The 144,179-nt window shown below is 40.0% G+C and overlaps 1 protein-coding gene and 1 pseudogene across 1 annotated transcript; one reads left to right on the top strand and one right to left on the bottom strand.

The window, feature by feature from the left end:
• Positions 1-33,093: 33,093 nt before the first annotated feature.
• On the top strand, positions 33,094-129,864 carry Epc2 (enhancer of polycomb homolog 2). Its single transcript, XM_051166861.1, has 14 exons — positions 33,094-33,312; positions 63,972-64,131; positions 88,716-88,861; positions 99,138-99,344; positions 105,257-105,405; positions 106,451-106,583; positions 108,555-108,746; positions 111,946-112,035; positions 113,149-113,294; positions 113,405-113,748; positions 123,798-123,934; positions 125,799-125,958; positions 126,544-126,877; positions 127,976-129,864. Exons 1-14 carry the CDS (start codon positions 33,160-33,162, stop codon positions 128,046-128,048), a joined length of 2,424 nt encoding a protein of 807 aa, XP_051022818.1. The 5' UTR covers positions 33,094-33,159; the 3' UTR covers positions 128,049-129,864.
• Positions 129,865-134,722: 4,858 nt separating this feature from the next.
• LOC127207401 (40S ribosomal protein S15a-like) lies at positions 134,723-135,092 on the bottom strand (annotated as a pseudogene).
• Positions 135,093-144,179: the final 9,087 nt, after the last annotated feature.

The following is a 144,179-nucleotide window of genomic DNA, read 5'->3' as shown; positions in this document are numbered from 1 at the left end:
TTGCCTTAAGTCAAAGGTCTCCCCTTTTTACTTAAAGAAAACTCCATAGCTTCTGTTGGACATACCTACATTGCTCCTGTCACAACACGTGTCCTCTAGCAACAATAATATTAAGGTCAAGGCCTACCTGGACACAAGCCCTGGCGTCTGCACCATCTTTCGACTAAGGAGACCAGTAAATGACAAGTAGTCTGGGACGCGATATACAGTGTGCACATGCTGAGGGGAAAGGATGATTCACGTCCTGGGTGAGAGGAACAGGATGACAAGAAGCCCATCACGCTGCTCAAAACAGCTGACAAGTCTTAAATCTAGAAATTATTTATTTATGGAAGTTCCCACCTAGTCACTTTCAGACTGACATTAGCCATGAGTGACTGACACCACAGAAAGTGAAACCACAGGATGCAGGGCTAGGGTACAGGAGAAGATGAACGGGGGCCATAAAAGTCTCCTCAGGAGACAGAATAAGGAAGCCATAAATGAGGCCAACAGAAGCCAACTCTGGAGCTGGGAGCAGACCGCTGGGAGGAACTATAAGGTGTCACTGGGTCCACGCATGTGCAGAAAGGCTAACGGGGACAGAAACTGTGAGACAAGGAAGCAAAAACTACAAGAAAGCAGAAACAATGAGACCAGGAAGAAGAGCTTAGCGTTGAAGGCGGCAGGAAGCGGGCAATTCCTCCTTTCTTCCTCTCTTTGTGGCTAAGATCTGTGCTTCTTTGTGGGCCCCTTGATTCTTTTTAAAATCACCCACAGAGGCAAAAAGAATCATTGCTTTCAACACTTGTTGCAGTAACTTGAATGTGTCTCTGGCCATAATATTACGCAGCCTTATGTTGAATGATGTTACTGCTTAGGAGTGGCCACTTCCCTCTTGGCGCCTGCTTCCTAGATGTGAAGGAAGTGGGGTGGGGTGGGGGTGGGGTGCACACATTCCTTCACATATTGCCTGTATGGCTTGTAGAACTCCACACCGCAAATAAGCTGTGGCCCTAGAGGGGCCTTGCCGTATTCTTTCTATTTTTTTCTCCCAGCAACTGAACTTGGAAATAGGCTGGGCCCGTAACATCTTAGAAATTCAGAATAATAAGAATACTAAGGAATACTATGCAGGAACACCCTTCCTTCTAAAGTTGACTCATTCTAAAGAACATTTATTAGTGAGCAATTTGCCCCTTAAAAGTTGTTTCTGAACATGCTTATATCTTTCCAGGAGAGAGAGAGAGAGAAAGAGAGAGAGAGAGAGAGAGAGAGAGAGAGAGAGAGAGAGAGAGAGAGAGAGAGAGAGAGAGAGAGAGGAGGGAGGGGAGGAGGGAGAGAGGGAGAATATGTATAAAAGAAAATATATCTGATGTCAAGCCCCATCTTCATTCCCTTTGAGTAATATAAAAAGAAATATTTTTGAGCAGTTAGATATTTTGCTCTGAAAATTAGCCAGTAAGGAGCTACTTGGATAATGTTCAACTTTTTTTTTTTTTTTTTTTTACAAACTCTCCTTTGAAATAAAGCAGACAGAGGTTCCTTTCAGTTGCATGGGAGTTTTCAGCAGAAGGAGAAAGGAAGATTTCATAGGCTGTGAGCGGCATCGGAAGTCACTCATAGGCTTCCTAGCCCTCTCGGCCATCGCCCAGTGCTGAGGCCTTGAATGTGCCTTCTTCACTGTCGCCATTGTCCGTTCCGCTGTGGGCATCAGCCTGGCAGCTGAGCCCTCTGAAGCTTAGAGCCTTTGGTGGATGGCAAGAAGTTAGCATCAGACAAGTTCAATGGCACCACAGGGAAGCAACGAGCCAGGAACTGTGGCCACGAGGAGACAGGGAAGCATAGAGCTGCCTGCACACACTTCTGGGTCCTATTTCCTGTGTCCCAGGCCCAGTCTTGAAAAACCTGTCCTGGGGGTAGACAGAGGACCAAGCTCCCCCCTCCCCCCGCCCCCCGCCCTGTGACAACGTAGTAGGCTCTCTTTCCACGCTCTTTTATGTCATCATCACTTTTTCAGGCATGAGTGAATTTCCCAAATACCATTTCTGATAAGATTTCAGAGTGGTCAGGGTGAAATAACCTCCTAAATAGCCCTAAAAGGGCCCCTTGGTGTTGTTCCTAGAGAATTCCCGAGTGAGGTCCACCCATGCTTGACTCTACTACAGTAGAAGAACAAATCCTCATCCCACAGCCTTCTTACCCCATAGTGTGGGCTTATTTTATGTTGAGCTTTGTGCTTTTGAGATTTTGGAAGCAGTATAGTCTCTCTACGCAGCTGATGATTACGAGATACAACCTGGGGAACTTTGGAAGGGCAGCCGTACTCGCAATACATTTCCTCTGGGTATTAAAAGGAAAGCTTTTTGGCTTCTAATGAAAGGAAGACATAACAGGTATAAACTGCTTTTACTGGGGAAAGGCACGTTCAGATTCAAGCAATGGCTCAATGACGTCACAGAAATATACGCTCTACTCCTCTGCTCACAGCAACCGTAGGAAGTTGGCTTCCCCCCCCCTCCCCTCCCCACCTGCCTGCCTGTTGCCTACGGGTCACACCCTCATACCACAATAGATGATGCAATCACTTTAATCGTCTATTTCTGTATCTGGAAATGGAAGCCCCGGCGTAGTCATATGTGCACCACTAGTCAACTCACTGTTGGAGAGAAATCATATCCACAACTCAAGGACCTACCAGCTTCTAGCTGTGCAGCTGCGCATTGGCATTGGTCCAGTCCTGGCTCAGAGCAAGACCTTTAGTGGCTCTTCAGTGTGGATGGAAAGAAGGACAAAGTGGGGCGGGGGGGGGGGGGGGGTGGAAGGAGGGATGCACTGTAGTCAGCCTAGAGCATCTTGCATAACTGCAAAGCTTGCTGATACCTGGAATCCAGGCGCTCAATGTTTTTTTCCACTGATATTTTTAGTTATAAGAGATTTTGTCCCACTGGAAAAAGTTACACTTTCAAGACATCTGTGCCCAGACTATTCAGTTCACCATATTTTTTTAGGACATCAAGCAAGGAATTGAGCAGGGCATGACACACACCTGAAATCCCAGCATGGGGAGGCTGAGGAAGAAAAGGTCTGAGCTCAAGGCCAACCTGCACTACAGAGCAAAACCCTTTCTCAACTCAGATACAGAAGGGTGAGGAGGAAAGAAAATTGAGCTCAAAAAGGAAAAAAAGAAAAAACCTTTATTCTGAGCATTAGTGGAATGATTACAAATCTTTGGCTTCCACATGGGAGGAACCTGCTTGTCATTGCTGACTTTTATGGCATGAGTACTCCTACCATTGTGCTCCTACCCTACCAATAGTTTGGTAACTGTCTAACAGAATTCATGAAAGGGAGCCATCCGCTTTCACAAGCATATGCTACTCGGTTCCAGCCGGATACTGACACTCTGTTTCCAGGTAACTGCATCATACCCGTTCCTCTGTGTGACCTCGCATTTTATCTAGCACTCACACCTTATAATCTAGGCATTATCAGTGCATACTGCAGATAGGAAGTCCAGGCTCCACAAAGGACAGCTACAGTTTACATCCACTGCCCCTGCACCTATAGGTTACAACCTAGTTCATTTGTTTGTTTTTATATTTATTTTATTTTTCTGGGCACAAATAGTAAGCTGATGGCTCCCCCAATATTTGAAAAAGCCACAAATACTGGGAATTTTACCCAGATAGCAAATACTAACAGTGTGCGCTGACAACTCTTAACGCATTTGGAGTAAAAAAGACTACAACAAACAGGAACTACCAGAAGACTTTATTCTTGTTTCGAAGAAAAGAAAAAGGAAGAATGTAAAAAGCCCCATCAGAAACATCCAAGACACAATATCTCCTGCTCGCATTGTGAATGCACTGCATTTGAAAGAAATATTAGGTTCTTCTCTCTCTTTCTTTCTTTCTTTCTTTTTTTTTTTTTTGGTAACATCAAAAGAATATTCTGAAAGACTGAGATTGGTCCCCCAGCTCTGCCTCTTCTGTACCCAGGAACAGCCTGTGATACAAACATGTAGACAGATTTTACAGCTTGTGTATTTCCGAAGCATTTCTACAAGCGGAGGGGCTCACTTGTCCCTTGGCCTGCTCCAGTTGCTTGTAGAGAAGTACCAATGTCGTAAATGTGGATGTTGCAAATGTATAAACAGTCCAAAAGGGCAAATACTTCTGAAAGTGTAAAGTGCACTGCTCCTCTGAAATAAGCACCCTTGGTTGGAGTTGAGATTTCCTCAGCAATGAGCCTTTTTTTGTGAAAAGAAAAACATGCCAGTCCCCTCTCCTTTTCCTCACATTTGGTTTGTATTCACAAATGGGATCTTGTTCAGCCCGCTGGCACATCAGGTTGGGAATAGTGTCTTGGTTCTGACTCATCTATGATTTATGATAAGAATCTATGTCCCTGACAAGGCAGGAAACTAAGGCAACTGTCGACCCATTCTGAGATTTCGCAACCATGTCTCCCCCGGAGGCCAACCACTAAGGTCCTAAGCTGCTTTTCTGCTATTTCATGACCACTGATCTGGAGACAGGGTGAGGTCTTGGTGCAAGCCTAGCTCTCAGAGTGGACTGAGTCCTGCCCAGAGGTCCACCTCCATGGCTCAGAGCCAGACATGATGACAAAGGCAGTTGAGCTGCCCTGACACAACAGATGTGGCTGTTCTCTTCCACTTCCAAATTCTACCTTGTCAGTCCTTCTCCAAGGTCCTCTCCTGTATGGCCACTTGGGCAAGGAAAGAGCCCTGTGACTCTCCTAGTCACTGCAGCTTGACTGTGAATATCTCCTGTGCTCCACTCCAAGAAGGACTCTGTAGCTCCAACAATCTTTAAAGGAATGAATGTGCTCTTCATTTTAAAGATAAAGCCCTGTCTGCCAAATATAAACTTGACCATTTCACAACATTGTCCTCTCCCAGATGTCACCGCACACTTGCCATCAGCTGTAAAACACACCGTAAGCATCATGGAAAGAGAAGATTCAACAACACTGGCCAGAAGAGAGAGCTCTCAACTCAGGTTTTGGGGAGCAACTCAATTTGTACCAGCAAGCAAATTCTGATTACATAGCCAGGCATATCCTCCCTGAATTCCTGTGTTGTCTCTCCTCAAAAACAAACTCGTAGCTAGCCTTTAATCCCAGTACTTGGGAAGAAGAGGCCTATGGATCTCCATGAGTTCTAGGCCAGCCTGGTCTACATAGTGAGTTCCAGGCCAGCCAAGTTACATAGTGAAACCCTGTCTTGACCACACCAGCTCTCAAATAATGGCACAGAGACTTTAGTTATTTATTATACCTTAGGCCTTATAGCTTAGGCTTTTCCCCAACCAGCTTGTATAACCTAATTAACCCTGTCTATACTAGTCCATGTTTGCCACGTGGCCTAATGCCTCTTTTAAATCCAGTACATCCGACCTCCTCTGTTTCTGGCTGGTGAATCCCCCCCACCCCTCAGTTCTCTCTGCTGGGGTCCAGCCTTTCCTCACCTGCCCTGCTACAGGCCATTCAGCTCCTTATTAAACCAATCAGAAGGTAATGGACAAGAGACAAGTGATGCTTCATAAAAATAATACCAAGATTCAGCCTGTATTCAGCTCTCTGCATTCAAATAATGCAAAGACAACCTCTACACAGGGCACAATAAGATTGGTACCCAAGACCCATCAGGTGGCTCACAATAACAACCAGAGACAATCTGATGCCTCTGACCTCCAGAGGCACCTGCACTCATGTGCACACACGCACCCCACATAATTAAATATCTTTAACAAACTAAATAAAAAGGAAGAAAAGAATCCAGCATATGAGTTATTTCTCATAGTTTGGACACAGTTTATAGGTAGGTCTCCTGCTATCAGGCACCCATTTGGATCCTTGCAGCTTCTGTGCACCATGTATGCATGTGTACACACTGACAGACTCACACAGAGGAAGAGAGACATGCATATACACATAGACAGATCTCCCTCCCCCCCCCCCCCCCCCTGACACACACACACACACACACACACACACACACACACACACACACACACACACCTTGTAATCAGAACACATTTGAATTAGAGTTATTATCTAATCATGGCAAACCTGCTTATTATAAATTTGACCTAAACAGATGCTTATCTCTCTCTGAAAAGAAAATCTACCCTCAAAGGAGGAAGGTTCATTTTCTCAGCAGCAAGCAAACACTAAAGAACGCTGGCCACAATTTAGATAGTGTACAGAAACTTGGAAGGTTCTTGGATGAGAAGGATGCCACACCAAAGGAGACCATTTGTTACTTCATTCATTCGAAACATATTGACTGAGACCTGCGATGGGTCAGTTGCCAAGCTAAGTGTCGGGAATGTAACGCTGAATAAAACAAACCCAGTCCCAATCTTAGAGAGCAGGATAAAACCTAAGACAAGCAAATACATAAAGGAAGTTTCACAGGGATTTGTTGGCTCTGCTTTCTAACAATTAAACAATTATTATACAATAGGCAGTAAACTTCGAACCCCTACCAAGACCTAGCCGATGAACATGATATTCTCCACCGTTGAGTGCAGAGTGAGATCTGATTCTCACATGAACTCTGGTGCCCCTCTTCTGACTATGTCCCCTGGATGGGGAGGCCTGGTGGCACTCAGAGGAAGGATAGCAAGTTACCAAGAAGAGACTCGATATTCTAAGAGCATATATAGGGGGAGGAGGTCTCCCTCAATCACAGACATAGGGGAGGGGAGAAGTGGGAGGGAGGGAAGAATGGGAGGAAACAGGGGAAGGGCTAACAATCAAGATGGAATATGAATAAATTAATAAAAAATGTAAAAAAAAAACTTCATTATACAAACCAACTAGTTTACACAAGAGGGAAAAAAGGTTAAAGGGAAAAAAGAGTGAACCTTTCAGTATCTGTTCCACAGGATGGGTCCTTTGGTGTCTCTGGCCTGTGTGCCCATCCAGCCTGTTCACTGATCCTCTTCCCGATCCACGTGCACTTAAGCCCCTTCTGAACCTGCTGCTCCTCTCTGTCCTCTCCGCCTGCCTGTCTCTCATGTGCAAGGGGTGGTCTCCACTTCCCCTTGAGGGTCGATTAGAAACACAATAGTCCAGGTGGAGTTCCTCAGTCCCCTTCCTGAATTCCAGGCCCAGGATGGCTCCACCCAGTCTATCTCAAGGTTAATCTCTGGGAGTATCAGTGGTGTGTCCAAGGGCAAAGGCCACCAAAACTGTTTTCACCAGTGACAAAGCTTACAATCCTTCCCACAGGGATTAGTATAGCAAAGAAGAAAGGATTCAGAGAGGATACAAATGAGAGAGCATCCTTACACCAAGGAACAGGAAGGCCTTTCTGAGGAGGAAATCCAAAGGATGTGCAGTAATATACCTTGTACAGAATGTTCCAGCCCAAAGGCACAGCTGTCCTGAAGGTCATAGGGTATGGCCTTTCTGGAACATTCTGGTACCTGGCACCACGGTCTCATCACCTAGGCTTTGGTCCAGCTCCACTAATAGCAGGCTGCACAGACTTACTACCTCATATAAGACAGAAATATTCTGTTGGGCTTCAGTACAGAGGAACACTGATAGTGCTTTCAGCTGAATTATCCTTTAGTGACACCAACCACTGCTAACCAGTTAAGCTGGCCTAGGAGATCGAACACTCCCAGATAAAGGTGATTCCTTACTTTTATAGACTTTAAAGGAAGGGTGTCCCTGACTAGAAATAAGGTCAGTTGACTTGGAGCTGCCATGTGCCAGGAGCTCAGTACTTAGTGGAGGTATTAGATAGGATATAAAGGCATGGCTTGGGTTACCTTGAGCCTAGGTTGGGAGACATACAGAAGCATCTGTGACCTAGCACAGACTCACTGCACCTTTATCACTCACAAATAGGCACCTCCTGTGAATCTTAGCAGATAATCTATGCCAAGTTTTGAGATCAACAGAGGAAAAAAAATAAAACAATAAATGTCAATGATATGATAGTGGTTTCAGGGACTCGAGACAGTTGGGTTTGACAAGGCTGAAGCGCCCTAATGACAGTGTCCTGAACTTGGTTTAGCATCAAGCCCTGCCATGTTCTGGTTACCATACAAGAATCATACATCTAGAGTCAGGACAGTGTCATGAACCCCACACAATCCAATCATGGTTGTACACACTTGTCGTCCCAGCATCTAGGAGGCTGAGGCACGAGGATTACAAGTCTTGAGGCAAGCCTGGGCTACGTAGGGAGTGCAAGGCTAATGGACAGACCCTGCAAAAGAGAGGAGGTGGCAGAGGAAAAGGAGGAGGAGGAAGTAGAACAAGTAACCGCTCAAACATTAGACAGAATCCTTGTTGGCTTTTGTTTTTTGTTTGTTTCCATTTTGTGTTTTGTGTTTTGTGTTTTTTTGTTTGTTTGTTTGTTTTTTCAAGGCAGAGTTTCTCTTTGTAGTCCTGGCTTTTCTGGAAGTTAGACCAGGCTAACTTCAAACTCAGAGGTCTTCCTGCCTCTGCCACCCGAGTGTTTGGATTAAAGGTATGTGCCACCACCTCCAGGCTGGACAAAATCTTTTTTTTTTTTAATATATTTTATTAATTTATTCATATTACATCTTAATTGTAATCACATTCCTTGTATCCTCCCATTCCTCCTTCCCTCCCATTTTCCCCTTACTCCCCTCCCCTATGACTGTGACTGAGGGGGACCTCCTCTCCTTCTATATGCTCATAGTGTATCAAGTCTCTTCTTGGTAGCCTGCTATCCTTCCTCTGAGTGCCACCAGGCCTCCCCATCCAGGGGACGTGCAGTAAACTTCGAACCTTTACACAGATCTAGCCAATGGACAGGACATTCTCCACAATTGAGTGGAAAGTGGGGTCTGACTTTCACATGGACAAAATCTTTTAAGAAAAGCAGTTTTCACCAGGCGTGGTGACGAATGCCTTTAATCACAACACCCAGGAGGCAGAGGCAGGCAGATCTCTGAGTTTGAAGTCAGCCTGATCTACAGAGCCAGTTTCAGGCAGCCAGGGTGACCCAGAGAAACCTTGTGTTGAAAAACCAAAAAGGAAAAAAAAAGTTTCACTGGGTGGCAGCGGCACATACCTTTAATGTCAGCACTTGCCAGAGGCAGACATATCTCTGAGTTTGAAGCAGTTTTCAAAGTTTCTGGGCACAGACATGCTAGGGCTAGAGTTTGCAGAGGGAACTCATGAAAGGCACAGACAGACAGAGGCTGGGGTCATTAATCAGTGAGGTAGGCTGATAGGAGAATAGGTGACAAGCTTACATCAGGACTTGTGAGCTGGGACAGGCAGAAGAGCAACTAGCCTCATCCCCAGTGGAATTCAGGCTTTGTTATTGTAAGGAGGCTTTGTTTCTAAGAGTGGGCCCCAACCCTCTGCTCAGTGTTTTCATGTACGGCTATGCCGAGATGGACTTCTCACCTCTGAATCTTCCATGATGCCCTAATGAAAATGCTTTCAAGAGTCTCCTGGGAACAAGAGTGAGAGTGGAGGAGATACCCAGGGCATGACATCAAGCTGGCACCTTCTCTGCACTTTCCTCCTGAAAAACAATCGCTAGTCTAAAACTATCTTTTATTTGCCAGATGTAATAGTCTCAGAGGCTTACTGCCTCTGTCTGCTGACCTAGGCCTAGTTCTGGAAGCTTCTAGCCTTTGTGCAATCTTATAGGTCTAAAATGTTTACAGCTTCTGAGACTTACCGTTGAATTACTTCACCCTTTCTAGTTCTTTCTGAACTCTGACTGGTTGTTTCAACTCAGCTATTCTGGCTCAAACTCCTCTTCAAGCTGACTGATTCAAACTGGCTTCTCTCTGCTTCTAAGTGAATTGCTCTGCCTGACCTCAAACTAACTCTAGCAGTCTGTTCTAATGTTCTGGCCCCTTCTCACTCTCTGGCTTGTTCTGTCTTCAACTGTGTCTAGCTTGTTCTCTCTTCCAGCCTGCCTCAGTAAGTCTGTCTCCTCTCTCTCCGTCTGCGCTGCTCTCTTAGGTAACTTCTCTCTGTTCTCTGCTCTCGTGAGAGCTGAGCATGTCCTATTCTGTCGAATCTTTCTCTGATTTGTCACTTTATCTGTCTCTCAATTAGACATCACTGTCAAACACTGGTGTTTCCTTCTATAAACTAACTTTACCTTGATTGTTTGGGGTTAAAGGTGTGTCTGCATTCCAGCTGGATCACACAGACCTAGAAGGTCTTTGAATGTGCTCAGAGCTGCCATGTTGCTGGATTAAAATTCCTCTACACCCTGGCCAGATGGTCATCTGTTCTTTGCTTTCTTCTGCAACCCACATGAAGGCTGGGATAATTTATCTGAGTATCTTCATATTTAGAAACAAAACTGGGAAGAAATTTAATTTATCTCTTAAGTGTTTTAGGAAATTCCAAAGGGGAAAGGCATAGTATTACCCCACACACAGACAAACATCGCATCCTTTTTGCCCATTTAGCATCCAATGGTCCTTCTTGTCCTCCAATCAGCTACAGTTTCCTTTCTGTTTCTCCCCAAATTTTATCAAACCCTTGCCCATACCATAAGCCATGATGGCCCTTCTCACTTCTCCCTTTTCATCACAGAAAAAGTAAAAGGGAAAGCTGTGGTATTGTGAGACTTACATCACCCCTGCCTGAGGAGTAATATGGAGTTTAGCTTAATTCATTGTATTCTCTGACACATAGCACGCAACTACAATAAATGTGACTAAGTCTCTGAAATAGCCATGCACAATTTGTTTATGATGTATCCATGTTCAAATCTCCTAATAAAAGCTTTCTGGAAAATCAGTGTTCTTTTACAAATTGTTTGGTTTCTCTGACATTGGGTATTTTTGTTTTATTTTTGCTGGCCCTTCCCATGCTGTTTGGGCCCCTGGGAGCTCCAGTAGACCACCTTGCTGTTTCAGGACTCGATTGCTGTCAGTAAAAGGCATCGATATGAGGCAACGGAGAATGGAGAAGTTGACTAATGATGTATTTCTGTGTTTCCTCACCTCCTGCCCACCTCATCCCTGTTCTGAAGGCCAGAGATCACTGCACACAACCTCTGTCTCTTTGCCTCTCTGTCACTCTGTCTCTGTCTCTCTGTCATTCTGTCTCTCTGTGTGTGTCTCTCTCTCTCCATCTTTTTTTTTTTTTTTTTTTTTTCGAGACAGGGTTTCTCTGTGTAGCCTTGGCTATCCTGGACTCCCTCTGTAGACCAGGCTGGCCTCGAACTCACAGCAATCCGCCTGCCTCTGCCTCCCGAGTGCTGGGATTAAAGGCGTGCACCACCATGCCCGGCTTCTCTCTCCATCTTTTATTACTCCCCTTGGGCCTAAAGATGAATGCCACCCCTTTCACTGGACCTCATCTATAGCACTAGCCTGTGGTTTCCCAACACACTTTGTAAACAATCTCTTATCAACTTTTTTCTTTTTCCGGCCCAGACCTTGACAAGACACCCTTCAGATAAACAACAAACGAGACAAAGCATAAACAGTTTACAACAAGAAAAGCACAAACAAGCTTAAAATCCTTTATTTGGGAAGGTGTTGTTGATAGCAGGGAGATAAGAAGAAGTGGCTTTGTTTCTGTTTACATCTCCATAAAGGAGAATAATCCTTTATCCATTTACCAAAGGAAAGGAAAACAGCATTTGTTTTTAATTTGGCCACATACAGTAGGTTTGAGAGGCTGGAAGCAAATTCCTTACTAGTTCTGCAAGGCTGTTCTTTGCTGCTGCTGCTGGGGCATGCCATGGTCCATATCAGGTCCTTTCTGTGGACTAGGGCCTTATGGGAAGTGTGGGTCCTGCTGAGCGCCAACCTCCACCAAGCGCTTCTTGCAAATACAAACATCTATATGTCTGTCCTGTCCTGTCCCCAGGGCTTATCAGACACTTTTATGATGTTCTTCCCTGTTTCTCGGGTATTCAGAAAGAATATTAAAAGCCCCCGACCTTTGTAAACTACACTGCTTTGTAAAGGCCTCAGCTTTGGGGCAAGGCAGAGATTACACAGTTCTTTTATGGAGCCTCGTATATGAGCCAGGTCTTGTGCTAAGGGTAAGGCACAGAGCAGCAAGTTTGTGCTCTGCTGGCCTGGAAACGTGCTGTGATGGTTGATTTTAGACATAAGCCTGACTGAATTAGGGAATGCTGAGCAAACTAGAAGGGATAAATTACTGCTGGGTGTTCCTGAGGTGTGGCTGGAAGAGAGTGGCTTGTGACTCAGTGGGATGAATGGGAGATTTGCCCTAGGTATCGTCTGGAGCCATCACATTAGCTGGAGGCTAAGAAAGACTTCCTTCCTCCTGGATCAGAACATTACTGCTTCTCCTGCCGCTGGACTTCAGAACTATAGCTTGCCTGGTCCTGAGATTCATGGTTGGGATCGGTAGCCCCAGGATTCTCCTGCCTTTGGTGGGGACCGAGAAAAAAACCCTTAGCTGCCCTGGCCCTAGCCTTGCAGCCCTTCACCTGAGAGTACCCGCTACCCACCTTTTAGCAGCTTGGTCAGGGGCTTCTCAGCCTCCACGATCATATCCTCCAACTGCTCTAATAAAATAAATCCTCTCCGACTATCCTATTGGTTCTGTTTGCACGGAACTCTATTCCACATGCTGGTAGCTGGATAACTGCAAACCTTAGTGTGCGCAATGAAGGAATTGTGTACAACATCAAAAGAACCGAGAACACGGGCCTGCGGAGGTATCTCAGTGGTTAAGAACACTGGTTGCTCTTGCAGAGGACCAAGATCACCTCCTAGCGCTCACGTGGCACACCGTACAACTATCTGTAACTCCATTCCAGGGGTTCTGATAGTATAGCTCCAAGGGCACCAGACGTTCACACGGTGCACGGAACTGCATGCAGGAAAAACACCACCCGTACTCATTATACAAGATGAAATAAAACAATGAAAACAACCGAGAACAGGGCATTTGATTCACTTTAAGGAGCTAAGGGAGGTTTCAAAGAGGTGGGTGACATAATAGCTAAAACCTAAATGATAACCATGATTAATTAAGTCAGTCGTTTCTCAACGAAGAGTGATTTTTGCCCCGGAAATACTTGTCACTTGTTTTGATCCATTTTTCATTGTTACAATGTGTGGACACTGCTGGCATCTAGTGGGTAGAAGCAAAGGATGCTGTGGAATATTCTGATGTCATGAAACGCCCCCTCCCTCCCAACAGATCATTGCAAACCTCATTGGTACCCAAGTTGAAATCTCTCAGCTAAATAAGTGACTACGGCTGGAGAGGAGCATTGTGTGGAGATGCACTCCCACGCGTAGCCTGGCACTGAGACAGTATCCAAAGCTGAGCTGGGTTTGAGTTTGAATTGGTTGGGATAGTAGCTCCATTTGCCTTTTCTGCTCTGACTTCTACTGGGTAAAATTCTGTTCACAAGTCAGAGTTCTTCTTCAGAATGTATGTGTAACTGAAATAGTGATGCCAGCAAGAGAGTGAAGCGTGGCTGACGGAATGTGAACGCTTGTATTTGACTCCAAACTAGCGTTGCTTAAAAACTGGCCTTTGACTCCTGATGGAAGACACCAGTGGTCAGGTTGAACTGAAGTGGAAATTGCGGTTCTAAGAACTAAATAGAATAGGCGATCAGAGAGAGGATGAGAAAGAACCAAGATTTGTAGAGTATTTTACAAGTCCAAGTCCATGGATACATTGTTCATCCACTTAGCAAGTATTTGTTAGGTTCAACTAAGTTGAAAAAAAAAATTAGCTTGGAGAAAAACAGAGGGCTCTGGATCTGATGTGGAGACCAATGAACAAGGGCACCGTGTGTGGAAAATTCTCCAATAGCATATGTATGGATGAAGTGTTGAGAGAGTCACTGAGGCTAAACGAGGATGAGCCTCAAATCAAGGTGTCTGTGAGAAAGGGGCCGGTGGTGCTATTTGATGGCGGACTGTAAGGGCGCCGAGCAGAAAACCCAGACAACAGCAACGCAGAGAAAGAATTTGCAAGAGTGTCATCTGCTGAAGGACAAGCCACACTGCGCATTAGGACACGGGATGTGGACTCTAGGACTTGGAGTAGGTGGGAAGGGGAGCAGTGACAGGGAAGGGAGTGACTATGGAGGAGTGTGTGGCCCAGAGGAAGCACAGGAAGCACAGCCAAGGCACGTGCAGATTCACACACAGCACAGCCACTCTGACACTGCTGTAGACACACGGGGCAAGGCTGGAGAGGGTTAGATCGGTAAAGTCCAAGGCTAGTGGAGTTAGATCATGAGAGTCCAGCCAGAGCGTCTGCTCAGGGAGAAGCGATGATGCCGCAAGACAAACGAGTTGCTGGGCAACAGGAAGGAGGCCAAGCTCCCAAGAAGTCTTGATGCCATTTCATTGGCAATTAAGTTTCAACGTAGGCATTTTGAGGGGTATTCAGACCATAGCAACTTGTAGAGTTGTTCAAATTCTTCACCCATAACCCTGTGGGCTTGGCAGATTTCTACCATCTGCAATAACAAAAGCTGAATGTGGAAAATATGCTGGTGAAATAGTTATTAATAGGCAGAACTTAGAGTGTAAATATCACTGGTTTATTCGTAGATACTTGCACTCACCCTGCTCAGATCCCTGGGTTCCTGGGTCTGGAATGCATTGCCATCCTTCCTTCCTGTGTGTGTTTGCTTACATACACTTTTTTTTCCCCTAGTCAACAAAAAAACTTGCTGCCATGTCTACCTGCTTACATCTTTTTTTCAAAGCCCTGGCCATATTTCTTCTCTGACAACCCCATAAGCAGGAGTAATCTCTTTACGGTTCCCTCTCTCCATGATTTTTTTTAGTGTTGCATTTCCCGTAATGGGGCTTATCGTTTTTGCTTTTGCAGTGTTAATTAACTACGTTTATTTACCGCTATGTCCTATAGTAGGTGAACCGACCAGGATCGGCACAAGGAACCCCACATTCGCAGCACAGAGGAGATTCATTTGCCCCAGCGGAACAAAGGGCAGGGAAGAAGAGACAAAACCAGGAGACAGACGATGAGGGAGAAAGGTAAAGGAGCAAGGGTGAAAGGGAAGGAGTAAAATTTGCCTCAGAGGGACAAAGGAATGCCTCTGGAGACAGAAGCAGCCCGTAGGCAAACGGCAGTTTATAAAGGTAAAATGGGAAAGCCTGTGTTAGGATGAGGTGTTTAACTTTGATTGGACAGGTTAATTAGGGCAGCCAAAGGGGGCTTTTGGTTGCTGGACTTCAGAACTTTGCCAGCAGGGATCTTGGTTAGTCAGCCCCACAGGGAGGAAGTGGCCAAATAAGGGGACAGACCTTGGTGGCTGGTTTTAGAAATGTGATCTAATGCTTTTTTAGCAAGGCAGAGGGGCTAGAGGAAAGCCAAGGCCTGCCGCAGCCATGTTTGTCATGCCGGGGCCTGTCAGAGCCTCTTCACTAAGCAACCGGCACCCAAGGCGAATATGTTTTCACCTGTGGATCCTCGGAGAACTTCATAGAAAACTTTATTTAGTAGAAAATAGGGGGGAGCCGAGGGTTACCGTGCAGACACGGCCAAGTCCAAGAACCACACCACACACAAATGACGCACAAAGTCCCGCAAATGGCGCACAGAAATAGTATCAAGAAACCACGGTCACAAAGATACCAATCTCCTAAGGGGTTGACCCGAAGTTCCTGAGGACCGTGCGCTTTGCCAAGAAGCACAAGAAAGGCCTGAAGAAGATGCAGGCAAACAACGCAAAGGCAATGAGTGCCGTGCAGAGGCCATTAAGGCCCTTGTGAAGCCTAAGGCCGTTAAGCCCAAGATGCCAAAGGGCCCCAGCCGCAAATCAGCCGGCTCGCTTTCATCGCTCATCCCAAGCTTGGGAAGAAGATTCGAAGCTACATGGCCAAGGTACGAACCACAGCCCAAGGTTCAGACCAAGGCAAAAGCCCCCAGGCCCAGCTAAGGCCCAAGCTGCAGCCCCAGCTCAGGCTCCCAAAGGTGCCCAGGCCCCTGTGAAGGCCCTATGTGAAGACAGATGGACTGGTGTGACAACATCCACCTACACACTATTTACAAATGAACAGTGTCCTATGCTGTGTTTAGAAATAAACCTGAGACAAGATCGGTTAAAAAAAAGAAAGAAAGAAAGAAAGAAAAGAAAAAGAAAAAGAAAATAGAAAGCATAGTAGGGATTAACAAAGCTGGAATGAAGGAATGAACAAAGAAAGGTCAAAGGAAAGGCAACACGTCTAAATATTTTTTTAACTAACTAACTAAATAAATAAATAATTTACTTATTTTATGTGCATTGGTATTTTCCTGCATGTTCGTCTGTGTGAGGATGTCGGATCCCTTGGAACAGGACTTATAGACAGTTGTGAGCTGCCATGCTGGTGCTGGGACTTGAACCCTGGTCCTCTGGAAGAGCAGCCAGTGCTCTTAAGCACTGAACTGTCTCTCTAGGCTGACACAGCTACTATTTTTTTATTCTCCCTGATAGCTCCTCTTTATTCCAAAATCGAGAGTAGAAATGTTCTCTTAGGGTAATATTCAACCAATTTGCCTTTTAATTGTCACCGAGGCTGTTATGTAGCAGTTTCCTCAGAGACTGAAACGTTCCGTCCTGCAGGGAAGCTAAGTTAGCAGGCAAACAACTCAAAATAGCTCCAGTGAGTCCCTGAAGCTGATCAGATTCACTAGGCCGCTTTCTGCCAGAGTAAGTGCTGGAACACAGCCCTAGAATGAAGTCAGGCAAGAATTCTGAGTGCGTGTGAGAAAAACCCAAGAGAACGCAAGACAAGAGTCTCCTGACCTCAGTTTCCTCAAAACACAGAATTGTCCTTCAAATGTGTTTTCAGGTCCCCCCCTGCCCCCCCCCCCCCCCCCCCCCCCCCCGGTGTAGCATATAGGAGTGAGTTTTCTTTAGGTTACTCATCATTGCTCGATGAGGTTATCCAGTTAGATGTTTATGCCTCTAGGGGGAAACATGGTTTGTTTGTTTGTTTTGCCACAGGTGGCTTGTTCTTGTGATTGTAAGCTTGAACTCATGAGAGCTTTTCGCATGTGAATTTTCCTAACCCTTAGAGTATAAATTATCTGATGCTCTGAATAAAATTGGCTACTGCATGAGACTTTAATCGGCCTCACTTATGGTCTCCGTTCTCCCAGGTCCTACTGCCTCAAGAGCGATAAAGACTGCCCAGGGTGACTCTCAGTCAAGCCAAGCCACGCTGCAATGAAGACTCTGAGACCAGCTGTCCCGAGGAAGTCCAAACCAGCCCTGCTCCCTGGAAGAGGTTTAGACCAACTGAGGCACTGAGCTGTCTGCAGGCTGGGCAGGGTGCACCAGGTTCCCAGATTTTGTGAGCTGTCACCCATGTCAGGGAGAGCTTGTGTCTTTGAGTCAGCTCCGCTCCTAGAAGTAACCCCTCATTCATATTCCTTTAAGTAACCCTAGTAAAGCTTCATTGGTTCATCAAATTGGACTTTGGTGGTATCCACATATGGTCTGTTGCGGGCTCCTTATCTGGGGTGAATAGGCGTGTGTTTTGCAACTCCCCAGGAGAAGATCTGTCACTCTATACAAGAAGCCACTCAATCTCATAATAAAGTCACCGGGCATAGGAGCCTTGAGTCTAGATACCCGGAAAGCCTCTATGATGCTTGGATCTCACATGCATATCATTTTTGCTTAAGAACAAGTATTCTAGAGCCTTTCCTATTACTTTCTGCTTTTACCCTCATCAGCTCACAGCTGGCTATAACTTAAGTTCCAGGAGACCAATACCTCTGGTTTCCAAGGTCATCTCACCAGGCATGGTGGCGCATGCCTTTAATGCCCGCACTCAGGAGGCAGAGGCAGGCAGATGGCTGTGAGTTCGAGGCCAGCCTGGCCTACAAAGCGAGTCCAGGACAGCCAAGGCTACACAGAGAGACCTTGTGTCGAAAAATCAATAAATATTAAAAAAAAACCTTAAAAACTAAAATATAATAAAAGCTCACATCTTATAATTATGCATGCCTGCTCTTGTTTATCTTAAAGTTTTACAAAAAATTAATATAATTTAGCATAACATTTTGCTAGCACCAAAATCTAGCATTGTAGATGACCCTCTAACTTTGATGGTAATGGGCAGTGAAAGCCAAAAGGTCGCATGATATGCCAAGGACTAAGGTTAACTGATGGGAGGGGATGATGTGGAGGTCGTTCCTCTGACTCCTCGGTTAGGGTTCTTCAAATAATACTAACTTACTATGCTAGAAGGGAAAATCTGAAGAAGTCTCCTTGTGGCCGAAATAAACAAAAGCCAGTGGTCATAGAGCAGATGGAGACCAGAAGATTGAATATTGGGGAGTGAAGACAATAGTTGCTCTAATCCTGGTTTTGCTCTGAGCATTTTAAACACAGTTTCTTTTAGTTGGCAGAACTGAATCTGGGCGTTTGAAGGCTTCTATCCAAGATCCATGCCCATTTTCCCTGCCTCTCGTGGCCTCCCTCTATTAACCATGACTCTAGACAATTAGGTAGCCTGATGTGCACACCAGCCACAATTACAGGGGCCGGGAGAACACAGCGAGGCCCTGTGCCATGTGAGAGCGCAGCGTGAGGCTGACAGAATTGGCAGTTTTCTTTCTCCTTTATTCCTCAAGTCTCTCCAACCAGTCTTGCCATGCCTGTTGCCACTTTCCTTCTATTCCCAGAGAATAAAGAGAAAAGAAGAAGGAAAAAGATGGAGTCAAAAAGAAAGAGCAAAGGACCATAAGAAAAACAAGAGGAAGATGAAAGTTAGAGAAAGGAAAAAAAATGGGCATAAAAGATGAACCAAAGAACGAGACAGTGTAAAATTGTCTGAGGCAGAATCACCTGTGTCCTGAAACGTACATTCTGGGCCACATCCCAGATTAGCCAAATTGGCATCCATGGAAACAGCATCATTTAAAAGTCTTTTTGATAAAATAATTATCCTTTTTTGTTAATTTGATTTCCAATTTTATTTTTATTTAAACTTTAAAATCCATTTGATTTTTAAACCTTTAAAAAAAAAAAAAAAAAAAACTCATCACCTCTCGCCTAAAAGGCTTTCTTTCTTTCTTCCTTTCTTTTTTTTCTTTTTCAAGACAGGGTTTCCTGTGTAGCCTTGACTCTCCTGGGCTCACTTTATAGACCAGGCTGGCCTCGAACTCACAGCGATCTGCCTGCCTCTGCTTCCCAAGGGCTGGAATTAAAGGCGTGCACCACCACACCCGACTTAAAAGGCTTTCCTTTTAATTCTATACAATACTTGATAACTGTTACCTTCACAAAGATGGTGTAATTCCTACACACAAAGCAGCCTTGAAACATAGCCGGTTCCATCCAAAGGGTCCTCTCCCTGCGGACAGAAGCATGACAATGCCAATCAAATGTGTCTTCTCCTCTGCCGCGGGCACCAGAGCTGGGCATGCAAGCAAACGCATGAACCATAGCAGTGTGCCTTGATCTTCCCCTCGGTCCATTTGCTAGGGTGTTTCCTAACTACGGATCGGTGTTCATCATTAGATGTTTTCTTATGGGCACTCGGCAAAAGTTAAATTGTTGGCAGCCATTCTTGCAGTCCCATTGGGAGACCCGTGACTTCTTGTCTCCTCTCCAGGGCCAAAATGAGGACGTTATCAATAATGCCGGGTTTTTTTCAGGTCGGAATTAAACACTACATAAAAAGAAGTGATACAAGGCTGGTGAGTTGGCTTGCCGTGTGAAGGCACACGCTACCAGCCTGAACTGGACCTCTGAGACCCACATGGTAGAAAAAGAGAGCTGACTCATGCCTGTTGTCATATAATCTCCACACGTCTGCCATCGCACACATGACCTTCTTTCAGAAAATAGACAAGTAAATGTAATTTAAAATGTTTTAAAGAAGCTCTGTAACTCTTACAGAAATACTTCCAAGATAAACAGAGGATGGTGTGTGTTATAACAATAATTTTTGCATCCAAGATAATTTGGTTTTGTTTTTTGTTTTTTTCAGGGTAATTTGTTAAAATGAGTTTTTTGTCCTCACTATGCCTGTTCCCAAGTTTTCCTATGATAGAAACTGCTATGCTGGCGAACCTCCTCCAGGATGTGGACAACTGAGTGTTCTAAGAAGTTAGGTATTTTGTGCTATGACCTCATCAAACTGTTCCTATAGAACAGTGTTGCATTTCTGATGCTCACAAGTCAGGGCTAGGTTAGAAAGGGCTTGGTGGCCAGTGGTCACATCGTCCTATCGTATTGGACAACGTCAGCTTGATAAGTGACCATGTTGAATGTGTACCTAGCTGGGCCTGCTATGATTGTGACTATGCTGTCCAAGGCCACCCAGGAATGTCTTGTTATAGATCGTCTGGTCGGGGAGAGGAGAAGCCAGTAATTATGCTGACTTTGGGTTATTGTTGTGTCATTGACAGCAAACGTCACCTCTGAGGGTATGAACCAAGTCTTTGGTTTGGGAAACAAAATGAAACTGACATTTTAAATTCTAAGTATTTGAATTATGCTTGTACTTCATGTAATGGCAAACTATTTGTAATTATCAAAGTGGCTCTAAAAGTGATGAAATCTGTACAAACTTAGCGGCTGTGTTATAATTAACAAAAGGCATCAAGCTTGACTCAAGCTTATTAAAGGAGAACATTGGAGGCATTCATAAATTCATAAAAATAATACTGAACAAACATGTTGGCAGAGAACATAGTGCCAAGCAGGATATTTACTGATTTTTGGTTTGGTTTTGGTTTTGGTTTGTTTGTTTAGTTTTCCCTAAACTCTCAATACAGGAATTTTCTTACCTCTTAGGTTTTCAGAAAGATTGGTAAAAAACCAAGTAAGTCTACCAGTCTAATACCCAACATTTCCTTTGAATTTTAGGTCAATGTAAAATAAAAAGGGACAAAGTGGGAGGGAGGATTAAGGCTGTGGCTCAGTGACAGAACACGTGCCTAGCACATGTGAAACACTTCTTCAATCTTCAGCACTAGAACAGTAAGAAACAAGGAAGCAAACAACATTAATTCTTTAAAAAAGAGGTCAAAAGGTCAGTAAGTAAGGTCCTGTTTGGTTTGGTTTGGTTTGGTTTGGTTTTGCTCTGTTTTTAGTTTGTTGTTGTGTTTTATGTTGTTTGTTTGTTTTGAAGTCTGGGTCTCATGTCCTAGGCCACCCTTGAATTCCTCATCCTCCTGCTTCTGCCTCTCAAGCGCTGGGGTCTTAGGCGTGTGCCACCATCATACATGCCACACTGTCTGAACAAGTACGCAGTATGTGTATCCAAAAGTAGACTCTGTCACAGGGTAGACTTGGGAAAGGTCACTGCACCCTCAGAACTCTGTTTTTCACAATCTTCGTAAGCAAACTAGTCTCTCTCATCCTTATAACAGGAAAATAAAAAACCAGAATCAAGGGCCCAGAGAAATGGCTCAGCGGTTAGCAGAGTCTGCTGCACATTTCCAGTGACTGGACCTTAGATTCCCCAAGCCTATGTAATAAGCCTGGGATCCCTCAAACTCCTGTAATTCCAGAGCCCATGAGCACACAGATGCACACACATTCAAAAACACACACACACACACACACACACACACACAAACACACACACACAAACACAGTTTGCCCTTTACTCTAGAAAGTCAGGAAGCAGGTGAATCTCTATGATTTGGAGGCCATCTTGGTCTACATAGCTGCATAGTGAGACCTTGTGGAAAAAACAAACAAAACAACCTTTTAAAATCAGAACATAAACAACAGCAGCAGCAGATAACCTAGCATCTACTGAGAAGGCTTGACTTCCAGAGATGTCTCTGTCCTCATTAGAGTAAAGGGGATGTGCAAGGGAACTCATCGAGAATTATATGAACAGACAGTCAGACAACTATTTCCAAAAGCCATTGGTAAATTCTTTCAGAAGTCCTTCCTCATATGTTGTAGATATGTCATTTGGAATTCTGCTAATGTCATTTTTTTAATGCCATTTGTCACCATGGTAGTCTGTTTCCTAGAAGAACAAAAAAGCCAGCCCCTGAGTCTTCTCATGGAAATCTCTTCTCTCTCTGATTTTGAGCAGAAGCTACCTATGTTGCAGCTTAGAAACTTATTAAAATTAGCTCTAGAAGTTCCTAGAGTAAGATATGGGAGAGTGAGATAGCAAAGCGGTGAAAGCACTTGCAGCCAAGCTTGGAGACCTGAGTTCAAGCTCCTGGCCCCACATAGTGGAAGGACAGAGCCAAGTCCTACCAGAGCTCTTCTGATTGTCACACATGTGCACATGCACACACACACTCAAAGGCATATTGATACACACAAGTACACACACACATAGGCATGCACACACATACACACATACACATAGGAATACACACAGGGACACACCCACACCCACAGGAACACACACAGGGATACACAAACTCAGATACACACAAATATACAAACACAGAGACATATACACCCAGGCATGGACACATACACATTCACAGGCATGCACACACACACACACACACACACACACACACACACACAAACACCCCTCCCCATAGGCATACACACACACACTCACATAAATAGGCATGTGTACACAGAGGCATATACACACACACCACACATACCCAACACACAGAGGCATACACATACATGCATAAACACACACACACACACATACACCACACACAGGCATACACACATACACTCACAGGCACATATATTCACACACATATAGGCATACACATACATACAGGTATACACACAAAGGCATATACAAACATATACAACACACGCAGGTACAAATGCATACACAGGCACACATACATATCACATACACACATCACACACACAGGCATATATATACACACAGGTGCACACACAGACACATACACAGAGACATGCACAAACATACACAGAGGCATTCACATACACATACACACAAAAGCATACACACACATCACACACACAAGCATATACAGGCACATACACAGTCAAACAAACAATCAAATACACACAGACATACACAGACACACACCTCATATACACAAGCATGTACATATAAACATACACACACCTACACAGTCATATACACATTTGCATACCTACATATACACACACCACACAGGCATACATGCACACACACACAGGACACACACACAGACACACATAGGTACAAACACACACTCATACACACACACTCAAACATACATAAGCATATACACACAGGCATGAACACACATACACACAGGTATATACATAGGCATACATACACAAACACACACACAAAGGCATGCACAAACAGGCATGCACACACACATACACACAGGTACACATACACATGCACACATACCACACACACAGGCATAAACACACACATTCACATGCACAGGCATAAGCACATTCACATACATAGGCATGTATACACACACAGGCATACACAAACACAGGCGCACATATAGGCATACACACACACAGGCATGTACATAAAACAGGTACACACACACAGACACACACACAGGCATGCACAAAGAGCATACTCAAAAACACAGGCATGAACATACACACACAGGCAAAAACACACAGTACACACACAGGCAAACATAAACACACACAAATAACATACACACATCACACACATGGGCATATACACATATCACACACACAGGCATATACATACACATAGACACACACAGAGGCATACATAAATATACACATATAAACACACAGGCACACTAGGGATACACACACATTCAAACACATATACAGACATACACATAAACACACAGGCATACATACACACTCAAACATACACAGATACACAAAGGCATATACAAACACACACACTTGCACACAGAGATGCACACACACACACACACAGTCACACACACCACACACAGAGGCCTACACACACATTCATATACATAGGAATGCACACACATATACACATACACAAGCATACATACACTCACATAACACATACACACACCCCACACACAGGCATACACCCACATACACACCACAGGCATATACACACATCACACAGATACAGGCAGGCATGTACATACACACATAGGCACACATACTAAGGCATACACAAACACACACAGGCATGTATATACACACACACACAGAGGCACAAACACACACATGCACACACAGGGATACCCACACACTCAAACATACATTCAGACACACATACACACATACAAACAAACACAGGCATACACGCACGTACACACATACAGAGGCACAGATGATAAATAAGGAAATGGGGGAGGGAAGAAAGGCAGGAAGGACAGGATTCCTTCCCTCAAAGCTGGTCTTCAGCTTTTGGAATTTTTAACTTTTATTTTGTTATTTTATGCGTATGAAGTGTCCTGCCTGCCTATCTGTATGCATACTACATGCATACCTGGTACCTTCAGACACCATCAAAGGGTGTCTGATGTCTTGAGACTAGAGTCACAGACAATCTGAGAACTGCCATGTCAGTGTTGGGATTAAAAACCAAATCCTCTGCAGAAACAAGTGCAACTCTCTAACCTGAAGTAAAACTTTCTGCAAATCAGAAGTTTTAAAGCAGTGGTTTCTCACACCTTCCTACTGCTGCGACCCTTTAATGCAGTTCCTCATGGTTTTTTATTTAAAATAATTTTTAATTAATTTGTTCAGATTACAACTCAATTGTTATCCCATCACTTGTATCCTCCTATTCCTCCCTCCTTCATGCTTTCACCCTATTCTCCTCCCTTATATCTGTGACCGAGGGGAACCTACTCCTCCACCATATGGTCACAGGCTATCAAGTCTCATCTTGGTAGCCTGCTTATTCTTTCTCTGAGTGCCAACAGGCCTCCCCACCAAGGGGAAGTGGTCAAATATGGGGCACCACAGTTCGTGTCAGAGTCAGTTCCCGCTCTCTGTATAACTGTGGAGAATGTCCCATCCATTGGGTAGATCAGAGTAGGGGTTCGATGTTTACTACTTGTATTGTCCTTGGTTAGTGCAATACTTTGAGCAGACACACCCTGGGCCCCGATCCACCCATCATGATGTTCTTCTTGTAGGTTTCTAAGATCCTCTGGATCCTTCTATTCCCCATCTCCTATATTTCTCTTACCTAGAGTCCCAGTGGGATGTCCTCACATCTATCCCAATCTCCTCCACCACACAACAAGGTCATATGCTCAACCATGTTCATAGCAGCCTTATTCATAATAGCCAGAACATGGAAACAGCCTAAGTGTCCCTCAGGTGAAGAATGGATAAAGAAACTGGTACATTTACACTATGGAATACTACTCAGCTATAAAAAAAAAAACAAGGAAATTCCAGAATTTGTGAACAAATGGATTGAACTAGAAACAATCATACTGAGTGAGTTCACCAAGAAGCAGAAAGACTCACATGGGATATACTCACTTTTAGCTGGACACTAGCCCAAGAGGCATGTGCCATGAAAGTCTTCACTTACCAGTTCCTCATGTTGTGCTGACCCCAGCCATAAAATTATTGTAGTTGCTACTGCATGCCTGTAATTTTGTACTGTTACGAACTGTAATGTAAATACCTGTGTTCTCCAATGGTTTTAGGAAACCCCTGTGGAAAGGTTGTTTGACCTCCAAAGGGGTTGTAACCCTTAGGTTGAGAACCAGGGTTTCAGAGCATCTGGTTCAGCATTTAGATACAAGTGGGTCCCTAATAAATATATGATTTTCTCTAACAAGGATATAACTTTCTTATTTGAAACATTTATGGTCATCTCTTTGGCTGGGCCATGAATTTTTGTGTCTTCCTATGTGCGCGTGTACTTGTATATATGTGTGAGGGATATATGCACACGCATGCTCGTGTGCACATGGAGGCCGGAGAGTGACATCAAAGTGTCTTCCTCTATTGTTTTCCAACTCATTTTTATATTTATTTATTTGTTTGCTTGTTTGTTAGGTTTTTTGAGACACAGAGTATCTCTGTGTAACAGTCCTTGGCTGTCCTAGACTTGCTTTTCAGGCTGGCCTCGAACTCACAGCAATCTACCTGCCTCTGCCTCCTGGGTGTTGGGATTAAAGGTGTGCACCACCACGCCTGGCCCTCTACCTCATTTTTAAAGAACACTTTTTATTGTTTTACGTGTATGGGTGTTTTATCTATGCACACTTGTATGCCTGGCGCCTGAGGAGGCCGTAGAGGGATTCCATCAGATCCTTTGGAACTAGAATTCCAGAGCTGTGGGTGTTGGGAATTGAACACTGCTCTTCAGGAAGAACAGCCTGTGCTCCTAGTCACTGAGCTATCGCTCTAGTTTCCTATACCCCACTTTTTTGAGACAAGGTCTCTCATTGAACCTGGCTATTCCAACTGGCTAACATGGCTGGCCTGCAGTAACCAGGGTTTCTGCCTCCTCAGGTCTGTAATTATAGACACGTACCACAGTGCCTGGCTTTTTACGTGGATGCTGGGTGCTCATGCTTGCATAGGAAACCCTCTTTTTGTCTGAGCCATTTCCATAGTCTCTCTGCCCTGCAGCGTGATATCTATCATTTATCATCTATCTATCATCTATCCATCTTTTATCTATCTATAAGCTATCTATCTATCATCTGTCTATCCATCTTTTATCTATCTATAAGCTATCTATCTATCTATCTATCATCTATCTATTTTCTGTCTATATCTATCCATTGAAACAGGTCTTACTGTGTACCCCAGGCTGGCCTCAAACTTGTACTCCTTTTGCTGCTTCCTCCTCACTAGAGCAAGGACCTCTACACAAGGCTTTGGCCATAACGGTGTGACTAGTTATCCCTGCACCTGCCTAGTTGAGAGGAACTAAAAAGGAACAGAGAGGAAAGTATTAAAGCAGGGTATGGAGGGATAGAATGTTACATTTTGCTCAGTTTTAAATGAAAACATTTAAAATTTAAGTGAACCTCGTGTCATTACTTTTCTCATTTTTGCAACAACATAGGTAAACACCTGCATGGTGGCTAACCATTATCTCCAACTCCAGTTCCAGGGAACCCAATGCCTTCTTCTAACCTCCAAGGACACCACGAATACATGTGGTACACACACATACATGCAGGCAAAACACCCATACATATAAAATAAAATATATCTTTAAAAAGTTTTGAATGTAGTTTTTCTGAGCTAGTGAGATGACTCAGTGGGTTAAAGCAATCACCACGTGTTGTGGTTGAATCTGAAACTATGAGTCTAACGATATGACCTTTATCCCCAGAATCCACTGTCTTTGCAGGTCCGCTTAAGTCATTTGAAGATGGCGGCTCTAGGTCAGATGCAGAAACAGGCCTGTGCACTTGTCTTAGAGGGAACGCCTACAGCTGCAAGGGCTGCCAGACTAGGCAAGTGTGGGAGAGGAGGACTTGGCCCATAAGCGAAAAGTGGGTGCTGTGGACTCAGTCTCTTCAACACTACCCTTTGCACAGTCTGATAGGCTACCATAAGTTTTCATGGCAAATCCATGGACACTTTCTCAGCACCCCCATCTCCCAATGCCATGCACCCTGAGATGGCAGTACCTACCCCACTTATTCAAGGTCAACTTGCCAGGGGCCACACCTATAGCTCATTGCAAGAGGTGCAACTGCTGCTAGTTAAGCTCTTTTCTTTTTGACAAAGAACGCACACTTTATCCTCTGCAGCGTGGTCACTTGAGGCACACGAGTGTAGAGCCTTCAGAAGAGCCATGCTCCAGGTGAAAAGAACAGAGCCCGATTGCAGCTCAATCCAGCTTATCAGGAGAAGGAAGAGAGAAAAAGCTATTCCTAAGGGGTAGCCTGGGGGCCATGGTGTCCATTCACCCTCAAACCTGTTTGGGCTGGTTCTCAGAGCCCCGGACACCCAGCCTTATTTTAATTTCATAGTTTCACTGTTTCACTGCAGGAAACAGCACTAAGGTGCCCTGTTGTGTCTACTGTAAAGATATTGTTGAGACTAATGTTACATCGTGTGTGTATGTGTGTGTGTGTGTGTGTGTGTGTGTGTGTGTTTGGCTGTCCTGGACTCACCTTGTAAACCAGGCTGGCCTCGAACTTACAGAGATCCGCCTGCCTCTGCTGCCTGGACTGCTGCTGGCATTAAAGACGTGGGCCGCACCCCTGACTATTGACAGTGGAATTCAGGGGGTTCTCAATATGCAAATATCCTAGGAAAAAGAGCTGTTTTGTTCCAGGAAAAAAACGAAGAGCTCAGTTAGGCACAGGTCTTAGTAAGTCAGTTCTCCACTTTCTTTAATTCAGGATTCCGGCTGTACACTTTATTCACAAATCTGTGCTTATATGTTAACCATCAGCTCTCTGTTAGTGGGGCAAGATGAAAACAACAACAACAACAACACACAGGTGAGAGGAGGGGAGCAGCCCTTAAAATAGCTGAGACCAAGGTTTCCTAGCAATGGAGTCCGGTCAGCTAGCACTTGTCGCTGCAGAGAACTGAGTGCTCCGAGCCTGTCTTATGGTCAGGAAGACCAGGAAGGGGCAGGAGAGGGAGAAGATACGTAAAGTGAATCCATCTTCCCAGCTACCTTCCTGGGGTACTTGAGAAAACGCTGAGCCACTAGAGAAGTCCTGGAAGGCAGCTGAGATGAGCCTGTTCCAGCAGAGCTAACCAACAGGAGTGCACTCTCGGGCCCCTGCGCAACCCCGGCTTCTTCATCCCAATGCTTTATTGGAAAATAACACAAAAGGGCCCGCTAGTTCCATGAGCCTTAGCGGCAAGGCAGCAGTACTGAAGGTGGAGATTTCTTTTTTCCCCTCGAGTGGCAGCACTGAAAAATATCCTATTTTACCATTCATGAGTTTGCTTCTGTTTCCTTGTTTCAAATTCATATTTTTCCCAAACATCGCTATCATGCTTTATTAAAGTAGGACCATAGTCATCAGGTGACTAGAACCTAAATGCCTCTAAGAAATTCAAAGTCCTGAAATGAGATCTAAGTAGCTCACTCGCTCACATGTTAGAACACCCATAATTGTCCAAGTCAGAAATATTAGCCCCATCACAAGAGCTTTAATTATTTCTACCCCCTCCCCCACTTAAAAGTCTGAGTCTACGGTGTCAATCTATTCCATATGTGGGACCGTTGGGTGTGTTTTCCGGTCATGGGTGGTGAGACAAATGAAACAGGCTGTCAGAGCTAAAACGCAAGTGTTTTAGATTCTCTGGAGTCCTGTGTTTTCAAATTTGTTTCCTTCAATTAATCTGTCTCATCTTTCCTTGGTTAATAAAATGCAGAGGTTTGGGGCAGACTATTTTTGATTTCTGTCTGGAGCCTCGGTGGAGCTGGGAAGTAAATTGTCAGCTTATACACAAGGTGGCACCCTGTGATTCCAACCAGGTCTAAGAGAAGAGAGACTGCTCGGGTGACTGAGCCACAGCTACAGACTTTTATTTACCGTCTCCTGTTTCCCGTGGCAAAGGCAAAGGTGAAAGCAGACATTTGTTATGTGTCTGCTCAGGACTGTCTCTATCCCAAGGTCTCAGAAGATGGAGAGCTGCCTTCATAAAGTGCTCTGGGGCCGCAGGACTGACTCTCACTGATGGTAATGAATGCAGACTCTCACATTCAGATTACATATGGGGAAACAAGGGCGCTTTATTAGTACTAGGTTCGTTCCTAGGAGCATGGCTGGGGGAGGGCGGAGATGCAGGTCACATACCAACCCAATTAACTTTCAATTGCGTTTGCCCAGACTGGGAGTCAATTAGAAAGAACGTGACATTTGCAAAACCCTGAAACCACTGAATAGTAACTGTGTTGACTAGTTTAAAGGTTGTTTTCAAAAAGTTACTTGTCTGTTATTTGGAAGCCCTGATTATTATACTAGGAAATGGAAACTGGAAATTTGTAACTCTGACTTTTTTGTTTGTTTGTTTGTTTACAGTTCCTTGTACATTTTATGTGGTTATAAAACTGGTTTTAGTTCTTGGTATTTATATATTATATTGGCTAGATTAGATGACTGTCACTGGATTGATCCAGAAAATATTTGAAGTGGACTCATTGACTGTTAGGACAGTTGTGCTTGTACATGTGCACTGCATGTGGACAGTAGAGTAGGTTAGGCTGCGTAGCCATTTGAAACAGGTTTTGATAAAGAAATTTCCTAAGAGGAATTATGTCAAAAGCTGGAGAGATTCCTGTGTCTTTAGCACCAATAAGTAAGGGCAATCGACAAATAGAAATAAACTTTATAACAAATAGTATTTGTATGTAAATAAAAATTACTTTCCAGATGTGAAATAGGCATTGGGTTTGGGCACTGAGAAAGAGTGTGTCTCAGGTGAAAGGCTACTGTGACATTAGCTTCAAACCCTTTTATTCTTAGTTTTGTATCATTGCGAACAAGGCAAGAAGACATGGAAATTTTGAAGAAGAAGAAGAAGAAAAAAATAGTTACACAGTCAAAGCCAAAGCACAACAACAAGCCAACTGTAATGCAAAAGCTGTTCCCATGGTTGAATTTTACATTAGGAAAAATAGTTTCTTTGAGATGCTCTTATTGGCTCTAACGTTCTGATTGGCAAAGGTAGAAAGCTGAAGAGCTGGGCAGGTCAAAGAAAAGAAAAATTAGCATCAGTGGCTAAGCCTGATGCCAGGCCAGGAAGGCACTCAAACGCCAAGCTGGGGCCTGATGGGGTCAGTAGCCACTGAAGTTCTTCATGAAGCTGATATGAGTTCATATCAACCAACAAACACACTAGATGCCTGTCTTATCTGTGGTATGGAGTTGGGGCGCGGTAATGAAAGAGCAGATGTTGTTCTCACCATTGGGCAGAAGTTCTCACTAACTAACTTTGAAGGCTTTCATTAATTGACTTTGGGTCAGAAACTTTTGAACGTCGGGTGATTAACAACACGAAGACCTTGGATACTAAAGTGTGCCACCATGAGAACAAAAGTTTTGGGGTCAGGATAAAACCCAGATTTGAATCCAGTGAGTCACTAGTATTGGAACTTGACAAATTACATTTCTGCATTTCAGTTTCCTTATTAGTAAAAAGTATATTATTTCTCCCTATTAAGTATGTAGCTATAAGAAGTAAGTGGGCTTCAACTGCTTGGGAACACACACACACACACACACACACACACACACACACACACACACAATTTTTCTGAGTGTGCCATTAGGCAGAGAGCGGGAGAAGAAAGCTATCGAGAAGGGCTGGGCATCTAGATAAAAGGCCTGGATGACTCATTTTTTTTTTCAACCACTGTTTCCCTGCCTTTCAGACCTGAACTCAGTAATGACCCTCCCTTCTGAGAACTTTTTGTTCTTACTTACAAAGGACTGGAACTACTCCAGAGGGGAGCACTCAGAGCAGGACACGCCCACAAGCACCAGAAAGGTGCAGTGAGGGGAAAACCCAAAGCCGCTGAACAAGGCTCCGAAGTGTCGTCGGTGGGGCAAGCTGGTTAGATTATTTAGATGTTACCAGGAAGTTCATATCCACCATTCTGCTTTCAAAGGAAAAGATGGAGACAAGGGGGAGAGGGAGGACGGTAGACACAACCAGGGAGAGAAGGAAATAGAGAAAAAGTGGGTGGCAATGACGAAAGAGGTTTTGCCATATTAAGACAGGACGGGAATTCAGTTTTTACTATTGGACTTGAGCAAATCAACTCCTCTTTTACGAGCTAGGTGGGGTATTTCCCAATGGTTAGGATGTGGCAAAATTGTTGCGCTTTGTGAGAATTTGCTGAGAAGCCTGTAATGGGTAAAGACGAAGAAACTGTGCAACAAAGCGGGTTGTGTCAACAGTAGACGGTATTTAATTGAGTCGGTCGATTTGATTGCTCCTTTCCCAGAGCCTTTTCTAACTACTTCAGGCAAAGATGTCTCATTTCTCGGACCTGTCACAGCAACTGTCTGTAGATGTCATTGGTTATTAACCTTGCATTACTCTCTTGTGTCGCCCGTATCGTTCTCTTCAAGCATTTACGTGGGGTGGGGGAGGCTTTAAAAATGGTTTGTTTTTTTTTGTTTTTGTTTTTTGTTTTTACTATCTTTGCTGCCCCTTTCTTCAAGTATTTACGACTCTTACCGCTAATTATTCAACAGTTCAGTTGTAGCACGGTAACACGCAAGGTAATTGGAGTCAGGGGCTTTATTAAACTCAAAATAACCAGTATTTTTACACGCACCTACTTTTGGTTAAAGATTTCATGTGGAACCTTTAAGAACTGTCAGTTTTTGAAATCAGAGAAATACCAGCCTCCATAATAACTAAGGAAGTTTGGATGACAGGTGCAAGTCCGCTTGTTGCGTGCAGTACTCTCAAAACTACGAACCCTCCTGTCTACCACAAGCATCCTCCTGCTGAAGGGGGGGGGGGGGTGAGCTAGGGTGTCTGACTTTGGAGAGCTCTTTTGGACCGGGACTGCCCAAGTTTTCCAGGCGCGAGACGCAGCAGGGCTGCGCCTCTCTCGGCGTGGGCAGACGCAACCGACTTCTCGTACCTCCCCGGGATGCGCAAACCCGAGGCGCGAAATCAGCCGGCCGGCGCCCTGGAGACCAGAGCCTCCTAAACGCAAGCTGGAAGCGGCGGCCAGTGGCCCCGGGGTGGACAGCCTCCTGCCCCCTGGGGCGGGCGGTCCTGCGCGCCGTGCCGCGCCTTCCCGAGGGAGCCCAGCGCGCAGAGCGAGCCACTCGGCGGCAGAGGCAGAGGCTCCAGGTTTGGCGCCGGGACCGAGCGCACCTGGCACCTGCCGTCCCGCCTGCGTGCCGGGCGGCCGGCTTTAGGAGCACACCGGGATTCGGCTAGCTCTCGCCCGCTGGCTGACCGCGCCGCGGAGAGAGTGGGTGGGCAGGCAGAGGGGAGGGAAAGGGAGAGGAAGGAGGGAGGGAGGGAGGGAAAGGAGGGAGGGAGAGGGCGACGCGCGTCCCCGCGGCGGGGGCGCGCTCTCGCGCGGGCTGCCGGGATCGCTCGCCGCCGCTGTGGTAATGTCCGCCATGTTGGCCATGGCGCAGGGAGCGGATCGGGCGGGCGAACGGCGGATCTAGAGTGCGGAAGCGGCCGCGGGCGGCGGGGGGCTCTTTTTGGGCGGGGTGGGCGCCCATGCTGGGGCCGGGGGCAGTGCGGAGGAGGAGGAGGAGCGGGCCGGCCGCGCTGCACTGAGGAAGGAGGTGGAGGAGGCGGCGGGAGTGCTCCCCCCCTCCCCGCCCGCCCCGCCGCCGCCGCCCGGGCTGTTCCTGTAAGGCGGGGAGACAATGAGTAAACTCTCCTTCCGAGCGCGGGCGCTGGACGCCGCCAAACCGCTGCCCATCTACCGCGGCAAGGACATGCCTGATCTCAACGACTGCGTCTCCATCAACCGGGCCGTGCCCCAGATGCCCACCGGGATGGAGAAGGAGGAGGAATCGGTAGGGACTAGAGTGTTTATTACCCCCCCTCTTCCCTCCTCCCCCCTCCCCTTTGTCAGCCGGGCCTCGCCATTCACAGAGCGTTCTACGCTCGCTGGAGGGCGCCGCTGCCGCTGCGCGCTCGGGACCCTACGCCGGCGGCGTAGCGTAAACCTGTCGGCCGGCGCAGCGCCCGCCCGCGGCCGCCATGTTGTTGCGTCCCAGTGTTGTGATTAGCTCTCGGCGCCGCTTACGCTGCCGTAAGGGGGCCCTGCCGTAAGCAGCGGCCGGGAATGGCGCAGGGATGCGCCGGCCGCACTTAGCGTACGGCCTCTGTTTACCTCGTAGACATTTCCCCCGGGGGCCGCAGGGTTTATTGATGGACAGGGCTGCTTTCGGCTAGATGATGATGATGATGATGATGATATCATTACATTTTAAAACTCGTGTGTGCGTGAGATCGCCTTTGACATGATTTCGGGAAAGTGAAGCTCTTTCGAATTGTGCATCTTCCTGCTAGCACGGTGATGATGGGTTGTGCTGCCGCCCGCCGGAGGAGGTTCCGCAGGGGCCGCGAAGCCCTGCAACCCTGCGGCGGGACAGCGACCCCGGAGCCGGACTCTGCGTTAGCGAGCCCCCTGAACCGCGCGCGGGCTTTGCCTGCCGGGCTGGCTGGGCTCGGTTGCGCGGCGTTAAGAAGGAGCCCGAGTGCTTGAAACAAGCCTCCGGGCCCGCGCTTCCCGGCGCTGCGTCCAGGGAGGTAGCGTGCGGGATGGCCATTTACAAATTGAGCACTCAGTGCGTCCACATTGACAGTTGGGTCTTTTGGCCAGATGGTAAAAATTTAGCAAAATGCCGTTTGCGTCTTCCCAGGGGTTAAATTTTACCCAAGACTGAATTTCCTCTGACTTGACAGTGTTTACGACTCTGGAGTGTTGTTACTTGTGTGCGAAGTTCGTAGTAACTGCACCCTGAAGAATTTCTTCAATGAACCTTCAGTCCCGCCTTATTGTCAACCTCGGGTGTGTGTGGATTGGTTCCCTTGCTTCTGTGACTGTCAAAAGGAAGCTGGAGGTTTCTGTGATTGGTTTTCTCTTTTGACTATTAATATTGCAGGAAATGCATTTGAGCCTTTGATTGGCCGCTCGAATTCTGACCTCATTGTGTTGCTGCTTTGACTTAATCACATTTCTCTTTGGTCTTTGGTTACCTGACTTAACATTTTCAGTAGAAGATAAAAATAGGGCCTCTTTTTAAACCTTCGGTTTTAAAAAAAATCAAAGCCCAGCTTTTATGCCTAAGATTTAGAACTGAGTCGTGTTTGAGAAGTTTGCGTGTGTAGTCATTGGCTCAGTTTTGAGGTACCTTCCAGTGTTAGAAGGTGAGCTGGACACTGCATATGGTAGCATCGTGCGGTCTTTGCCGGCCACGTGTTTTCTTTAGCCATTTCTTTTGCACATGTGTCTTTACATTGTTTTCTTCTTTGTCATCTTTTGCCTAAGGTCTGCCAGTTGTAAAATCAGGTGGTCAGTTATTCTGTCATTTCTTCATGAATGTATAGTGGCAGTTACTGCTTTTATTATCTACTCTTTGTCGAATATTTAAATCTAAGATACTGTGCTAAGAATTTTACGTAAATTTAATGTGAAAAATTTAACGTACATTTCTGAATTATAAATACAGGAAGATGTACTAGCTTACAAGTAAAGGTTTAATAAGGTTTGAAAATGTATATACCCAGAATAAGAGACATTCCCAGCTTTAGAAAGTGTTCTTGTCCTCTGTAGCTAATCACAGACCACTCCAATACCAGGAAACCACCAGCTTGCTTTCACTGTAGATTGGCATTGTGCTTTGCAGTTGTTTTGTAAGCGGAGGGTGTGTGGTTTCCTTCGCTCAGCACCATGCAGCATCTTGCATGCATACATCATGTGTTCCATTTTATTGCTGATTAATTTAATATATGATCCACATATACTTGTTAGTAGATATTTCAGTTTTTCCTGCCTTATGATTATCTTTTTTTCTTTCTTTTTTCTTTTTGGTTTTTTTGACACAGGGTCTCTCTGTGTAGCCTTGACTGTCCTGGACTCACTTTGTAGACCAGGTTGGCCTCAAACTTACAGTGACCCACCTGTCTCTGCCTCCCAGGTGCTGGGATTAAAAGCGTGCGCCACCACCGCCTGGCATGATTTTCTCTTAATCCTAGTAATGACAGCCTTGTGAGGTGCTGCAGTTTTGTTTTATAGATAAAAGAGCCTAAAAGGTCTTACTGAGAGTAATGGCCAGGAATTCAAACCTTTGCATTTGATGTCGCAAAATCCTATTGTCCTAATCCGCATTAGTTCATGTTTAGGATTCTTACAGAACCCAGGATTATAGATTATTATATTTATTAGAATTTTTGTACATACTGGTACTGATCCTGACTTGCTCAGACTAAATTATTAAGAAGTTGCCTCCCCCCCCCCCCTTCTTCCTCCTGTCACTTAACTCTGTCTGGCTTGGCTGTTTTTCTTTGTTTTCATTTATACTGCCTGGGGTAGAGCTATGGGCATTCACTCTACCACTGAGGTGTATCTTCTATTCTGCTTTACTCTTTGCTTTTCAGAATCTCTTTTTTTTTATTAGTAGTTACTTGATTTTGCTACCTCTTCCATTGGCACCATTATATTTGACTGCTTGTTACCTTAAGCATATAAGAAATTTGTGGGAAATGATTCTAGTTTTTTAGATTTCTATCTTCTTAGATTATAGTCTTAGTAATGACTTTTGCTTATTTTGTTCATTAATATGTCCCAAGTGCCTAGAACTGTGCTAGGCACATAATGTATATGTTTGGTAAATGTTTGTTGAATGTTCTTTTTCAATATTGAGTCAATCTTCAATATTTTCTTTATGCATGTTCACTCTTGTACTCACTCAAGTTCATTCTCTGTATGCAATATATATATATATTTCAACAAAACCTAGGAGATTGTAGAAGCTTCCTTTTGTTGCAGCACACAGCCAAATACAATAATTCTATTTTTCCTCTTAATTTTGAGGCCTTTTTTGATACTTTTTTTTTTTTAAACACATAGCTAAGGCTGAAATACTATTTTTTGTCCTGTATTAACTATCTCATGTGTGGGCAGGTTTCTGTGAGAGAGATCTTTGTACAAGCATGAGCCAGAGTCTACGTGAGTCATATGACTTAACATTCACACATACACATATACCTACACACATACATAAACCTACATGTATGCATGTACGGTGTTTTCATGACAAGAGTCCTGGTTTGTAGCCAGGCTGGCCTCAGATTCACTGTCCTCCTGCATCCCCTCCCCCACTATACCTTTTAACGAATTTTCAAAGAAAAAGGACAGGATTGATTTGAGTTTGTAATTTTACCCCATTACTATTTCTTGATTTTTGTCATTTGTCTTTTTATTTTCTTAAGATTTTTCTTTTTATTTATTATGTATACAAAGTTCTGCCTGCATGTCTGCCTGCTTACCAGAAGAGGGCACCAGATCTCATTACAGATGGTTGTGAGCCCCTGTGTAATTGCTGGGAATTGAACTCAGGACCTTTAGAAGAGCAGACAGTGCTCTTAACCTCTGAGCCATCTCGCTAGCTCTTGTCATTTGTCTTTTAAGTGATATTTCAGTGGGAAGAAATACATTGAGTTTTAGTATCTTTTCGGATTTAACTTACACACTGATGTTTTCCATGAGTTATGATAGACATAAAGTACAGTTTTGTAAATTGATATTGTAAAACATGACAAACGTGTTATGTGCCAAGTGTTACCTAAGTAAGAAAGTGGGATATTACTTATTGCAGTGCATAAGCCAGTGTGCTGAAGTGTTCTTAGTTCTTCAAGAAAATACATACCAACTGGACATGGTGACGCACACCTTTACTCTCAGCACTCAGGAGGCAGAGACAGGTGGATTGCTGTGAGTTCGAGGCCAGACTGGTCTACAAAGCAAGTCCAGGACAGCCAAGGCTACACAGAGAAACTCTGTCTTGAAAAAACAAAACAAAAATAAAATTTTAAAAAAAGGAGAGAGAATATACATATCATGATTTCATGGTACTTAAAATGAGTCATTTGAAGTAATGATTATGTACAGCATTGGTAAAGTTAACAAAAACTAGGGGTTAAGGTAGCATGGCAGATGTCACGGTATGTCAGAAAGAGTAAAATGCCAAATTAGTTGAGAGGTATAAGATAAAACTTCCTGATATATAGAGTAGGTTTCATGCAGAAAGAGAATTTTGAATTTTCTTTTTTAAATATATTTTATTAATTCCTTCATATTACATCTTAATTGTTATCCCATCCCTTGTATCCTCCCATTCCTCCCTCCCTCCCATTTTCCCCTTTCTCCTCTCCCCTATGACTGTGACTGAGGGGGACCTCTTCCCCCTGTATATGCTCATAGGGTATCAAGTCTCTTCTTGGTAGTGAATTTTCTTTTAAAAAATTAGTTTGTGTGAATCAATGCACACATGCCAGCATGCTTCTGGGATAGTAGGGGACAGAGACAGGCTTTTCTGTGCAACTAGGGCTGTCTTGGAACTCTGTAGACCAAGCTGCTCTCTAACTCACAGAGATCCACTTGCCTGTGCCTACTGAGTGCTGGGATTAAAGGTGTGCACCACCGCTACCTGCCTGCATTAGTTCTTTCTCCACCTTTATGTGGGATCTGGGGATCAAACTCAAGGTACTAGACATGTAACAAACATCTTCACCCAACTGCCATTTTGCTCATCCCCAAATTGAGCTTTCAAGATTGGTTGTACATTATAGGTTGATGCAAATATTTGAGTATAAGGTATTTAAAGCAAAGTCTGTGGCTATATAGACAACAGGAAGGTCCTTCTAGATTCTTTATTATTCATTCCTAACCTTCTTTCCCTTGACCCAAACTTTAAGAGATGGTAGTACTCTATCCTAATTTTATTATTGTTTCTTTTTTCTATTTAGACTTTATTAAAATTCCTTTTCTATCTTCCTATCTTAATGCTTCCTATCTTCAATGCTGTTTAAAACATAGAAATTCAGTAATATTTGGTCAGTGATTGAAGAAAAAGTAGGATGGAGGTTAAGTTGAGCAAAGATTAGAACTATGCTAGATTCTTGGTAGCTTTCAGTGGTAGGCCCAGGGGTTGATAGAGTAGCCTGGAAGAAAAATTTTTCTTATGTGGGTCTGGAGTCAACTTTTCTAGTTCTGATCATTATGTGGTCATTTATTGAGGGAAGTTGCCTACCTTCTCTGGTCTCAGATTGCTCTTCATGTGCACTGTCCAGAGTATGTTAACATACTGTATTGTTGAACGTGTGCCCAGTCTTTGTTATGTTCTGTAGAGGGGTTAGGGCTCACCAGAGGCAGAAATGGTACTTTAGAAATTATTTGTCCAACATACCCTGCCTAAAATAAAATACAGCGGAGTCAGAAATTGAACTGATGCCCTGTATCTGACTTCAGGACCCAGAGCCTCACCTTTTTATTGCTTTGTCTATTATGTTAGTGACTTGAGACAAATGGTATTATTGAAGAAACTGAATTCCTTTTGTAAACACATAGCCTGGTCTACAAAGTGAGTCTAGGACAGCCAAGGCTACACAGAGAAACCCTGTCTCAAAAAATCAAAACCAAAACTAAACCAAACCAACCAACCAAACAAACAAACAAACAAAAAAGGAAAGGAATGCTTGGTGTGTGGTATAAGTTTAAATATCATTTGTTTCAGTTCTCTGAAAATAGGGCTCTGTTGTACATTTAACAATTAAGATGATTTTGTTGGTTTCAAGCAGCAGAAAACAAATCTGGCTTCTTCAAGGAGCCCTGGGAACTGTGTCAGAGACTCCAAGGAATGGTTGAAAAGTCAAGGCCAGGACCCATGCCAGTGATAGACCCGTTAGCAGCAGGTGATATTGGCATCACTGATAACGAATTATCTTTGAAGAGCGCTGAACAGTGTTGGCTAAGTGAGCGTGTTCCTGGTTGAACTGCACCTTGCCCCCCTAATATATATGCAATACGTTTGCAATCTTGAACAATCCAATATTTGTAAGATCCCATCGCTTTGTTGGAGGATGAATTGTAGTATGTTTAGAAAAGTTAATATGGCATGAAGTAATCAGTAAGTAGCAGTCACTAAATATCAGCTTTTACTATCTTTTCATTAAAAAATTTAAATGCAATTATTTAATGTGCATGTGTGAGCGCACTCTATGAGCAAAATCAGGCACATGTGTGGAGGTCAGAGGACAACTTTGGAGACTGATTCTGGAAGTTGAGCTCATATTGTTAGGATGCAGCAAGCACCTTTAGCCCCTCATTTCACTAACCCTGCTTTTTTCATCATTGTTATGTCTCTCTCAGGTTGAAATTTCAGATTTTTGGGATATGGAATGTAATGTCTGTGTGACTTGCATGAGGCGGTCTACTCCTAGACAGGAAGTCGACCAGACAGCTACTACTGATAGGTGTGGAACAATTAGGGAGATTAATTTTTTAAAATCCATGGTTTGACCTATAGTGAACTCATGTACTTAGTTTTTGTAAGCCATAAACTTGAAATGAGTTTTAATGAGATAGAACAGTCTACAAAGTTCATCTAAAGAAAAAGCAAATACTTCATACTTTGCAGAGTTGTAAGGTATGAATTTCTGTGGCTCAAAGAAGTTGTTAGCCTTCTTGGCTCTTAATTTCCTTATTTCTGAAATAGAATTAGACTAACTTTTAGATGGCTTTTGGCTGTAAAAGTTAACTTGCATAGTGAGTTTCCATTCTGTCTAATAGAGCAGACATAACTAGATGACGAGAACAAATATGGAACTGGGCACTAGGGATAGTCGTTTGCAGATTGAAGCCTGCAGTTCTCAAGGCCGTTGTTTGAACCTGGAATACTTTGAAAATGAGAATCAATTATGTTTATTCGTTATCTGGTACTTCCCCCTTTATATAGTCTCCTCCATGTTTGGATATTTCTTTAGCCTTGGCTTTCTTGCGTTATCTTACTGCTATTACTCATCATCATTACCTGTTTTAGTCAGCTTTCTTTTGTCTCTTGGGTTTGTGTGTAAAATTCCATGAGTATGAATGTTGTATATGAGGGGAGAGAATAAGTATACATTTTCTGAACTAGACTGATTGGCATAAAAAAGGTATTATGCTTGTTTTATTTAATACCTAACACAAGCAGAATATCAAGCAGGAATTTCTGTCACTTTTTACTTTAAATGATAGAAAGTTTGTCATATAGGCATTGACAGGGCAGAGATACTTGGGTTAAGTTTGATCGTCTGACTGTGTCTTTCATTTCAAGTAGAGCCGAAGTGAAGAAACGGTGACAAGTGGTAGGGCCAGTAGAGGAGGAATGGCTGATAGAGTAGACCAGTACAGATGACAGGAGGTCTTTTGTAATTATTAGATTTTTGTGTTGAAGTTAGTTTTTAATTACTTGCCTTGAGTGTACTATATAAATGGAACACACCTTCAATTTTGCCTACCTCACCATTCAGGAATGGTCTTTGTGGAGTTAATATTATGAAAGTTAATGGTAGCAACATTTCCTTTAGCCATCCACTTTTTAGGCTTCCTTTTTCCATTAAACTAGTGTTGTGTTGAAGTCAGACGGCTGCAGAGTGAACATCAGCCTGTTGTTTTTACCTGCCAGTGCATCTCCTCACCACTGCCCTCCGTGGGCAAAGGGTGGAAAGTTTTTGGTTGAACAAGAGTCCTACAAGCAGTAGTAAGTAGTTAATAGTACTGTTAATTTCACAAAAATAACCGTGGCCTTTGCCTCTTCCCAAGGACAAAGTAAGTGGTAACTATCTCAAAGGCTCGTTTTTGTTAAGATCCATTTATTTTTATTAAATGTGTGTGAGTGCTTCACTTGCATGTATGTAAGTAAACAGGGTACGTGCTGGTGCCCCTGGCGATCAGAAGAGAGTGTCTGATCCTCTCTACCTGGAGTTACAGATGAGTTACCACATGGGTGTTAGAAACTGATCCACAGTCCTTTTTAACCACTGAGCCACCTCATCAGCCCCTCAAAGGGCAGTTTTAAAATTAAAGAGTTCATTTTTGGCAAGACTTAAATCTGCCTTACATGCCATTTGGTAACAGCTATTTATGAACAATTTTCAGCAATACAGAGTAAAGTACAAAGGAATGGGAAGAATAAAATACACAGCATCCCCCAAAAACATTCTTTCCTATAGTTTCTCACATTTTCTTTCTCCTGACAATTGAAAAATAGTTTTATTTTTAAAAGCTTTAGTTTCAGAGTGATAACAACTTAATATGTATATTTTTCTCTTCTCTGTTTTGTGCCAGAGTAATTAACAATCAAATTGGCCTATTTTAAAATTTGAAAGTTAAAGCCAGACATGCACATGCCTTTCATCCCAGTGGACCACTGTGAGTTCGAGGCCAGCCTGGTCTACAAAGTGAGTCCCGGACAGCCAGAGCTACACAGAGAAACCCTGTCTCTAAAAAACAAAACAAAACAAATTAAAAGTTAAAATTACTGGCTAAAAGAACTTAATTTTTAACTACTTTTAAAGCAGTACATGGGTTCTAAATTAATAGTTTAGTATTGTATTTGTTTTCTAGAGTTGATTTTTTAAATTTTACTTTAAAGATTGAATAAATACATAGTTATGAGAGAAAATAGTTGTGTGATGACAGCCTCTTTAGTGGTTTGTATACATGAGAAGAGTGGAGGAAAAAGACAGTCTGGTATACCAGTGAGCTTCAGGGTTAACACATTTAGAATACAAGGTTTGGTGAGGATAGCTATGCCACATATTTTAATCTTGTAATGTTTTTCAGCTGGAACATTATTGGCAACTCAGTCTGTAGTGAGTGATAACAGGACTGTTGCAGGCAAAATGAGAAGTGTTTACATCTGCCCCCTGCTCAGTAATTTCTGGTAGCATTCCAGTTTGGATAATTAGGAAGTGATTTCTCTCGCAGTTTCCAAATGGAGGCTGTTACACTCAAAGTAAGAACCTTTATCTGGGGAGTCTTAGCTTGTTTGTATTATAGATTCTTTTGGCAGTCTGATAAAACTTCTTAGAGTGATACTGTAAATATACAAAATCAGAGAAAGCTCATGGTGCTGACACACACTTTAATCCTAGAACTGGGAGGCAGAGGCAGGCAGATCTCTGAGTTCAAGGCCAGCCTGGTCTATGGATCGAGTTTCAGGATGGCCAGGGCTATACAATGAAACCATCTAAAAAAACAACCCCCCCCCCAAAAAAAATCAGAAAAAAGTTATATTGGAAAACAGTTTAAATGATATTAACGTTAAAACAGGATGCAGAGTAGGAGCTGGTTATGTTAAATTTGAGGTAGTGATGGGTATAAGCAATATTTTGACAAGTAACATTGTAACATGACGTGAAAAGATTTATGGTTTCTGTTAGTATTGCTAGTACTGCTTCTTACTGTTGACTGTGTTAATAAAACCAAAGGAAATATTACATTTGCTCGAGGTTAGGAAATTAAAAGATGATTATTTTCTCAGCCATTCTGTGAATCTTTCTGTTATTTTCTGTGACTATTTTAGGGATCTGTGTTTCCTGAGGTAGTGCATGGATTGTGAAAAGTGTCCTAAGAAAAATTGCTGCTTGTCTGTTACATAGGAGATGCACCATAAAGTACAGTGACTGACTTCCCTCAAAACTGAGAATAAGACTTAAGTTCTGTTCTTGGTAGGTAGGCCATGTGAGATAGCTTAGGCTTAGCAGGGCTTGTCAGGGCTTCCATCATACTCCTGGGGTAGTGTAAATGGTTTAGTGCAGTAGTTCTGAGATGTTACCCAGTGTCAGACTTTTTTCCCGAGACAAGGTTTCTCTGTTATCTTGGCCATCCTGGACTCACTTTGTAAACCAGGCTGGCCTCAAACTCACAGCGATCCACCTGCCTCTGCCTCCTGAATGCTGTGGTTAAAGGCATGTGCCACCATGCCCAGCTCCCCAGTGTCAGACTCTTTGGAAGGTTTATGAAAAGAGACTTTTGGATTCAAATTCCCAGTGTCTCAAGGTCTAGTATGGAGCTTAAGAACTTTCTTTTTAGTCGGGCGTGGTGGTGCACGCCTTTAATCCCAGTACTGGGAAGGCCGAGGCAGGCTCATCGCTGTAAGTTTGAGGCCAGCCTGGCCTACAAAGCGAGTTCAGGACAGCCAAGGCTACAGAGAGAAACTCTTTCTCGAAAAAAAAAAAAAAAAACAAACAAAAACAAAAAAGGAAAGAAAAGAACTTACTTTTTAAACACATTTCCAAGTGTATTAGTTTTTTTCTTTCTGCTGTGATAAAATCTACAAACACAACTTATGAAGGGAAGGGTTTATTTTTGATTCATGATTTAGGAGAGATGAAGTCCACCATGGTAGCCAAGACAGCAGGAGTATGAGGTGGCTAGTCCCACTGTGACCATAACCAGGAAGCACAGAGGAATGGTGGGATTCAAGAGCCGTTCTCTTTTTTCCAGGCCATGAGATAATGCAGCCCATGTTTCGGGGGAACCTTGCTGCTCAGTTAACCCTTTCTCACAACTTGTAAACAAACTCATAGGTGTATCTTCACGGGGATGCTAAATGTAGCCAAGATGATAATGAAGGTTGACCATCAGTGTAAGAAATCTTGGTGCCATTTGTCTAGGGACCCAACTTCGAGATCCAGGACAGTCTCCCTCTTTGTTTCTTCTCTTCTCTTGTTTTTTTTCTTTTTTCTTTTTATTCACATGTGTCCACATGTGGCACATGTGTAGGGGTGCTCAAAGAGTCTGAAAAATTTGTATCTCATGGAGCTGGAGTTAAAGGCAATTGTGAACTACCCATCATGGCTTCTGGGAACCAGACTTAGGTCTCTGCAGGCACAGTGTGTGCTAACAATGTACACACACACACACACACACGCACACACACACACACTTCTGCTTGCAGGATATTATTTTACTTTTTTTCCCCTGAAGTTTCTTCATCAGTGTTTTATGCTTCTTACTGGAGAGGTGTTTTTCTTTCATTAAATATATTCAGTCCTAGATATTTTGTTTTGTGGTTTCCTCCCCTTGGGAGCTGTTGTAAATGGTACTGATTTTGTCATTCTACTGCTTCAGGTATTTGTTTTGTTGATTTTGTATTGTGCAATTTTGATGCAATCGTGTTTTGTGGTGGAGTTGGGTCTTCTTGCGTATAAGGTCATGCCATCCGCAGAGTGACAGTTCAGATGCGCTTTACTTTTTTTCTCTTGGTTGATTACTCTGGGGAAGGCGTCTATTGTGTTGAGTACAAGCAACCAAAGTGGGCATTTTTGTCTTGTTCCTGATCTTGGAGTAAAACATTTCCTCATTCCTTACAGTGATAGGGATTAGCTTATTTTAGGTGACCATTATATATTGTTGTCTGTTCCTTTGAACCTAATTTGTTTATCAGTTTGTCTACGAAGGTTTTGGATTTTCTTAAATGTCTTTTCTTCATCTGTTGAGTTGATCATATGGTTTCATAACCTTCATTTTGTTTATGGCGACATGTCACTTTTATTAATGTGCACATTGTGAACTACAGGTGAGGAATTTTCCACTTGTATGATATCCCTTTGGGTTTCCAGTTTAAGTTCTTGTATCCTATACCCACTTTTCTATCATAACAACATTGAATATGTTAAAAAGATGTTCAGAATATGCCAGAAAAGCATGGAAAAGAAATATAGATCCTTGAATCTCAACCACCTTGAAAAGTTCATGGTTGACTTTTGAGGTGAATGTGGCGCTCTTTGCCTTTTTTTCTGTATAAGTACCTGTATATGAATAAGAGAGAGGGGGGAAAGACACTTATTTTGTATGGCTTTTTAAGCTGTCTCTGTTAGATTGAAATATTTGAGAAAAGAATCTCTAGAGTCTGTGTGGTTGTCATTCTGGGTTAGTCTAGTCAATGCAGCCCCTAGGATGGGTGGTATAGAAACAAGACAGTTTGTCCTTGGATCATTGGTCTAACTTGAGCTTGCCATGAATAGGGCTTTCAAAACGAAGGAACTAAAAGCAGAGATGTTTATTAAACCCTAGTGGGCTCTGTGGCACTGAAGTAGTTAGGTAGTGGTTCATAGATGACTTTACTGTCAGTCAGTTGTATTTTGACAAATATTGACATACAGTCAGTAAATTTAGTTCTTATATAATTAAAGTTAAAAGGTCTCTTCCTCTGGTTATTAGTTACTTTTATCTTTATTATAGAATTTCCATAGTTTCTTCTAATATATGCTATTGTGTGTGTGTTTGTACTGGGAGCAAATGCAAGGTTTCGTTTATGCTGGACCTTATTCTCTACCACTGAGTCTCATCTCAAGCCCCTGCCCTCCTCCAAATGGTTATCCAGTTGTTCAAAGACAAAAATACAGTCAGCTCTTTTCTCTGAAGTGGCTTAGGTATTGAGGCCTTTTGAGTGTCTTGAGCTAGGGTTCGTGTCTCAGCCTCCTGTAGAGGTTAGAGGTGTATGCCAGCGCATCTCTTTATGCCTGACTTCTAACTTTCTCTTTTGCTTCATTAAGCAGAATGTTTGCTGCCTTAGTTATAACTGTTTTATAATGTCATCATTACATTCCATCATTTACTTCACCTCTTATAGAGGGCTAGTCACTGTTGGCTCTGACTGCTTTGCTTTTCCAGAGATTCCCTTGGTACCATTGCATATTTTTTCAGTGTGAACTTTATAATTATTTTGCCAAAATTCAGAAAATAATTGTTGGTGTTTTTGTTGAGACTCACCATACATTGGTAAATCGACTCTCAGAGAGTAGATACATTTATGGAATCTCTCAGTTGCTGAAATCTGTTTATCTTTGAGGACTGTTTTTCTTATTGATCTTATGTTTTTGTTGAGCCAATTTGTAGATTTATGTGGTTTTTATTGTAAATGTCATTTCAATATTCCCTTCAATTGTCATTGTGTTTAAGAAAGCTGATTTCTTCCTAAAAAAACATTTATTTTTATTGTAGTTGTACATATGAGTGCCTGCATATATGTATGTGCACCGTGTGCTCACCTGGTGCCCTTGGAGGCCAGAAAAGAGCATTCCTTAGAATGACAGTTACAGACAATTTTAAGCCACTTGATGTAGGTACTTTGAACCATCCCCAGGCTCTCTGCAGGAGTAACAAGTGCTCTTAACCACGGATCCATCTCTTTAGCCCAAGCTATTGATTTCTATGCTAATTTCATATTCTACAACATTACTAAATTATGTAATTGTGCTAGGTGCATTGGTTTTTGTGGGTTGAGTTAGATATCTGCTAATAGAGATAGTTTGCCTGTGCTTCTGAAACACTAGGCCTCAAATTGTTTTTTTCCTTTTTCATTCTGTTGGTTAATACTTCTAATTACATGTTGAAAAATGATGGTGAATAACGAATACCTTTATTTATGACATTAATGTGAATTTCTGTCTCCAAGCAAGCATGTAAGACCCATGGCCTGGGCATGCAGCCAACGGTAGCTTTGACTATGTCCCCGAGTAAAAACCATAAATTTCCTTAAATTGAGATTTTTAATTTTTAATTTATTTTGTGTGGTTTTTATTTTTCTTTTAATTAACTGATTTATTTTGTCTATGTGTCTGAGTCTGTGTCACGTGTGTGTTGGCTGTGGAGGTCAGAAGAGGGTATTAGATTCCTTGGAGTTAGAGTTACAGGTGAGCACCTAAGGTGTGTGCTGGGAACTGAATTCCAGTCCTCTGGAAACACGGACGGAGTAGTAGTAGTAATAATAATAGTAATTATAATAATAACAACAACAACAACATCCCGATTGTTTTCCCCTCACTTGTATCTTCTTGTCCCCCTCTTCCCTCCCTGTTTTGTCCTATTCCCCCTCCTAGGCCGCTGACAGAAGGGGCCTCCTCCCTCACCATATGACCACAGCCTATCAGGTCTCATCAGGATAGCCTGCTTCCTCTTCTGTGTGCCGCAGGGCCTCCCCACCAAGGGGGAGTGATCAAATTGGGGGCACCAGAGTTCATGTCAAAGGGAGTCCCCACTCTCCCCACAGTTGTGGAGAATGAACTGTTCATTGGCTAGATCTGAACAGGGGGTCTAGGTTTCAGGTGTGAGTGGTATGGAAGAATGGAGAAATAGAAGGACCCAGAGGGTCCAGGAGCCGCACAAGAAGACCATCAAGGCTAGCGGAGCTCAACCCAGGGAAGCCTGCACAAACTGCTGTACCAACCAGGGAGTACTCTTAACAGCGGAGGCATCATCTCTCTAGCCACTGTTGTATAGTTCTTGAGTGTGAGCTTGGTAGATGACAATGTTGTGTTGTAATAACACGAGTTGTACATCACTGATAGTGTTTCTCCATTAAATAAGATGTAGGTTATTATGCATTGATTTATAGGTGTGGAAAAGAAATTGATTATATATTAATAGCAGGAATGACTGTAAGTTGTACATGTTATTCAGTGCATAAAATATATGCATGTGTATATAAAGTCTTTGATATGTCTATCATAATTGATTGCTGACTATTTTTAAATGCTTTTTGCTTCTGTATATTTGCCATGTAATTTTCCCACTTCAGTAATGATGAATATTGTGATATTGGACTATCCTAACTTTCTTGAATTGAACTCTACCTGGAAATGAAATATTTATTATTTTAAAAAATACTTGAGTTTTATGATTTGCTTCTTTACAAAGGGTCTTAACAGAGCTTTGCCATCTTCTTGACCAAATGTGGCCACCCCAAAGCTTCTGTAATTCATTCTTCTAAAGTACTGAGAGATGCAATATGATTGGCTAGTTCAGGTCATATTATCCAGTCTGGTTCAGTTAACTGTGATTTTGGGTAGGGTGAAGTGATTGATTAATCAGCTTGGTTGACAGACATAACAATCTATGCGAGAGAACAGGCATTTAAAGAATGGAACAGACACCTGCAAAGATATCCAGGTTGTGGTTTCTCTTCTAATAAGTGCCATCAGATACCTGATCTGTTGTGCTGCACAGTACATGTATTTAATGGTTATTTATGTAATTGGATAGTGTTGGTCTTTGTGTACACCTGTGAAACCACTGCCACCGTCAGAATAATGAACATTCTACTGCCTTGATATTTATTTATTTATTTATTTATTTGGCTTTTTGAGACAGGGTTTCTCTGTGTAGCTTTGGCTGTCCTGGACCCGCTTTGTAGACCAGGCTGGCTTGAACTTACAGAGATCTGCCTGCTCTGCCTCCCCCAGTGCTAAGATTACAGGTGTGTGCCACCTTACCCAGCTACTTTGAGTATTAAATAAGCAATAGTCTTCTTGTCATTGGATTCTAGAGTTTTATATAAATGGAACATAGTATACTTTTAATCTTTTTACTCAGCATTTTAAAAAAAGACTTATTTATGTATTTTATGTATATAGTGCTCTGTCTTCATGTACACCTGTATGCCAGAAGAGGGCATCAGATCCTGGTATGATGGTTGTGAGCCACCAGGTGGGTGCTGGAAATTAAACTCAGGAGCTTTGGAAGAGCAGACAGTGCTCTTAACCCGAGTCATCTCTCTTGCCTCCCATGTAATTATTTTTAAGCTCCATACATATTTTAACATTTGTCAGGAGTTCATCCTTTGCTGGGTATGGCCATACAAACCTGTAATACCAATACTCAGGAGACAGAGGCAGGAAGATCACTACTATAAATTTGAAGTTAGTTATAGCCCTGGGAGTGAAACATAGATACTGTTTTGAAAGAAATTTCTCACTTCTGAAAGGAAGCATTGTTCTTTTTTATTATTGAATAGAATTCCTTTTTATAACTGTTACACAGTAGCCATTTACCTGTTAGGTGACATTTGCCTGTTAACAAATAAGGTTGTTATGAGAATAATGACTTTTGGTAACTTAAGTGCCTGTAGTGAATGGTAGTTTTAGGTAAAAGTTTGAACTTTATAAGACACTCTGTCAAACTGGTTTCCACAGAGGTTCTACCATAATGATACCTTTTGAGATGTTTAAATAGTTGAAAACCTTGTTATGCAAAACTTTGGGATAGTAATTTGGTCTTACCTGGGAGAATGTTTAAAACATTAAACATCAGGTCTCATCTGAAGCGTAGAGAATCAAAATATGTACTTTTACATTATTATTATTATTATTATTATTATTATTATTATTATTATTGTTACAAATTACTATTAAAATATTCTCTAGGTTGTTTCAATGTTCTTTACGATTTGAGAGTCTTAGGGAAATAGAACTTCTCATGTTTGTTTCTGCTATAGAACATCTGAAGGCTTTGGCACATTATGGTTTGGGAAGTAGTTGTAAGATACTTTTTAGTTTAAAAACATGACATAATAATGATAACAAAGAATGTTATGATTAAGGTTAATTGTCAACTTGACAGGATCTTGAATCACCTGGGAGATTGGTTTCTGGGCTTGCCAGTGGGGTATGGTATGTCCAGAAACCAGTCTAATCCTTCCCAAACAGATCTACCAGCTGGGGAGGAAGTATTGAAACATATAAGTCTAAGGGGGCCAATTGCATTCAAAGCCGCCATACCTGGTAAGTCCTGCAGTCTGCTAGCCATGCCTTATGTTCTTCACCTTTTTACACAACCAGTGTGTCTTAGCTACTGTTCTAGTGCTGTGAAGAGACACCATGGGCAAAGCAAGTTATAATAGTTACAAGTTTATTTGGGGGCTTGTTTCCAGTTTCAGAGGATTATTCTATTTCCATCATGGTGGCAGGCAGGCAGGCAGGCATGGAAGCAGTAGCCGAGAGCTTACATCTCATCCACAAGTTGCAGGCACTGAAGTGGAGGGATGTGTTGTGGGCTTTTGAAACCTCAAAACCCACCTCCAGTGACACAACTCCAACAAGGCCGTACCTTTTCTGAACAGTTTACCAACTGAGAACTAAACATTCAAGTATTTGAGCCTATGGGGACCATTTTTATTCAAACCACCACACAGTAATACAATTCTTAGAGGGGTGTGTGTGTGTGTGTGTGTGTGTGTGTGTGTGTGTGTGTGTGTGTGTGTGTGTGTGTGTGTGTTAGGTATGTGTATTCTGCACCTGTGTGGAGGCCAGAGAAGGATGTCAGGCATCCTGTGCTCCCACCCTCCACCTTATCCCTTAAGATGTCTCACTGGACATGGAGCTCCCTATGTTTTCATTAGGTTGGCTTGGCCAGCTAGCTAGTAAAGATGATCCTTCTGTCTCCATCTTCCTCTACCCTCTCAAGCGCTGTGTTATAGGTATACATGACCACAACAGGTTTTTATGGATGCTTAGGGTCCAAATTCATGTCTTCATGCTTGTCAGCATTTGTCCACTGAGCCATCTCCCCAGACCATAATGCTTGGTTTTTTAAATGTAGGTCTTGAAATACTGCATGTGTTATCTATTCTTACTATTAAAGGAATGAACAGTAATTTCAGAAATAAGTCTAAATTTTTAAAAAAATCAGTAAACTTTTTTTTTTTAACAATTAAATGTCAGTAACTTGTTTGCATCTTTGAATCTTCTGCTCATTTCTCTTGAGTAAATGATTAAACTAAATGCCATGGATGTTGTGTCACCTTTCTAAAGTAAAGTTGGTGTTGAGGATTATGTTCTTAGCTAGCATAAGCAAATACATGATTCAAAACAAGGTTCTAGAAACCAGGCAGTTCGGTACAGGAACAAAGGACAGGTATTTATTACTCTATCAAGTGGAGCAAGTTAATGATAAAGTAACATGAAGGGTTTTCAAATGTTGATCTATAAGTCAGATAGTTCAGAATGATAAGGCTTGTGACATTCCCACACAGTTGATATTGCTTCCCGTTTTCCATCTGTGCTTATAATGTGCCGCATGGAACTAAAGTCCCTTACTCCCACTTTGCCTTCATATACCTCCCAGGTAATTACAATAAAAAGAGAAACTGTGGGTGAGTCAGCTCTGAGTCACTTAAAATCCATCTCAGCTGCTTTTCAGGACAGGAAAAAAAAATCTATCTTGATTTTTCAATCTAAAGGGAATTTATTGCAAATGGACATTTAATTTGGTTGGTAAACATTTTCAAATATATGTTAACAGAAAGAACAGGAAGCTTAAAAATGTAAGGTTATTTCAAGTTAAAACTTGTTTCTTTTTCCTTTTCTTTCTTTCTTTCCTTCCTTCCTTTCTTTTTCTCTTTCTTTTCTTTCTTTCTTTTTGATTTTTCGAGATAGGGTTTCTCTGTGTAGTCCTGGCTGCCCAGGAACTCACTTTGTAGACCAGACTGGCCTTGAACTCAGAGGTCCTCCTGCCACTGCCTCCTGAGTGCTGTGATTAAGGGAATGCACCACCACCAAGCACTTGTTTGTTCTTAAGGTGGCAAAATTAGTAAGTAAGATGTTAGCTTCAAAGGAGGTGTATGTTTAAAAATACCAGAGTGGCTATTCTTCAAATATGTCTCATTTTGAAGAACATGTTTGAGAGCTGTGTTTGGGAGCAAATGTTTGAGAGTTGTGATTGGATTTTCTTCATTTTAAACTGCTGACTATCTATGTAGGATTTGCTTAGTCAGAACTGGAAGTCACTCTTAGTCTGAATTCTTTGAATGCCACATGTAAATAGAAGACTTAAGTTTACATTTATGTGATGTAATGTAGTGGGTGGGTCATGACATTTTAATATGATATACACTCGCGCACACATGTGTACGTACACACACACACACACACACACACACACAGCACATGGAGATTAAACTATGCTAGGCTGATGCTTTACCACTGGGTTACAACCTTGTCATAGGGTCTTAGGAATTAATAGGTGTGATTAGAATTCAAGATTATACTGTTGAAATATGTGCTAGGTGAAAAGGAAGCTGGCTGTGGTGGGGCTTGTCCTCAGTCCCAGCACTTGGGAGGCAGAGGCAAGTAGATCTCTGTGACTTTGAGACCAGCCAGAGTTACATAGTGAGAACCTGTCTCCAAACAAATAAGCAGGCAAACAAACACAAAAATAAGAGAAGGAAAAGAAAGAAGGAAGGAAGGAAAGAAGGAAAAGAATCTGAGGTTTTAGATACTAGAATTAAAATTTCATTGACTACAGAGCTGAGAAGCCCACTCTCTGATCATGGTATTAGAATGAAGAAGACTTCGTAGGCCAGAACCTGATAGTCCTAGACCTCAGAGCTGCACAGCAAGTGCATCGGACGACTATTAAGTGTGTGGCAAGTGTTTGATGTGTCTCAAACCACTGCAGAGTAAATTGTTATCTTCTCAGAGATCAGATTAGTTCATTTTCCCCTGACCTCCCCAACCCCGCTTCTATCCCTCACCTCCCTCTGCTTGGTGATTACGTCATGAACCTCCAGTAGGTTTTAGGCAGGCAATGCTCCTCCTCATCTTAGGAGAAAACACTGAGTAGTTAAGTGTGATGTTAGGGATTTTGTAGATGCCTTTACTACATTGAAGAGCTTCTCTTGTATTTTTTTCAAACAGGCTTTTAAAAGGGTTTGTTTATTTTTATTTTATGTGTGTGGGTGTTTTGCCTGCACCCATGTTTGGGCACACCACATGTGTCCCTGGTGCCCACAGAAGCCAGAAGAAGGGGTTAGAAACAGTTGTGGGCTGCCTCATGGATGTGGGGGAACCAAACCTGGAACCTCTGGAAAAGCAGCCAGTGCTCTTAACCACTGAATAGTCTCTCTAACCACCGTTTTTGTATTTTTCTGAGTTGTGGAATAGATGTTTGGTTTTTTATTTGTCTATCGAAATTGTCTTTTTTTTTTTTTTTTTTTTTTTTTTTTTTAAACTAGCATGGTGGATAACAGTCTATTTGATTATATTCTTGTTTGCTTGTTTCGAGGCAAGGTCTTGTCAGCTCAAACTGGCCTTAAATTCAGTAGGTAACCTAAGCTGTTTTTCAAGTCCTGATTATTTTGCCCCTAGGATTATAGCCATGTGTACTACCATACCCAACTTAACTCTTCTTTTTTTTTTTATTTTTAAAAATAAATTCATTCATTCATTCATTGGTTGCTTCGTTCGTTCACTTTATATCCTGGTTGTATCCCCACCTCTCTTCACCTCGCAGTCCCACCTTTCCTCCCTCTCCCCCATCTCCCTCCCCTATTATTCAAAAAAGGGGAGCTTCCCTTCCCATCCATCCCAGCTCATCAAGTCATATCAGGCACAGCAGTCCTGCCAGAGAAAAGTAATCAAAAAGGTGGCAAGAGAGTCCATGTCAGAGACAGCCTCTGTCTCCTTACCAGAGGACTCACATGAAGCCTGAGCTGCTACAACTTTGTAGCGAGCCTAGGACCCACCACGCAAGATTCTTGGTTGGTGCTTCAGTCTCAGCAGGCCTCTCTGACACCTGGCTAGTTGGCTCTGTTGACCTTCTTGTGAGGCTCCTGTCACCTCCAGGTCCTTTTCTCCTTACCTGCACTATACCACAAGCCTCCCTGTGCATTGCCCAATATTTGGCTGTGAGTCTCAGCATCTGTTTCAAGGCACAGCTCTAGGCTCCTGTCTGCAAGCATAGTGGAGTATCATTAATAGTGTCAGGTGTTGGTTTTTTCCCATGGGTTGGCTCTCTCCCATGGGGTGGGTCTTGGGTTGGGCCAGGCATTGGTTGGATATTCCCTCTATCTCTCCTCTCTCTGCACTAGTTCTATTCCTACATGTCATGTAGGCAGGGTGAATTTTGAGTTGAAGTTTTTAATGGGTGGATTGGTTCCCCTCCATCTACTGGGAATCATGTCTAGTTAGAGGGCGCTTTTGTGTGCTGTTATTTTCTAGGAGCTGAAAACTCATAGACTTTTTCTTCTTACTAGCTGGAAGCTTAGCTGGGTGTGATCATGCCCTGAGGGCACTTTCCTTTGTTCCAGTGCAGAGCAGGCCTCCCCTTAAAAGCATCAATCTCCTTAATATTTCAGTCCCTTGCACCTGTCTTAAGGTTCCTAGTGTACTCTATTCATCTCCAAACTGTACAGTTTGTATTTTTTTCTGCCCAGAGTGTTTTATTTCATTGCAAATCTGCACAAGAGCTATGAATAATAACCATGCCACTTATTAAACATATGTTCTCTTGAAATTTCCTCTGCCAATGAAAAAAGTATTTTCTAATTTTGCATCAAAAACATTCTTAGGACAGGGGCAGAATGCTGTCAGATTCTTTGCCAGCATACCATATAAATTGCTTCTTCTCCAGTTATTAATGCTTTCCCCCTCTGAAAACTCTTCAGGAAGACCAGAATTTCTCTCAGCCTTGCTTTCGTCCAAATTCCTAAGCTTTACTTACACCATTTTTGTTGTTGTTGTTTTGTTTTTAGACAGGGTTTCTCTTTGTAGCCTTGGCTATCCTGGACTCACTGGCCTGGACCAGGCTGGCCTCTCAAGTGCTAGGATTAAAGGTGTGGGCCACCATGTCTGTCTTTTTAGTTTTTTGAGATAGGTTTTCTGTGTAACGTTGGCTCTGTAGACCAGACTGGCTGCAAACTCATAGATATCCACCTGCCTCTGCCTCCTGAGCCCTGGGATTAAAGGTATGCGCCACCACCAGTTTTGATTTGACACTTTCAAAATTACTCTATCTCTGTGGGTGTGGTAGTGCACCCTTTAATCCCAGCATTTAGGGAGGCAGAGGCAGGCAGGCCTCTGAGTGTTGGGGGCCAGCCTAGTCTACAAAGCAAGTTCAGGACAGCCAAGGATACAGAGAGAAATACCATCTTGATAAACAAAAACAAACAAAACCCTAAAATTATTCTATACCATTTAAGTTACTCTATCCTGTTGAAGTTTTTTGGTTGGGTGATAGATATTTTTGTATTCTCATGCGTGTTTGCGGGATGTGGTTAAATTACTTGTAAATAGTTCAGTACCTTCAGGTTTTCTCTATTAATTTGCCAAGATTCTGAATCTCATCTGTTTTCTATCTGCCTTGAGGTCTTTCTCCTCTTTCTTGGTTCCCTGTCTAGTTTTATGGTTTGCGAGCGCGTGCGCGCGCACTCACACACTCTTGAATGTAGTTTCGCTTATCTATGATATTTGTCTTTTTGAATATTCTTTTGTGTATCATTAATGAGTTCCAGTTGCATCTAGTTTTTCTCTGAAGGTGATTTTAATTCACTGCTGGGTGGAGAATCAGATTTAAAATTTCCTAGAACAGAAAGTTGAATTAGACTAGGAAAATGACTTCTGAAGCTTTTCTTCTTTTCTGTCTTCCTCTGTTCCTTCCTTTGGTTTTGAGAGGGACTGACAAATACATGTAAATTGTTTTAAACTTTGGTGCTGGCTGCTTTTTGCAATACTTGCCCTTTGAGACAATTGCAGAAAACATGGATAGACTTAGAGGAGGGCACTAGGAACCAATTACAGTGCCTGATAGTTGAATATATTTTTTTTAGGTCTTCTTTTTCTGCGTTTCTTTTTAATACTTTATCCATGAACATTATCATCTATCATTCTATTCACATTACTTCTTATTGAGATAATCTCAGGTATGTGACTTGGTTTCCTGCTCTTTCTGCTTAATCATTTTAAAACTCTTTAGTCCAGCCTAGTCTGTGTACTGTATTTTGTGGACCATAAGACACACTCCCCCACCCCTTTTGTTGATACCCGATGGATGGCAAAAGTAGGAGGGGAGGATTAGGGTGTGCCTTATGGTCCAATTGCTGTCCAAAAGTAGGGGGGAAAGTGCATCTTATGGTCTGAAAAAAAGTAGAAAGTTTTAGACCAGCTGTGGCTACATGGTGAGACCTTGTCTCAAAAAAGGAGTCCTTAAATATTTCAAAGTGTTAAATAGCAGTGTAACAGCTAATCATGTAGCTTGCTAAAAAAAAGAGTTGCTTTAGTATTACAGATAGGTCATTTCCAGGTATAATTACATAAATAAGTTAACTGTTAAAGTTTATTTAGGTGGTATCATGGTAAAAGAGTATCTTCCAGAACATACATATTTGCTTCCAGCTTTGTTTGTTCACTTCATAGATTTTTTTCCTAGATCTTGAAGTTTATAGAATATACTGAACACAATATAATTACCACACTAGTCAGGATTGTGTTATATGTAAAATGATTTTATTCCTATTTTTTAATCTGCATGCTGTTATTTACCCTAATTTAGAAATTCAAGTAAAGTGGTGTTTAGAATAGGGAGGGTAGAGGTATTTGACCTGTACTGTTGTTGGTCATGCAGTGTGATGTTAGAGGTGACTTTTCCATGGTTGCTTGTCTTCTGTCAAGTTGAGGAAGTTTTTTTTCTGGGATATTTAAAATATGAGTGAGTTATTGGGTGGTTTGTTTTTAATACTTCAACATTTTAATTTTTGTAATCTTTTTTGCTCTTATTCTTCAAATGCTTCATTTTGGCTATCATGTCTTTCTTACAGTCTTGCAACTTTTGCCAATCTCACAGTATGGTTATCTTTTGGATTCTCCTTGTCCTTTGAACTTTTCGTTCTTTCTTTCTTTCTTTCTTTCTTTCTTTCTTTCTTTCTTTTTTATGTTGTAGAGCAGTTTATTAAATGAGCATGGTGAGAGAAGGAAAAAGGGGGAGGGGTACCCCAAAGAGAGAGAGGAAGAGGGAGAGAGATGGGGGGGGGGGCGCCTGAACTTCTTGGTAGTTTTTCAGACATGGGAAGGTTTTTGGCCATTATTTCTTCAAGTGAGGTCCTTGTTGCTTTCTCTTTCCTGCTTCCTCCTAAATTCCTAATAAATGCATGGTTTCCCACTCAATTCTGTCCTATTACAATTAGATTTTTCTTTACTTTCATTCATTTTTATATTTTTCCTCTTAGTAGTTTCATGCGACTGTCACCTTAGTTCCTAGAGTGTGCTGGCTGCTTAAGTCTGTTATTGAGCTTCTTTAAGTTTTCAGTTCAGATTTTTGTTTTTGTTTTGTTTTTTTCTCCAAGGTTCTTTTTGGCATTTGTTCTAATTTACTTTTTCATTGCTGTGATGAAATACTCTGACGAAAAGCAACTTGTCGTGGAGAGTGTGTATTTCAGCTGAAGGGTTACATTCAGTCATTGAGGGAAGCCAAGGAAATAACTCAGCAGGGACTGTGGAGGAGCTGCTTATAGGCGTCTCTTGGCTTGCTCAGCTGTCTTCCTTAGGAAACACAGAACCAGCTTCCCGCGAGTGGTACCTCCCACAGTGGCCTGTGTCCTCCACCATCATTAGCACTCAAGAAAATGCTCCACAGACATGCCTAGGCCAATCTGATATTTGAATACATTTAGGCCTCTTTTTCTGTGTTTCTTTTTAATATTTTATTTATGCATATTATCATCTACCATTCTATTCACATTACAGATTCACCATCCCTGGGTAACTTTAGGTTTCTGTCAGTTCCCAACTAAAACTAACTATGATGGTGGTTTTTTAAATTTAACTTTTATATTTTGAGATAAGTCTTTGCTATGTAGTATAGGCTAGCCTTGAACCTCCCCTTGCCTTCATGTATTGGGATCATAAGTATATCACCATGCCTAATTTTCACTCTTTCTTAGTAAGCAGTAATTTTTACCACTTCCCTGATACTATTATTTTGTATATCCGTTTCCTTACTAATTTCTTTTTTTTTTTTTTCTTTTCTTTTTTACCTATGGATGCTTTAAAAATTGTTCATTAGATAGTTCACAAATTTCTGTTTCTTCAGTCCCCTTCTCCTCCTCCTTTCATTTTCTTTCTTTGTTGGGCCATACTTCCCCCTTTTTTATACCTCTTTTCTTTCTTCTGTAAGTTGAACATTTGAGAGATGTTCTTGGAGATTGGCTTTTTATGGAAGTCAGGGAAGACTTTAACTAATCAGTCCAGCTGGCCGTTCTGAGGGCCTCTTGGGACTTTGTAGAGGTGTATTATGATGTCTTTCCAGGTGCTTGAGCTTGTTTGCACTCTCTAATGTCTACCTTGTACTGATGTACTGATTGCTCAGTCTTGGAACAAGATACTGAACTGTTTTCTCATTGGTCCCCAGGTATATAAAGAGTGCTCTAAGATAGACATAGAAAAATTAAGCCCTTGGGGACTTTCACAGATTGAAAGAACGTAATTTAAATATTTTGCTTTTCCATCTCTATCTGGATGTGGTGTCACACACTTTTAGTCCCAGCACTCGGGAGACAGAGACTCTTTGATTTCCAGGACAGCCAGGGCTACATAATAGTGAGACCTTGTGTCAAAACAAAACAAAAACAAAATCAAGACAAGCCATAAGCTGAGCTCGTTGCTACAATTATAGCAAGGATATGATTATAGCGATGCTTCCTGGTGGTGTCTGTATCTAGTGATGCAGGTTCTGTGGTACTGCAGGAAGCTTCTAAGCTTTTTGTTCTCTGTGGATTCCAGCCACCACAGTGTGCCAGTCCCTCAGGCAGGTACCTGCATGGAAGAAGGCTAGGTTTGCATTGTTCCTCTTTCCTCTTAAGGACAGGTGTCTTGTTGGCTTTGCCTCCAGTGACACTCAGCTGTGCTGACTTGAAGGAATGCTTCAAGTGGCATTTCTTTCGTTTCAGCTTGCTTGGTGAGCTATAAGCTTTGAGCTGGTTTCTGAAGACCCTTTGGACCATAAAGTCACTCTTACGTGGAGGAGCACAGTTTGGGGCATACTGTCCCTCCATTTTGCTTCCTAGTAGCCTTATTTGATATGTAATTTTAAACTTTTTATTTTAACATTTCCTGGAATATGGTTTGTTGTTCACTTTTATTTTTATTATTCTTTAAAGACAGGATCTTGCTATATAGTCCAGGCTGACCTTGAACTTTACATCCTTCTGCTTCTGCCTCTTAAGTGTCAGGATTACTGTAGTCATGCGCCAGTATTCCCAGGTCTCTCTTGTTATTTTGAGACAGTTTTTGCTGTGTAGCCCAGACTGGCCTCAAACATCTGATCCTCCTGCCTCTACCTCCTGATTTCTGGGATTATTTATAGGTATAGACCATCACATCCAGCACTTGGGAATACAGTTTTGCATATTAGTTCTGAAGAATGTATTTATATAAACAAAGGTATCTAATGATGTTTTTGTTTTCCCCAGAGAATGATCTGGGGTCACTTATTTATGGATTCCATCTTGTCCCAAATGCCATCATCATATGGAGGATAGCTGCATTTAATTAAGTTTGGGACTTTTTGTTCCCCCCTTTTTACACTTTCATCCCAGGAATAATCAGAGTTCATCCGTATAGGTAGAGGTAAATAATATTTTCTTTAAGTTATTGAATAAATTTACTGTTTTCTTTCATTTTTATAGATTCAGCTTTTTCCATCTGTGTATAATGGTGCTACTATTTTAGTTACTTTGAATGGCCAAGTAACCTGTCAAAGTATAATACAAGATATAACAAGAGCCTGACATTACCCATGTTAACCCCTCTGTTTACAAAAGACAAAGCAAAACTTCAGTATCCACTTCCAGGAGTTTCCCTCTTATTTATTTAAAATCTGAGACTGGTTATGATCTGAAGCATAGGTCTGTAGAAACTCTAGTATTGCTGTTCTGATAACTTAAAAAGTTTAGCGATTTATTTTATTTTATTTCTATGAACAGGTGCTTAAAACCAAACTGTGGTCCTCTGTAAGAGCTCTAAAGCGCCTTAACCGCTGCGCCATCTCTCCTGATGCCTCACACCCTTTTTGAGAAACTGCCTCAAAATCTGATGAAGGAAATGATAGTTGAGCATTTATTTTTAGAAACAGTTTTGGTCTATTAAGTTAAAATAGGAGAGTGTCGGGTCTTGCTTTTTAATTTCTGGCTACAGCTTTGTCATCTCCCAACTAATAAAATAATTTCTGATCTACTTTAAAATTTTTCATTTAGAATTGGAGATAGATTAGTAAATGAGTGATTTCAGGCAGGAGGCCCTTAGTTCAAGTGAAATAAATTCCTTAATTTTTATTATGAATTAATGTGAAACCCTCATCTCCTACCAAAGTGTTTTGATAATTTTAAAACTTGGTGATATTAATATATAAGACATTTTGTACCTGGAGGAAAGTGGCATTTATATTAGAAAAATCGAGGTTTTAAAGTGTGCTGCCATTCAACCCAGATTCCTCTCATTACTCTTGGATGTGCAGACTGTTAGTATTCTGAGAGCATGGTTTCTCATCTCTAATTTAACAAGTGCCCTTGTCTTGTGAGGATAAAATTGTCAAACAACCCTGACATTTAGTTCTGTAATGCATGTAGTTTACCTAAGAACAAACCACTTGTTTCTTGACTCTCTATTATTGTGATTCTGGGTGGTCTCTAAGAACTAGAGAACACTATGTACCTGAAAGGGGGAGCATTGCCTGTTGTGTCTTACTTTCTGTGACCAGCAAGGTTATAGCAAAATACAGCCTTAGCTATGGAAATGAACTTATCCAAGGCTTTGCTTCTTAGTTCCTGAATGCTATTTGTGTTGTTTTTATGTCATCCTCACAATTGTTTGGTTGGCTCAGATTTCTACTACTATGTTGTAAATCTATAGCATAGTACTAGTTATTAATATGTGAGAAAATGTAGCTGGTGGTGAGCTTGAGATCATACCCTTATGAAGAGAAGTCTGTGGAAAGCGTGGAGACTCAACTAATCCTGTCCTCCACTGCCTTTCTTGTTGCCGGGTCTTCGTCCATTTTGTTCATGTTGGTTTTGCTGCTTGAATTATTTCTCGTTTTGCTTTGTCAAATCGTCAGTCTTCCTAAAAGTCTCAAATTAGATTTCATATTCTTTGGCCATCTTTTCTTGTTGTCCAGAAACAGTGATTTGACTAATTGAGAAGAGACATACTTGTCAAGCTCAGACATGAGTGTATACTTGAGTATTTCCCATCTACCAAATAAGCTTCTTAATAGCAGAAACTGTGCTCAGTCACTCCTACAATTTCGAGTGACAAGATAATACCAGTGTCTAAAAGGTACACTTAAACATGTTGAAAGGTTGATGGATAATAAATATTTAAAAATTTTAACCTATTGTAGCATTAGCTGATCTTTGTGTTAGTTTAGTGCACTTCTTGTATCTTGAAGACCGATTCTTTTGCTTGTGTGCACGCGTATGTATGTCTGTGCTTGCTGTGTGTATGAATGCTTGAATATATGTGAAAAGCTAAGTAGAATTTGAAGTCATACAATACTGAGTGATCGACCAGTGCTTTTCTATAGAATGGAACATCAGAAGAATGGAGGGCACTGGGGAGAAGATGAATAGTCTCAACTCTATATTCCTGACCTGGATAAAGAATGAGGGCAGTGGGTGAGTCTGATAGGAGAACAGACAGGTTGAGAGGCTGAATCTTTTCATAAAACCAAGGAACTAGCTGTAAATAACAGACTGGAGATATGTGTGTAATCAAGTGGAGAGTAGAAGTTGTCTTCGGGAGAGGGCCAGGATTTTCAGAGCCAAAGGTAGACAGGAGGATGCACAGGAAATGGTAGGCGTTGTGATTCTCAGGCAAGGATGCTTGAGGAGAGGCGTGGTGATGGAGAAGTTGGACTAGTTGAGAAGAGGTGTGTTTGTGAAGCCCAGAGAACGAGACAGTAGTAACTGCCTGCCTTTGTTCCAAAGCTCTGTGAGCATGGTAGCAGTAATAAACAAATCAACGCTGTGAGTCTGAGAGGCTCATAATAGAAAGGTGTGTTAATTTGAGAAATGGTTAAAAAAAAAAAAAAAAAAAACTTTAGAGAAAAGAGGACTTAGAAGGCTGAGGATGATTTATAGGAAAAAAAGTGTATGGCCAGTTTTCACCTCAGAAATACTATTCTAAACATGGGTCCTACAGACCTTGTTATTTAGAGGTAGGGTATTGTTTGTTCCTTGTTGAGGATGCTACAGGTAAGAATAGCAATTTATGTTGTTATTATTTGATATTTGTTAGTCTCCAAATCTCTTGAAGGCTCTTGTTTAATTTCATTGTGAGCAGTGAGACCTCAGAACATGTATGGTATTGGAATTCCTTGTTTTGGCTGACTGATAAAATTATACAGTATCTTCTGGTATTCTTTATTTACAAAATTGCTGATTATGATTTTTAAAAAACACAGCTTAAAAATACAACCAAAAAGTTTTTAGTTATAAATTGTTTGTTGTTTTTAAAACAACAAAGCTAGTGGGGTATTTGACATTGGATTAAGAAATAAATGACTTGTTGGGGGCTAGAGAGATGGCCTAGCAGTTAAGAACACTTGTTGCTCGTGTAGAGGACCTGGATTCCATGCCCAGCACCATTCCTTGGTGGCTCATAGTCGTCTGTAGTTTCAGTTCCTGGATTACAGACAGTGGTGAGCCCCATGTGTGTGCTAGGAACTGAATCATGCTGTTCTGCAACAGCAGGAAGGTGTCTCAACTGCTGAGCCATCTTTCCAGCCCCACATAACATTTTTCTTGATTCATTATGCAGTGATACTTCCCTAAGCACGAGTTTTGGGTGCAATTGCATTGTGATCTATTAATTTTACAGGCCCTTCTCTTTGCCTTCCATCATCAGGGCACCATCACTGAAACTGTACCATAATTTTGACAATGAACAAAAAAATTTCAATAGCATACTTAACTGCTTTGTATTAATCTCTTGGTTTAGTTGTGTCATTATGTTCATCATCTGCACCTCTCATAACAGTAGGAGTAGCCTAAGCCATATTTGTACCATCTGTGTTGTCATTGTCACCAAACTTTTAAATCTAAGATTAGCAGCTCTACATTTCAGTCCTCCTGGCGTTTGGCTGGTGAGATAGCACAGACTTTAGAAATACTTCCACATCTTTTCAGGCCGTATTATGTCAGCTGCACTCGTCAAACACTGTCCACCATCAAAATAGATGGCTTTGATTCTTTTTTTCTTTTAAGTATGTTACCACATAACTTGCTTTCTGATGTATGAAACCAAAGAATTTCGAAAGTAGGCTGTTAGGATACTACTTGAAAACAGGAAAAAGCATTGTGGCTAGAGCAAAAGGTGAGAGCTACATACAGCTATTAGAGATAAAGAGCCTTAAACATCATTGAGGAATTTTAACCTTTACACTGATAAGATGGGGATCTTTGTGAGAGTGACATGTTCTGACCTGACTGAAAGAAAGGTAAAGCTCTAAGGGGGGAGTAAGACACTTATTCTAAGAGGTCATTGGTGAGAAGTGACTAGAACCTGCATATGTTTTATAGGTATGTTGTTTAACATTTATTAAGTATTTCCTGCCATACTTATTACGTGATTTGTTGAGCATAGTTTCATCTTTATTTTAATTATTCAAAATGTAGTACTAAGTTTCAAGTGTAGAAGCTATTTAAATTTTATAATACAAACTTACTTCCTGTGACTTGAATTTTTTTTTCTTAATCTGATGGTGGTGACAAATACCTCAATTTATTTAGCAAACAAGGCACAGACTTATAACAGAAATATTAAAATTCTAGGTTATAAACACATGTATGGTCTTTTAAGAATTCTGCTTATTAAAATTGTTATAAAGTTATAATACTGATAATAAACCACAGGTATTAAGGGAAAATGATAGTAATGCTTTCTTGGGTATGCAGGAAAAAATCCTATGATTTAACAAAGAGGAAACTATTTTTAATTGATTTTTTTGCAGTTAATAAAGCAACTTCTAGGTAGAATTATGCATTGAGCTAATATTACCAGTGTAATTTATTAAATATATTTATTAGGTTTTATTTGTTGTCACTTACGTTGCCTACTTTACATTTTCCAGGAACATCACTTACAGCGAGCTATTTCAGCACAGCAAGTATTTAGAGAAAAAAAAGAGAGCATGGTCATTCCAGTTCCCGAGGCAGAGAGCAACGTCAACTATTACAATCGCTTGTACAAAGGGGAGTTTAAGCAGCCCAAACAGTTCATTCACATTCAGCGTAAGTTTGTTAATTGATTGTTTTCTGTTTGTAATTTTAAATTATCAGCCACTGAAAATATTTTATATTGTTGGAGACTTTAAACTTTCATTTTCTTGGATTAATAGAATAGTAAACATTAGATATTTAAATGTTCATATTTTCATTTGAGCTTGGAGATCACTTTGAGTTTTAGTAATATTTAGACCCTATAATGTTTATACCGTATAAGATTTTATAGAGTAGGATTTATTGTAAAGCAAAAAAGATGATGGCTTACCATACTCAAATAAGATTTATTTTTAAAAGGCCAATGTCTGTAATGTTCACTAGAAGGGCTATATCTTTAGAAAAAAATTAAAGTTACACCTTTAAGTTTTATAAAATTCTAATTGTGTGGTTTTTTAAAACTACTTTTGTTTTCCTCTTGCTGTTAGTACACAAATGGTCACCGTCTCTAATCTTCACGTTATTTTGATGATCTGCTAGTTGTAACATTTACTAACCCTCCCCCCCCACACACACACACACCCTTCTATCTTCACACTGTCTGTCTTCTCTACAAAGTCTGCCTTGCACCAGAATGGTCATCCAAACTTCTCAGTATGATGCAGTCATGTTCTTGATTAAAATCCTACTTTCCTTTTTGCTAATAGTCTGTGTACATAAGTGTAAGTCTTTCCTATCTCGTCAGAATTGTGGACATGTTTTACATGCTGTGTTACTTGTTACAATAGAGGTTCAGGGCTGTACTTTGGGAATTCTGTTGAACAACTTCCCTCTCTGGCTGTCATGGGATGGAGGCTGGAAATACATACTTTGACAACACTAGGGATTTAGGTCTGAGGCCTCGTTAATGCCTGGCAGGTACTCTACCCCTGGATGACACCTCCCCAATGATGTAAATGTTAATAAAGTCCCCTGGGTAATTCTGAAACATCACGTTACTTATAACGGATTATTTTTCATTGATCCCAAATTGTCTGTCCAGCTTTGGTTTTTATCTTTGCAATAAGCTTTCCATCTTCAGTTCCTTTGCCCCCTTGAAGAGAATCCTTCTGTACTTCTGGGAGGCAGTGGGGTACTGCCAATCAATGTAAAGCAGTTTGTTGTTTTGTTTTAATCTCTTGCTTTTGGTCTATGCTGTTAGCTTTACTTCAGTCTACAGATTAACAAAGTTCATTTCTCAAGATTCCCATCTCCTCTTTCTACCTTAGTAAGTGGAGAAATAAACAACTTTTTTTTTTTTTTTTTTTAATTTAAACTGCCCTTCTGTATGCTTGGCTTGTTTATCTTACACTAAAAGTATAACATTTTAACAGTAAGACTTAATCATAAAGCTTTAGGGTCCATATAGTTATTGCTGTGTCTTGTAATCTGTGGCAGCTTAGATCTGATAGAATTTAATAATAGTACGAATATATAACACTTTGTGACATGGGTCATGCCTTAATCTTTAGTGTCATTTCCTATTGCTCTTCCCCTCATCGTCCCAGGGAGCACTGGAAATTACCTACATTTCTTATATTTTACATTTTCTTGCAGATGCATATTCAAAAGTTCTTTTCCATCCTACAGCTCATTTAAATAAATTCCCTTATGAAGTCTACCCTAACTTTTCTCATTCTATCTTTCCTCTCTGTATATACCTTTTCCAGAAGACTGGCTTTTTCTTTGTTTGTTTTTTGAGACAGGGTTTTACTGTGTTGCCCTGGCTGTCCTGGAACTCCGTCTGTAGACCAGGCTGGCTTCCAACTCACCTATCTGCCTGCCTCTGACTCCCGAGTGCTGGGTTAAAGGTGTGCGCCACCACTTAGGGCTACAAGATTGGCTTTATATACTGTTTGTAATCATTCTTTCTTTAAGACTGTCAGCCCTGGCGAGCAGTTATTTTCTGTATCAAAGTAGAGTGTTTGGCTTTTATATGCATGTTGACTCAGTTTTTAAGTGATACTAAAAATTTAGCCCTGAGGAGAGAGAACTGTTTTCCACAAATCTTTTTTTCTTTTGTTTTCTTTCTATGCTTGGCATAGGACGGACCTGGGAAAGTACTTTACCACTGAGCCACACTGCAGCTTTCTCTGGAGCAGTCAGGGGGAATTTATTTGCAAACGTCATTGATGCGACTTGTTTTCTGTTCTTTGTCTTTTAATCCTTCAGTCTGTTGAATTTGCCTTTACTTTTATATCAGTGAAGAAGGAAACAGATTTTACTTAAACATTTTTCCAAGCCAAAGAGTCAGTTTTGTGTTTTAATAGCAGAGATAAACAGCAAGACCAATTATAAAAACTTTTCTTAGTAAACAAAGGGCATAAACTAATTATAATACATTTGAATCAGTCCCATTCAACAAACATGACTTTTAAGTTGATTTTTATTTTACTCTAAGTTTGTCATTCATTCATTTTATTTTAAGTTTGTCAACATATAGTATGCCCTGTATTATGCTTGACATTTCTACTTATATTTCAAATTTTAAGGGTTGGTGTATATATAACCTGTCATTTAAAAAGCTTATACGTACATTTTTGTCAAATTGGTATTCCACAGTTTGCTCACCTTATAAGCCAATTGTATTTAAGGTTAAGTATACTAGATCTCAATCAAGTTCATGGGTTTTTTGTTTGTTTGTTTGTTTTTTCTTTTTTCTTTTTTTTTTTTAGATTTTTAAAAGAAAGTCTTAAATTTAAATACTTCTTGCAAACCCTGTAAAGGCAAGGAATTTAAAAAGATGTCACCAGATTTTTTTTTTTTTTTCCTTCTTATCAAAAGAGTCTAAGTATCTGATCATTTACCTAGCTTGGGGTAGGGTCGGCACACATTGGTAGGTACTGACTAAAGTCTGCTGTGACTTAGGGTCTGTTTTGCCTGTAGGAAGGGCAAAGGGTGCTTGGGATAGAACTTCCTTAGTGTGTACCTCTGAGTCAGGCATACCTGCTTCTGTAATTGTGACGACCCATTGCAGAATGTCTCAGCACCTCGCTCTCTTGTCTGTAAGATAGAATTTTTAGCCTGCTTGTATAATGTAAAGGCTTTCTTCATGCCTCACCAACCATGTTTGGCTCTGCATTTTTTCACTGTGAGGCCAACTTTACTGAACTGAATTAAAATCGTGTGTCTGTTCCCTTTTTCCTCCTTTGCAGTCTAAGCTCATTAGGAGCCCATTTACCCAGTTCAGTCTGAAACTACAGTCACAGTGAACTTTGGTTTTCTAGTTTTTCTAGCCTTGAATGCTTTAAGCTATCAGAGTGGCAAACTCTCTAAAACTTGTTTTATACATAGCTTATTTGTTTGCACCTTCTTAGTCCTACACTTACTTTTAAGATAAGTCTTGTCTTTGGGATTGCTTTTAGGAGTGCTTCCTTACTCCTTTCAGCAAGTTCTTAGTACTGTTCAGTTTAAAGCCCCTTCAGTTGTGATGATTTGCCTTTTGTTGTCTCGCTAGGTGGTAAAGCACATTGAGACCCTAGCTTCTAAAACCTGAGTGAGATTAACCTTTTTAAAATCTGAATGTCATTTCATTGCCTAGTATACTGTATAACATGATTATGATACTGAGTTAAGTATAAGACTAAAATTAACATATACAGTGAAATTGGAGGACTTGCTCTGTGACATCCAAGTTAGAAATTTAAAAGTGGGTTTTCTTTTTCATCAGCAATGTTATTTTAGGATAGACAAATTGGGAGTGGATCAGGATGATGGCAAATTCCTAAAATCCCACCATATGGGAAGTAGCGGCAGGAGGGTTGTGTGTACAAGACCAATATAAGCTGCACAGTAAGATCCTGTCTCATAAAACCAAAAGCCAGAAATAGAGCTTAGTGGTAGAACATTCGTCTAGGATATATAAAGCCTTGGGTTTGACTAGCACAGACACCAACCCTCCCCCCCACCCACCCCCCCCGAAAAAAGATGCTGAGAGTGGAATGCATCTGGATGAGAGATAAACACCTTGTCTGTGTCTGTCCTTTTCAATGTCTATTTTCTATAGTCACTCAGCTGATATTCTGCAAATTTACCCATAACACAAGAGGCTATTCCTTTTGTACTTAGTAAGTTAATTATAAATTTAGGCCCCCTTATGTACAGTGTTGGTTACTTTCAGCCAGTTATTTAATTTCCCATTACCCTTTTATTGAGAAAATGTTTTACAATTGTTGTCAAGTGTCAGAATTTTAGAACATGAATAAATTTGAAATGTTGTGTTACTAAGCTTGCACTTGCTTTTGCAGCCTGCTAGTTGGTTCTTGGTGGCAAGGCTCTGCCTGGTTTACAAGGAAGGCTTGTTTCTCTTTCCCTGCATTACACCTACAAACACATCTATAGACTACCTCCCTGCTGGACTAGAAGAGAGTTCAGGAGAAAGTTGGTGACCTAGCTTCTTGTAACCTGCCAGGTTGAAGACACACTCAAAGAGGATTGAGTTGTAGTCTTTTTCCTATGATCATGAAGCCAGAGAAGGTAGGCACACTATGTGGACACTGTTTTCACTCCAATATACTTGGTGCAGGCACTTTGGTAAACTAAAGAGACCATACAAATCATAAAAATAATGATATTATTTCATATTTTGCCACATTAGAGTAATGAGACACTCCATTGAAAGGAGATGATGGATTTTGGCTTATATGGGAAAAAATTCCAAATTCCAGCTTAGAAATAAAGAGCTTTTAAAGTTTTGCAAATCCAATACATTGAAGGAAAAGCCACTCGAATAACAGTATATATAAGCTGAGCCTTTCAGAGGAAATTTCTTTTGTGCCAGACATAATGGTATATGCTTTTAGTTCTAGGTATTCAGGAGGGAGAGGCAGACAGATCTGAGTTCGAGGCTAGCCTGGTCTACCGAGCAAGTTTGAGGACAACCAGGGCTACACAGAGAAACCCTGTCTTGAAAAAACAAAACAACAAACAACAGTAAAGAAAACTGTTCTCATTCCAGTATATATGAATATTTACACTCAGATATTAAGACTATTCTGATGAGAGAATCACTTGTGTCCTTAGGGCTTTAGGAACTGACCAAGCAGCTATGTTCCAGGTTCAGCCTATGTGTGATGATAATCCCACAACAACCCTGGTTGAGGGAGGTTAGAGAGGGCAAAGAGTTATGAGGTAATCACGGATTTCCAAGCCTTTGACTAAACACTTGTGCATGGCAAAGAATAAGGTTTGCTTTGAATGAAGTAAACTAGACTGTGTAGGACCTTGGTCAGATGGTGCGCGTGCGCGCACGCGCACACACAAACACACACATCATAGGTACTGTGCCTTTTTGTGCTTTCAAAGGAAGCTAAAATGAATAATGGAGATGAGTGATAAAAAGGATAAACAATACAAGTTTAGTCATTAAAATAATTGTTTTCAGACTGGAGAGATAGCTCAGTGGTTAAAAGCACTGTCTGCCCTTCCAGAGGTTGTAGGCTCAATTCCCAGCCCTCACAACCACCTGTAACATTAGTCCCAGGAGATCTAACTCCCTCTTCTGTCCTCTGCAGGCACTGCATGCATGGGACAATGTGGTATACAGACATAAAAGGCAAGCAAAACACTCAAACATATCATGATGATGATGATGAATTGTTTTCATACTGAAATTCTTTTCAATTATGTAATCAAGGTTGTTGGACCATACAGTTGTCCCTCCATGTTCCTGCATATTTGAGGCTGCCCTGGGTTACACAGTGCATTTCAGTTAGAATATTAGTTGGTTTTGGTTTTTTGTGTGTGTGACTTTACTGACTTTAAAATCCCCACTGTTTCTTCAATAAGAACTATAGAGTAGCATTGGGTGTTGGGAGACTGATTTTTATATTCTGATTATAATGAAAATGTTAAAATTGTATGGGCTGAGGAGATAGAAGTGTTTGGCCACCAAGCTTGATGGCCTGAGTTCAATTTGGGATCTACATAGTAAAACGAAAGAACTGACTCCTACAAATTATCCCCTCTCTTGCACATACGTTCAGTGGCATGCATGTGAATGTTTTACACAAGTGTGTGTGTGCGTGTGCATGTGTGTGCGCGCACTCTAATAAGAGGTATGGTATAGTGCTATGCATAGTGGCATGTCCCAGCTAGTCAAGAGATGGAGGTAAGGATCACTTCAGTCTGGACATCCAGACCATGAGTAATCTAGTGAGATTCTATCTCTAAACATGGAACAATACAACAACAAAATATAATACAGTGAATACATAGACCAGTAACGGTCATTTATTGTCAAATATTACATGCTGTACATAATTGAACATGCTGTGCTTTTTATAGGACTAGCAACACAGTATGATTCATACTAGCATCACCCACAAATGAGTAAATGATGGGATTTTTTTAGATGTCTTAATCTTGTAGAACCATTGTTATATGTAGTCCATAATTGACTGAAACATCACATGAGAGATCACATGTGTGTACACATAACAATATGTCATCATAATTACTGTTTTGAACAAATTATTACCTTTTTAATGTTATGTTAGGTGATTAGGATTAACAGTTTCGTTTTGCCCTTGTTTACTTATTTTCTAGTGTCCTTCCTTATACAGATCAGATTTTCTTAGCCATGTCATTTTCTTTCTCTGTTGGACTTTGAAAATTTCATATAAGTCATATCATTAGCACAGCTATTTAAAGAACTGGATATTTCCTTAGCAAAGACTGCCATTAGTAAAGAAAAATTATTAATTTTTCAACAAATTTTGCTTTATAAGTTCTTTCTTTCTAGCTCTATTAAGGCTATTTTAAATCTTTCTGGTGTCTATGTACTAAGTTCAAACCTGTCTCATTTGCTGTCTTGTAAATGTTGAGGTGGCCGGCCAGTCTATTGGAGAATGCTGCTAGTGCTCCTGGTCCTGACCAGTGAAGATACTGCAGAGACAGTCTGATTCTTGACATTTGTATTCTGTGAGGTGCTAATATAGTGCTAGTGTTCTGTATGTATTGTTTTAGGTTTCGTTTACACTGGTTATTACTTGCTGCCTGGTCTCACCTAAGAATTTTTGCTCTCATTCTCTACTTGCCAAAATTGAGAGTGAACAAGTCTGATTATAGTTTTATAGGGAAAATATGAGGATGTTAGATAGTGAATAGGGACCCCTGACCCAGGACTGCTAAAACACAGAGGGGTTTCTATATTTACAAAAATGACATGGCTTTACACAAACCAGATCATTTTGATTTTAAAAGGAAAAAACCCCCACAAAAATGTGAAACAAGCCTCATGTGTGCTCAGCCTGCACTGCAGCCACGCTTAAAATGAGCTACTTACTCAGTTCCTTTATTATCTTGTCTTCTCGCCTAAATTCAACCATGTGGTACTTTTTATTTTTGTACCTTTTGTATACCTGTGTGTATTCTCTTTTTAAAAATCGTGGCACACATGTAATCTCAGCGTTCAGGGAGGCAGAGACAGGTGAATCTCTGTGAATTTGAGACCAGCCTGGTCTACAAAGTGAGTCCAGGAAAGCCAAGGCTACAAAGAGGAACTCTGTCTCAAATCCCCTCCCCCACAAAAAATTATTACACACAGAGGTATGTGATTTGTCTGTATGTGTTTATGTGCACCACAATGTGTTATGCCCAGAGAGGACAGAGGAGGGTGTCAGATCCTCTAGGACTGGAGTTACAGAGGGTTGTGAGCTGCCATGTGGGTGCTAAGAATCGATCCTGGGGTTACCTGGAAGGAGCCAACACTCTTAACCACTAAGACATCTCTCCAGCACCCTGTGTGTATTTTTCTACACCTTGCCTAGTTATGACTAGTTAAGACAACAACAACAACAAAAAGACTATAGTCTGGAAATTAGTCTTATATAGGCATGTATATGATGTCTTTATTATTTTTCTTACTTCAGAGTAATAAGCATGTGTGTGTTGTGTAGGGGCTATGACCATCCAGTTTCTTGTTAAAGCAGACTTGAGTTGGTCTTCTGTTGTTAACAGTGTGCTTTAGTGAATCATCTTGAACATAATGAGCCTCCTAGAAGCATACTTTTATACAGTTGTTACAAAAGTTCAAATAAAATGTTATTGGAGACTTTAAAATTTTATATTGATGTGAAAAGGCTAATTTTTCTATTGTCTAATTAAAAGACTTAGTCTAATTGTTGAAACTATATGCCTTGGTACAGTAATTTTCCCCCTATTTTTGAAATTATAAGATAATTATATCATTTCTCCCTTTGCTTCACGCCACCCAAACCCTCCCATATGCCTCTTCTTGCTGTTTCAAATTCATGATCTCCTTTTCCATTAATTGCTGTTATGTGCCACATATGTATATAGCCACAAATGCAACCTTCTCAGTCTGTGTAAGATTACTCACATGCATGTTTTTAGGCTGACCATTTGATACTGGATAAGCTGTTGGTGTTCTCATCCATGGAAAGGTTATTCCTCCTCCTCCTCTCAGTTATCAGTTACCCTCTCCTAGTTATCAGTGCAGTAAATTTTTCTCCAGTATATATTATGCCTAACTTCTACCACAATATTTTAAAAAGTAAATTATTAAGTCCTTTCTTTTGGAAATAGATTTTTTTTTTTAATTTAGAGAAAAATGGTACAAATAGTCCCTGTACACTGCCAGCCAGTTTTAGTTTCCTAATAATGATACTCTTGGTCCTACTCCGGTACCTGTGTCTTCTGTCTTTTTGTAGCATTATAATTTATATTTCTTATGAAGTTGAATGTCTTCAAATTTAGGAGCAGTTTTACTTTTAGAAATATTACCATACTTTACGGAATTTTCTCTTCAATGACAAAGCAACAAGAGAGTGAGAATCTGAAGGAAAAAGGGAAGACTGAGAAAAGCATAGAGGGGAAATAAAGTTATCTTCACACTTTCAACTCTGTGATGTTCAGGGCTGACCACTGGATACTAGATTCCAGTTAGTGTTCTCTTCCAAAGGGAAGACAATCCTCCTGTTCCAAGCGTTTCCTGCTCCCTGTGTATGCTAGGCAGATGCTCTGCCACTGAGCCCTGGCAGCCCAGCATCTGTCTGGAAAGGAAGGGCTCGGTGTTTCTTGCTTTGCCATATCACAGGGCTGCAAGTCCCAGTTTCAGAGAATTAAAGTTACCAACTCGCTCATTACCATTGCTTATAGTTCTTGTAATCTCCATTAATTCAGGCCAGTGATATTTGTTTCTTATATAAAATATGAATTTTTTGAAGTGAGAAATATAGATAGTTGGTTGACAAAAAAGACCAAGATTAGTCTGTGGTTGGGTGGATTTCATTATACAACATTGTAGAAATAGCTTTGAACTTGGCTGCAATTAGCTTTCCATGCAGGTTGGAGATGAGAGGTATGACCACTACCTCAGGCTGAGTCTTATAAATCTAAGCAGTCTGGGTGTGTCACTGTTAAACATCCTGGTTACTCAAATTCAGACTGACTTGATTGATAGTCCTCAGCTAGCCTCGGGTGTTGAATCAGAACCTTGGAGAGCTCCAAACAGCAGCACTTTACTTGCTTTTCTCTGTTAGCTTTCAGTGGCTGCTTTTAAAAGTTATTCTAACCTCGAGGACCTGAAAAATGAACAAATTCTTGAAGTTCAGTGTATTTTACATTAGACACAAAATTTTTGATGTTTTAGCGCACTAGAGCTCTGGTTCCCTGAACACAGTCCTGTAGTGTCACTTGGGCGTTAGGAATATAGACTTTTAAGCCCCACTCTAGACCTACTGAATTGTAAATAAATGATCAGTCTCAATATTATCAAGTCATCCGTGTGATTTCTAGTCAGTGGTGAAGTTTGAGAAACACTGGCTTTAAGACTGTATTGATAACCATGTAAAGGAGAGACTTGTGAGATCTTATGAAGACACTGCTTTATTTTACTTACCTGAGATTTGGCGATATAGCATTTATTAATGCTAAAGCCTGCACAGCATTTCAGTTCTGCTTTCCAAGCATATGTCTCATACATATTCATACAACTGTGCAGTCCTGGCTACTTATTTTACTTTGAAGGTACATATGGGTTACAGAGCCTCTTTCCTGGTCTTATGTTTTGCAGTTATTATTTTGAAGTTAAGTATGTCCCTTTCCATATTTCTTTTGTTCTTTCTAGAATGCCTTTGCATTTGCTTTCTCTGTATTTTGTAGTATTGGTATGTCACCTGCTTCCAAGGGGAGCTTGTTATATATGTTGTACTTGAGGAGTCAGTGTTAGCTACATAAGTGAAGTAATAATGGCTTTGAACAGTCATAAGAAAGAATTGGAGGGTTGGACAGGGAAAAAAAGCCTGGTTAGTCTTTAAGTACGTGCTTCTTAGAAAGTGCTGTTATTGGTGCTCAGAGACGAGCCTTTAGGGACAAGATGTATTTGCATTTCTGTCTTACTTTGTTGCCTACAATCAGGAATTTTTTAGAAGTAGTTTTCATAGGTAAACATTTAGGAAATGGATGGATGTGATTAATACATTTTTTTTAAATGGGCATTGATGTTTAGCCTGCACATATGTCTGTGTGAGGGAGTCAGATCCACTGGAACTTTAGTTATAAACAGTTGTGAGTTGCCATGTAGGTCCTAGATATTGAACCCTGGTTCTCTGGAAAAACAGCTCTTCTCTTCAGCCTGACTAATATATTTTTTAAATGACTATAATTCATAGGTAAATGTTGGAAATGTAGCACACGTGTGGAGGTCAGAGGAGAATTTTGGAGAGTCAGTTCTCTCTTCCCACCTCTACACCCAGGACCCGAACTCAACTTGTCAGGGTTGCAGGCAAACACCTTGATCTGCAGGGCCGTCCCACCCGTCCATCTTTCCAAATTGTCTTTGGTTACTAAATGTAATTTGTAAGCCTAAACATTTAAGATCAAAGTCAAACAAAAACTGTTTTTGACATATTGATGTCTTTATTCCATTTTGATGGTCCAAAGACTTTCATTATTGCTGCTAAGACTATAAGGGTGTGATTTAGCTTCTGTGTGTAATTAAAATGTCAGCCTTTATAGCATGACCAAAAGTCTTGTGCTCAGCTCACTAGGGTTCTTGACTATTTTCTGAGCTGTAAAATGTAGTGTTTCAGCTCTAAATTATGTAACTTTGCTGAGTTAACACATAAATAAAATCATATGTCTGTCTTCATTTAACCTCCTTGCTTTTTTGACCTCAGTAGGAGTCTCATAGTGAAACTTTGCTCTCCTTAGAGCTCTGGCTGGGCCTGCGGATTAAATCCACATTAAAAGCACAGTTAGAGGAGAAGCATGCAGATTATTACAACTGCATTGGGAAACCTCATAGGTAAATGAAGATCAGAAAAAGTAGTTAATTCAAACTGGATTCCATGAGTGAGTGAGTACAGCAGTGCGCATTTTAAGACTGACCTTTTTCTTTATTACATATTACATGAGCAACCATAATTAATTGCATAGATTTTTTTTACATACCTAGAATTTTTCCACAAACATGAAGAGAAGGACTTATGTCATTAATTAAACATCTGGGCTCCAATCTCTAGGGACTGTTTTGAAGGGTTTTTTTCTTAACCTCCTTCCACCACAGACTTCCATTTCTAAAGGAGAACTCTAATCAACGTTACCCAGTTTACACCATAGTTACTCTCTGTGTGCTGAATAGTAAGATAAAATACAGATCCAAAACCCATTTTTGTTCTTTGGGTTTGAAAAAAGGAGGATTTCTATAGATGACTAGTACATATTGGCAAATGTATAGCTGTGTTTTTCCGAATAAATATACTAAGATGGTTTTGTGCATTCCTACTGATGACTTTGTTGAGGCTGTCAGCAAATGTGTTTTTTTTCCCCCCCTCTCTTTTGGTGTGTCTTCTAGCTAGCTACTATGTGTTCCATAAATGTATTTCCAAGTTTTGATCACATTTTCTTTATTAAAAATGTGATGGATTTTGTCTGTCTTGGTGGATTTTCTGTGAGTATTGGCAGTGTGTCTTCTGAATACTGTTAAATTTCTTTTCTTTCTTTCTTTTTTTTTTTTTTTTTCTGTTAACTTCTTTGTTGCAGCTGTCCTGCCTGAGACTTCTTAGGAAAGGAAAAAGAGAGTTTCTTTTCTTTTTGTTTTTTTGACTCCTTTGGAAGGGAAATTAAATGATGCTACTCAGTAGTATTCAGTCCCCAGTAGTGGTTTAAGTTCATCACAGAGAAATCAAACTCAGAAGGAAGTTTCCCAAGGTAACTTCTTTACTGTGGGTAACCCAAGTAAAAGGTGACTTACAGAGATAGTCAAAGTAATTCAAAGAATACATTGAACATTTATTTTTTTCTAAGCTCGCTAACCACAAAGTATATTCGTGAAGAAAACCTTGATAATTACAATTTCAGCATCATTACAAGAAAAGGGAGAGGCGATGATGATGGGCTAGAGCATGCTAGGTCCTTCTTAGGTGGATGCACAGCAGTGTGAGTGGGCTTGCTGCCATACGGACAAGTGACTATGATGTAATAAAATGTAAAAAATCCATTGTAGCCAAGTTGGATAGAAACAATCGTGTGTGTGTGTGTGTGTGTGTGTGTGTGTGTGTGTGCGCACATTAAAAAGCACAGATTTTTGCCTCTGATTCTTTCATTTTATTGCCATTTTTGAGGGGTTTTCAAGAGACGGTTTCTCTGTGTAACAGTCCTGCTGTCCTAGACTCACTTTGTAGACCAGGCTGGCCTCGAACTCCCAGAGATCCTCCTGTCTCTGCCTTCCAAGTGCTGGGATTAAAAGCGTGTGCCACCACACCCAGCCATTTTATTACTTATTGATTGTGAGGTTTATAAATGATATCTCATTTACAAAAGGTACTATTTAAACTTTGTTTCATTTAAAATCTTTTAAAACTTTGTTTTAAATTCATTTTTTAATGTGTAGGAATATTTTGATTTGCATGCATATCTGTGTACCATAAGCATGCATTTTGGATCCACTAAATTTAGAGTTGAGATTACACAGATGGCTAAGAGCTATCATGTAGATGCTGGGAATCATCCCTGGGTCCTCTGCAAGAAAATCAAGTGCTCTTAACCATGGTCTCTCTGGTCCTCATTGAAAGCCGTAAAAGAGAAATATGACAGGGGATCCAGGTAAAATTAACCATTTTGACTTCAGTAATACAGGTTGGTTGTGGGTTCTTCCAGACTACACTTTTCTCTGAAATAACTAGTAATCTGACAACAATTGATGAAAGGTAAACAGTGTTATTAATATGTGGAGTTAGCCTAACTCTGCCATTACTTTTCTCACTAGCATGCCTGGGATTGTAGGGAAGTAACTAAAATCTTGAGTGAGGTGGGGAAAGATGTTAGTGTGATTGTTTCATTTATAGCCCTTTCAGTTCTGTGTTAAGGAGCAGACAGCACCGGAGCCCTGTGAGTAAGGTTGTCCCCTCTAGTCTTGCACAGCCCTGAACTAACATGAAGTTAGATTTTTGCTCTACAGCCCTGCACAACATTCTTCTTTAGTCTGCTTGTCTCAGGTCCCATAGGACATAGGCTTCCACTTTATTATTTTGTGTGGATGTGTAAATTTTTAGTGTCCTTGAGGTAGTAGCCACCACTCTTGAGTGGCTTACATGGCCATTTATAACAGCATTTTCTGTTTGTTTAGTAACATATGGCATTCTACCACTTACTAGTCTTCAGTTATTAATACTATTTTCAAATGCCGCTTTCAAAATGTAATAATTCTTATATTTTTACAGTTTTATCTAAATAAGCTAGAAGCCATTGTTCTTTGCTCTAGTATGCTTTAGCGAAAGAAACAGTTATGTTGTATTGGTGACTTAGAATCACCTCTCCCAGAAAAAGGAAGGCATGTAGGATAAAAGTACTCTGTGCCATCACTGATCATCTGTCGGGAAACCATGCTCTTAAGGTCACAGTCCACCATAACTGGAAAGTCCTGAGCTCTGTGTAAAATGCAGGACTCTCTTTGTTGGCAAGGCATCCTCTTTTCTGCCTGGGGGATCCTGGATCCTCACATGTGAGCAATGTCCTGTAGCTCTTAGGGAAATTATAGGTCCAACTTCCTTTCTCCCAACAAGAACCCTTTTAGCAAGCACTTGGAATTTCTGGAATGCCTTCCCATGCAAATGAGGCATTAGCTCTTCAGCCAATGGCCTTTGCTCACCCTGGATATCCTTACCCCCTCCCCAAAGTTCTGTATAACCCTCATTCACCCCTAAAGCTAAAGCTGGTCCTGGAAGGTCATTTCCATTCTTGCTCACAGTTTTCAGCTTCTGCTCCATTGTTCCTGAGGACTGGTAGCCAGTGATCCCAGGATAAGGGAGAGCCACAATTTATTACGTGACGGTACCCATTCATTACTATATGTTTCTTACACTTTTGTGTTGTTACAATTGTTACAGATTCAGAATAATAATTTAAAAATCTGTAAATATGGCTATACTGGATAAATGCCTTCCTTTCTCCTATGTGAAGCCTTTGTAACTTGAAGCTTCATGAATCAGAAGCACATCGTGTGCAGACTAGTTTTAAGAAACCAGAAAAATGCATTTAGTGGTGGCTACAGAGGTGTCTTTGCCAGCATAGAGGCAGAAAGGAGCATTATTTTTGTAGTAGAGTATTATTTCCTGCTATAGTTGAGACTTAGCATATTTAAACTGAAAACCATGATTTCTGTATACTCATTACAAGAGTTGTCAACACTAAAATGGGCCGCAACATTGTCTTGTACTTTGCCTCTGCTGAGTTAGCTGTAGTTACTGGTGTAGAATTGAGTCATATGAGCCATCTGTATTTCTTGACTGCTTACTCAGTGCATGGCATTATGATAGGTGCAGATTACTTTATTTAATTCTTAGGAAAAATTAATGAGATTAGGTAAATTTATTGGTGTTGTTTTGTAGCTGGTCATCTCTTGTCCAGTTCTATAATTTTGTCATTTCAAGAATATTATGTAGCTTTTACAATTGATATTTTTCAAATTCAGAATAATTCCATTGCAGTTTTTCAAGTTGTTGTATGTATCATTAATTTGTTCTTATGCATTGTTGACTGTAAGACCCTTACTCTACTAGTTTACTGCTTCACCGCTGAAAGACATTTTTGACTATGGTAAATACATTTGTGTTGACAACTAAAATTTTAAGTTATTATTCAGGGGGAATAGCTGTCAGAACCCAAGTACAGAGGGCAGAAGACAACTTTTGGGACAGCTCTTTCCTTCTACTTTTGCATGGGCTCTGGGAATTGATCTCAGATTGTCAGACGTGGTCATCCTGCTAGGTGTGTCAGTGTTTTTGTTTTTACATGAACAAAAATTTTAACTTTGTAGTTATGCCATGTGTGTGGATGTATGTGCTGGGGAAATTAAACTCAAAACTATTTTTGTACATAATACCTCATTTTATCCCTTCCTAATAATGAACATTTAGGTCATTTTCCCTAACTCTTTGCTTTTATAAATAGTGCTATAAGGGATGCATGCACATGCACTTTGCCCTCATTTATGAGTACTTTTGTGGCGTAGAGGTCTAAAATTGGAGTTGCTGAGTTTTCTACAAAGTTCATGTTTAACTTTACTCTAGACCTTGTAGGGCTGTTCTCCAAACTGTACCAGTTTGGTATTTTCCCCCACTTGTATATGAGAATTCTTTTTTCTATTCTTACCAATACTGGTCATTTTCAGGCTTCACAATTTTTGTAAGTTTAATAGTATGAAGTGATATTTATTTAAATTTATATTTAAATCAAATATAGATGAGGTTAAACATCTTTTTATAAAGGGATTATTTATATAGTCTTTCTGTATTTTAAACCTTTCACTATGGAAGATTTTCATCAGACACAAAACTAGGTAAAATAGTAATGAATCGGCTTCACTCAGCTGGCCAGTACTGTTCCTCTGTACTCAGACAACTCTATTCCAGTGTCTTGATAGCTTCTTAAATATTAATAAAAATTTAAGTTTCTCAATAACAAAAGACATTATAAGCCACAGACTAAAGGAAGATACTAGTGAATGTATACCTTCCAGGCAACAGGAAATGGAGGGAAAATAAAATAGCTTTTTCTCAGAATCCAGCCATCTTGGGTGCTAAGATTCGGTGTGATTTGATGCACACTGATTAAAAACAAAAAACTTCTAGAATCTTAGTAATGGTATTTACAAAGATAAAAATACTTCTGGGTTTGTGGATTAGGAAAAATATATGTACAAGTGCACATTTAGAACTAAAGGAAAACATCGGCAGTGAACAACAATTGTAATTTATGGTATTCTAGCACTACTGGATAAAATTTGATTATGAAACTTAAAGAATTAACTGGAAATATTTAGGCTATAACGAAAGCAAAGAATAACTTCTGCCCTCGAGTCTTACAAAACACTTTAAAGCTAGAAAAGGGGGCTGGAGAGATGGCTCAGTGGTTAAGAGCGCCACCTGCTCTTCCAAAGGTCCTGAGTTCAATTCCCAGCAACCGCATGCTGGCTCACAACCATCTGTAATGTGAGCCTGATAGCCTCTTCTGCAGATAAATCACTCATATACAATAAATAAATTAAAAAAATAATAAAGCTAGAAAAGAAGCTCAGGTTTTTGAAATAGTTAAGATATTTTATAAGGATGATTTCACAAGGCTAATTACCATTCAAGTAATGAAAGCAGATGGAGTTATTATAAAACTCTTAATGCTTGTGAACTGGAACTTGAAATTTTTTCTACTTTTTCCCTCCTTCTTAACTGGATTTGGGTTTTGGTTTTTAGTTTTTCAAGACAGGGTTTCTTTGTGTAGCACTGGTCATCCAGGACCCTCTTTGTAGATCAGGCTGGCCTCAAGCTCACAGAGCTCCACTGCCTCTGCCTTAAAGGTGCTGGGCTTAAAGGTGTGTGTCACCATGCCTGGCTCCCACAGTCCATATTTAAGTGCTATCCATGCTCTCATCATTACCTGTTGTGTCTGTTTTGTTCTTTAGGGTTTAATGTAAATTTATTTTAAAAAATAAAAGCAATACATACATCATTAGGCTTAACTAAAAAAAAAGATTTCCCACATAAGTCAGTTTCTCTGGTGTGAGACATGGTTTCCCAGGTACAACATGGCTGTTACACTCCTGAACTTGCAGCAACTATGATTATCTGTACAAGATCTACCCAAGGTGGGCCTTTCCGCATCCTGTCAGGAAGGGAGAGAGGCCCAGGGGGCCCCACACCTCTTTGAGAATTTGCATGCAATTAAAGTTGATGAGGAAAGTTGATGGAAGAAGCACTGGTAAGATGCTTCATGTGCCTCTAGACAAATTGCAACACGTGCTTTTAAACAACTTTAATGCAGCTCATAGAACCACACACATAAAGACAAAGTAGAAGTGGGACTCGGTGGGAAAAAGAGGGTTAGGGATAATGGTATGAGTGCAGTACATTAGATATGAGAAACGTTGTGAAATCTATTATTATGCATAATGTATGTTAATAACATCTTAGAAAGTCCATCTCTATTGAAGGAGCTACCTTTAATCTTAGCATGTGACGGTTAGTTTTCATTGTCAGTTTGGCTGAATTTTGAATGTCCAAGAAAGGGAGTCTCAAAGAGGGATTGTCTAGATCAGAATGGCCTGTGGGAGGGTGGAGAAAGCTAGCTGAGTACTAGCATGCTTGCATTAATCCCATTGCTCTCTGCTCCTGACTGTGTATGTGAAATGACCAGTTCTCTTAGCTCCTGCCTCTGACTTCCCTACTGTGATATAACCAGATAAGCCCTTTGTCCCTTAAGTTATTTTTTGTCCCAATATTTTATTATCAAACAGGATCTTTTTTTCTTTCGATGTTTGTCTTCAACATTCCAAATAATGGTACTATCTTTAACCTACCTTTAAAACGTTACCTCCTTATTGCATATTATTCAAGATTAGAATTTAGCTCTTTCATGTCTCAGCACACTTGGCACAGTATTTGACTCTGGCTTTACTATTGACCCAGTATTCGGTTATGTTAAGCAAGTGCTGACAACTGATACTGGTGATTAGCAGTGATTTCATGGAGTTTCTTCTTCTCTTTGTATCTATTGCTGTCCTGGCTAGTTTTATGTAAACAGCACAAGCTAAAGTCATTTGGGAAGAGAGAACCACAGTTGAGAAAAAAAAAAAAAAAAAACAAAAAACAAAAACAAGAAGCAAACAAACAAAAAACCCCACCTTCATCAGATAGGTCTGTGAGCAAGGTAAGCCTGTGGTGCATTAGTGATTGATGTGGGAGGCACAGCCCACTTGCAGCAGTGCCATCATGGGCATGCCCTGGGAAGAAAACAAGCTGAGTAAGCCATGGGGAGCAAGCCAGTAAGCAGTGCTACTCCGTGGCATCTTCATCAGCTCCCCCTTGAGTTTCTTCCCTAACTTCCCTCAGTGATAGACTATAAACTGTAAGCTAAATTAAATGCTTTCCTCTTATGTTGCTCTTGGTCATGGTGTTTTATCACAGCAATAGAAGCCATATAGCTTACATTAGTCACAAGCTTTTACAGGAGGATAACTTTCACAGTATCTTCCAAGAAGGTCATAGTCTCCTATTGCAATTCTATGGCTTTTTCTTGCCATTCGCCTGGCTACTCTATTCTGGACTGGCTGCTGTTAGGACTGGTGCTTGTTTATCATTCATCATCTTGGGAATTTTCTTGCTTCTCTCATGTGTTTGTTTCCAGTTCTTGATGGTCATGCCTTCTTCCTTTTAGATTTACTCCATTTAAATGGGACATGTCTTCCTTAAGCTTCCTAGAAAGTGTACATAGTAAGTGAACTTTGGTTCAGGCCTTCCGTGTCTGAAATTAAGTTTTACTTTGGAAACCCATCATCCATCAGAATTTTGAACATAATATCTTTTAACTTTCAGTGTTGCTCCTGACAAATCGTGTGTGTGACGTGGAGGGGGGGTGGATTTTCAGCTTTTCACATGCTTGACATTTGTTTCTGTTGTGCATGTGTTTCTGTTGTGCATGTGTTTCTTTTTCTGTAGCATTTTGTTGCTGTCCTATTGTTCAATATAATTTTCAGGATATATTGTTTTTCTCGTTGCATTATTTCCTCTGAGATCCTTCCTGCTGTTTGTTTTCTGCTTAAATAGCTAAAGTACTCAATTATCCATTAATATTTGAATAAGATCATGTAACTGATAGTGTTTTTATCTTCCATTTTCCCCACAGCAGGATTCTTAGGTCTTCTTCCTGGGTGGCCAGGTGAGGGGTGGACTTAGGAGTGGAGTAGCTGTGGTAGGTAGGTAGTTCGTGTGTTTCACCTCCACTGATGGTGCCTCTATTTGCTTTGATGAAGCTAGTGTTTTAGTCCCAGCTTTCTGATGAAGCTTTCATGAATTCACGTTCATGCTGATATTTGAGAGGAGAGTACTTCTCTTGCTACCCTGAAAAAGGAAAATATCTGTTTATTAAAGATTTTCAACCCAACAACAGCAATTACTACTACTATTACTACTTCCTCCTCCTCCTCTTCAATATTTTACTATTAGGAAACAGTTTTGGTTTGATTTTTTTGAGACAGGGTTTCTCTTTGTAGCCTTGGCTGTCCTGGACTCGCTTTGTAAACTAGACTGGCCTTGAACTCACAGTGATCTGCCTACCTCTGCCTCCCGAGTGCTGGGATTAAAGGCGTGTGCCACCACCACCCAGCTCAACCAAACTTCTTGTTTTCAAACTCGCACTCATCCTTTTTGAAGGGAGTGTGATTTTAACTAACTTATAGATACAAAAGAGGAAGAGGACTTCTGATTGTACTGTGTATTTTGATGTTCTCTTACCCGCTAATCCATGTTATATAACTCTGGACCAGTTCTTGTTAATTTTCACTGCATTCTCATCAGCTCTAATGACTTGCTTTGTGAGAATGGAATTTTGAGACAAGCCTCAATGAGCTTCTGCCTTACTTAACTTGTGTTCTTGTTTTTATTGGAGGAAATCCACAGTATATAAAGCTCTGAGAACCTTTTAAGTAGAGAGAAGTCATCAGTATGGGCTTTGTTATTTGTAAAGCCTTGCATTTTCAGCACTCTGATAGGCACGTTCAGTATGTCAGAAAATATTTACATTATACACACTGCTGCACTCTTGTGTAAGTAAAAAGAGGAGCTTGAGTAGGTGAGTAAAGTAAGCTGTGGGGTTGTATTGTCTAAAGACCATGAGATAGAACTAAGTTGTAGGAAGTAGGATGTTATAGTGTCAATAAACAAACAAAAAGGAGTAGCAGAAATACTGTTTAAAATACTATATTGAGCAAAGTACCATTCCTTTCTCTTTTCTACTTCAAAACTGAGAAAGCAGTTTTGCTTTAATAGTACTATTAGAAAGTGAGAAAAAAAATGTGTCTTAAAGGTCTTTCTAATTAAGATCTTCATTAAATATCCTTAGCATACAACTTGTTACTGGGTCAGTGACATCATATCTTCACTTGTAGGTGCTTCAGCCTCTTGTACATACCATTCATTGGAGGCTGGAAGGAGGGCAAAAGAGGACATGAGACAACTTTTACCCAGTTAGGTTCTCCCAGCATCACCAGTCAGGGAAAAACTGTGAAGGGTTAGAAAAAAACTAAGCTAGTTTCTTTCTCATTCCTAGAGATTTGAGAGGAGTGATAGAGGAAAATAATACATGTTTCTCTGTATTATGCAACATGTAATGAGCATGATATTATATAGTAGTTAACAGTCATATTGATAATGATACTGTGAAGGGATGACAGCAACTGCCTGATTGTCATATGTGCCACTGAATTGGATACTATTCATTTTATACCATGTTTAGTTAGCTACTTCAATCTTGCCATCTTTCAGCTATTGGAAATCTGGTCTTTCTGGTTATCTGTTTTCATTCCATTGGGCTGCTGTGCTTATTAGGTTTTTTGATATGAATATGGTAAAATGCTAAATGACTTGGCTAAACTATGCGTATATTCCCTAAGCTATAGCCAGTCAGCTTGTAAGTAATTAGTATATGCTGTCAAGAGACTATACTAATTTTTTTCGATGCAGAAGCTGTTGCTCTTAGAGAAAGCAACCAAACTTTCTTGGTGGACACTGCAGGGAATTTTCTGCCTTCTTTCCCACTTTGTTTTTCCTTAGCTTGATTATTCACACTCTTAAATCCTCTTGTGTTTTGTTTGTTTGTTTGTTTCATTGCTGATACATTTTACCATAAGAAATCTTCATGTGGAGAGAGACATACATTGTTATTCACCTTGTCAGTGCCTTTTTAAAAATTTCACACCCCTTTCCTTGCTCTAAGCCCTCCCAAATGTCCGCCTACTCTCTTCAAATTCATTGCCCCCCCCTTTTTTTTTTTTTTACTAATTATTACAATCCTGTATGCTTATGTATATACATAGGTACTTTTAAATAAAACCTGTTCAGTCCATATGTTACTTGTATGTATGTTTACAGGGCTGACTGTTTGGCACCAGACAACTGATTGGTATGCTCTTCCCTGGCAAAGGCTATTTCTTCTGCTCCCAGCATTCCTCACTTGCCTGCAGGGTTATGCCTTGTGGGCTTTCCCGCATCCATTTTGGCGTGTCTATTGTTGCTGTCCTTTTTCAGCCTATGTTTGGGCAGTCACGTTGATGAGACTTTGTGGTTAGAGCTTCTGGCATGACTAGGAGACACAGCCTCACAGCAAACTCCCTGATCCTCTGGCCCTTACAATATTTTTGCTTTTTATTCTCAATGTCCTTGAGCCTTAGGTGTAGGAGTGTTCTGTGGATGATACCTTACTTTTTGTCCATTTATTACTTCATGATATTTCCAGCTCTTCCATCGCCACTTTATACCTCCTTTTCTTGTAAGGAGGATGTTTTCCTTTTTTTTTTCCCCCTTGCTTTTTCTTTTCTTCTTTGTTTGTTTTGTTTGACTGGCCTGAAACACTAACCTATTCTTTATATCATTTGTTATATAGCAAGAACAAAAGTTTTCTGGGTTTCATAAACAGTTATCAATAAATTACAAATGCTCTGCTTATAGTTTAAAAGAATCTCTTATACCGTATTGAACACATGCTGTTTTAGCTGACAGCATTTTAGTACTCATTTTCCCCCAAGTACTATGTAGAGGTATATAAATATAATAAAAGTAGTGACCGCTTTTACAAGAGGATCTGCCTTTTTATATCATAATATAACCAAGTATGAGGTAGACAGAAAGCTGAAACACATATACCTAATTTGGAAGCAGCAGAAAGTCTAAATCTCTAGTGATTCTTGTACTGTTTTCAAATAAGGAGAAAAATGGTAATGCTAAAATAATTAGAGTACTGGTGCTAGTTTAAGCCAGTCTTTGCCCTGATTCTATTTAGCACATTGTTAGATCTCCTGTCAATTCTCACCATTAATTTTTCTAAACTATTTCCTAGCTTTTCTTGTCCTTTCCCCTGCCTCACAAGCAGGGGTGCTGGCTTTTGTCAGAATAGAATAAGAAGATAGAGCAGATAGGAGGTGGAGGAGCGAGAGGTGAGTAAGATTAGGTAGGTGTTTACAAGATGGCCGTGCAAATTTTATATATATATAGCTTTGACCTTGAACCTTTAGAATTCCTCTTTACTGTGGAAAATAATATACTGGGTTAACTGTGGTTAGCATTTAGGAAAAGTCTTTTTTTTAAATAGCTTCTACTTAATCAGCTCCCTGGATAACTGTTGTTATTCTACACACTAAAGGGTTTTCATTGTGTACAGCTGCAAATAGTGTTTTCTTTGTGGAAGAAAAAATATCATAATCTTTTATGGATTTATAATCTCTCATTGAGTCCAGCACAAAGTGGATTGATTTTTTGAAATAAATGATAATCATGTAATTAAACAATATTTAGAAGATAAAACTATGTTTTAAAAAATTCAAGTATATTTTTAAATTAATCCTAAGTACAGAATAGTATGTCAAAGTTCACCAATAGCTAGAGCTCCTCACTTACTAGTTTTATTGTATAGGATGTAATACAAGTTTAATATACCAACATTATAAAATTTCAGAATATGAGACTCATTGGGACACAAAATATCTACTACAAAGAGAGGCTGAGGCAGTCAATATTTAAGGTGTAAAGCTCGTTGGCCATTGCCTGGCCTGTAGAGTAAGTGCTATGAAAGTTCATAAATATTGGCTAACATTCATTTTTATTATTGTTGTTTTTAGTGATAAAATATTTTAAAGAATGGATTAGAATTCTAATCTTAGCTGTAGTGATTGGATTTATTAAGGTTTATGAGCACACGCCTCTGTTTCTCTCGTTACTGTTAGGAATTACCCTTAGAGTGCCATGCCGACTGTGAGTGATGCAGATGTGGAGGCCAGTAACCTATGGATCCACTGTCATATGCAGGCGGCTTTAAATAACCAGCGTGCTGGGGATTGCTCTTCCTTACTGCTTTGTTCTGAAACCTCACCAAGTATTTTCAGTACATACTTGGGTCCTTTAGCCTTTTCAGGAAAGACAGATATTTTAAAATGTCAGATGATACATAGCAGAGAGAAAATTGCAATTCCCTTTTCCATTCTTGAACTTGTATCCTGATAGCCCCTCTTGATCAGAAGTAGATAATTATCAGCAGTTTCTTCATTTTTCCTTCAGAAATACTCTGCACTTAAAACATATGTGCGTATACCTACCCGTGTCCTTTCCACCCCGTGGCCTTCTGCTTCACGCTCTTCTGCTCTCACTCCCATCCCGAGTGCTCACAGCGCAGGGCAGCCCGAGGCTTTCCCTGACAGTCTGAGTATGTGCACGCCCTCACTTCTCTTTTCCTCTGTAGACTGTTCATTTTACTGCTGGTGTTACAACCAATTCTTTATATATTTTTTCCTATGTAAACATGTATTTTAACTGATAAATGCCAGCTTATAATTTCCTTCTCACAGCCCAAAATAGCTTAATATCAACTTTTATATCTCTGTCTAGCTGGTGAGTGAAAAATGATTATTGTGTTTGTGCCTGTTTGATTTGCGTGTTTAAAAGTCCATTGGTATTTATTCGCCATTAAAAATTCTTTGCCAGTTTTTTTTCAAGGTATTAGGCTTTTTCTTACATTTCTGAGAAATTGTAAGGAAAGTGGCCCTTTATGTGTCACTTTGTCCTCAGTTTGTCTATTAACTTATTATTACAAAAATTTTTGTGTAGAAATTTAAATTTTTATATAGCCAACTATTTTAGTTTTCGTTATGTTTTAATTTAAAACTGTCCTTACATTTTTTCTTCTGTAATTTCTTCTTTATATTTTAGTGTATCTGGATTTTTAAAAATGTTGTAAGCTATGTTGTTTATTAGCTTTACAATAATGGTAGGCATTAGCCTTAATTTGTTTTGTAACTTGTCTGCCATTCTAAAACCTTTAAAAATATTTTTATTTTACATTTTATCTTCAATCATTTACATTATATGTTTATGCTAAGCTTAATTTCTGGATTTTTAATGTTCTTCCATAGTTCTTATATTGCTTATGTTCATCTCTGTTATTATAATTTTCACATTTTGTCATACATGTGAGCTATTTTAAAAAATACTTTTCTCAGTCAGTGTTTTTATTGCACCAAATTTTAATCACATGTAAAGCATTGTACAGCCTCTAAAACTGTATGTATAGCTTCATAATTTCAACTCAGTTTGAAGAATCCTTCTTTTCTTTTCTAGCTTTTAACCTAGACAACGAGCAACCAGATTATGATATGGATTCAGAAGATGAGACATTATTAAATAGACTTAACAGAAAGATGGAAATTAAACCTTTGCAATTTGAAATTATGATTGACAGACTTGAAAAAGCCAGTTCTAACCAGGTACTGTACCATGTAAAAGTGTCTCTTATCTTTATAATTAAACCAGTCAACACCTTTGTTTCTCCTCATCGACGTGTGTTGTCTAAATGTGCTGCATTGGAATGTTTTCTTTTTTGCTTTTCTCTCTTGTTCTCTCCTTCCTTCCTTTCTTTTTCTTTCTTTCTCTCCTCCCCCACCCCCCACTTTTTTTTTTGACATCCTAGAATTTCTATTTGAACAAAATAACTTCACCATAATTTTCCTGAATAGGACCACAGAGAATAAATACTGTTCTGACTTCTTCACATGTGGGTAAGGAGTGTTAGAATGCCCTGATCCTTTGCGTAGTCTAAGTATTTTAGTAACTAATTTTGTTTAATTGGCTTTGTGAACTAATTTACTTAAATCTTATTTAGTTGCTCAAATTTATATAAGTTTTTATTATTTTTAATGAATTTTAATAATTTACACATTACTCAGTGTTAAGTTGTGGGAAATTATTCATAAAGTAATTGAGAATTTTCTTTAGTGAGCTGTTCCAAACTTTCACAAGGAATTTAAAATAATGACTGTCTTTCCAGAAAGAATTAAACCACACATGTTAGGAGGCTTTAAGTGTTTATTCTTTTGACTTAATGACCTTGTGTCTAGAATTATTCTGCAGAAAAGTAAACAGGTTGCTCATCAATGAAGCTCTTAACATGTGTAAGACATGGAATCCTCTCCTTTGCACCACAGAGACACAGAGACAGACAGACAGACAGACAGACAGACAGACACACACACACACACACACACACACACACACACACACAGGAGACTTGTCTGTTAGATGGAATAGAATGCAGACATTTTAAAAATGAGTTTGAATGATGACTATTCCACTGTTTATTATGTGATACTAGATTTTAAAAACAATATATAGAATTTATTTAGAAAATTGGGGCTTGAAAAAAACAATAAAAATAAAGAAGGCTGGGTTTTGTTTAAAACATTTGCATGTATGTGTTAGGAAAAAAGAAGATACAACAAAATGTCAACAATGGTTGTATTTCGATGCTGAAATTATTAGGGATTTTTGTATTCCTTATGCTATTTTTTGTCAAGCTTGCTATAATAAAGGATGTATTGTTACATAATTAGATTTTTAAATAAACTATTTTTTAAATTACTTTTGGTGTACCTGTGTGGTATATTAATGTGCTAATTAGTTATTTATAAGGAAGTTAGGGATATAACAAAATCACAAATAATTATACAATAGAGTCTTAATTATTTTCACCAGTTTACCTATAAAAATTAATTTCCCCTACAATTTAAGTTCTTTACATCTCTAAGGCAGTGTTTCTCAGTGTATGGCTTGTGTCCCCTTTGGGGTTACATATCAGATATTTACAGATATATGCAGATATATCCTGCATATCAGATACTTACATTAGAATTAATAACTGTGAAATTATAGTTAAGAAGAAGCAACAAAAATAATTTTATAGTTAGGGGTCACCACAGCATGAGGTTGCAGCATTAGGAAGGTTGGTTGAGAACCACTGCTCTCAGGTATTACCAGCTCTTCAGGACATTTTCAAAGCCTTTCGATTGGAAAAGTGCTTGGCTCTACTGTCAGCAGTCTTCTTCTTGGCTTTGATATGAAAGCAATGCCCAGTGTTCTTTCAAAAGATGCATACTTTAGCACTGGAGCCAAAACTCAGTTGGTAAAGATCTTACCAAGCATGTTGAAGGCTTGGAATTTGGTGCCCAGCACTGTCATATAACCAGGTACGACAGCATGTACCTGTAATCCCAGCTCTCCAGAGGTAGTCAGAAGTACTACAGATTTGAGGATTAACAGCATGGAAAATTTAAGATCAGCCTGAGAAACAGGAATGAGTGGCGGGAAGAGCATTCCTCAAGTTAAGTTTTGTAATATTAAACTTTCTAATACTTTAAGATATCCTTTTTTATTAGAAAAAATTTCTTAATTAACGCATTGGGAGTCATTAGATTTGTGCTCACAGGTGTCAAATAGTTTCTGTAGTCCTTTTATATACAGATGTTCCCAGCAAATTTAGACTGGGCTAATCCTTTGCCTTTGACTCTATTTTCCATAGTGGCTTAGAAATTCATTTGGTATGGCTGATATCATTTCATCACAAGTCTTCTGTTCTCTGTTGAGTGGCTTGCTTTCTTACTGTCAAGGCAAACAGATGATAACACTGACTGATGGGCAGGCCCTACCCTTGTACAGCTTATTATTCAAGTAGTAAGAACAGGATAAACAAGGCACACCTGGCAGGTCACTGCGCACACATGCTCAATGCACCTTGTTTCCTGTCTGCTTAGGAGTTAGATTCTGGGCCTTCAAATGAGTTGGCTAAGCAGAGGACTTTATAGCACCTACTTAAAAGCAGAGAAATAATGGTAGAGTGGTTATCAGAGGACTGTGATAAGATCCTGGTGCCAGAACTAAGAACTCGCAGGCTAGCTGTCCTAAGTCCCCGCTCCATTGTTTCATGGATCTCTTGCTTTTGCTTTTGGGGTCTGTCATAGAGGTGAGTTTGTAGTTAGCTAGCATTTATTAGGTTGGTGGAGGAAGAGCTAAAAAAAAAAGACAGGCGAATTTTTTGTTCCTGTCATTCTGGAGATCATATCAATGAAGTCATTTTTGAAAATGGTTAGAAATGCTGTAGTTGGTTTCAGTCTCCATCTATTGCTTCTCTCCCCTCTCTCCTATCCTTTTCCCCTCTGTAGTGCTGGAGGTTGCTCGCAGAGCCTTGCATGCTAACAGATTTCACTACAGCTGAGCTGTCCTCTATCTTAAATCGGTCTCCAGGGTTCTTAAACAATTTTGTCCCTCTGGTTTTATTTTGCTGATCTGTAATTTGCTGCTCCTGTTTATTTATTCGGGGCAGGGACTTCCCTTATCTTGGAGGTTGTTCAGGAGCTCAGTGTGCAGCTCAGCCACCTTGAGTGCTGGACTACAGCTAGCTGACTTACTGAAGTTTTATTCTCAGCGTCCTTACCCATGTGCTAGGATGTAATGGCCCCTCAGTGCTGGCTTTATGGATACTTCTGCCCGTGACTTCTCTGAGATGCTTTGAAATTGTTTCCCTCCTCTTCTGATAGAACTCTACACCTCCAAGACCACTCGAGCTCAGACCCTTGTAAGACTAAATTTACTCTCTTGTCCTGGGTGGTCCTAACAAGTCTTTTCAGTGACTACCTAAACTCAACTCACCATTTTTTTTCTTTTTAGTCTGTTTTTCAGTCATGACAACTAATTCCAATGCCTGAACTTAGATTGTAACTCATATTGGAAAGGGGAAAGTGATAGGACCATTTTTTAGTCACTTGACGAAGTTGGAAAGTAGATGATAGTTTAGATAAAAATATTAGTTACCAATGGATGAGTCTTGGTCTGGAAAACACACAAGTGTTCTTTGAAGTGCTTTATTCTTGCAAACTGCTTTGTACATTTGTCATCATTTCCAAGTGAAAATGTTTTTAGTGTTTTGTTGGGGGGGGGTTGTTTGTTTGTTTTGGATTTTGGTTTTTGTTGGTTTTGTCTTTTGGTTTTTGCCACAGTCTACCTTAAATTGTATTTTCTTTCATTGACTTTCCTGTCGATATGAACACCTTAATGAAATACTCTCTAAAACAGAAGGCCTTCCTTCTCCCTTTCCTTACATATGTGTATCTACTGTAGGCCATACTTAAAATCACTATAGCTGAGGGCGACCTTGCGCTTCTTTATCCTCCTGCCTTACTTGCTGAGTATTGGGATTGCTGGTGTGTGAATCATGCCCAAGTTTTTAAAGTAAACATTATCAAGAGTTACTTTTAATGTTTCCAATATAAAGCCTATTAGCTTCTTTAAGACCCTCTTTTCACGTGTTTATTAACACACTCTTCCCTTAGCATACATTCCCACAGAAAGACTATTACGTCTTACCTTTCACCATTCCTGCTCAAACAGAATGCTTCTAACAGTACATGGGAAAACCAGAGACCCATCACCCATGAATTGTGTGATTTTCCTTCCTTCTTTCTTACATATTATCCTTTTATCCTCTTACAAAGGCAGAATCTCAGTCCTTCTCGATTTCCTTGTATAACTACCTATTTCTTCAGCATTTCATTTTTACTTTTTTTTTTCACATTTCTTAAGTCTTTGTCATCTCAAAAAATATCCAAGGATCTTTGTTTCCAAGAGACCCTTTCATTTAATCTCATCTTTCTCATCCCTTTAAAAAATTTAAAATTTCAAGGGATAAGAAATACTTGTTGCTTCCTACATGTACCGTAAGCTTTTAATCATAAACTATTAAATCAAATTCTCCAAGTTTCTAGTAGTTTCCAGATTGTTATCCAGGAGCCTCTTTCAACCTGTGCTCATCTCAATATCCCTATATTAGGTGATGTTAACCACATTAGATGGTTTTCTTTTTTACTCCTTTTCCACTGCCCTTTTCTGCCACATGTGTTGTTTGTTTGTTTGTTTGTTTGGGTTTTTTGTTTTTGTTTTTCGAGACAGGGTTTCTCTGTGTAGTCTTGGCCATCCTGGACTCACTTTGTAGACCAGGCTGTCTGCCACATGTGATAATACTCATTTGGTGTCCTGTCCTCAGCTCTCTCTTTTTTTTTTTTTTAAACAACTTAAGCTACCAGCAGCTTCTTGCAGGTCCTTAAATTCTGTCTCTACCTGCTAAGTTCCAGGCAGTATTTCTCTAGAACATTTCTGACATAGCAGGCATTTCAGATTCATCATTTTCAGACCCCTTGTCCAATATCCAGCTCTCTGTCTTTTGTAATCATAAGGGCTTCATCTTTCGTTTGCTTGACTAGACTTGTACTTAATGATCAGCTTCTTTATAACCATCTACAGCCAAGTATATGCTAAACGAAAGTAGTGGTTTTATTCTGAAGTGGCATATTGTCTTTTACACCTCTCCTGTTTTTAATTGTCTCTCATCTGGACTCCTATTTTCCTAGCTATTTTATTAATTTTTTAAAAATCTTTTTTTTTAAGAAGAAGGAAAAAGGGTTAGTTTTTGCTAGAACTGTTTTCCTCCTGACTCTAGGTACACAGCTTCTCTCTGGTCTTTACTGTTCCCTTTGCCTAAAAGGCCAAGTCTGCGTTTCTAGTGCTGTAGTTTTAGTAAGCTGCGGTCTAAATCTCAGCATGATGATTCTTTACTAAACAGTTCACTGTTGCTTACAGTCTACCATCTCCACAGCCTGAAAACAATGGAGCCACACAACTTCTACCCTGCTCCTTCCCCTCAGCCGAGGTCCATGTTATAAAGTTCCAGGATTTGCAGCAGTTCTGTTTTTCTGGTGCTCAATCCCTGCAAGAATCTACAAGGTTAGAAACAAAAGGGAAGCTGGAGCTATGGGGTCTTCCTGGCAAGATTCCTTGAGCATCCTGAATAGTTACAGAGTTCTTTCTTCAAGAAAAATATGTTGATAGAAGGCCATTTTGTTGTCTAGTCTTCATTATGGCTGTCAAAAAGTACAGTTTTTTACAAAGTAGTCACACTATATACCATGATATTTTTTATATAATTTATTTTATGTGCATTGCCTGCATGTATGTCTGTGCGAGGGTGTTAGATCTTGAAGTTACAGACTATTGTGTACTGCCATGTGAGTGTTGGGAATTAAACCCTGGTCCTCTGCAAGAGCAGCCAGAGCTCTTAACCACTGAGCCATTCTCTCAAGCTCCCATGCTGCGATATTTTTAGTACATGTATGTTATTAAGTCAATGAAAGAGAGTCTAATTTAAAATCGTTCTATGTTTTTAAAATTATATGAGCAAGAGTTTTTGTTTGCATGTTTATATATGCGGTATGTGTGCCTGGTGCCTGCAGAGATAAGAGGCCGTTGGGCCACCTGGAACTAGTGTGGCTATGAGCCACCGTGTAAGTGCTGGGAAACAAAGCAGGGTCCTCAGTGGAGCAGCCCGTGTTGTTAGCTGTGGGGCCATTGTTCTGACCCACAAGTAACCTAAGTTTTAAATTAATTTGAGTTTAATGTTTATGGTTTCCACTACAGTTCAGAGTCTTATCGTACCCAGATTTGTTTAACTTTTTGTTGCTAGAAAACCAGCATGTTGTTCACATTGCTACAGACATTGGTTTCAGCACATTAGCAGTCTTATCAGTATATGGCTAGAATTTTTTCTAAATGAAAACAATAGTTAAAACTATGAAGGAAAGAAAGAATTAAAAAGATTTTTCTTAAGTAGTTATCTCAAGTAAGGAGATGAGTGAAATAGTGTGAGATGTGTGTGTGTGTGTTTCCTTGGTTTCTGGTTTTGTTTGTTTTGAGGCAGGGTCTCATGTAGATCTATCTGCCTGAAGTTCCTGACCATCACACCTCTTAACTCCCAGCTGCTGAGATTACACGTGTTTGTCACTACATCTGACAATCCCATGAATCTTAGTGCTTTAGTTTTGGTTCCACATGAGGAAGGAAAGTAGTGTGTTGTTTAGCTGTAGAATTAATAGGTTTAGAATTGAAATAGAAGCCCCCCTCCCCTTTTTTTATTTGGATAGGTCTTTCGGAAAATAATGCATGGCTGATGTTAACAATGCTTTCTCAGAGATCCTGTCTCTGAGACTGGGATTCTGTGAGCTTCATTAATGTAGTTTGAAGACCTTTGAAAATAATACTTTTCTTTCAATTTAATACATATAGAATATTCCGTGTATTACAGTGTATATTTATACTTAATTAAATGCTGATATTTTTCCTTACTTTGGCTTTTCATAATTGTGTAACACTGTAAATTAGGAGTTATTTGATAAATAAAAATGTTTCTTATGCCATCTGCATAAAATCATCTCACTCCTCACTATGTCTATTGTAAACCGGCCATAGTTACTCATTCCTGGAGAGCATAAGATGAAAAGGTACCGTTTAACACTTTAAATTGAACGTAAATGATTAGTTATTTGGAAACCACCAAATTTGAAAGAAGAAAGGTAAGACAGGATGGCCTGTGGGAGAGTCAGTCTCATAGAAAAGAAGTGCAAGCTTTACCAGACAGCGGACGAGTGTACTCCGTACTCTGCCTTTATCTGATTGTACCAGCACACTACCTAAAGGTCCCACATTCTCTTTCAGCTTTGTGTTTCTCGTGCTTTTATTTCCATTTTGTTAGTGTTTAGCTAGAGCATTTATCTTGCTTTATTTTCACTTTCTCCACAATCTAAACTCACAGTTAGTTAATATTTTATGCCTAATTGACTTCTATAAAAACAAACAAACAAACATTAGTTTTCTTTTGTAATGTATTTGTTTCTTCAAAATACATTGAAATGGCAAGGCCTTGGGTCCTGTCAGCAAAGTAAACGGTCCTTGGTGTCACAGAGTTTGTAGTGGCCTAGAGGAATAGCCCAGTGGTCAGGAGTGTCCCCCTGTCCTCCATGTCCGGGTGCTCGAGCCGCCCAGAGCTGTCTCAGGAGTCATTCACTCACTACAGCCATGCCTGCCACGTCACCACGGGCTCTCCCTGCCTGTTAGTGAGTAAGATGATGCTGAAGGTCAGTTTTCTAAATTAGTTCATAGTGTTGGAAAAGTCCACATGATTGTGCCCACCCTATCATCCCACTAGTGAGAAGGCTGAGCACACTTGTGAACCAGGACTACAGTAGCATAGTACCTCATATGCACAAACACACAAATGGACAAACAGATACAGAAATGCCATGAGGTTTTTATTTTTAGATATTTGGAAAATATAGCTGATATTGGAAAAGTGTCAGAATGTTTAATCATAAATTATATATTAAATTATTAGTTGTAATATAGAATATTTAAAAAGAAGAGGAAATTGCAAGCTGGAGCAAAGAGCAGCAGAGAAAGAGAGGTAAATAGGTCATTTAGTCCCCTGGCACATGCAGGAGCACAGGAAATAGCCACAGTGTGGTGTGGGGTAAGAATCTCACTGCTGCTCGGCCAACTGAAAAAGAACTCTGTTCCCTTCCTCACTCTACAGTTAGACTAAGGTCTTGATTTAATTAGCAAAGATTACAAAATAATATCAGCAGCATAATGATAAAACAGCTGAGACACATGCATCATAGTGGAGGATTGTTTTTTCTGGCCTTTAGAACACATGATTGCTGCCAGTGATGCTGTCCGTATGAGGTAGAACCTTACAAGCTTCGGGAGCCTGTTCTGGATTAGCAGTAGGTTGGTAGGTGAGCTCTCACTCAGCCCGCAGTAGGCCCTGAGTCCAGTCTGCTGCACTACACCTGCCAGGCACACATGGATGTACAAGAAAGAGATCAGACAGATCTCTTGTTCTAGTTCTAGTCCTGTTCTTGTAGACCTTAGGAATATGCTCCAGACAACTTTCTACAGTTTGAAGCTGCCTGTTTAAGATCCCATTTAGAAGGTCAGGGAGATAGATACCTAACAGGCCAAAGCAACAATAAGCTTGAGTTCAGGCCTGAGTTCAGGTTTCAGAACTCATGCAAAAAGTCAGACGCAGTGGCATAAATCTGTAATCCTGGTACTCACAGTGTGGCAAGCAGGGGAGGAGAGTCACCTAAAAGCTCACATGCTAGGTAACCTAGAATTCACAGTGCAGCAAGAAGCAAGAGACCCGGAGGAGAGTCACCTAAAAGCTCACATGCTAGGTAACCTAGAATTCACAGTGCAGCAAGAAGCAAGAGACCCCGCCTCAACAAGGTGGAAGCCGAGAACCTACTGCTGAAAATTGTCCTCCGTAACCACATAGGAACTGAGGCATGTGCAGACATGCTTTTATATGTACACATACAAATTAAGTAAGCATAATTAAATAAAGTAGCTTTAAGAAAAGATCATGTTTTAAAATATTAGTCTTTTCTGCTGGCCAGTGGTGGTGCACGCCTTTAATCCCAGCACTTGGGAGGTAGAGGCAGGCGGATCACTGTGATGTCAATGCCAGACTGGTCTACAAAGAGACTCCAGGACAGTCAAGGCTACATTGAGAAACCTTGTCTTTAAAAAAAAAAACCAAAAAACAAACTATTCCTTTCTTACACTCAATTGATTGCCACATGGATTAGAATACATGAGTTGAATTATCAGTATATTTTTCTTATATGAATTACATATAAGGGTAACCTTACTACTCAGCCTGACTTAATGCTAAAAAGATTTCTTGTTCTCAGCACTCCTCTGGTTCAAAATACTGTCATATCACTGACAGATGCTTTTCATAAGCACTCTGACATAGGCATTAAAGGATTTGTTTCTCCTTTATGAATTCAGCAGATATAATGCTTGTGTAATTCAAAATAAAATGGATACAAATTTGCTTTATCATATATATTGCCTTGCTCCTTGAGAAGATCAGATCAGTCACCTAGCTTTTTAAGAGGGTGTAAATGGAGCTGTCTGGTATTTACAGTGAACTCTAAATTAAGAAAACATAAATCATTCTAAGGCTGGAAAACCTTCCTGAAGTAATGCAGCAAGATTGTAATGATTTAACTGAATGTAACTTGGTAATGTATTATTAATCATTTGAGCACAGTGACATTGATGATCTGCTGAAAGCCTACTGTAGTTATCTTTTGACCATGTGTTTACAGTATTTGTTTTGCCTGTCCTAGCATGCTGATTATAATTAGGTTAGACTTCCATTTGTATCAATAGGAAGTGTTTTGTGTACACATACACACACACACACACACACACACACACTATTATCTAGGGCAGCCAAATTATTGTAGGCCAGTTAGTCAACCTGAGAAGTCATTACCATAGACTTGAGGAGTCCAACAATCAATACATTTATTCTGTAAAGTTCTGTCAACATAGGAACTCACATGAGAAAATTATTTGCGTATTTGTGCGCTCCAGAGGCTGATACCTGCTTGACTCTCTACCTTACCTTTTTTGAGTTACGGTTCCTCACTGCTGAGCCAGCCAGCAGCATGCAGAGGTCCTTCTGCACTGGGATTACAGGCACATACAGCACACACCTTGTTATGTGGGTGTTGATGCCTGAGCTCAGGTCCTCGTGCTTAAACAAGGAAGCATATTGCCAACTGAGCCATCTCCCCAGCTCCTTACCAGATGTTTTAAGTAGTGGAGCTGCTACTTTCCCTGGACAAAACATGAATTTTTAAGACAACATCCAGTTTAAGAGACTTTTGCTAGGTTGAATAGAATTGTAACTTCACCTCTCATCACAATATGTAATTACTTAAATGGATCACATTTTCTCTGATTGCTGTAGTTTATCCTGATTTCTTTCTTAGACATTTTCATTAGTGACATCTTGTGCTTCCTCTTTAGCTTGTAACACTTCAAGAAGCAAAACTACTGCTAAATGAAGACGATTACCTTATTAAAGCTGTATATGACTACTGGGTGAGAAAACGGAAAAACTGCAGGGGGCCATCCCTCATCCCCCAGATTAAGCAAGAGAAAAGAGATGGCTCTACCAACAATGACCCTTATGTTGCCTTTCGGAGGAGAACAGAGAAAATGCAGACTCGGAAGGTAATGTCCGCATTATATTTATTTGAATATAACTTGATAGTGCTTACTATCCTTAGTCATTTGAACAGTGTCACTGATGACCTGCTGGAAGCCTACTCTGAGTTGGTCTTTTGACCGTGTGCTTACAGTATTTGTTATGCCTGTGTGGGCAATCTGATCATAACTAGTCTGGACTTCCAGTTGTAATAATAGGAAGAGTTACAGTGTTGAGTTCCCCAGTAAACTATAGATGCACTCATGAGTCACTTCTGTTGGGAAGCTGCGGATTAGGACACTCCATTTTCCTGTTGGTTACTTAGGATTTTTTAAAATGGTATTCTTGTTCTTGCAAATGAAAATGGTCTTGCTGCCTCTTAAGTTTATGGGATAGGAAGTAAGAAAGAGTTGTTCTGGCAATTGCCAAAAGTAATAGTGACATCTTTTTCTCATTTTCCTGTCAGTTGTGTCACATTTTAAATTGATAAGCATGTCTCTATCTGAATGTCAGAAGTCTGAGCCAGAGTCAAAGAGAAAGAGAATTTTGCCCTGTGGAATGATAAGTTATAGAATAAAATGGACGTCTACGTGTTGGGGTTATTAACTGCCTTGCATTTCTCATAAGGAGTAATAAATGCCACTCGTGGTAACATTCTCATAGTATTGTAGGGAATTAGGAACACATAAGATAAACTGGAGAATTATAGTTGGGAACAAAGCATTTTCTGTGGATTCTTGTTTCTCTTGGCATTGACAGCTTGTCTCTGTCAGCTGTTAGTGCAACAGCTGTGAAGTACAGCAGATGCAGGCATGTATATTTTAGGAAAAACTGTCCTACTGGATAATAACCAGAATTTCTATATGAGTCTTTATTATGAGTGTGATTTTCCTAAACACCAGAGGGATGAATTTCCTAAGAGAATATGGCTGTCACTAGTGTAGACTTAGTTCTCAGTTCAGCACTCCAGTCTTAGCTAAGGTGGTCTAAGGCTTCTGAAGATACCACATCTTAACTGGAAAGGCTAAGATAAACTAAGTTTGTGAGCATAGTTAAACTTTGCTTACATGTAGACTGGCTATAAAGAGACTTGTCAGCATTGGAAATCTGAACTCCCAGCTGCCTTTTAAAAGCAGCGTCATCAATTCGATTACATTAAAAACATGACTGTTATAATCTTTTCTGGAAGGAAAGTAGAATTATGCTTCTTTTAGTGAGTAGATGTGAAAATTGATATTTATTTGCATATAAGTAACATTCTGGATGTAAGAGTATATTTTACTCTTTTTTAGCCGTGTATTATGAGAACTACTAGCGACCATTTCTTGAAGTAGGCATGTCACCACCCCATGATCACCAATACTGATTTTTTTCCTAACATTGCCTCTTACCCTGTTACCTATTTTATTTTTCCTCTGCAGGGTACTACATTTTCCTTTTCAGTACTCTTTTTTTTTCCTCCAATTGTAGACCAAATGGATTATCCCTACCATGCACTGTGTGCTATTAACAAATGTTTGTTGTATTTCCAAATTAGAAAGATGGGAACATGTTTCACAGGTCATATAGGTATAGGGGAAGTGAGCAGGTTGGGGCTTGCGAAATAATACTCCTGTTAACAAGGCCCTGTTTCCTTTTCCCCTCATTAAACTTAAAAACACACCTTGTGCAAAGGCCAAAAAGGCTACTGAAAGGTTTGTGTGCCAGTCTAGAATTCAACTGTAAGTCACTGAGCTAAAACTTTACACCAGATGATCTTATCTAAGTGCACTAGTTAGGAAGGCCTAATCAGCGTGTGGTGTGTTTAATATCTGATATGCTAACTACGTAGGTACAGTCTTATGTATTGCTTGTGCCATCTGTCTACCTCTGGTTAGCTCAAAAAAAGGTAATTAGGTGGGAAGGGAAATTCCTGGTTCTCACTTCTACCTGTACACAACAGCCAGTCATCTGTGAATCTCCTTTCATTATAAAAAGATCTGCAATTGACTCGAAGTGACAATAGTTTGAAAATCACTTTCCTAGGGATTTGGTGGTAGGTACAGAAGTATAATACATAGTTGCAATAAGATGAAAAGAGTTGATCCCGAGGGGCTAGAGGGATGGAGCAGTTAAGAGAAGACCCAAGCGCAGATCACAGCTCACAGCTGCCTATAACTTCAGCTCCAGGGTGACTCAACACTTCTGGCTTCTGTGTGCACCTGCACTCTTGAGCACAAATAACTAATTAAGATAAAACATAAATGAAAATATTTTTTAAAGGAAACATGAGTTGGCCCAGAGCAAAGACAGTTAAAAGAAAGGGTAACAGAAACTGGGGTGGGGGGGGGGCATTTGAAGAGAATAGACACAGCACATCAATGTATCAATGTGAAGTTGTCATTTTAAAAAAAGATTTATTTATTTATTATTATATATACAGTGCTCTGCCTTCGTGTACACCTGCACATCAGAAGAGGGCATTAGATCACATTATAGATGGTTGTGAACCACCATGTGGTTGCTGGGAATTGAACTTAGGACCTTTGGAAGAACACGCAGCGCTTTTAACCACTGAGCCATCTCTCCAGCCCAAAGTTCTCATTTTTAATGCTGATATAAATAAGAATAAGCCTGGAAGAAGGATTCTGCTGTGCAAGAAAATAAGAATCTTGGAGCCGTAGTAGGGCACAGGAGCCAACCTGAAGGGAGCTAGAAAAGTTTAAGCATCAAAATAAGAGAATAATAAAGCATAACTCATAGAGTAGCCCATGAGCCCATGTTTACATAAGTGGCAGGCTAAGGCACAGATAGGGAACATGTAAAATTAAGTTAATACTCAAAATAACGGTTTTGTATATGCTTTTATGGTGTCTTCCCCCGTCCCCAACTCTTGACCTGCTGGTCTTCTTCTCACATCTTTTGGTAGTCTTCCCTTGCAGCCTGTGTCAGATATATTTATACCTCTCACCAAAATCTATTCATCCTCTTTCTGTTTTCATGACCATACATACACACTTTCATGCACATGCCTATTTCATACTGGATTCTGTACATGGGAGAACATATATATTTACCTTTCGTAGTCTTGGCTTATTTTATTTAATGTAATGATCTGAAATTTTATCTATTTTCTCTTAAATATAATTTTATTTTTATGGCTGAAAATTTCCACCATATATATGTACTTTTTAATCTATTCATTCTTTTTAGTTAGATGTCAAACTTAAAAATATCAACAAAAACAGAGTTTAAACTTCACCAATTTACAGCTACAATACTAATTATTTCAGGTGAAAGAGTCATTGAACATTAAACTAATGATGGACGTTTTAATGACAAACTAAATACTTCTGTAATTCTACAACATGATGGGGTAATTTAAAAGGGAAAATAATATTTTAGTAGGTAAACCCAGCAGACACCATCGTAATTGAGTTACCAGTGGTAATAGGACAAATTGTGTTATCTAACTCTCTAGACAGGATGTAGGACAGACACAATATCATTTCTGTGGTAGTTGTGCCAAAGCATGTAACCTGAATTTAATTATGGAAGAACATCAATGAAACCCAAATTGGGGGATACACTACAAAAGTAAATATTCTCCATTAAATAAAAGGAGGAGTCATGATGATCACAGGAAAACAGAACTTTTCCAAATAACGGGATATTAGACACATGACAACTAGAAACAGTTTGCAATCCTGAGTCAGATTTGCAAAAAACAGTAAAGGAAAAATAAGTAATCTTGAAAATAAAAATACTATCTCACTAATACTCCCTTGGTCTTCGTTGCCGAATTTTGATTGTGCTGTGATTATATTGAAAACACTATTGTTTTCATAAAAGCAGATTAGAATATTTAGGGATAGCTGGGCATGGTGGCACACGCCTTTAATCCACAGCACTCATGGATGCAGAGGCAGGTAGATTGCTTTGAGTTTGAGGCCAGGACAGCCAAGGCTACACAAAGAAACCCTGTCTCAAAAACCCAACTAAACAAACAAACAAATATTTGGGAACAGATGTTTGTCTCAAATTTGGAAAATACTGCAAATATTATGTACGTCTATAAACATAACTAGTGGTAAAAACGTTAAACTTAAAACCTTTGGAAGTTCTACTTAATTATTCATGCAAAATATTTGTGCTATTTCTGCAACTTTGCATGTCTAAAATTCTTTTAAGATAATGTATGAAGAGTAGAATGGACAGGAGAGAAAAGGTGAGGAAAAGTAAGTTATGCCAGAAAGATGGTGACAGACGACAGACTTGAGAATTTCTGATAGACCTTTGAATGTCATTCTCTCTCCTATGTGTACTGAATGTGGCCTCTCATGAATATTCGCCTTATGATTGTTTTGTGTCTCTTACATATGTTGATACGTTGTTTCTGAAAAACATATATAATATTAGCAGTATAGTAGATACTTTAATGTTTGCTCTTGATCATAATAGTTTTTTTTTTTCAATTAAAAGTTATTGTTGCTTGTTTACCCCCCAAAATTGCTTAAAACAATACTCTATATTTTACCTTTTAGGAGAGTGTTAATGAGGTCAGGGGTGGTGATAAAGGTGGATTTTCTCTTGGTAAAATAAGAAACCTGTTAGCATTTAAAAATACTCCATATATAGTACCATAAAAGAATGTGGTTAATCTGTTTTCAGATGACTGTTTTCCAAGTGCAGGAAACTGCACAAAAGGAAAAATAACACATGAGGATTTTTTCCAGTTTTTATTCATAATCTTTTATTTATGAAATCTTTGACATTCTTTGGGTACTTTCTAATATTATATTCAACTGTTAAGAATTTTCCATTGCTTAAGTGTAGTCTGTCTGACAGTTGAAAAGTATTAGAGGTCTATGTTTAAGCAAGGCTCTATTTAAGTTAGACACCGTGGGGATATTTGACTTAATGTGCACATCATTGGTGATTTTATATTCTGATGAATGTTGGTTATTCCAACAAAGCCACCTTTTGTTGAAGTTATGTTTTGTTTTTATTTTCTTTTTGGCTTTTTGGCTTTTTCGAGACAGGGTTTCTCTGTGTAGCCTTGGCTGTCCTAGACTCCCTTTGTAGACCAGGCTAGCCTCAAACTCACAGTGATCCACCAGCCTCTGCCTCCTGAGTGCTGGGATTAAAGGCGTGCGCCACCACCACCCAGATGAAGTTATGTTTTATGCTTACAAGTAAGAAGCTGAAGCCTGGAGTTGTTGCTAGATCTCCTTCATCCCCTGCACCGAGGGTTACATTGAAGCATGAGAATGCCCTTCTGCCCGTCCCCTCCCTCCTCTCCTTCCCCTTCCCCTTTCCTTCCTGGTACAGGCTTTCTCTGTGTGGCCTTGGCTGTCCTGGACTCCCTTTGTAGACCAGGCTGCACTTGAACTCACAGAGAGCCTCCTGATGCTGCCTCCCTGGGTGTTTGTCACCACACCCAGCAGAGAATCACATATACTATTTTCAGTCTTGTGAATTGCTAGAAGTAAAGTTTTGTCACTGTTCTTGATTATATTGTATTAATGTAAGCCTTTTAGCTCCCACTTACAGATTAGATGGATATATGGTTAGACACTCATTGGGCCTTTTTTTTTTTTAAGGTGCCTTGATCTTGGTATTACTATTTTTATCATTGTGTAGCACGTTAACTGTGATAGAAGGGTTTTATAATTTTTATATGCTAGGTTTTCTGTATTTTATATACAGGTTCAGTTGGATTTTGACCCCCACATTGGGATTATTCTTTAGGTGCCAATAGTTATCAACATCTTCCTTTAAACATTTACTTGTTCGTAAATGTTCAAAGCTAAACAGATGCGTTCTTGTGGAGTTGCTATTTGGCTATTTGTTAGCTTTAATAATTTAAAACTTACGGGATAATTGAGATTTAGTTAGAACTTGTTAAATGAAACATGGATAATTTTATTATTCGCTAAAATTGCTATTATTTCAAAAGAACCGTAAGAATGATGAAGCCTCTTATGAAAAGATGCTGAAGCTGAGGCGGGAGTTCAGCAGAGCCATAACAATTTTGGAAATGATTAAGCGAAGAGAGAAAACCAAACGGGAATTATTGCACTTAACGCTGGAAGTTGTGGAGAAAAGGTAACATTGCTACTGCTCCATGCTAGGGCCACGCTAGCCAGGCTTTGTGATGGTGGCTGGTGATGCTCTAGTAGGGTTTTGCTTTACTGTTTTAAGATTTGTAGTTACTAATTGTCTTTAAAATTAGATTGTTAGGGGTTTGAATTTCATTGGGGCAAGGGATTTTGGTACAGAGCAGTGTTTCTCAGCCTTCCTAATGCTGTGATCCTTTAGTACAGTTCTCATTGTCGGGGTGACCCACAACCATAAATTTATTTTGTTGCTACTTCATAACTGTAATTTTTCTACTGTTAACGAATCATAATCTAAGTAGCTGACAGGCAGGGTGTCTGGTATACAACCCCCAAAGGGTTTGCAGCCCACAGCTTGAGAACTGCTGGTATAGAGAATTGATCTTTGTAGATACTGTTAGAAGCTTTGGACTTTTCTTAACGAAACTTACAAGTTATCTTGCCCTATTTCTCTCAGTTACTTTTTTAAAAAACACTGTTCAAAGGAAATGAATAGGTGGAAGGCAGAAGTTCCTGTTTCTACTCTTCAGAATTATAATCTGTAAAGTATTTTCCTGTATAACTAAATAGACTAAAGTTCCATTGGGTTAGGAAATTTTGGGTGGTTGCTGAAATAAACATTCTAAGTAATATTCCCAGTGCTTGATAAAAATACATGATGTGATTAATTTATATATTGTATACCTTAGGCATTTTTAAAAGTTTTTTGTTTGTTGTGTTTGTAACTGGATCTCAAATATGAACTGCTTTGTTTTTGTAATTTTTCTCCTAGCAATAATCTAATATCCTAAAGTTAGGTTGGTGATACGTGACTAATTTTCAGCAGTGGAGAGCTTGACACAGGAAGAACAGGAGTAGAGCCAAGTTTGAGGCCACTTGCTGGACACTTGAGGCCCTTTCTCACCCCTTCCTACCTCTAAAATTAATAACTCTGTTTTGCTGATTTAGTTACTTAAAATGTTATTGGTTTGAATATATATATATATTATCATTAAACTCTGCTTTATTTTCTTATACTTTATTTTCTTTTCAAGATACCATTTGGGAGACTATGGGGGTGAAATCCTTAATGAAGTGAAAGTTAATAGATCGGAAAAAGAGTTATATGCCACTCCAGCGGCTCTTCATAATGGAAATCATCACAAAGTTCAAGAATGTAAAACTAAGGTAAATGCTCTTTGAAGAGAATCACAAGTGGTCGTATTGATTTCATAATATGGTGGTTTAAAAAAAGAAAATAAATAGCATGATTTTTTTTTTATCATGTCACCACTTTGATGGGTGTTTTTATATACAGACTGACCCATTAGTCTCTCTAGAACTCTGCCTCTGTGACTCGTAGATCATAGCTATTGAGTGTTAAATTCACAGTTCGAGTTCATGTCTACCAAAGTGCATTGTTCTGATGTGCTGTCTGCCTTTCTTAGAGAACAGGGTCATTGCCAGAACCAGTATTTGCCAGTTACATACCTTGATTGGCTTTAGAACATGATCTGCTTTCTGGATCATAGTTTATTCCAAGTAAAAGAGCTAGCCTTGGTGAACATTTTATTTTTAGCCTAAAGAATTGTATTGATTTAGTACTTGTTTGCCCTATTCAAGTATTATTTAATTTGGATATACAAAAATTTAAAAAGCCTTTAATGTAAGTTTAGATTTAAACAAGCATTGCTATAAAGCATCTAGACAGTAAGTGGAGGCCAGCTGCAGCAAGGTTTCATAAGTGACTTGGGGTATTTGTGGAAAATTCATCTTTTAAAAATGTATAGTCATTGTTTTTCATGGGTTCATTTTTAAATGGCAAGGAAGAGTGTGCAGCAGGGTGACTCCTCCTCACTCAGCTCGTGTCAGTTCAACCAGCAGGTTCTTATTAATCACAGGCATCTAGCCCACCCACCTGATTCCCTTTGAACCACACTTGCGCTGATAGCCAAAAAATAAAGTTATTAGCACAACAAATGTCATTTTGAAAACTTTTTAAATCTATTTTATCAATCAGTGCTGCTATCACAAAGAGTATGCTTACTAGGCATTAGAATATAAAACTTAACCTATAATTACTGACAGAATTACATTGAATCTTACCTTAGGTCTCATCTAAGTAAATAAAAATAGCCTAACTATTATTCTTAGAGGCACAGTGTAACACGTTATTGCCTTACCCTATACCATAGTTACTATTTTTAATTTTCACTCAGTCTACCTTAAAACCCAGAAAATTGCTGAGAATTTGGAGTTTTCCTTTTGATCTAATAGTTTGTACCCTTATCCATCTCTATCAAGCATCTTATCATCTGTGTGTCCCTTAAACAGCATTTCTGTTGTATGCATTGTTTCTCATTCTAAGATAATCTTAATATCTGGACTACATGAGACAATATGTAACTTCCTTAATAATTTCAAATGTTCAATATTGTTTTCACTTTGGTGCCCAGAACAGTCATTTTTCAGCTTTTTTTTAAAAAAGGGGGGGGACAATTCTCTTTTTATCAAAAACAATACCAACCAGTATATAAAACAGAAACAGGTCTCTAGTTTGTAGAAAAGAGGAGGGGCAAAACACTTCAGGCAGTCCCTTTGCCAGATGGACTCCACAGAACCCTGGGGTACTTGAGGACCATTTGATTATTGTTCAGTCGAGGCAGTAATAATATGTTGTAAAATATTAAAGTTTTTGTCTAGTTCATAAGCTTATTTTTCTCAAGATTACTGCATGTAACATTTTTAAAAATTGGAAACAAGTATAGAACTAAATAAGTTAGTGATCTAATTCAATTATTTTTAAAAATAACATAATGAATTTTGTTCACCAAAACAGTGGATTTAAGTAACAATTAAACTTAAACACCTTTTAAACACTCGATGGCATGATAATAGAACAATCTAAAAACCACAATTTTAACTATTCATTAAAAAAACAAACTTAAACACCGTAATTATTTGTCACTATAAATTACACAAAATAAATCTAAATCATGTTTCATTTTATGACCAGAATAAAGTTTTCATACCTAAAACAATAATTAAAATTAACTCCTAAAGAAAAATGTATGTTTTTCAAAGAGGAGCATAGTTTTTCATGATTTCTAAAATGATTTTCATTTCTTCCTTTTGGGGGAAAATTCGTCATGTAAACAGCACCCTCATCATTTGTCTTTGAAAGAAGAGGCTTCTGATGTGGTTCGTCAGAAGAAGAAGCACCCAAAGAAGCCTAGAGCAGAGGCTGTGGTAACACCCCCGCAGCCCACTCCTGAGACACTGCCTGTGATCAATAAGAGTGACTTTAAGCAATATGACTTTGAGAGCTCAGATGAAGATGAGTTTCCACAGGTGCTTGTTTGAAACTGTTTTAAACACGTCCTCCTACTCTTTTATATTGCTGTATTTTGCAACGTAATTGGCATCTTAGTCTTGATTCTGCTTTGCTCACTTAGTGTTATAAAACATTTTCTACATATTTCATAAGTATACAGTATACATGCATATATGTTGCCAATAACGTAGTATTTATTCTGTTATTTTTTGTCAGCTGTAGAAATGTGTTGTGTGGGACATTTAGATAGTTTTTAGGTTTCCCCTTTTATAAAAACAAGCATCTTGTCTTCCTGTTTGTAAAGTAGGTTTTTAGAAATAGCATTACAAAGTCCAAGATATCAGTATCAGAAGATATTTAAACATGAGTATAAATGTTTACTGGTAATTCATTTTCTTTCATATTCTACCAACATAATTTATTTTTATATTTAATGTAAATGTTATTTATTTGCCAGGCAATAGCTATTTTATTTTAAAGACAATTTAGAAGGACTAAGTAAAGTTTTAACTTGTAAAAAAAAAAAATCCTTGTCAGTTATTCAAGTTTCATAGCAAAGTATTTAGAATTATTTTTTTTTAATTTTATTTTCATCAGTGCTGTTTTTTAAAACAAAAATTTTATATTAAGTATTAAAGGATCAGGTTATTGTTTCAAAAAGCACCTGGTCTGACAGTAACCTATTTTTCTTTTTTCTCCATGACCTAAAGCATTCAAAAGAAAATGTTATTAACAGCTTGAATCTACTATCAAATGTGGCGTATTTTAATATTTTATTTACTTAAAGGCAATTTTCTTTTAAAAGTCAACATCAAAAAATAAAACTATAGAAACAAGACTGCTTGTAAAGGCCTTTATTGTTGTAGCCATTTAAAATCCAGTTTATACAAATGTGCCATCTGCGGCTATATTATTTTTTTACCCTGTCACTGACTATGTTTTTCTCCCACAAACAGTATTGTAGCAACCATATGCACTAATAAGTGAGCAGAAACATGCTCTTTTATATGCTCTTGAGAACCACTTAAGGAACCCGGGGATTGCTTTTGTCAGAAGAATTACCCAGTTAGTCTAGGTTAACCTTTGCAGTCATTTCAAAGAAGTGAGAGATGTAACAAATAGTGGACCTATCGAGTTCTTCCAGATAGAGAAAACAGAGAAGCTGCGATCAGAATTACAGCATTATGAGAGGGAAATGTAGCAGTGTGGCATTGCTGGAGTCAAACAGAAGACAGGAAAAGACAGGCAGTGCTGTATGGATAGTAAGCAGATGGGAAGTTATTAGAAAGCCTGACTCAGAAATGGCACACTTAATAAAAGCATATAAAACTTGATGAGTAGTTTACTATTAGTACGAGTGAGAGTCTAGAAAGTCTTGGCGTGCGTTCCGTGTCCTGTAAGAAGGATGCCATGAGATACTGTGACCATAAGGGACATGTTTCCCTGGTTACTATTCCATCACTGCCTTAAGGGCTCATTCAGCATAGCTTGTCATACAGTCCTTTTGTATTAAGGAATCTTCATTTCAGCTCAGAATTTTTATATTTATTTACATAGTCCCCACCTTCCATCCAGACATTAAAATTTCATTTTACAACTTTTATTAGAGTTTCTAAGACTTTTACTAAGTCTTAGACAACTTTCATTTGTTTTTATGTTTTTCCCCCACATTACTGAAAACTATTTGCCTGTTTGCCTATACACTGGCATCACTAAATAATGTAGGAATTTAGACTGTTACCCTTCTAAATTCTCCCAGGGATGAATTTCGGGGCACCTGGGGAGCGATAACATGTTGTCCAGTAAACAAGAAACAAGGGAGTAGGTAACTTTAAGAGGCATTTTCACCAGGCTGACTGACAGATTGTAGGTGGGAAGAAGCAGCTCTGTCTCTACTGATTGAACATTAGGTTCGCCTCTCGGTGTTGCTGCCTTTCTGGGTGTGCTGGGGTCCACCCTGGGGATGATAGTTGGGAAGGAGTGAGTTCTTTATGCAATGAATTGCTAGGCACTTGGTGTCACTTCTTATCTGTTTTAGAACAAAGAGGCACCTGCAGAGGAACCACACTATAAAGCTAAGATTTCTTTACAGCTTTGAGTGTAGGAGTTGGTACCTTAGGAAGGAGAATCAGCCCCAGCCCACTGTGCCTTTGTCCCCTGTGGGCTACTGAAGGCATAATGGAACCTAAAACAGATGCACTTCTCCCAAGATGACCGAGCTCCATAGTAATCACCACAGTTTGGAGTTAATGTGGAGGAAAAATACCCTCTCTTCAAAGAAGGGATTTTTGAGGTTCAAAACTGCCAAGTAAATATGATTAAGCAAGTACTACAAATGAAAACTGTGAGACAACTAAAACCTAAGTGCTATGCTTTTTGTGTTGCTTAACCATTAGTATTATATTTATTGTTTCTCTGATGATTCAGAGTATATTTTACATATCATCAATAACCTGTTTTTATGAAATAAAATTGTGCTCTAATGAATCAGTGCTGCCCTAGGGGTCCACTTCAAATTATATAAAGATACTTGGCTGGTAGCATCTGGTCCTGGCAAAATCCTTTTTAATGTGGCCACTTGTTAAAAGTCTTTGTTTTTGCTTTACTGTTCTAGTCTTAAAATTCCTTTCAGCACCCAGATTTTTTATATACTTGGTAAATTTCTGTCTTGTAGTTTTGTTTTTGACCTGCTAGGCTTAAGCAGTAATTTAAGGGGCTGGGGAGATGGTTCAGTGGTTGAGATCATTTGGTGCTCTTAAAGAGGACCTGGGTTTGCTTCCTGTACCAACATGGCACCTCACAGCTGGTTGGCTCTGGTTCTAAAGAATCCAGTGTCTTCTTCGTAGCATTTGGCTTTATTATGAAAAGAAGTTTCCAGATAAAAATACAGCTACGTATAGGTGAAGACATGATCAAGTACGTAGGACTGCACAATTTATGACTATATAAATATATATGAAAATTATACTGATTCTTAAGTCTAGCCTTTATGTTGAGAAACAAGAAAATAATATCATGTGTACTTAGATGCAAAAATGAATCTTAAAAATAAGGATTTTTAGCACAGAAAATATTTACCAGTCATTAAATGTTTCGGGCAAATTAGCTACCTGCTAGATATAGGCAGGTGTGTTGTGAAATGATTTTGTTTTCAATATTTATGTACATTGATCTGTTAACTTGGTAACTACTAACTGGAACACCTGTTTTATCTAGGTACCATCTCCAGCATCAGAACCTGAAGAAGAAAATGATCCTGATGGTCCCTGTGCTTTCAGAAGGCGGGCAGGATGCCAGTATTATGCTGTAAGAACTTTTGTTTTTTGTGATATATTTGTGAGCTGGAATTAACGGATCATTCATGTCAAGGTAACGTAGGCTGAGTATAAGTGGGAAGTGCATCAATATTTTTTATTTATTGCCTCTTGTGGCATTTGAATACCAACAAAAGAAGATGAAAGATGCCAAATTATTTCAAAGAATATCAGAATCCTTTACTTAGGCAACTCATATTTTAAAAATTATTTCATTTGGATTTTAATTACAGCTTTAGCAGTTATGAAAATTAATTGCACATGTCTTAAGTTGGCTTCAGAACTTCTGGTGGCTTCTGGGTGTTCACTGAAGTGTGTGTTATACACCCAATATGTGTATTTTTAAACAGTATGCTAAAGTTGTCTGATAATTGTATCCATAAATTTCAGACACATTTAGAAATCTCTCTTTGTTACTAATGTCCCATTTTGGCTTTATCTTCCCAATGCTAAGGCTTTCCATCAGATTTTCCATGAGGTATAGAGTGGTGGCTGTGATTTTACCCTTTACCATGATTTATACAAACCATTTGATTGCATTATGGTATGCACAGATAGCTTTTTGAGGACAGACTTAATATAGAAAGGATAGGCATTTGTTTTCAAGTCATGGTGATAAAAGACAGGAGAACTCCTATAGAAGGGGGACAAAGCAGTGAGACAGAAAAACAGAATGTGCATATAATAGACAGGCCAAGAGTAGGCTCTGTGTTCCTTAAGAATAAAGAGAAAGCTGAAGCTTCACCTATGCATATACTTCCAGTAAATTGCACCCCCCAAAAGCAATCCATTTTAGTGTATCATTTGGAAGCTTATAAATTAATAATTTCATCTTCTCCATATTCCTTAACAGATATTTTTAAAATACGTACTAAATATATTTAGTTTATCGTGGGTAATTTGGATAAGAAAACATTTGATTTAATTGAAAAAATTTTAACTAGATTAATACATTTAAGCCCCAATTTTACAGTTTTTCTTCTAAATTTTAATTGTTCTCTTAATATGAACTATAATCATTTTATTTTTACCATGATTTAACTTTTCTTCCTTTCAGAATTACTCTACGAGTTATTTTTCTCTCTCTCTCCCTCTCTCTTTGTAGCCTCGTTTGGACCAAGGTAACCATATGTGTGAAAATTCAGAGTTGGCAGACTTGGATAAGTTGAGGTATAAACATTGTCTTACAACACTTACAGTACCAAGAAGATGCATAGGATTTGCAAGGAGGCGAATTGGCAGAGGTGGGAGGTAAGCTGCTTTGACCTTGTTATCATTTTCTAGCTGAAAGAGATGCGATAGACAAATAGCTATATATTTTATATATGATATACACATGTGTGCCTTATATTGCTTTACAGGGTCATAATGGACCGAATATCCACAGAACACGACCCCGTCCTGAAACAGATAGACCCTGAGATGTTGAATGGTTTTTCAAGCTCTTCCCAAACTATAGACTTTTCTTCTAATTTCTCTCGGACCAATGCTTCCAGTAAACCTTGTGAAAATAGACTGTCCCTTTCTGAAATATTAAGCAATATCCGATCATGTCGACTACAGTGTTTCCAGCCAAGGCTACTAACTGTACAGGACATTGATAGTGAAGAATGTACCTCAAGAAAACCAGGACAGACTGTGAGCAGTAAAAGAGTTTCTGCAGCATCTGTAGCTTTATTGAACACCAGCAAGAACGGCATATCAGGTAAGCATCAAAGGGCTGCCTCAAGTCTCTGCTGCCCCTCTGTCTTCCTTCATGCCCGTCATGTGATACATGAACTCATAATGAATTTTGGAGACTTACTTTCCTACTTCTACTTGGAGAGTAAATTTTAGTTTAGTTTTCAGCCTAAGACACAGAACCCTACTAAATGACTTGCATTTGGTGTCTGAGTGTCTGGTGTGGCAAATGTGTGGGCTGAACAGTGTCCCCGGGAGTGAGTATACTGCTGACTCACTGCCTCCCGTCACTCCTGTGATGAGCTGTTTGCGTCTTACATTACAAACAGTCATCACCTTGGATGGGATATAAGCACTGCTCTTTGAGAGTTCTTGGGGAAGCCTTTCTGGAAAATGGCTTTCTTAATTTAAAGGAGGCTCACTGAGTCGTGATTTCAGTCTAATAGCTAAACTTTCTCGTTGAAATCAGAAAGATCGTTTTCATTTTAATGGATTCTGTGCTAGAAGATATGGTAACATGTGCTTATAATCTCAATATTTGGAAGGTAGAAGCAAGAAGAGGAGGCTTCCAGGTCATCCTTGAATATATAGCCAGTTTTGAGCCTTCCCCCCAAATATATGTTGTGCTCAAATTAGTTTAGTGTTTTTATGGTACATACTATGAATAATTCCAATATCTTAAGCATTCTAAAATACAATTTTGATTTGTTTTATTCTGTTTATAAGTGTATATATAATTTATAGCTATGTTTATAATGCATACTGCAATTATGCGTGGTATCTAGTGGAAAATGTGTGATTTAATACCTGTTGTTTTATTTTTAAAATAATTTAAGAGTTTTATGCACGTAAATGGTATATTCTGGTGAAATTCCTTCCTTCCCTTTTTCTTATTTTCCTCACAACCCTTTCAAAGCCCCTCTTCCACCCATCAAGTCCCTATTCCACTTTCTTACCTTTTTGCTTGGGGACTCGCTGGGTTTCATCATGGCCGCTGCTGTGGACATGGCTGTGAATCGATGCAGTGGAGTATGAATGATGACTTTTCATAGCTACATCACTAAAGATAACTGCCTCCCCCTCCTCCTCCTCCTGCAGCCCTAGATTGCCATTAGCTCTCCTGGGTAGTGCAGGGCACTGTGAGATCCTTCTCTGTCTGGGTGTTTATTTACGGGTTCATTCTTACACATGCAGTCAGCCACAGCTGTTGTGCATTCCTGAGTGCCATAACCACGTTGTAATCATAAGACAGTCGTTCACAGCCTTCCTCCCTGCTGTTCATCTCTTAATTCATTTTACGCCCTTTCCTGCGCCTTGGTTGGAGTGATTTGGGAGCTTGGTTTAAAGCTGAGCACTCAGCGGTTACTTGTTCTTTGCCTCTTGACTACCTGTGAGTCTCTGCATTAATCGCTGTTGGCTACCAGCAAACATATGCATATTTAAGTTATTTCTGGATGATGCATTAGTAGGGTGCTGCAGTTATAGTAAACTTCTTTAAGGTGATTTTAAATTCCTGGAATCTGGTGTCAGTGGTATTTACAGTCCTGTGTGAATTGAGCTGTTTTCCAACTTGGTGTAGGCATTCATCCATTTTAAGGATGCAGAAGAAAATTAGAGTTGTCTGAGTGAGTGGAAGTAGACCTGTGCTTCCCCAAGTCTCTCGGTTCATTTTCTCCCGGTGCAACTTAAAGGAAATGATGCCCTTTATATACAGTTTGTAAGTTATGATGCTTAATGAGCTTTTAATATGAAATAGATAAAAAATACTTAGTATAATTTGAGATCATGGAGTTTCTGGAAATCTTTGATTACAGGAAGTTAAATAGTATTAGGTTGTGTCTTTCCAGCCAGTTCCCAAGATTACTCAAAATTATATAAATAGAAATTTTTATAGCAAACATTACTCAGAAAGAGAATTCAAAATATGTCATATATAGGTATTTATAACTGTGCTTGACTGTACATTTATTTTTTCACTCTACCAATGTATAGCATGTTAAAAATTATTTGAATGAATTCTCAACTTGAATATTTACATATTTCTACTCTGTCCCAGATGAACTCTGGATTTGACATAACTTTTCTAGATGATATATATGTATGTTCCCTTTTGCTCTATCAATTCTGAATATATATTGACCCAAAATTCTAACTCAGGGTAGCTGGAACTGTTTTTTAATAATCAACTATAATAAGGAGATACATTATCCATCTGTCATCATGAAAAAAGCATTTAAACAACCATTGTGTGTGTATGCACGTCTGTCATTTTCATGTATTTTTAAATACATTTAAATATATAATACCATACCTTTCTTCCTTCCTTGAGAAATCTGAACCTGAGTTTGATCTCTAGAATACACACACACACACAGCCAAGCATGGTAGTACATGCGTGTTATCCCAGTGCTAAGGAGGTGGAGATTGGCACATTCTGGAGCTCTCTGACAGCCAGTTGACCCTACTTGCTGAGCTCTAAGTCAGTAATAGAATCTGGTCCCTTTTTTTTGTAAAGCATGGACAGCGCCTGAAGAGTTATACCCAAGGTTGTGCTTTGGTCTGCACAGATGCACGTGCACTTGCATACACACAAACAGACAGGAATGTGCAGAAAATAAATGTTTGTATCTAAACAATAACAAAGGTCCGTTAGAGGTCATTCTTGGCCTGTTTATATGTGAGGCATGTGTATGTGTTGGGATGTGTGCCTCTATACATGGATGGAGGTCAGAGGTCATTGTCGGTGGGCTGCTGTTCTGCACTGTATTTTTTGAAACAGGATCTTTTACTGAGACCAAGTTCAATGATTACCTGTGCTGCCTGGCCAGTGAGTTGCAGAGATCTGCCTTTCTCGGTGCTGGGGTTACAGCTGCTTTCTGCTTCAGCCTGCTTTTAACATGCGTCCCTGGGGTCTGAGCTCAGGTTGCCATGGTCGTACAGCAAGAGCTTTACTAACTCTACTCTCTCCCCAGTCCCAGAAATCAATCTTTTAAAGCCAAGTTTTCTTGTTTATTTGTTAGGAAAGCAAAGAATTTGTTTATTTACTTGTAGACTGTCTGAGGTCCTCTTGACCTTAGGTCATGAGAAGTTTCTGTTTTAAAATTTGGGGCATGGTAGCCAAAGATACTCAGGGGTAGAGATTGCCTAGCAGGTCCTAAGTTTGGGTCCTTGCACCACCTCGGGGAAGGGGTGTCAGACATGGGAATGTATGTACCCACTGAGAGGCCATTTGTAAGCAATAGCTAGACAACTCAAAGGGAATTGCTAGTACACGTCAGTAAATACCCAGACACATTCCTCCTCTCTCTGCAGAAAAGGTTTTACTTAATAGTTTTATCTCTGTGCTTTTAATAATTCTGTCATTTATTGATTTTAGTGAACTTTGCTCTTGGAAGCTATGGTTTGTTTTTTGTTTTGGGTGTTTTTTGTTTGTTGGTTGGTTTTGGTTTTGGGGGTTTTGTTTGTTCACTTGGTGAAAACTCAAGGGCAAGTGGCCTAAAGTCTTTGTACTTTCTGTTGTTTATTGTAAACATGGTTAACTTTTTAAAGTCATAATCTGTGCTAAAGAGGTTTTATTTAACTTATTGACTATTTAGAGACAGGCTTTCTGTATCACCCAGCCTGACCTCAGACTTCATGATCATCCTGCATCAGCCTCTCGAGGATATGTAGGATTACATGCCTATGCCATCATACCCAACTTAAACTTACTACTTTTTATAATTACTACTTTTGATATGCTTCAAGGAAAATTTAAATGTGTGCCCTAAATATTATAAACACTAAAACAGAAAGTTTTTTTGGGGGGGGCCAGTGATTTTGGTTTTTCAAGACAGGGTTTCTTCATTGTAGCCCTGGATGTAGATTCCCCTTGTAGACCTGGCTGGGCTCCAACTCAGAGATACGCCAGCCTCTGCCTCCCGAGTGCTGGGGTTACAGGCGTGTACCTCCATTCCTGGCTCAGATTAATTACTACAGAAAGGTATTCTTTCTTAATTTAGCAAACTCAGCAGGACTGAGAGAGGAAAGACAGGATGTATTGAGCATAACAGGTGAACAAACAGAAAATTTATTTCTTTCAACATTATCTGCACTCTGTTTTACATACAAAGCACTATGTTTACTGATTGAAAAGCTGAGGAAAAAAACAGTATATTCAAGGAGCATACAGCACATGGCAATATGACATTCTTTATAAGAGTAGAGTATGCTACTTTAAAGTCCATTGAATCTGATACTGAAAATACTGAATTTTTAAAAATTTTTTTTCTTTTGTATAAAGTTAAGAAAATATATTTCACTTGTAAAACAGCTTTATTTATTCAAACTTGAAGGGCCAGATGTACCACTCCAGATACTTTACAGTGATTAACAGTTTGTACAGTGTTTCAGGAAGAATTCCTGAGTTTTCATTTATTCAGATTCTTTTCTTATTTTTAAATTGCCACAAAATGTTTGCAAGGATAAAAAGTGTTAGGAAGTGAGGTTCTTTAACAACAAATACTCACAGGTGTATTTATTTGGAGATTATGATCACCTCTAAAGGTAAGGAAAAAAATTCAAATGTGAGTGTGACCATTAAGGGAATTACCAATTCTTTAAAGTTTCCTGCTGTGTTTGGACAGTGAGGTCTGTTGCTATTATCCTTGTATCCTTTTGTTCCTTGTTTCCTGACCCTTCCAGCTCTTGGAGTTATTGCCCTGTATCCAGAAGGCATGTTAGCACGTGTGTGTAAGCATGTTCAGCAGCTCCACGCCCCTACCTTTTCCATGGAGCACCTCCCGTGAGTGCTCTATAAGACCTGCCACTTAGCCTGCACTGTGTCGTGGAAGGTCTAAGAGAGAAACTCCGTCTGCCTGCTCCCAGCTCAGACCCAGATCTGTCCTTTAAAATGAAATCCTGATGCAGTCAGCATTGCTTTAAACCTTTTACTGTAATTCAAAACAAAGATCTACCACATAGAAAATGCAAGGTCATATAATCTTCAATGGCACATTAGGTATTCTCCATTAAACTGTGAAAACCTGGTCTAGGCCAGTATGTAAAAAGGCATGCCTTCTCAAGAATAGAGCATCTTAACCCAGTTAAGAAACACGGTTAAAAATTAAAAAAGCATAGGGGGGCACAAGTGAAAAAAGGTTCATGTCCTGTTGTCAGATTATCATTCCAAAGTAACTAGAACATGTTTCTGTTTTTGCCAGTTTATCAGTGGGCAGCAATAAGAAATACTTAATATACCTCATACAACCACAAGAATGCTTCTGCAGATCCAGTCTTAGAACTTTGTAGTTGTGTCACTATATAAAGTCTGTGAGGTATCCAGGGTATTTTTTTCATGGATCGCTGCCCAGAGACCAGGAGAGGAAGGGGCAAAGAGGTCAGCTGGCCTAGGCTGAGCACCATGTAGGAAGCACACAACAGAAAAGTAATGGTGGTTAGTGTCTGTAAAGGTTTTATGGAGTCATCTGAAGAGTAAAAGCCAACTCGTACAAGAGAGAGTAGTAAGTTCAAAGTATAGAAGATAATCAAAAATGGTGCTTTTTTTTTTTTTTTAAAGAAAACCCTGGTAGTGATGTACAGGCATAAAGAAACGCAAGGGTGCTACTCTACACAGCTTTGCAGACATCAGTGGAGACATGCTTTAGGAGATGCACCAGTCTGTCAGGACAGTAGCCGGGAAGATCTGTAAAGCTGTTCACGTCAGGAAAAGCATGCTTCTAGTCCTCCACAGAAATCTAATATTGTCACCTTTCAGGACAGACAGGTTTGTGGTAACTGTGACCTGATAGAACTTTGGGGAGTGAACCAAGTTTCCTCTTAAGCTGCCAACTTGTACGATGAACTAGTGAGAAGAGTTTGTTTGGCTGAAAGCAAGAAGAGGATGTGTTCTTTTTTTTTTTTTTTTTTTTTTTTAATTTATTCATATTACATCTCAATTGTTAGCCCATCTCTTGTATCCTCCCATTCCTCCCTCCCTTCTGCTTTCCCCCTACTCCCCTCCCCTATGTCTGTGACTGAGGGGGACCTCCACCCCCTGTATATGCTCATAGGGTATCAAGTCTCTTCTTGGTAGCCTGCTAGCCTTCCTCTGAGTGCCACCAGGCCTCCTCATCCAGGGGACGTGGTCAAAAATGGGGCACCAGAGTTCATGTAAAAGTCAGTTCCCACTCTCTACTCAATGGTGGAGAATGTCCTGTCCATCAGCTAGATCTGTGTAGAGGTTCGAAGTTTACTTCCCCACAACCACTTTGGAAATCTATCTGGTGCTATCTCAGAAAACTGGGAATAGGGCTTCTTCAAGACCCAGCTATTCCACTCCTTGGAATATACCCAGAAGATGCTCCAGCACACAACAAAAACATTTGCTCAACCATGTTCATAGCAGCCTTATTCATAATAGCCAGAACATGGAAACAGCCTAAGTGTCCCTCAGTAGAAGAGTGGATAAAGAAACTGTGGTACATATACACTATGGAATACTATTCAGCTATTAAAAACAAGGAATTTCCGAAATTTGTGGACAAATGGATTGAGTTAGAAATGATCATAATGAGTGAGTTAACCCAGAAGCAGAAAGAATCAAATGGTATATACTCACTTATATCTGCACACTAGCCCAAGGGGCATGTCCCACAAAAGCCTTCACTTACCAGAAAACTGGGACAGAGGGGAGGACATCCTATTGGGACTCTAGATGAGAGAAGCATGGGAGAATAGCAAAGTAGAAGGATCCAGAGGGTCCTAGAAACATACAAGGACAGTGTGTTCTTTGGTCCATCTTTACTTCTGCCTGTGCCACTGGCACCCTGACCAGTGCAGACTTCCTTTCCTCCATTTCATCCCAAATGGATTTGTTCACTATAACTGTGATATTTTTGATGAATTGTAATGTGTGCACTATATGACTCAGCATATTAAATAAAACAAATCTCTTCTGAATACTTTAGTAATTTAGGAAAAACAAGCTACTGAGGAAGTGTTTTTAATCCAAGTTTTACTCTTTCCCACTAGTAAGTCAACTGTGAGGGTCAGCTCACTGTTGTTTCTGTAGCATGAAAGCCATATATCTCTTACCACCTTCCCTCTCCACCGTTCCCACTAACAAAGGACTTGAGGTGTTTCGTGCTGAATGTGGGCACACCTCTATAACTCTAGCACTTGAGAGATAGAAGCAGTTGGTGGTGGGTTCAATATCATCCTCCACTGCATAGTGACTTCTGGGCCAGCCTGGGCTATGTGAAACCTTGTCATGAAGGGGTAGTTGTAGTGGTGGTGGTAATTGTTCCAGCTTTGTATCTTGATAACTATTATTTCATCTAAAGGATTGAAATAATACTAAACAGTACTCTAGAAAATTCTAGATAAATACATCAATTTCTTTGAAACACAAAACACCTTTGTAAAGAGCTGACTGTTAGGAATGGAGTTAGTTTGGAGTGGCAGGGAACTGGGGGCTGATTTTAAAAGCCTGTCCATTTTGTTTGGTTTTAGGTTTTGGATTTGATTTTGTTTGTTATTTTATCAGTGGCCTTTAACCAGAAGTAGGATCAGGGATGAGCGTTTGTAGTGCCCCTTTTAAATCTATGCATAAATGACTCCTGGCTTATTAAAGTGTGCAGTACACGTAGCTGGCAATGCTTTGTTAGCTGTGGAACTCGAGAGGAATTGGTCCTTGTGCAGCCTCAACTAATCTTTCTGCCTTAGCAGGATCACAGACAGGTACTACTATACTCAATGCCAAAAATAACTTAATTAAAAATGACAATTTATTGTTTAATAATTTAGATACAGTTTATTGTTCCATATCTGAAATACTTGTGGTGGGGGGCAAAGTGTTTGTACATTTCCAAGTTTTTGTATTTTAGAATATTTGTGCATACTTTAGTGATTAAACATCCCTAATCAGAATATTTGAAGTCCAAATGCTCAGATTAAAAACTCTTTGAATGTATTAACAATGAAAGATTAACAACGAAAGAACAATGAAAAGGTTCTGGATGAATTTTGGGACACTTATGATTATTAGTATTAATATTTTATTCTAAATTAGTACTATTTTACCAAGTGCCTCACAAGGCTTTAAAAAGAGAGAGAAGAATCCTAAAAGTGTGATATCTTAGTATTCCTCTGTAAGCAGATAAGCCACGCTTTTTTACTACATAAAGCTCCTCTCTCCTCAAAGAGCACTGGCTCTTTCTATGCCCTTTCCTTTTCAAACGGCTTAGCATTAGAAGAACAGAAGACCTGCTACATTATTTAGACTTAGGGTTTTTCTTCCTGCCTTCATACCTAATGAATTGGTTTCTTTTTTGTTATTTTGTTTTTTGTTTTGTTTTTTTCATCTCTTTCCCCAAGGGCTTCAAACAGCTGGAAATTCATGATTACTTCATATTTTCATTTGATTTTGAAGATTGTAAATATAATTTTTTTATTTAAAAATAAAGCACTTGCAATGAATTTAGCATGTACAAAGAAAGACACTTGATTCTGTTAGTAATTCAGTAAAATAACTATGTGTACTTCAAATATACAGGTAAAGATTCTAAAGTGAGCAGTAATAATAAATATGCTAGTGTTTGGAATCTTCTAGAAATAAAATTTATTTCCCCTCATAGCTCAGTATAAATTGTGATGATGTGTAAGAGATGTAAGAAAGCATAGCCAAAGCTTTGTCCGTCTCTGGACCTAATTCCCTTTTTATATATTTTTTAAAAAGTTAAGACTTTCGCTAGGCACACCTTGGCTATTACTATCAAAGTGTTCTCATTGGATAATCTTGTAAATAGAAACTTTGGGGGAATAAAGTTACCTGGGTTGTAGGTCATCTTGATTAGATCACTCAGCACATATATAAACATGAACTAGCCTTACTTTGTTTCTTCCCAGCTATACTGTGGGACTTTATAATTAATAGCCCTTTTTCTAATTCATTTGTCCCTAAAGTCACAGAGATTCCTAGGGCACCATTCTGCATGCGAGTATATGCCAAACTATTATTCATTGCATGAAATAGAAGAAAAGAAAGCTTTTTTTTTTTTTTTTTTTTTTTTTTTTTTTTTTTTTTTAAGGAGAATTATAGTTCTGTGGTAGGATCTGTTTGGCTGAGGATGTGGGTTTCTAGCACTGCAAAGAGAAAAGAAGAGTGAGAATTACTTTTAAGAGTATATGTTTTCCAGTGTGGTTGGACTCTGTATTCTAAATGAGTGCTAATTCCTTTGAAAATACCTTACATTAAGAAAGGGGGTTTCTTGCTTTTACTTGAAATCCATAACTTCACACACTGTTCAGAACATTATTGATTGCATCTGAAGGCCCATTGAAGCTCTAGTTTTCTGAAAATGTCTCCTTTCCTGCCCGTACATGATAGGATGTACTTAGACAGTGAATGCACTGGCTTACACTGGGCCTTATGGCTCCTGAATGTTTTTGTTTTCTACTCCAATTTAAAATCAGAAAGAAAGTGTTTTCACTTCAGTGTCATGAAAACTAGCAGAAGTCATTCTGTCTCTTATTAAGGCTATAACTTGGTTATTATTAATATTTACATTAGTAAAGGGAAGCATTCACCCTTATTATTACTACTATTACCCCATGAGCACTCTACTGTGGAGAACTAAGAATCTTAAAACTACTACATCTGAGGCCAGCATGATGGCTCAGTGGGTAAAGACAGACACTTGCCGCCATGCCTGAAGACCTGAGTTCTATCCTCCGGAGTTACTTGGTAGGTGCTGAGAACTGACTCCTGCAAGCTGTCAGCTGTGCTCTGACTTCTGTGTACACAAGCACATGCTAAACATAGATAAACATTAAAAAAAAAGAAATCAAAGACAGATTTCACTCTGAGTAAATGGTTAAGTCTTTACGCTAGAATCGAGCTATGCAGTCAACAACTGCATAGAAAGAAAAGAGCTGTGGGCGGAACATTCCCCACTCAGAGATTTGCCGGTATGATTCCACTTTGCGTATGTCTATTGTGGGGTATTTTTTTGCTTTTTGTCTTTACTGGTTTACATTGTATTCTACTTATGTTCTTTAAAAATGCTTTAATCCTCACTATTTACCCTTTATCAGTGACAGGGGGCATCACGGAAGAGCAGTTCCAGACACATCAACAGCAGCTAGTTCAAATGCAAAGGCAGCAACTTGCGCAGCTTCAACAGAAACAGCAATCCCAGCATTCCTCACAGCAGACTCATCCAAAAGCACAGGTGACCTCTCATCCCCTCCTTTCCCAGATGACTCTCCACCTCTGTTCTAGAGTTTGAGAATTAACCTAGACTTCCTTTACTTAAGTTACCTTTTTCTTTTTTCTTTTTTTTTTTTTTTTTGTTTGTTTGTTTGTTTGTTTGCTTTTTGTTGTTCTTGTTTTTTTTTTTGTTTTTCCTTTTGTTTTTGTTTATTTCTTTGTTTTGTTTCGTTTTCGAGACAGGGTCTCTGTGTTAGCCTCAGATGTCCTGGACTCTCTTTGTAGACCAAGTTGGCCTCAAACTCACAGCAATCCACCTGCCTCTGCCTCCTGAGTGCTGGGATTAAAGGCATGTGCCACTATGCCCAGCAACAAGTTACTATTTCTGAGTGGCTAGTTTATAGACTCTGGTTATTTTGAGAGCCAAGTATTGTAGTTTTGATTTTAGAAGGACTTTTGAGAGTTTATGAAATAATGTATTTTTGAAACCATCACTCCACACTCTCACCTCTCCATTTTCTTTTTCAAGAATATGACTTTTCTAACCTCTTCCTCAAGTTTGTACTTATGTACTGTGCATATAGCTCATGAGGAGAAGGAATTCTACTTAATTGTCTGCTAAATCTCAGCTGCACAGGCCCCCTAGCCTCTGTGCACCATGTTTCCTTGAAGGGAAAACGAAATGCTACCCCATATATACAGACATGAGTGATGAGAGTAACAAGACTACATAGACTGCAGGGAACCAGCCCAGCAAACACATGATGTAAGCCTTGTAAGACTCGCTGTGGGCTGGGGTTTCCAGAACTATGCAAGAATGTGGTACTGTTGTTTTAAGCCATAGAAGCAAAGCAAAAATAAAAAGAAATATCTCAAAGTTGAATTATCAGAATAAACTCTACATTTTAAGGTCTGAAGTATTGCTGTTCCTTAATTTAAAAATCCTAAATCTCAGGAATAACTCAGTTTGATCATAGTCTTTGAGTTCTCAGACTAGGATCTACCCACAATGCTTTCTTTAGTTCAGTCTCAAAAAGTCTGTTGCCTTAAAGTCCTGAGTTGACACCATGGAAATCTTGGTGACCCTGCTTGCTCTCCACACACCTGTGGCAGTGCCGGTAGAACTGGACGTGGCTTGTAGCCTATGGCTACGAGTGTTCAGTGTTAGTAGCAGCCAGTTTTCCACAGGATCCTGGAAGAGTGACACTGTACTTTGGTGGGGTTTGTGAGTCTCTTCAGATAACTAACTAACCTTCAGTGTTTCCAGCCTCCTTCAGAGTTGGGTCAGTCCAGGTTTTTACATTGTGATAGAAGTGGCTATGAATCATGTCTATGGTTTCATTCATGGTGTCTGCTCATCACGTAGTTGTTTAAGTGCTCATTATTATCTAGAAAAAAAAAAGAGAGTATGGGTTTTCCAGTTAAATAATTCTTTCTCAGAAATAATTGCTTGCTAATTTTTAGTCATTTTATTCATGCTTCATACACCAAAAAATAAAAAAGTCTAAAATCTTAAATCTCTCTTCTAAGAGTTCATGACTTGACATTTAGAAAAGCCATGTCCTTTTGAGTTCCACACATTTCTTAATATTGTTCATTAATCATATGTAACAAAACTGAGAGTATAGGTTGCTGGCAAGAGGGCCTAGCAAGTAAAGACACTTGCTGCCAAGCCTGACAACCTGGATTGGATCCCTGGAACTGATAGAGAAGAGCAGAACCAACTCCTGACAGTTACCTTCTGACCTCCCCGTGCACGCGATGCCCCCCCCCCAAACACACACACACACACACACACACACACACACACACACGGCAGAGGGGGAGCGAGGATAGGTAGATAAATAACTATAGAAAACTGAACTGTGTTACTATCCATTTTATAGGGCTCAAGCACCTCTGACTGTATGTCTAAAACACTTGACTCAGCCAGCGCCCACTTTGCTGCATCTGCGGTTGTCAGTGCTCCTGTTCCAAGTCGCAGTGAGGTGTCCAAGGAACAAAACACTGGCCACAACAATATGAATGGTGTTGTCCAGCCTTCAGGTAAACAGAGGTTTCATATCATACTTACTATTAACTTGAAGTTTCCATTCATCGAGTTGGGTTTGAGTTTGTCATATACACAGTGCTGTTAAGAATGTCTGGGTCTGATGAGGATGAAAAACCAAATGTTTTCCAGAATTCTCACTCTACCCTCTGTACAGCTACCTCCATCTGTTCCGATTTCACTCACACACTATCAGTTGCCTCACTTATGTGAAGTCCATCGAGTCATTATTAACCACCCCCATTGAATTATCTATAAATTGTTTAAAAAGTGAAATACAAAACAGCATGGCTCTTCCTTTCCTTATTCTTCCCTTGCTGATCCTTGAATGCCTATAAATATTTAGGGGAAATCCAGCCATCATTTTCATCTGCCTTATGTTATGTTCTTCCAAGTGACACGTGCAGACATAGCAAAATGCTTTGTGAAGCCTCTTTACATGACTGTGCTATGAAAAGTTAACTTAGTATTTACCTAAATAGGATATGACTGCATTTACTTTTGTTACTAAATTCCTAATTTTTAAAGAGTTTTTTAATTGTCTCATCACACTAATTGAATGATGTCTCCCTCTTTTGCAGGACCCTCTAAAGCACTGTATTCCACCAATATGGCTTTACCATCCAGCCCAGGGATTTCAGCTGTGCAGCTCGTCAGGACAGTTGGCCACACCACTACAAACCACCTGATCCCAGCCCTGTGCACAAGCAGTCCTCAGACACTCCCCATGAACACTTCCTGCCTCACCACTGCAGTGCACCTCAACAACGTCAGTGTTGTTTCTCCTGTCAATGTGCATATCAGCACACGGACTTCAGCACCATCGCCAACAGCCTTAAAACTCGCCACAGTTGCTGCCAGTATGGACAGAGTGCCAAAGGTTACTCCGAGCAGTGCCATCAGCAGCATAGCCAGGTGTGTGTGCTGTAGGTGCCGTCCGCAAGCTGTGAACTAGCTGTCCTGAGAAAGCAGGGCCTGTCGCTTTGTACTGCTCAAGAGTATCTGTTGATAGACTGGAATTTTCAGAAGCATGAGGATTTGCTTAACACTAGTAGCATCCTTAAATGCAACCAGAGTTGTAAAAAGACAAAAACAAGTCAAATTAACTGATACTGTAGAAGCTTTAGTCACTCTCATCATGCTTTTTAAAAATTTTATTTAAACCGGGCAGTGGTAGCACACACCTTTAACCCCAGCACCAAAGAGGGAGAAGCAAGTGAACCTCTGTGAGTTTGAGGCCAGCCTGGTCTACAAAGTGAGTTCCAGGGCTACACAGAGAAACCCTGTCTCGAAGCGCCCTCCTTCAAAAAAATGTATTTAAAAACTGTTTTTAAATGTATTTTACTATTTTGTGTGTGTGAGTGTTTGGCCTGCATGCATGTATGTGCACCATGCACATGCCTGCTACCCATGGGTACCAGCAGAAGTGATCAGCCCTGGCACTAGGATGCTGGGAATCAGTCCTGGGTCCTCTGCAAGAACAGTGAGTGCTCTTAAATGCTGAGCCATCTCTCCAGCCCCATCTCACGTTTTTAGAGATTCACAGTATAGGTTGGAACTGTTATCAGTTACCAGAGCTTAGATTGAAATCAAACGGTGTTATTCTTAGCTTTATATTTTTTAAATAATTTTTATTTTTATAGTATGTATATATTGTAAGAATTTTCTAAAACTTAATGTTTTGCAGGGTAAGTTTTATGGTCCTTTTAATGATACTCATGTGAGGAGAACAGTAAATCAGGGAAAAAATTGATGTGCATGGCTTAATAAGTATATCATCTTAAGCCTGTGGGGGGAAACGGATTAATCATGTGATATATCCCCTAATTTATCACTGGTATTAGAAGTATGTGCAGTTTCTGAACTGAAGGAACCTTCTTCATTCTTGTTTGGAAATGATTAAAACGGAGGGTTTTGTTTAGTTATAATTATTTAAAAATGTGACCTGTACATACTCAATAATATAATATATTCTAGAGTGCTAATGCTTATTCTGCTTTTGCCTTATTACAGAGAGAACCATGAACCAGAAAGATTGGGTTTAAATGGAATAGCAGAGACAACAGTAGCTATGGAAGTGACCTAACCTAAAGCATGTGGCCTTGACCTCTGTGGATGGTTGCAGTCATTCATATTCCAGCGGAATACACAAGGCGGCACTCTGTGGATCACAGAGCAGAGCAATGGACCTAAATGGACTACAGTATATCAGATGTTAAATCGATATATGGTGTATATTTTGTAAAATTGGGGAAATCACTACCTTGTAAAATAGTTTATTTGTATCATCAATATTCTTCTGTTACTTGAATAGTAGATATTCATCATCATGCTTTTGCACTTGAATTTGCAACTGAATGGATTTTAAAATAATTCTTTAATGGGATCATGAGCATGAAATGGGATCCTGCATCACTTGTTTTAACTATTTATTTTGCCATGTTTACATTTTGTATCTTGTAAAAAAAAAAAATAAATCCAACTTTGTGTCTAAAAAGTTAAAGATTCATAGCTAGGAAATGAAATTCTTGTAATTTTTTTCTAAAGGAACTGTAAAGTTTTCACTTGGTTCATTTTGTTTCACAATTTGACTAGATGGACTTTTTGGTAAATACTTTAGTGGCATTTCACTGTCAAATACGACTTCAAGGCAAAATAGTATTTTCTATTACTGTGCAGGGGAAAGGGATGGATCGATACATGCAAATTTAATGTAGTGACTCACTTTTCCATATATTTTGAATGTATATTTCTATTTATAATACCAGTTTATAAAAAATAATTACACAGAAAAAGTGGACTAGGAAATTATGCATCTAGCACATTTAAACTGTGCAGATATGAAAATTTTTCATGGATTACATTTTATCTGAAGACTGCATATTTTAACTGGCTTTAAAACTGTAACACACCACATAAAAGATATTTACCAGGTATGTATTGCATTATATCATTGCAATAATTATTGGAAGTCTATATATCGAGCCATCCCAGGTTTTGGGAGGGGGGAGGGTTGTGGCAAGATTGTCTTTTCAATTTTGGAGAGTTTTCCTGTGGCTACAAGGCAAGTAACGGGTTGGAAAAAGTCTGACTGTAAGTGTTGGACACCTTCATAGTGTAGTGTTTTAGTGACTTTTTTTATACGGTTCTTGTAAATTAGATACGTGTAGTGGTGTTTCAGAGTGTCTGTTTATGCACTAGTTCAGACAACTTTCCCTGTTACTTGTTCTTGATAAGTGAAAACTGCAGGGAAATAAAAAATACATATCAAAACATGGCCATGCTGCATATGTGTTTATTTCACAATGTGCACACAGTGGAAGTGGAAACAAAAAGGACAGGTTAGCACGTGGCAGCACTGGTCATCTCACAGTGCTTTTCAAGCATTAATGAGACGAGGTCTAAGAGGCTCATCTGTGGGCACAATTGAGTTTCAGATAATCCAATATAAGCCACCTTTGCTATGAAAAGTTCTTAAAATACTTTACAGAATGTAAGTAATTTGCAGTATAGCAGTCATTGAAATTTCATAAATGAGCCTCATTTTATAAATAAATAGAGTATAGTGTAGAATTATATTGCAAGGGGGTTTTGCAAGTCCTAGGAAATGTAAATATTTTTAATGAATATGATTAAAACCATTTCAAACTGAACATAATTTTATACCTTTTTTATATCTGCAGTCCTGAAAGTTGTAAACTTATTGTCAGTTAAATTAATGGGCCAGGATTTCTGCTGAGAGTGGTTTTTATTCAGATCCTAAATGTAAAGCAATTTATGGTCAAAACCGCAGGAGAAAAAATAAATTTAATTACTTCATTGGTTGTGAGCTGATAGGATCCATGCTCATTTCTGCCATGCTACCTCTGGGGTTCACTGCTGATGCTATAAAGACATAATTTTGACTGATATGCATATGGCTATGTTCATTCTACTTACAGTTGCACGGGTCTTCTTGCTATTAAGAATTTGAAACAACTCACTGCCAATTTCAGAGAAAACGCCCTCCCCATTTTGCTGAAGTAAAACATTAAGTTACTCTGCTTTATGTTGTGTGTGTGTGTGTGTGTGTGTGTGTGTGTGTGTGTGTGTGTGTGTGAGTGAGATGAATAAGTAAAGTGAGAACTATCTATTTGTGCAGTTTCTGAAAGTGGTAGCAAGTCCAGAACTTCTGATTTGTTTCTTTTGAAGTAAAATGGAAAATCTAAGCCTCCCTTACTTTGGTGCCTCTACCTGCTTCGTAGATGACCTTTTAGTCAGCCGTGCGCCGTTCCCAGCACTGCCCCAGGGCTGAAAGGAAGACGTGCAGTTAAGTGAGCGGCTGGCATGTGTGGTTGCTGTGTGCTGCCCGTTGCTGTTGGCGCCTTTCACATAGTGGGGAAATGCATCCTTCGGAGGGCATGGAAATGGGGAGAGAGGTTTTGCCTGTGTGTATCCATCTGTTTAAATGACAAAAGAACAACTTATGTGCTAGGCCACCTTTTAATTGGTATAGTCAAAATAACAGGCAAATTGCGTTTTTCTGCCCTACTGAAGAGAATAGCATCCCCTTTCTCAGTAAGTCAGCATTACCCTTCAGCTCTACATATGTTGGAATGTGGTTCTTTTGCAGAAGACCAAGAGAAAATTTAAATACTTGCAGTGTATATTTTTTAACTGCATACATATAGCATTGTAGCTCTTCTAAAAAGTTGAATGCAGTACAGTGTTTGCAACTGTGTTTAATATTTTATTGTTACTATGACTCGTGCTGGAAGGGGCTGAGAATAGTCAAGACGGTCAACATTTTAGAGCCTCTGACCTAGTATAGTATGTTCAGCTGAATTTGATGCTACACTTTTTCAGCATAATATGTGTTTTATTGTCTCTTAACAACTTTGTCAAACAATTTTTAAAAGTAATATCTCATTCTACAGCTCAGAAAAAGTTTGGAACAAGTTGGGTTCCCGAGCCGGGGATTAAACCTAGGTAGTCACTGTACTTCTAAGCACTGCCTTCACTGTGCAGAGCCTTTGGAGCTGCCTCTCTGTACCTCCCCGTGCTTGCTAGCATCTGCAGCAGTCCAGAACTTTACCTGGAAGACAACTTCTGCATCACCTACCCTCTTCCACCATTAAGCTCTGTGCATTTGCAAGCCTGGCTTCTAGCCGTGCTCTGCGTACCCCGATGAGAGCAGGACTTGGCCAAAGTTGGCCCCTTCTGACCCATTGTTTCCCCAACTGTAAGATAAGAAAGTTCCTGAAACTGCAAAAGGAAAGGAGACCTCCCTGATAAACTAGGTAGAGGTTTGTGTGGGGGCCGTGTGCCACTGGTTGTTTGCTAAGGAAGTAAGTAGTGTCAGATCTAAGTCTAGAGCTCCTTCAAGTCAGTTCCAGAGGCTGACCCGGATGAGTGCATTGCAGCTAACATCTAGATGAGTTCCTGCAGATAATTGTAACCGACTTAATGACTATACCAAGAGAGAATACAGAATGTTAGAACACAAAGATTTAAGAAAATTGGTTTAATCCTTTTCTGGTCTTATCCCTGAATTTGTATCATTTAGGCAGCTCCTCAAGGCATTACAGAAACATCTTGGCAGTATCCGTTGCCTTATTAACTATCATAGAATATGAATAGTGAGTCAGATGAGTGCCTTCCTATGCCTCAGACTGTCTGAAGGACTTCTAACTGTCATGATGTAAGAGAAAGGTAGCACCCATGTTCTTTAGTAATGATTTACTTGGTGCAGAATTTTAGGTTGTCCCAAAATAGAGTCTGGTGCTGTTGCAAATATTTCACCTTCAGTGTAAAAATCCAAACCATTTATAGAAAACTACACTCCAAGAACAATGGCACACATACTCAAACCCTGTAACTACTCATATAGAATGCCGCCTCTGCTTAATACTGGGCCACCAGGACACATGGGCACACAGCTTTTTAAAAATATGTGTTGAAATGCACTTGTCTCACTGAAGAGAGTTGGTTTTGATCAGTAACAAAAGTGAGGTCCAGTTAAGATCACCAAGATGCAGGCTTTGGGTTTCAGCGTAGCACGCCAGTATGTTAGCGCTGCTAAGTGAGGTTGCTGTGTAGGCTTGGAATTGCTGCAGCCTCCCGGGCCTGGGCTGCATGCTAATCTAGATGCACAAATAGAGAAGCATCCCTTTCCAAGCTCCTTAGGTTGTAGCAGTTCTTTTTCTTGTGGCCATGAAATTCCTAATGTTTGTGAAGCCATCAACTGAAGGTCACTCAGCTCCACTGAGTGATTAGAGACCTTAATTCCATCTTCCAAACCTTCATATTTGCCATATTCTATTAGTTTGAAGCAAAATGGCCTTGCACATTTTGGGGAGAGAATTAACACACTGAAATAAATAACAGCAATTATAGGGTGTGTCTGCTTGACCACCTTGTAATCGGATAACTGCATCTTGCTACCATTACCCCAGCATTCCTTTAACTGGACATTAGATTAAAAACACTATGTGCGGGTTTAATATTCAGAATTACTTCAGATAATACCTTTTAAATTATTTGCCAAATTGTATGAAGAAACAATTTAAGGCACTCAAATACAAACAGGGCTCTTTTGTAGGGCAGGCAATCAGATCAGGATTGAAAAAGGGTACATCAACAAGAACAGTGAGCATCGGAGCCTGAGCATCTGTCTATGTGGGCAAGGTATGAGAGCAGCCAAGGGGCGAAGAGGACAGTCGTGATAAGACAGCCATGCAGAAGCAGGGCCGGGGAGAACAGGGCAACCCGTAAGGAAAGCAGGCATAAAAACCCTGCCACATAGAGTAGGGAAGAGACATGAGAAAGCTTGAGGACAGTTCCGTCCAGCATTTCTGAGCTTCAAGAACATCTAAGATTTGAGAACTATGTGGGCAGGACACACCTATGGCCCCAAGCTACTAAATGAAGCTGAAACTGGGCCACAGCAGTACCAGTCCGAGTGATGGAGCATTACTGAAAACAAGGGTATGTGCCCGTTCTCACATTCCAGGCTGATTGGACTGGGGCCACCAAAATTGAGTCAGGATATTAGTGTTTTGTGCTTAGATCATTTCAGGTCTCTGCTTGTGTAGTTGGGTAGGTTGTTCCCAAGCTCCCTAGCCACATAGTAACTACTAAAGTTAACACTTCTGCTTTGTAGTCATGATCGTAACAAGTAACTAACTGCTTAGAAGCCCAGAATTTATTTCCTTGCCTGGCAAATAAGGGCAACAAATTATTCCTCCTGCCTCATTAACTCCCCTGAAATGCAAAAACTTCTCTGACTGAGCCTGTTGTCAACCACTAGAAATCATGTAGATTACAGAGAATTTTGTAATAACTTCTTTTCTCTACCCCCTTTAAGCTGGTGAGATTGGGGGGCGGGGGCTGTCCAGTGCAAATTTAAAATGTGGTTACTGAATCTCCACACAAGTCTTAAATGCACCTCACACCTTCCCATCGCAAACAATCCAGGCTTCCAAGTAACTTCTAGAACAGTCTGCTCCAAGAATCCCCCTCCATGGCAGTGTGATGAGCGCATTCAAGAGTTCATTAATTTATTGTCAGCATTGGAGGTCTGCAGCCTCTCTAGACCAACTCTGCCCATAGGCCTTCTCTGGTTTGTGTGCGTCACTATGGTAGATCCACAGGAATACACCCCAAGACCTCCAGTGGATGCATGAAGCCCAGAATAGCATGGAACCCTCTACTCAGCTCATCAGTTGTTATCCAAAAGAAACGTGCTCCAGGACCCTAGTGGGTACCAAAATCCATAGATATTTAGGTCCCAACTGTAAGGTGGCACGCCACTTAGACTGGCTGACACACAGCCTCTTCTTTACTTCTTTTTAAAATACTATTTTTTGAAATTATAACTACATCATTTCTCCCTTTGTTGTAGCCCCTGGGTACAGTGTGTGGGTAGGGCTATTGGTTGCTCTTCTGCCTTGGAACCTTGCATAGAACCTTCTGGTGCCATGAAAGCTAGACCTTAGGAGGAGGCTTTCAGATGAGACCCAGCTCAGGACCTCTGGGTCATGTTTAAGGGGCAAGCTGTCTTTTGCAATGGGGACTTACCTTCTACCTCTGGGAGACAACCAAGAATAAAAACAGTACCCTCTCATGTTTGGGGAGTCTCTTGGACAGCTCTGACCACTCAAAGGATGCTTCTCAGGCCTGGTGTTGGAGTTTTGTTACATAGTCTATGGCTCTTGCAATCTAGTTAGCCATAGAATGGGACCCCACTCTATGGGGAACATTGTCATCCCAGATGGGAAATTTTTATTTAATGAAATTTGTAATATACATACAAACTTATATTTATTATATGTAATTTATGTGGATAGATAATAATTTGATTCCTTATGACTTTTTCACCCATCCTTACTATTATTTTATCCTCATATCTCCTCCAGTACTTATTCCACTCCTCACTTCCTAACTAAAATCCACTTTTTCTCATCCCCGCCCCTTCAAATCTCTAGTAGTCTGCTATTCTCTTTCCACTTCCCCCTCCACTGACCCCCCCCCCCCCCCCACCTTTTACTTTCCTGGTTTCCACAGTTTCTCCAAGATATCTGAAGACTTGGAGCTAGGAGCCTCAGATGAGAAAGAACATGTGACATTTGTCTTTCTGAACTTGGGTTACCTCACTCAATATATTTTTAGTTCTATCCATTGCCTAATGGAGCCTTCTCATACCTTTAAGTCATGGCTAGATTGCTTATAGTATCTTTTTCCTCCACATTCCACAGAGGCTTTTTATTTCTGTTTATATCTCTAGAAAAAGGATCCCAGGATTTCCCCTCCTATATGTTTTCGTCTTGCTTCTTCATATGGTCCATGATGCCAGCTGAGGTTGTCAGTACGATGAAGCCAAACTGACGGGACAGGAGCAGATAGTTCTGCCTTTTTTCTTGATCCTTGAGTTGCACATCACTCCACACTTGCTCAGCCTGCCTGTGAAGTTCACAAGGATTTTCCCAGCTCTGTGGTCATCAGTGACCAGTAGCCATGCTTCATCATCACAGTTAGGAATTGAATGATGATTTTTGGAGCACGGCCTGATGAGCACCGGGTGTTTGCCTCTCTTCTCAGCAGTGCTGATGCTCTTGAGAGCATCTGTCAGGACATTCATGCTCACCATGGTGATAGCACTGAAAGCTGGCACAAAGAGCTGCTTATAGTATCTTATACAAGGCCAGCACAATATCAGTAGCTGTTATATATACTTTGGCTAATGACAATAAAAGAAGTCTGTAATAGATCAAAACAGAAACAAAGTTTCTAAGTGTCTTTTAACCCTCAGTTGTATTCAAAACAGAAACAATGTTGTTGTTGTTGTTGTTGTTGTTGTTGTTTTCCAGACAGGGTTTCTCTGTGTAGCCTTGGCTGTTCTGGACTCGCTTTGTAGACCAGCCTGGCCTTGAACTCACAGAGATCCTCCTGCCTGTGCCTCCCCAAGTGCACCACTATACCCAGCTTCTAATCTTTTTCCCCTCAGTTGGTTGTATCCAAGGAAGTGAAACCCCTGGGTGTGGAGGGGATCAGGATTGGCTTTTCATCACTCTGACGAAAATCTCAGAAACAACTCAAAAGAAGACATGGCTTATTGTGGTTCACAGTTTCTGTCCATGACCAACCAGTTGTGTTGTTCGGGGCCCAGGTGAAACAACATCACAGCAGAAAGGCATGGCAGAGCAAAGCTGCCTACCTCAGGGAGGTCAGGAAAGAATGAACAAGACAGACAAAGACCCAAGACAAGATATGGTCCCAAGGGTACAGCCCCAATGGGCTACTGTCTTCAAATAGGCCTCTAGCTCTAAAAGTGCTTACCACCTTCCAATAATGCCATCGAATTGGGAATCTATCAAGGATTAGTCCATTGATTATGTCAGTGCCCTCAGGATCCAATCACACCTCAATTACTGGATTTTCAGCAGCTGGACTCAAACCTTTAACACATAAGCCTTTTATTTGTTTGTTTTTGAGAATTTTATGAATGAATGCTGCATGTCACATTTATCCTCTCCCTAGCTCAAACTCTTCCTGTCTTTTCCTCTCCCTCTCAAATTCATGACCTCTTTCTTAACTATATTATATATCTACATATGTATAATTCATATAACCTACTGGGTCCATTTACTATTGCTCATGTGTGTTTAGGAATGGTCACTTGAGTCCATCTAGCAAAGACTTTTCTCCTTCACTCACCAGCCATTTGTTTTCTGTAGCTCTTCATCTAGGTGTGGGACCTTGTGAGATTTCCCCCACCTACACTCATATGTCAACTGGTGTTATCATTTGGCATGTCTTATTTAGCAGGACCTTTTTTAGATTTCATAGGTGCAGCTTCCATATTATATATAGAAGACACCATCTCACAACACACGTCTTGATCCTCTGTCTCTTACAATCCTGCCACCCCCCTTGTCCACAGTGCTGCCTGCAACTTAGGTGTAGAGGTTGTAATGTAGATGAATGAATGGGGGTTGAGCAAACCACAGTCAGTTGTTTGGGGTTTTTAACCAATTGTGGCTTTCTGTAATGGTCTCTGTGTGAAGAAAGAAAGAAAGAAAGAAAGAAAGAAAGAAAGAAAGAAAGAAAGAAAGAAAGAATGCTTTTATCCATGGGCACAAGAAAAACTATTTAGAGTTCAACAAGGAATTACACTGGTTTATGAAAGTAGTAGTAATATGTTCTCATTATGGCCCATAATCACCAGTTACAAATAATTGGCTGGGTTCACAGTACTAGGTTCAAATTCCCTCCTCTTGTGTGGGCCTTGAGTTCAATGAGACAGCTGCTGGTCAACCCAAAAATGTACGTGCCATTTATTGCACCCTTAGGGGTATATGGCCATGCTGGTCATTGGTGTAGCTTGTAGGCTATACAGCTGGTAGGACTATTGGTTGGTTTTCTCCCTTGGAAACTTGCATAGCATCTTCAGAAACTGTGAGAGCTAGTTCTCAGGAAGGAAGCTTTCAGGCCAGTTCCAGCTCAATTACTCCAATGCTTGTGTCCAAGTGTGTTGTGTCTTCAGTAACAGGGTCTTACCTTCAAGCCCTGGGAGGCAACTAAGTACAAGCATGTATTATTTGGAGACATACAAGTCTTTTTAGATGTATTTTTTGTTTGGAGGACGTTAGAGCAATGGCTCAGTGGCTAAGAGCATGCATTGCTCTTGCAGAGAACCCAGGTTTGATTCTCAGCACCTATATGAGGGCTCATAATTGTCTAACCCCACTCCTAGGGGGATCTAATGCCCTCTTCTGGCCTCCATGAGCACCAAGAATGCACATGGTATGTTCATGCATGCAATCAAAACCACTCATACACATAAAATAAATACAAATCTTTTTTAAACTTTTTATGATCACACATTAATTTTATATAATAATGAGTTCATTATGAAGCCATGTTTTCACACATACACAGAATTATTCCAATCATATCACAAACTCACCCTGTGTCTTATTTACTTTTCTATTGCCTTGACAAAAAGCCATGACCAAGGCAATTCATAAGAGAAAGCCTTTAATTTGGGGGCTCACAGTTACAAAGTATTAGAGTTCATACCGTCATGACAAGGACCATGGTAACAACAGGTAGGCACATTGCCTGAGCAATAGCTGAGAATTTATTATTGACTCTTAAATATGAGGCAGAGAGACGAAACCAACTGAGAGTGAGTGGAATTTTGAGTTCTCAAAGCCCACTTCCACTGGCACACCTCCTCCACTAAGACCACACCACCTAATCCTTACCAACTAGTTCCACCAACTGCAGACTAAGTTTTCAAATATATGCGCCTATGGGGGTCATTCTCACTCAGATAACTACATTCTGTTACCTTCTTGTATTAGTTACTTTTCTATTGGTGTAATAAAACCCCATGAACACGGCAACTTATTGGAGGAAGGGTTCGTTTGGCTTCTTGTTACAGAGGGGTAAGAGGCTGTCATGGCAGAGAAGAAGTATGTCAGCAAGCAAGCGTGGTGGCAGAAGCAGAAAGCTGACAACGCACATCTGAAACCACAATACGAAGCAGAGAGGGCACATGCCAAATGGCGCATGTCTTTAAACTCTTTCTGCCTCCAGTGACATACTTCCTCCAAAAAGGCCACACCTCCTAACCTCCTCTCATCCTCAACAATGCCATGAGGACCAAAGGGTCAAATGTCAAGGATGATAGGGGACATTTTCACTCAAACCATCACATCTCTCCCATTCTCACTAATCCCCTCCTCATCCCAACCAACCCTCCCCCATCTACTTTCATGTGTGTGTGATTCAGTGAGTTCCATGGGCATTACTTTCAGAAAGCATAGGTAAGGACATGCAGCTGTCCATGGACCATTTGTGGAAGGGGAGTTATCGTCTCTCTTGTTTTTGGTATTGGTCTACATCTCAGGCTTCTAATATATTCTCTTGATCTATATGTCTTTCCTCATGTCAGTATCGAACTATTTTTCTAATTATGGATCCATAATATACTTTCAAATTAGGTACGATAATATTTCCAACATTATTATTTTTGCTCAGGACTGTTTGGCTACATGAGGCCTTTTGTGTGCTTCCATATGAATTTAAGATTCTTTTCTTCTTCTGTGAAGTATTATAGATGTTAAAATCTTGATGAGGATTGCATTGAATCTCTAGGCTGCTTTTGGTAGGGTGGCCATTTTCTCACTGTGCCTCCAATCCATAAGCATGAGAAGACTTTTCCTATTCTAGAGACCTCCTCAATTTTCTTCATTAGAACACTGTAGAGCTTTTCACCCCCTTGGTTTGTTCCAATGTTGGGTTTTTTAGGTTATTGTGAATGGAATTGTGCTATCAGTAGCACACAGGAAAGCTACTAGTTTTTGTGTCTTGCCACTTTACTGAAAATGTTTATCAGTCTAAGAGTTTTCTGGTTGGTTCTTTGTGGACTCTAATGCTTCAAATAATATCTTCAAATAAGAATACTTTGACTTCTTCCTTTACCATTTGCATCACTTTTATTTCCTACTCTTGTCTGATTCATCTAGCTAAAACATCAAGCATTAGATTAAATACGAGTGGAGAGTGTCCATTTGTTTGTTTCAAATGCCCAAGATGATAGGGGACATTCTCATTCAAAGCATCACCTCTCCCATCCCCACTAATCCCCATCCTCATCCCAACCAACCCAATTCCTAGTGGAAATTCTTAAGTTTTCCTTCATTTAGTGTGATATTGGCTATAGGTTTGTAATATATAGCTTTTGTTTACTTATTTTTTATTTTAAAATGAGCCTTAACCTCTTAGGCTATCCTCCAATAACCTCCAGTCCCCATTCCATTCCATCTGCTTCTAATAATTTCTATCTGTGCTACCTCCCATCCATAATCCCAAAATACTTGCTGCTGTTGTTCATTTTGGCTATCTCTTTCCATGAGGAACTTCAGAGTCCCTTGTTGTTGTTGTGTCTGATTCTCATTTGAGTGTCAAGATAATTAATACTGGATTTATAAAATAAATTTGGAAACATGCTTTCTTTTTCTTGCTTAAAGAATAACTTAAGACTCTGAGTTGGGTTTTTGTTGTTGTTGTTGCTTGTTTTGATTTATTTTTGGTCTTGGGTTTGGGTTTGTTTGTTTGTTTGTTTTTTGGGTTTTTTTGAGACATGGTCTTTCTCTATGTAGTCCTGCCTGTCCTGGACTCACTCTGTAGACCAGGCTGGCCTCGAACTCGCAGAGATCCACCTGCCTCTACCCTCCCCGCAACTCCCCCTGAGTCCTGGAACTAAAGGTGTGCACCACCACACCCGGCTTCCTTTTTCTTTCTTTTAAGTTGGAAAAACTATAATTTCTGTTCAGTCTTATTGATCTGTTTAGCTTATATATCTGATCTTGGTCTAATTTTGATCTGTCATATATATCTAGAAGTTCATTTATTTATTTTATTTTATTTGTGTGTGTGTGTGTGTGTGTGTGTGTGTGTGCGCGCGCGTGTGTACTATGATGAAGATGTGGAGATGAAAGGACAACTTGTGAACGTCAGTCTGTTGCTGGGAATGAGGTACTAAAGCTACTCTCTGTAACTGCGACTCTAGGACTAGTAGTGTTTGTTTTATGGTGTCTGCTGCCCCTGGGTTCAGTGTGCATATATTTAGAATTGAAATGTCTTCTTGGTGGCTTGTGAATGACCTTCTTTATTTCTTATGACTTTGGCTTAGGGTCCATTTTGTCATCTTTATCCTAAGGTTTCAACATGCTGATCTTTAGCTCAGAACTCTGCTCCGCATCCTACTCCCTTACACCCTGGGCCTTTATTACCCTCCGATGTGAAGTCTCACACACATGCTACAGTTTTCCACTTTCTTCCCAGCCGTGGCCACCACCTCTCCATCCTATCTCCTCGGAGACTTCACCATCTCAGAACGCAATACCATCCCACTCCACTGCAGGAGAGCCACATGTCTTTTGATGCATGCTCCAAAACAGATAATGAGCCCACCCATGTTTCTCCTGTCCATGCTGTTCCTGCCTTGTCCTGATGACCAGCTCTTACACTGCAACGACTCCATAGTGATTCTCCCGACTCTTGCTACTGGTAATTTCCACTCTTTCACATGGTCATAAAATATGGTCCTCCAACAACCAGGTTGGGCAAAAAGCAAAAGGAGCCCCTCCCCTCCCATTACAATTCCCTCCATGGCTGTTAAGACCTTCCCTGTTCTTATTCTGTCTTCCTGGTCAATCCCACGCCGTTCTTCCTTGCCTCACTCTGTGCTCCACCGCTGTAGCTAGCTGATCCTTGAATTTAACCAAACCCTGTTCTAAATCCTTTTCCTTCTGCCTGCAGCACCCTTCTCTCCCTGTTCTCTTGTTTTTCAGTTCTTGCAGATCCCCTTTTCAGAGAATCCCTCCTGTTTATGTTACCTCAAGAACTTGCCGTCTAGACATCCTCTCCTAGGAAGATGGGGTCATTATTTTTTCTGTCTCAATCCTTACTATGAATGCTATGAATGACATGACTATAGTATTTATTGGTACACTGGTCTTTTCACCTGTCTCCTGAGCCTCATAATGGTGAGGACTTGTTCTCCATTATATCTCAGGCCCCTGGCACATGGTAATTATTGCAATGTTTGTTGAATAATGTTTGAGTGAAAGAATAACTATAGTTCCATTAGATAAGCATATGAAACTTCCTGAGTCCCACTGTTACAATTTTGAACCAAAATACAGTGATCACCAAACACAGCTTCAGATCTTAGCTGAGCAGACCTGAAGTCTAAAGTAGTTTCTACTGAAACAGGCTGACCCCCTGCTTCAGAGCTTGCTTTTCCTCTGGGAGCCTTCCTGCCAGGTAGTGACCATCTTGTGCATCCCTCATCCGTCGTCTGGCAGATGGTTGTGGGTGGGAAGTGGCAGAAAATAGAATTTACGATGTCCCAAAGTGGAGTTCATACCTCTATTTATATGGATAAGTATTTGTGTTGAAGTGTGAGAGAATCCAGGAGCTGACTCACAGCAGCCCTGTTGCCACCGGGGCTGTAAGCTAAGAACATTTCATCAATGGTTACCGTGAGACACACGGCAACGTCTTCCACACTCCCTTCTGCATGGTGTTGTCAAGGTGATTTGTCAACAGACATCAGTCATTCAGTGAACTGTTGGCTTTCCACTTCAGCTGTTTTAGAAGGAGGCTGCTTGCAGCCCTCAGAAGCCACACCAGGTTGTGAAATGCGGACTCTGTCTCCAGAGGTCGATGCTCAACACCAGTTATCCAATGGTAGTTTGGACCGAGCAATTTGTCATCTATAAACTGCTCTGCTATAGCTGCTTTGGAAGGGGCTGTTCAAATCTGGTTTCACGTTTACAAATTAGTGAAAAGCCCCTTTCTCTACCCTTTGTCCTTTTCTGTATGTCTTGGGGAATAGATGGCATATGGTTTTTATAACAGAAAAAGAACTCTACAAATGATGTACGCTATTCCTCAAGTGGATCTCAGACAGGTGTTGGAATCAGAGCTGGGTGGTGCCCGATCTGAGGCCCATCCCCCACCCACGGCAGGTCCCTGGGCTTCCCTTACAGGACCTCAGTGCCACGATTCGCTTCAGCGGCTTTCAGCTTTTAGCCATAAGAGCTGGAAGGGTCAGGCGACACTATTGCTCACAACACTGAAGTGCTTTCTCATATATATACATATAGGTTAGAGCAGTGGTTCTCAACCTTCCGAACGCTGCAGTCCTTTAGTACAGTTCCTCATGTGGTGATGACCAGCCCAACCATAAAATTGTTTTCATTGCTACATCATAACTGCATTTATTGCTACTGTTATGAATCATAATGTAAATATCTGTGTTTTCTGACATTTTCCCCTGAAAGCGTTGTTTACCTCCAAACAGGTTGTGACCCACAGGTTGAGAACCACTGCGCTAGAGGCACTTCTTAAATATCAAAATGTTCGTTTGCTATTAGGGTGATATTTAAGGTTATTTTATTTATTTATTTATTTATTTTTAATTAATTTATTCAGATTACAACTCAATTGTTATCCCATCACTTATATCCTCCCACTCTTCTCTCCCTCCCACTTTCACCCTATTCCCCTCCCCTCTGCTTAGTTCTTTTTAAAATATATTTTATTAATTTATTCATATTACATCTCAATTGTTATCTCATCCCTTGTATCCTCCCATTCCTCCTTCCCTCCCATTTTCCCCTTACTCCCCTCCACTATGACTGTGACTGTATATATATGCTCATAGGGTATCAAGTCTCTTTTTGGGATATTTAAGGTAAGCTACATTGAAGCTCACCAAATTACCCAGTTTCATTTGTCTGAGTTTGATTTTTGGATCTGGAGTCTCCCTATGTGAGCCATGTTAGCCTTGGGCCTGAGCAACTAGGCCCTCTACCTTCCAAGTGTGGGAGTGGTAGGCATTCATGGCCAGCCAGGCCAACATGCAATTTTTATTTTATTTATTTATTTATTTATTTATTTATTTATTTATTCTTGTTACATCTCAATGTTTATCCCATCCCTTGTATCCTCCCATTCTTCCCTCCCTCCCATTTTCTCCTTATTCCCCTCCCCTATGACTGTTCCTGAGGGGGATTACCTCCCCCTGTATATGCTCATAGGGTATCAAGTCTCTTCTTGGTAGCCTGCTGTCCTTCCTCTGAGTGCCACCAGGTCTCCCTCCAGGGGACATGGTCAAATGTGAGGCACCAGAGTACGTGAGAAAGTCATATCCCCTCTCCACTCAACTGTGGAGAATGTTCTGACCATTGGCTAGATCTGGGTAGGGGTTTAAAGTTTACCACCTGTATTGTCCTTGGGTGGTGCCTTAGTTTGAGCGGGACTTCTGGGCCCAAATCTGCCTATCATAATGTTCTACTTGTAGGTTTCTAGGACCCTCTGGATCCTTCTACTTTGCTATTCTCCCATGCTTCTCTCATCTAGAGTCCCAGTAGAATGTCCTCCCCTCTGTCCCAGTTTCCTGTTAAGTGAAGGCTTTCATGGGACATACCCCTTGGGCTAGTATGCAGATATAAGTGAGTATATGCCATTTGAGTCTTTCTGCTTCTGGGTTAACTCACTCATTATGATCATTTCTAGCTCAATCCATTTATCCACAAATTTCGGGAATTCCTTGTTTTTAATAGCTGAGTAGTATTCCATAGTGTATATGTACCACAGTTTCTTTTTTTGTTTGTTTGTTTGTTTGTTTTTGTTTTTTCGAGACAGGGTTTCTCTGTGTAGCCTTGGCCATCCTGGACTCACTTTGTAGACCAGGCTGGCCTCGAACTCACAGCGATCCGCCTGCCTCTGCCTCCCGAGTGCTGGGATTAAAGGCGTGTGCCACCATGCCCGGCGTACCACAGTTTCTTTATCCATCTTTCTACTGATGGACACTTAGGCTGTTTCCATGTTCTGGCTATTATGAATAAAGCTGCTATGAACATGGTTGAGCAAATTTTCTTGTGTGCTGGAGCATCTTCTGGGTATATTCCAAGGAGTGGAATAGTTGGGTCTTGAGGAAGCCCTATTCCCAGTTTTCTGAGATAGCACCAGATAGATTTCCAAAGTGGCTGTACTAGTTTGCATTCCCACCAGCAATGAAGGAGTGTTCCTCTCTCCCCACATCCTCGCCAGCATGTGGTGTCACTTGAATTTTTGATCTTAGCCATTCTGATGGGTGTAAGATGGAATCTCAGAGTTGTTTTGATTTGCATTTCCCTGATGACTAAGAAGGTTG

This window comes from Acomys russatus, chromosome 24, assembly GCF_903995435.1.
Source record: "Acomys russatus chromosome 24, mAcoRus1.1, whole genome shotgun sequence".
Classification (NCBI taxonomy): domain Eukaryota; kingdom Metazoa; phylum Chordata; class Mammalia; order Rodentia; family Muridae; genus Acomys; species Acomys russatus.
Note: the sequence above shows the minus strand (reverse complement) of the source record. Positions and strands in the feature narration are given on the sequence as shown.

Coding starts and splice junctions, on each gene's coding strand:
- Epc2 (XM_051166861.1), top strand. CDS start 33,160: ATGAGTAAACTCTCCTTCCGAGCGCGGGCGCTGGACGCCGCCAAACCG. Junction 64,132..88,715: donor ACAGTTCATTCACATTCAGC/GTAAGTTTGTTA, acceptor TTTCTTTTCTAG/CTTTTAACCTAGACAACGAG. Junction 126,878..127,975: donor GCCATCAGCAGCATAGCCAG/GTGTGTGTGCTG, acceptor GCCTTATTACAG/AGAGAACCATGAACCAGAAA.